At 46.2% G+C, this 144,179-nt stretch overlaps 1 protein-coding gene across 4 annotated transcripts; it reads left to right on the forward strand.

The window, feature by feature from the left end:
• The first annotated feature begins 46,051 nt into the window (after positions 1 to 46,051).
• On the forward strand, positions 46,052 to 120,888 carry LOC135067902 (TOG array regulator of axonemal microtubules protein 1-like). 4 transcript variants are annotated; one of them, XM_063964579.1, is made up of 10 exons: positions 46,052 to 46,212; positions 70,036 to 70,187; positions 78,999 to 79,160; positions 107,242 to 107,344; positions 108,101 to 108,193; positions 109,669 to 109,804; positions 111,344 to 111,449; positions 119,591 to 119,826; positions 119,968 to 120,126; positions 120,753 to 120,888. In XM_063964579.1, the coding sequence occupies exons 5-10, from the start codon at positions 108,139 to 108,141 to the stop codon at positions 120,871 to 120,873; spliced, it is 813 nt and encodes a 270-aa protein (XP_063820649.1). In that variant the 5' UTR covers positions 46,052 to 46,212; positions 70,036 to 70,187; positions 78,999 to 79,160; positions 107,242 to 107,344; positions 108,101 to 108,138; the 3' UTR covers positions 120,874 to 120,888. The 4 variants fall into 4 exon arrangements, with proteins under 4 accessions (XP_063820649.1, XP_063820626.1, XP_063820634.1 ...); XM_063964556.1 differs by lacking the exon at positions 70,036 to 70,187; XM_063964564.1 differs by lacking the exons at positions 46,052 to 46,212; positions 70,036 to 70,187 and adding an exon at positions 47,905 to 48,083.
• Positions 120,889 to 144,179: the final 23,291 nt, after the last annotated feature.

The following is a 144,179-nucleotide window of genomic DNA, read 5'->3' on the forward strand; positions in this document are numbered from 1 at the left end:
TCAGCAAACTGTGCAAAACTGAAATGCACCACAGGTATGGATGGATAGTATACTTGATGACACAGAGGTAGGTAGAGCAGTGGCCTACTGTACCGTACTGCTATATATTATATACTGGTGGTCAGCAAACTGTGCAAAACTGAAATGCACCACAGGTATGGATGGATAGTATACTTGACGACACAGAGGTAGGTAGAGCAAAGGCCTACTGTACTGTACTGCTATATATTATATACTGGTGGTCAGCAAACTGTGCAAAACTGAAATGCACCACAGGTATGGATGGATAGTATACTTGATGACACAGAGGTAGGTAGAGCAGTGGCCTACTGTACCGTACTGCTATATATTATATATACTGGTGGTCATCAAACTGTGCAAAACTGAAATGCACCACAGGTATGGATGGATAGTATACTTGACGACACAGAGGTAGGTAGAGCAGTGGCCTACTGTACCGTACTGCTATATATTATATACTGGTGGTCAGCAAACTGTGCAAAACTGAAATGCACCACAGGTATGGATGGATAGTATACTTGACGACACAGAGGTAGGTAGAGCAAAGGCCTACTGTACTGTACTGCTATATATTATATACTGGTGGTCAGCAAACTGTGCAAAACTGAAATGCACCACAGGTATGGATGGATAGTATACTTGATGACACAGAGGTAGGTAGAGCAGTGGCCTTCTGTACCGTACTGCTATATATTATATACTGGTGGTCAGCAAACTGTACAAAACTGAAATGCACCACAGGTATGGATGGATAGTATACTTGACGACACAGAGGTAGGTAGAGCAGTGGCCTACTGTACCGTACGCTATATATTATATATACTGGTGGTCAGCAAACTGTGCAAAACTGAAATGCACCACAGGTATGGATGGATAGTATACTTGACGACACAGAGGTAGGTAGAGCAGTGGCCTACTGTACCGTACTGCTATATATTATATTTACTGGTGGTCAGCAAACTGTGCAAAACTGAAATGCACCACAGGTATGGATGGATAGTATACTTGACGACACAGAGGTAGGTAGAGCAAAGGCCTACTGTACTGTACTGCTATATATTATATACTGGTGGTCAGCAAACTGTGCAAAACTGAAATGCACCACAGGTAAGGATGGATAGTATACTTGATGACACAGAGGTAGGTAGAGCAGTGGCCTACTGTACCGTACTGCTATATATTATATATACTGGTGGTCATCAAACTGTGCAAAACTGAAATGCACCACAGGTATGGATGGATAGTATACTTGACGACACAGAGGTAGGTAGAGCAGTGGCCTACTGTACCGTACTGCTATATATTATATATACTGGTGGTCATCAAACTGTGCAAAACTGAAATGCACCACAGGTATGGATGGATAGTATACTTGACGACACAGAGGTAGGTAGAGCAGTGGCCTACTGTACCGTACTGCTATATATTATATACTGGTGGTCAGCAAACTGTGCAAAACTGAAATGCACCACAGGTATGGATGGAAAGTATACTTGACGACACAGAGGTAGGTAGAGCAAAGGCCTACTGTACTGTACTGCTATATATTATATACTGGTGGTCAGCAAACTGTGCAAAACTGAAATGCACCACAGGTATGGATGGATAGTATACTTGACGACACAGAGGTTGGTAGAGCAGTGGCCTACTGTACCGTACTGCTATATATTATATATACTGGTGGTCAGCAAACTGTGCAAAACTGAAATGCACCACAGGTATGGATGGATAGTATACTTGACGACACAGAGGTAGGTAGAGCAGTGGCCTTCTGTACCGTACTGCTATATATTATATACTGGTGGTCAGCAAACTGTGCAAAACTGAAATGCACCACAGGTATGGATGGATAGTATACTTGACGACACAGAGGTAGGTAGAGCAGTGGCCTACTGTACTGTACTGCTATATATTATATACTGGTGGTCAGCAAACTGTGCAAAACTGAAATGCACCATAGGTATGGATGGATAGTATACTTGACGACACAGAGGTAGGTAGAGCAGTGGCCTACTGTACCGTACTGCTATATGTTATATATACTGGTGGTCAGCAAACTGTGCAAAACTGAAATGCACCACAGGTATGGATGGATAGTATACTTGACGACACAGAGATAGGTAGAGCAGTGGCCTTCTTTACCGTACTGCTATATATTATATACTGGTGGTCAGCAAACTGCAAAACTGAAATGCACCACAGGTATGGATGGATAGTATACTTGACGACACAGAGGTAGGTAGAGCAGTGGCCTACTGTACCGTACTGCTATATATTATATATACTGGTGGTCAGCAAACTGTGCAAAACTGAAATGCACCACAGGTATGAATGGATAGTATACTTGATGACACAGAGGTAGGTAGAGCAGTGGCCTACTGTACCGTACTGCTATATATTATATACTGGTGGTCAGCAAACTGTGCAAAACTGAAATGCACCACAGGTATGGATGGATAGTATACTTGACGACACAGAGGTAGGTAGAGCAAAGGCCTACTGTACTGTACTGCTATATATTATATACTGGTGGTCAGCAAACTGTGCAAAACTGAAATGCACCACAGGTATGGATGGATAGTATACTTGATGACACAGAGGTAGGTAGAGCAGTGGCCTACTGTACCGTACTGCTATATATTATATATACTGGTGGTCATCAAACTGTGCAAAACTGAAATGCACCACAGGTATGGATGGATAGTATACTTGACGACACAGAGGTAGGTAGAGCAGTGGCCTACTGTACCGTACTGCTATATATTATATACTGGTGGTCAGCAAACTGTGCAAAACTGAAATGCACCACAGGTATGGATGGATAGTATACTTGACGACACAGAGGTAGGTAGAGCAAAGGCCTACTGTACTGTACTGCTATATATTATATACTGGTGGTCAGCAAACTGTGCAAAACTGAAATGCACCACAGGTATGGATGGATAGTATACTTGATGACACAGAGGTAGGTAGAGCAGTGGCCTTCTGTACCGTACTGCTATATATTATATACTGGTGGTCAGCAAACTGTACAAAACTGAAATGCACCACAGGTATGGATGGATAGTATACTTGACGACACAGAGGTAGGTAGAGCAGTGGCCTACTGTACCGTACGCTATATATTATATATACTGGTGGTCAGCAAACTGTGCAAAACTGAAATGCACCACAGGTATGGATGGATAGTATACTTGACGACACAGAGGTAGGTAGAGCAGTGGCCTACTGTACCGTACTGCTATATATTATATTTACTGGTGGTCAGCAAACTGTGCAAAACTGAAATGCACCACAGGTATGGATGGATAGTATACTTGACGACACAGAGGTAGGTAGAGCAAAGGCCTACTGTACTGTACTGCTATATATTATATACTGGTGGTCAGCAAACTGTGCAAAACTGAAATGCACCACAGGTAAGGATGGATAGTATACTTGATGACACAGAGGTAGGTAGAGCAGTGGCCTACTGTACCGTACTGCTATATATTATATATACTGGTGGTCATCAAACTGTGCAAAACTGAAATGCACCACAGGTATGGATGGATAGTATACTTGACGACACAGAGGTAGGTAGAGCAGTGGCCTACTGTACCGTACTGCTATATATTATATATACTGGTGGTCATCAAACTGTGCAAAACTGAAATGCACCACAGGTATGGATGGATAGTATACTTGACGACACAGAGGTAGGTAGAGCAGTGGCCTACTGTACCGTACTGCTATATATTATATACTGGTGGTCAGCAAACTGTGCAAAACTGAAATGCACCACAGGTATGGATGGAAAGTATACTTGACGACACAGAGGTAGGTAGAGCAAAGGCCTACTGTACTGTACTGCTATATATTATATACTGGTGGTCAGCAAACTGTGCAAAACTGAAATGCACCACAGGTATGGATGGATAGTATACTTGACGACACAGAGGTTGGTAGAGCAGTGGCCTACTGTACCGTACTGCTATATATTATATATACTGGTGGTCAGCAAACTGTGCAAAACTGAAATGCACCACAGGTATGGATGGATAGTATACTTGACGACACAGAGGTAGGTAGAGCAGTGGCCTTCTGTACCGTACTGCTATATATTATATACTGGTGGTCAGCAAACTGTGCAAAACTGAAATGCACCACAGGTATGGATGGATAGTATACTTGACGACACAGAGGTAGGTAGAGCAGTGGGCTACTGTACCGTACTGCTATATATTATATATACTGGTGGTCAGCAAACTGTGCAAAACTGAAATGCACCACAGGTATGGATGGATAGTATACTTGACGACACAGAGGTAGGTAGAGCAGTGGCCTACTGTACCGTACTGCTATATATTATATTTACTGGTGGTCAGCAAACTGTGCAAAACTGAAATGCACCACAGGTATGGATGGATAGTATACTTGACGACACAGAGGTAGGTAGAGCAGTGGCCTACTGTACCGTACTGCTATATATTATATTTACTGGTGGTCAGCAAACTGTGCAAAACTTTAATGCACCACAGGTATGGATGGATAGTATACTTGACGACAGAGAGGTAGGTAGAGCAGTGGCCTTTGTATGGTACTGCTATATATTATATACTGGTGGTCAGCAAACTGTGCAAAACTGAAATGCACCACAGGTATGGATGGATAGTATACTTGACGACACAGAGGTAGGTAGAGCAGTGGCCTACTGTACCGTACTGCTATATATTATATACTGGTGGTCAGCAAACTGTGCAAAACTGAAATGCACCACAGGTATGGATGGATAGTATACTTGACGACACAGAGGTAGGTAGAGCAGTGGGCTACTGTACCGTACTGCTATATATTATATATACTGGTGGTCAGCAAACTGTGCAAAACTGAAATGCACCACAGGTATGGATGGATAGTATACTTGACGACACAGAGGTAGGTAGAGCAGTGGCCTACTGTACCGTACTGCTATATATTATATTTACTGGTGGTCAGCAAACTGTGCAAAACTGAAATGCACCACAGGTATGGATGGATAGTATACTTGACGACACAGAGGTAGGTAGAGCAGTGGCCTTCTGTACCGTACTGCTATATATTATATACTGGTGGTCAGCAAACTGTGCAAAACTGAAATGCACCACAGGTATGGATGGATAGTATACTTGACGACACAGAGGTAGGTAGAGCAGTGGCCTACTGTACCGTACTGCTATATATTATATTTACTGGTGGTCAGCAAACTGTGCAAAACTGAAATGCACCACAGGTATGGATGGATAGTATACTTGACGACACAGAGGTAGGTAGAGCAGTGGCCTTTGTATGGTACTGCTATATATTATTTACTGGTGGTCAGCAAACTGTGCAAAACTGAAATGCACCACAGGTATGGATGGATAGTATACTTGACGACACAGAGGTAGGTAGAGCAGTGGCCTACTGTACCGTACTGCTATATATTATATACTGGTGGTCAGCAAACTGTGCAAAACTGAAATGCACCACAGGTATGGATGGATAGTATACTTGACGACACAGAGGTAGGTAGAGCAGTGGCCTACTGTACCGTACTGCTATATATTATATATACTGGTGGTCAGCAAAATGTGCAAAACTGAAATGCACCACAGGTATGGATGGATAGTATACTTGACGACACAGAGGTTGGTAGAGCAGTGGCCTACTGTACCGTACTGCTATATATTATATATACTGGTGGTCAGCAAACTGTGCAAAACTGAAATGCACCACAGGTATGGATGGATAGTATACTTGACGACACAGAGGTAGGTAGAGCAGTGGCCTTCTGTACCGTACTGCTATATATTATATACTGGTGGTCAGCAAACTGTGCAAAACTGAAATGCACCACAGGTATGGATGGATAGTATACTTGACGACACAGAGGTAGGTAGAGCAGTGGGCTACTGTACCGTACTGCTATATATTATATATACTGGTGGTCAGCAAACTGTGCAAAACTGAAATGCACCACAGGTATGGATGGATAGTATACTTGACGACACAGAGGTAGGTAGAGCAGTGGCCTACTGTACCGTACTGCTATATATTATATTTACTGGTGGTCAGCAAACTGTGCAAAACTGAAATGCACCACAGGTATGGATGGATAGTATACTTGACGACACAGAGGTAGGTAGAGCAGTGGCCTTCTGTACCGTACTGCTATATATTATATACTGGTGGTCAGCAAACTGTGCAAAACTGAAATGCACCACAGGTATGGATGGATAGTATACTTGACGACACAGAGGTAGGTAGAGCAGTGGCCTACTGTACCGTACTGCTATATATTATATTTACTGGTGGTCAGCAAACTGTGCAAAACTGAAATGCACCACAGGTATGGATGGATAGTATACTTGACGACACAGAGGTAGGTAGAGCAGTGGCCATTGTATGGTACTGCTATATATTATATACTGGTGGTCAGCAAACTGTGCAAAACTGAAATGCACCACAGGTATGGATGGATAGTATACTTGACGACACAGAGGTAGGTAGAGCAGTGGCCTACTGTACCGTACTGCTATATATTATATACTGGTGGTCAGCAAACTGTGCAAAACTGAAATGCACCACAGGTATGGATGGATAGTATACTTGACGACACAGAGGTAGGTAGAGCAGTGGCCTACTGTACCGTACTGCTATATATTATATATACTGGTGGTCAGCAAAATGTGCAAAACTGAAATGCACCACAGGTATGGATGGATAGTATACTTGACGACACAGAGGTTGGTAGAGCAGTGGCCTACTGTACCGTACTGCTATATATTATATATACTGGTGGTCAGCAAACTGTGCAAAACTGAAATGCACCACAGGTATGGATGGATAGTATACTTGACGACACAGAGGTAGGTAGAGCAGTGGCCTTCTGTACCGTACTGCTATATATTATATACTGGTGGTCAGCAAACTGTGCAAAACTGAAATGCACCACAGGTATGGATGGATAGTATACTTGACGACACAGAGGTAGGTAGAGCAGTGGGCTACTGTACCGTACTGCTATATATTATATATACTGGTGGTCAGCAAACTGTGCAAAACTGAAATGCACCACAGGTATGGATGGATAGTATACTTGACGACACAGAGGTAGGTAGAGCAGTGGCCTACTGTACCGTACTGCTATATATTATATTTACTGGTGGTCAGCAAACTGTGCAAAACTGAAATGCACCACAGGTATGGATGGATAGTATACTTGACGACACAGAGGTAGGTAGAGCAGTGGCCTTCTGTACCGTACTGCTATATATTATATACTGGTGGTCAGCAAACTGTGCAAAACTGAAATGCACCACAGGTATGGATGGATAGTATACTTGACGACACAGAGGTAGGTAGAGCAGTGGCCTACTGTACCGTACTGCTATATATTATATATACTGGTGGTCAGCAAACTGTGCAAAACTGAAATGCACCACAGGTATGGATGGATAGTATACTTGACGACACAGAGGTAGGTAGAGCAGTGGCCTACTGTACTGTACTGCTATATATTATATATACTGGTGGTCAGCAAACTGCAAAACTGAAATGCACCACAGGTATGGATGGATAGTATACTTGATGACACAGAGGTAGGTAGAGCAGTGGCCTTCTTTACCGTACTGCTATATATTATATACTGGTGGTCAGCAAACTGTGCAAAACTGAAATGCACCACAGGTATGGATGGATAGTATACTTGACGACACAGAGGTAGGTAGAGCAATGGCCTACTGTACCGTACTGCTATATATTATATATACTGATGGTCAGCAAACTGTGCAAAACTGAAATGCACCACAGGTATGGATGGATAGTATACTTGACGACACAGAGGTAGGTAGAGCAGTGGCCTTCTGTACCGTACTGCTATATATTATATACTGGTGGTCAGCAAACTGTACAAAACTGAAATGCACCACAGGTATGGATGGATAGTATACTTGACGACACAGAGGTAGGTAGAGCAGTGGCCTACTGTACCGTACTGCTATATATTATATATACTGGTGGTCAGCAAACTGTGCAAAACTGAAATGCACCACAGGTATGGATGGATAGTATACTTGACGACACAGAGGTAGGTAGAGCAGTGGCCTACTGTACCGTACTGCTATATATTAAATTTACTGGTGGTCAGCAAACTGTGCAAAACTGAAATGCACCACAGGTATGGATGGATAGTATACTTGACGACACAGAGGTAGGTAGAGCAGTGGCCTTCTGTACCGTACTGCTATATATTATATACTGGTGGTCAGCAAACTGTGCAAAACTGAAATGCACCACAGGTATGGATGGATAGTATACTTGACGACACAGAGGTAGGTAGAGCAGTGGCCTACTGTACCGTACTGCTATATATTATATATACTGGTGGTCAGCAAACTGTGCAAAACTGAAATGCACCACAGGTATGGATGGATAGTATACTTGACGACACAGAGGTAGGTAGAGCAGTGGCCTACTGTACTGTACTGCTATATATTATATACTGGTGGTCAGCAAACTGTGCAAAACTGAAATGTACCACAGGTATGGATGGATAGTATACTTGATGACACAGAGGTAGGTAGAGCAGTGGCCTACTGTACCGTACTGCTATATATTATATATACTGGTGGTCAGCAAACTGTGCAAAACTGAAATGCACCACAGGTATGGATGGATAGTATACTTGACGACACAGAGGTAGGTAGAGCAGTGGCCTACTGTACCGTACTGCTATATATTATATATATTGGTGGTCAGCACACTGTGCAAAACTAAAATGCACCACAGGTATGGATGGATAGTATACTTGACGACACAGAGGTAGGTAGAGCAGTGGCCTACTGTACCGTACTGCTATATATTATATATACTGGTGGTCAGCAAACTGTGCAAAACTGAAATGCACCACAGGTATGGATGGATAGTATACTTGACGACACAGAGGTACGTAGAGCAGTGGCCTACTGTACTGTACTGCTATATATTATATTCTGGTGGTCAGCAAACTGTGCAAAACTGAAATGCACCACAGGTATGGATGGATAGTATACTTGATGACACAGAGGTAGGTAGAGCAGTGGCCTACTGTACCGTACTGCTATATATTATATATACTGGTGGTCAGCAAACTGTGCAAAACTGAAATGCACCACAGGTATGGATGGATAGTATACTTGACGACACAGAGGTAGGTAGAGCAGTGGCCTACTGTACCGTACTACTATATATTATATATACTGGTGGTCAGCAAACTGTGCAAAACTGAAATGCACCACAGGTATGGATGGATAGTATACTTGACGACACAGAGGTAGGTAGAGCAGTGGCCTACTGTACCGTACTGCTATATATTATATATACTGGTGGTCAGCAAACTGTGCAAAACTGAAATGCACCACAGGTCTGGATGGAAAGTATACTTGACGACACAGAGGTAGGTAGAGCAGTGGCCTACTGTACCGTACTGCTATATATTATATATACTGGTGGTCAGCAAACTGTGCAAAACTGAAATGCACCACAGGTATGGATGGATAGTATACTTGACGACACAGAGGTAGGTAGAGCAGTGGCCTACTGTACCGTACTGCTATATATTATATATACTGGTGGTCAGCACACTGTGCAAAACTGAAATGCACCACAGGTATGGATGGATAGTATACTTGACGACACAGAGGTAGGTAGAGCAGTGGCCTACTGTACCGTACTGCTATATATTATATACTGGTGGTCAGCAAACTGTACAAAACTGAAATGCACCACAGGTATGGATGGATAGTATACTTGACGACACAGAGGTAGGTAGAGCAGTGGCCTACTGTACCGTACTGCTATATATTATATATACTGGTGGTCAGCAAACTGTGCAAAACTGAAATGCACCACAGGTATGGATGGATAGTATACTTGACGACACAGAGGTAGGTAGAGCAGTGGCCTACTGTACCGTACTGCTATATATTATATATACTGGTGGTCAGCAAACTGTGCAAAACTGAAATGCACCACAGGTATAGATGGAAAGTATACTTGACGACACAGAGGTAGGTAGAGCAGTGGCCTTCTGTACCATACTGCTGTATATTATATACTGGTGGTCAGCAAACTGTGCAAAACTGAAATGCACCACAGGTATGGATGGATAGTATACTTGACAACACAGAGGTAGGTAGAGCAGTGGCCTACTGTACCGTACTGCTATATATTATATATACTGGTGGTCAGCAAACTGTGCAAAACTGAAATGCACCACAGGTATGGATGCATAGTATACTTGACAACACAGAGGTAGGTAGAGCAGTGGCCTACTGTACCGCCCTGCTATATATTATATACTGGTGGTCAGCAAACTGTGCAAAACTGAAATGCACCACAGGTATGGATGGATAGTATACTTGACGACACAGAGGTAGGTAGAGCAGTGGCCTACTGTACCGTACTGCTATATATTATATACTGGTGGTCAGCAAACTGTGCAAAACTGAAATGCACCACAGGTATGGATGGATAGTATACTTGACGACACAGAGGTAGGTAGAGCAGTGGCCTACTGTACCGTACTGCTATATATTATATATACTGGTGGTCAGCAAAATGTGCAAAACTGAAATGCACCACAGGTATGGATGTATAGTATACTTGACGACACAGAGGTAGGTAGAGCAGTGGCCTACTGTACCGTAATGCTATATATTATATATACTGGTGGTCAGCAAACTGTGCAAAACTGAAATGCACCACAGGTATGGATGGATAGTATACTTGACGACACAGAGGTAGGTAGAGCAGTGGCCTTCTGTACCGTACTGCTATATATTATATACTGGTGGTCAGCAAACTGTGCAAAACTGAAATGCACCACAGGTATGGATGGATAGTATACTTGACGACACAGAGGTAGGTAGAGCAGTGGGCTACTGTACCGTACTGCTATATATTATATATACTGGTGGTCAGCAAACTGTGCAAAACTGAAATGCACCACAGGTATGGATGGATAGTATACTTGACGACACAGAGGTAGGTAGAGCAGTGGCCTACTGTACCGTACTGCTATATATTATATTTACTGGTGGTCAGCAAACTGTGCAAAACTGAAATGCACCACAGGTATGGATGGATAGTATACTTGACGACACAGAGGTAGGTAGAGCAGTGGCCTTCTGTACCGTACTGCTATATATTATATACTGGTGGTCAGCAAACTGTGCAAAACTGAAATGCACCACAGGTATGGATGGATAGTATACTTGACGACACAGAGGTAGGTAGAGCAGTGGCCTACTGTACCGTACTGCTATATATTATATATACTGGTGGTCAGCAAACTGTGCAAAACTGAAATGCACCACAGGTATGGATGGATAGTATACTTGACGACACAGAGGTAGGTAGAGCAGTGGCCTACTGTACTGTACTGCTATATATTATATATACTGGTGGTCAGCAAACTGCAAAACTGAAATGCACCACAGGTATGGATGGATAGTATACTTGATGACACAGAGGTAGGTAGAGCAGTGGCCTTCTTTACCGTACTGCTATATATTATATACTGGTGGTCAGCAAACTGTGCAAAACTGAAATGCACCACAGGTATGGATGGATAGTATACTTGACGACACAGAGGTAGGTAGAGCAATGGCCTACTGTACCGTACTGCTATATATTATATATACTGATGGTCAGCAAACTGTGCAAAACTGAAATGCACCACAGGTATGGATGGATAGTATACTTGACGACACAGAGGTAGGTAGAGCAGTGGCCTTCTGTACCGTACTGCTATATATTATATACTGGTGGTCAGCAAACTGTACAAAACTGAAATGCACCACAGGTATGGATGGATAGTATACTTGACGACACAGAGGTAGGTAGAGCAGTGGCCTACTGTACCGTACTGCTATATATTATATACTGGTGGTCAGCAAACTGTGCAAAACTGAAATGCACCACAGGTATGGATGGATAGTATACTTGACGACACAGAGGTAGGTAGAGCAGTGGCCTACTGTACCGTACTGCTATATATTAAATTTACTGGTGGTCAGCAAACTGTGCAAAACTGAAATGCACCACAGGTATGGATGGATAGTATACTTGACGACACAGAGGTAGGTAGAGCAGTGGCCTTCTGTACCGTACTGCTATATATTATATACTGGTGGTCAGCAAACTGTGCAAAACTGAAATGCACCACAGGTATGGATGGATAGTATACTTGACGACACAGAGGTAGGTAGAGCAGTGGCCTACTGTACCGTACTGCTATATATTATATATACTGGTGGTCAGCAAACTGTGCAAAACTGAAATGCACCACAGGCATGGATGGATAGTATACTTGACGACACAGAGGTAGGTAGAGCAGTGGCCTACTGTACTGTACTGCTATATATTATATACTGGTGGTCAGCAAACTGTGCAAAACTGAAATGTACCACAGGTATGGATGGATAGTATACTTGATGACACAGAGGTAGGTAGAGCAGTGGCCTACTGTACCGTACTGCTATATATTATATATACTGGTGGTCAGCAAACTGTGCAAAACTGAAATGCACCACAGGTATGGATGGATAGTATACTTGACGACACAGAGGTAGGTAGAGCAGTGGCCTACTGTACCGTACTGCTATATATTATATATATTGGTGGTCAGCACACTGTGCAAAACTGAAATGCACCACAGGTATGGATGGATAGTATACTTGACGACACAGAGGTAGGTAGAGCAGTGGCCTACTGTACCGTACTGCTATATATTATATATACTGGTGGTCAGCAAACTGTGCAAAACTGAAATGCACCACAGGTATGGATGGATAGTATACTTGACGACACAGAGGTACGTAGAGCAGTGGCCTACTGTACTGTACTGCTATATATTATATTCTGGTGGTCAGCAAACTGTGCAAAACTGAAATGCACCACAGGTATGGATGGATAGTATACTTGATGACACAGAGGTAGGTAGAGCAGTGGCCTACTGTACCGTACTGCTATATATTATATATACTGGTGGTCAGCAAACTGTGCAAAACTGAAATGCACCACAGGTATGGATGGATAGTATACTTGACGACACAGAGGTAGGTAGAGCAGTGGCCTACTGTACCGTACTACTATATATTATATATACTGGTGGTCAGCAAACTGTGCAAAACTGAAATTCACCACAGGTATGGATGGATAGTATACTTGACGACACAGAGGTAGGTAGAGCAGTGGCCTACTGTACCGTACTGCTATATATTATATATACTGGTGGTCAGCAAACTGTGCAAAACTGAAATGCACCACAGGTCTGGATGGAAAGTATACTTGACGACACAGAGGTAGGTAGAGCAGTGGCCTACTGTACCGTACTGCTATATATTATATATACTGGTGGTCAGCAAACTGTGCAAAACTGAAATGCACCACAGGTATGGATGGATAGTATACTTGACGACACAGAGGTAGGTAGAGCAGTGGCCTACTGTACCGTACTGCTATATATTATATATACTGGTGGTCAGCACACTGTGCAAAACTGAAATGCACCACAGGTATGGATGGATAGTATACTTGACGACACAGAGGTAGGTAGAGCAGTGGCCTTCTGTACCGTACTGCTATATATTATATACTGGTGGTCAGCAAACTGTACAAAACTGAAATGCACCACAGGTATGGATGGATAGTATACTTGACGACACAGAGGTAGGTAGAGCAGTGGCCTACTGTACTGTACTGCTATATATTATATACTGGTGGTCAGCAAACTGTGCAAAACTGAAATGCACCACAGGTATGGATGGATAGTATACTTGATGACACAGAGGTAGGTAGAGCAGTGGCCTACTGTACCGTACTGCTATATATTATATATACTGGTGGTCAGCAAACTGTGCAAAACTGAAATGCACCACAGGTATGGATGGATAGTATACTTGACGACACAGAGGTAGGTAGAGCAGTGGCCTACTGTACCGTACTGCTATATATTATATATATTGGTGGTCAGCACACTGTGCAAAACTGAAATGCACCACAGGTATGGATGGATAGTATACTTGACGACACAGAGGTAGGTAGAGCAGTGGCCTACTGTACCGTACTGCTATATATTATATATACTGGTGGTCAGCAAACTGTGCAAAACTGAAATGCACCACAGGTATGGATGGATAGTATACTTGACGACACAGAGGTACGTAGAGCAGTGGCCTACTGTACTGTACTGCTATATATTATATTCTGGTGGTCAGCAAACTGTGCAAAACTGAAATGCACCACAGGTATGGATGGATAGTATACTTGATGACACAGAGGTAGGTAGAGCAGTGGCCTACTGTACCGTACTGCTATATATTATATATACTGGTGGTCAGCAAACTGTGCAAAACTGAAATGCACCACAGGTATGGATGGATAGTATACTTGACGACACAGAGGTAGGTAGAGCAGTGGCCTACTGTACCGTACTACTATATATTATATATACTGGTGGTCAGCAAACTGTGCAAAACTGAAATGCACCACAGGTATGGATGGATAGTATACTTGACGACACAGAGGTAGGTAGAGCAGTGGCCTACTGTACCGTACTGCTATATATTATATATACTGGTGGTCAGCAAACTGTGCAAAACTGAAATGCACCACAGGTCTGGATGGATAGTATACTTGACGACACAGAGGTAGGTAGAGCAGTGGCCTACTGTACCGTACTGCTATATATTATATATACTGGTGGTCAGCAAAATGTGCAAAACTGAAATGCACCACAGGTATGGATGGATAGTATACTTGACGACACAGAGGTAGGTAGAGCAGTGGCCTACTGTACCGTACTGCTATATATTATATACTGGTGGTCAGCAAACTGTACAAAACTGAAATGCACCACAGGTATGGATGGATAGTATACTTGACGACACAGAGGTAGGTAGAGCAGTGGCCTACTGTACCGTACTGCTATATATTATATATACTGGTGGTCAGCAAACTGTGCAAAACTGAAATGCACCACAGGTATGGATGGATAGTATACTTGACGACACAGAGGTAGGTAGAGCAGTGGCCTACTGTACCGTACTGCTATATATTATATATACTGGTGGTCAGCAAACTGTGCAAAACTGAAATGCACCACAGGTATAGATGGAAAGTATACTTGACGACACAGAGGTAGGTAGAGCAGTGGCATCTGTACCATACTGCTGTATATTATATACTGGTGGTCAGCAAACTGTGCAAAACTGAAATGCACCACAGGTATGGATGGATAGTATACTTGACAACACAGAGGTAGGTAGAGCAGTGGCCTACTGTACCGTACTGCTATATATTATATATACTGGTGGTCAGCAAACTGTGCAAAACTGAAATGCACCACAGGTATGGATGCATAGTATACTTGACAACACAGAGGTAGGTAGAGCAGTGGCCTACTGTACCGCCCTGCTATATATTATATACTGGTGGTCAGCAAACTGTGCAAAACTGAAATGCACCACAGGTATGGATGGATAGTATACTTGACGACACAGAGGTAGGTAGAGCAGTGGCCTACTGTACCGTACTGCTATATATTATATACTGGTGGTCAGCAAACTGTGCAAAACTGAAATGCACCACAGGTATGGATGGATAGTATACTTGACGACACAGAGGTAGGTAGAGCAGTGGCCTACTGTACCGTACTGCTATATATTATATATACTGGTGGTCAGCAAAATGTGCAAAACTGAAATGCACCACAGGTATGGATGTATAGTATACTTGACGACACAGAGGTAGGTAGAGCAGTGGCCTACTGTACCGTACTGCTATATATTATATATACTGGTGGTCAGCAAACTGTGCAAAACTGAAATGCACCACAGGTATGGATGGATAGTATACTTGACGACACAGAGGTAGGTAGAGCAGTGGCCTTCTGTACCGTACTGCTATATATTATATACTGGTGGTCAGCAAACTGTGCAAAACTGAAATGCACCACAGGTATGGATGGATAGTATACTTGACGACACAGAGGTAGGTAGAGCAGTGGCCTACTGTACCGCACTGCTATATATTATATATACTGGTGGTCAGCAAACTGTGCAAAACTGAAATGCACCACAGGTATGGATGGATAGTGTACTTGACGACACAGAGGTAGGTAGAGCAGTGGCCTTCTGTACCGTACTGCTATATATTATATATACCGGTGGTCAGCAAACTGTGCAAAACTGAAATGCACCACAGGTATGGATGGATAGTATACTTGATGACACAGAGGTAGGTAGAGCAGTGGCCTTCTGTACCGTACTGCTATATATTATATACTGGTGGTCAGCAAACTGTACAAAACTGAAATGCACCACAGGTATGGATGGATAGTATACTTGACAACACAGAGGTAGGTAGAGCAGTGGCCTACTGTACCGTACTGCTATATATTATATATACTGGTGGTCAGCAAACTGTGCAAAACTGAAATGCACCACAGGTATGGATGGATAGTATACTTGACGACACAGAGGTAGGTAGAGCAGTGGCCTACTGTACCGTACTGCTATATATTATATATACTGGTGGTCAGCAAACTGTGCAAAACTGAAATGCACCACAGGTATGGATGGATAGTATACTTGACGACACAGAGGTAGGTAGAGCAGTGGCCTTCTGTACCGTACTGCTATATATTATATACTGGTGGTCAGCAAACTGTGCAAAACTGAAATGCACCACAGGTGTGGATGGATAGTATACTTGACAACACAGAGGTAGGTAGAGCAGTGGCCTACTGTACCGTACTGCTATATATTATATATACTGGTGGTCAGCAAACTGTGCAAAACTGAAATACACCACAGGTATGGATGCATAGTATACTTGACGACACAGAGGTAGGTAGAGCAGTGGCCTACTGTACCGTACTGCTATATATTATATATACTGGTGGTCAGCACACTGTGCAAAACTGAAATGCACCACAGGTATGGATGGATAGTATACTTGACGACACAGAGGTAGGTAGAGCAGTGGCCTACTGTACCGTACTGCTATATATTATATATACTGGTGGTCAGCAAACTGTGCAAAACTGAAATGCACCACAGGTATGGATGGATAGTATACTTGACGACACAGAGGTAGGTAGAGCAGTGGCCTATTGTACTGTACTGCTATATATTATATTCTGGTGGTCAGCAAACTGTGCAAAACTGAAATGCACCACAGGTATGGATGGATAGTATACTTGATGACACAGAGGTAGGTAGAGCAGTGGCCTACTGTACCGTACTGCTATATATTATATATACTGGTGGTCAGCAAACTGTGCAAAACTGAAATGCACCACAGGTATGGATGGATAGTATACTTGACGACACAGAGGTAGGTAGAGCAGTGGCCTACTGTACCGTACTACTATATATTATATATACTGGTGGTCAGCAAACTGTGCAAAACTGAAATGCACCACAGGTATGGATGGATAGTATACTTGACGACACAGAGGTAGGTAGAGCAGTGGCCTACTGTACCGTACTGCTATATATTATATATACTGGTGGTCAGCAAACTGTGCAAAACTGAAATGCACCACAGGTATGGATGGAAAGTATACTTGACGACACAGAGGTAGGTAGAGCAGTGGCCTACTGTACCGTACTGCTATATATTATATATACTGGTGGTCAGCAAACTGTGCAAAACTGAAATGCACCACAGGTATGGATGGATAGTATACTTGACGACACAGAGGTAGGTAGAGCAGTGGCCTACTGTACCGTACTGCTATATATTATATATACTGGTGGTCAGCACACTGTGCAAAACTGAAATGCACCACAGGTATGGATGGATAGTATACTTGACGACACAGAGGTAGGTAGAGCAGTGGCCTTCTGTACCGTACTGCTATATATTATATACTGGTGGTCAGCAAACTGTACAAAACTGAAATGCACCACAGGTATGGATGGATAGTATACTTGACGACACAGAGGTAGGTAGAGCAGTGGCCTACTGTACCGTACTGCTATATATTATATATACTGGTGGTCAGCAAACTGTGCAAAACTGAAATGCACCACAGGTATGGATGGATAGTATACTTGACGACACAGAGGTAGGTAGAGCAGTGGCCTACTGTACCGTACTGCTATATATTATATATACTGGTGGTCAGCAAACTGTGCAAAACTGAAATGCACCACAGGTATAGATGGAAAGTATACTTGATGACACAGAGGTAGGTAGAGCAGTGGCCTTCTGTACCATACTGCTGTATATTATATACTGGTGGTCAGTAATCTGTGCAAAACTGAAATGCACCACAGGTATGGATGGATAGTATTCTTGACAACACAGAGGTAGGTAGAGCAGTGGCCTACTGTACCGTACTGCTATATATTATATATACTGGTGGTCAGCAAACTGTGCAAAACTGAAATGCACCACAGGTATGGATGCATAGTATACTTGACGACACAGAGGTAGGTAGAGCAGTGGCCTACTGTACCGCCCTGCTATATATTATATACTGGTGGTCAGCAAACTGTGCAAAACTGAAATGCACCACAGGTATGGATGGATAGTATACTTGACGACACAGAGGTAGGTAGAGCAGTGGCCTACTGTACCGTACTGCTATATATTATATACTGGTGGTCAGCAAACTGTGCAAAACTGAAATGCACCACAGGTATGGATGGATAGTATACTTGACGACACAGAGGTAGGTAGAGCAGTGGCCTACTGTACCGTACTGCTATATATTATATATACTGGTGGTCAGCAAAATGTGCAAAACTGAAATGCACCACAGGTATGGATGTATAGTATACTTGACGACACAGAGGTAGGTAGAGCAGTGGCCTACTGTACCGTACTGCTATATATTATATATACTGGTGGTCAGCAAACTGTGCAAAACTGAAATGCACCACAGGTATGGATGGATAGTATACTTGACGACACAGAGGTAGGTAGAGCAGTGGCCTTCTGTACCGTACTGCTATATATTATATACTGGTGGTCAGCAAACTGTGCAAAACTGAAATGCACCACAGGTATGGATGGATAGTATACTTGACGACACAGAGGTAGGTAGAGCAGTGGCCTTCTGTACCGTACTGCTATATATTATATACTGGTGGTCAGCAAACTGTACAAAACTGAAATGCACCACAGGTATGGATGGATAGTATACTTGACAACACAGAGGTAGGTAGAGCAGTGGCCTACTGTACCGTACTGCTATATATTATATATACTGGTGGTCAGCAAACTGTGCAAAACTGAAATGCACCACGGGTATGGATGGATAGTATACTTGACGACACAGAGGTAGGTAGAGCAGTGGCCTACTGTACCGTACTGCTATATATTATATATACTGGTGGTCAGCAAACTGTGCAAAACTGAAATGCACCACAGGTATGGATGGATAGTATACTTGACGACACAGAGGTAGGTAGAGCAGTGGCCTTCTGTACCGTACTGCTATATATTATATACTGGTGGTCAGCAAACTGTGCAAAACTGAAATGCACCACAGGTGTGGATGGATAGTATACTTGACAATACAGAGGTAGGTAGAGCAGTGGCCTACTGTACCGTACTGCTATATATTATATATACTGGTGGTCAGCAAACTGTGCAAAACTGAAATACACCACAGGTATGGATGCATAGTATACTTGACGACACAGAGGTAGGTAGAGCAGTGGCCTACTGTACCGTACTGCTATATATTATATACTGGTGGTCAGCAAACTGTGCAAAACTGAAATGCACCGCAGGTATGGATGGATAGTATACTTGACGACACAGAGGTAGGTAGAGCAGTGGCCTACTGTACCGTACTGCTATATATTATATACTGGTGGTCAGCAAACTGTGCAAAACTGAAATGCACCACAGGTATGGATGGATAGTTTACTTGACGACACAGAGGTAGGTAGAGCAGTGGCCTACTGTACCGTACTGCTATATATTATATATACTGGTGGTAAGCAAAATGTGCAAAACTGAAATGCACCACAGGTATGGATGTATAGTACACTTGACGACACAGAGGTAGGTAGAGCAGTGGCCTACTGTACCGTACTGCTATATATTATATATACTGGTGGTCAGCAAACTGTGCAAAACTGAAATGCACCACAGGTATGGATGGATAGTATACTTGACGACACAGAGGTAGGTAGAGCAGTGGCCTTCTGTACCGTACTGCTATATATTATATACTGGTGGTCAGCAAACTGTGCAAAACTGAAATGCACCACAGGTATGGATGGATAGTATACTTGACGACACAGAGGTAGGTAGAGCAGTGGCCTACTGTACCGTACTGCTATATATTATATATACTGGTGGTCAGCAAACTGTGCAAAACTGAAATGCACCACAGGTATGGATGGATAGTATACTTGATGACACAGAGGTAGGTAGAGCAGTGGCCTTCTGTACCGTACTGCTATATATTATATATACTGGTGGTCAGCAAACTGTGCAAAACTGAAATGCACCACAGGTATGGATGGATAGTATACTTGACGACACAGAGGTAGGTAGAGCAGTGGCCTTCTGTACCGTACTGCTATATATTATATACTGGTGGTCAGCAAACTGTGCAAAACTGAAATGCACAACAGGTATGGATGGATAGTATACTTGACGACACAGAGGTAGGTAGAGCAGTGGCCTACTGTACCGTACTGCTATATATTATATATACTGGTGGTCAGCAAACTGTACAAAACTGAAATGCACCACAGATATGGATGGATAGTATACTTGATGACACAGAGGTAGGTAGAGCAGTGGCCTTCTGTACCGTACTGCTATATATTATATACTGGTGGTCAGCAAACTGTACAAAACTGAAATGCACCACAGGTATGGATGGATAGTATACTTGACGACACAGAGGTAGGTAGAGCAGTGGCCTACTGTACCGTACTGCTATATATTATATTTACTGGTGGTCAGCAAACTGTGCAAAACTGAAATGCACCACAGGTATGGATGGATAGTATACTTGAAGACACAGAGGTAGGTAGAGCAGTGGCCTTCTGTACCGTACTGCTATATATTATATACTGGTGGTCAGCAAACTGTGCAAAACTGAAATGCACCACATGTATGGATGGATAGTATACTTGACGACACAGAGGTAGGTAGAGCAGTGGCCTACTGTACCGTACTGCTATATATTATAAATACTGGTGGTCAGCAAACTGTGCAAAACTGAAATGCACCACAGGTATGGATGGATAGTATACTTGACGACACAGAGTTAGGTAGAGCAGTGGCCTTCTGTACCGTACTGCTATATATTATATATACTGGTGGTCAGCAAACTGTGCAAAACTGAAATGCACCACAGGTATGGATGTATAGTATACTTGATGACACAGAGGTAGGTAGAGCAGTGGCCTTCTGTACCATACTGCTATATATTATATACTGGTGGTCAGCAAACTGTACAAAACTGAAATGCACCACAGGTATGGATGGATAGTATACTTGATGACACAGAGGTAGGTAGAGCAGTGGCCTTCTGTACCGTACTGCTATATATTATATACTGGTGGTCAGCAAACTGTACAAAACTGAAATGCACCACAGGTATGGATGGATAGTATACTTGACGACACAGAGGTAGGTAGAGCAGTGGCCTACTGTACCGTACTGCTATATATTATATTTACTGGTGGTCAGCAAACTGTGCAAAACTGAAATGCACCACAGGTATGGATGGATAGTATACTTGAAGACACAGAGGTAGGTAGAGCAGTGGCCTTCTGTACCGTACTGCTATATATTATATACTGGTGGTCAGCAAACTGTGCAAAACTGAAATGCACCACAGGTATGGATGGATAGTATACTTGACGCCACAGAGGTAGGTAGAGCAGTGGCCTACTGTACCGTACTGCTATATATTATATATACTGGTGGTCAGCAAACTGTGCAAAACTGAAATGCACCACAGGTATGGATGGATAGTATACTTGACGACACAGAGTTAGGTAGAGCAGTGGCCTTCTGTACCGTACTGCTATATATTATATATACTGGTGGTCAGCAAACTGTGCAAAACTGAAATGCACCACAGGTATGGATGGATAGTATACTTGACGACACAGAGGTAGGTAGAGCAGTGGCCTTCTGTACCGTACTGCTATATATTATATACTGGTGGTCAGCAAACTGTACAAAACTGAAATGCACCACAGGTATGGATGGATAGTATACTTGACGACACAGAGGTAGGTAGAGCAGTGGCCAACTGTACCGTACTGCTATATATTATATATACTGGTGGTCAGCAAACTGCAAAACTGAAATGCACCACAGGTATGGATGGATAGTATACTTGACGACACAGAGGTAGGTAGAGCAGTGGCCTACTGTACCGTACTGCTATATATTATATATACTGGTGGTCAGCAAACTGTGCAAAACTGAAATGCACCACATGTACGGATGGATAGTATACTTGACGACACAGAGGTAGGTAGAGCAGTGGCCTTCTGTACCGTACTGCTATATATTATATACTGGTGGTCAGCAAACTGTGCAAAACTGAAATGTACCACAGGTATGGATGGATAGTATACTTGACAACACAGAGGTAGGTAGAGCAGTGGCCTACTGTACCGTACTGCTATATATTATATATACTGGTGGTCAGCAAACTGTGCAAAACTGAAATGCACCACAGGTATGGATGCATAGTATACTTGACGACACAGAGGTAGGTAGAGCAGTGGCCTACTGTACCGTACTGCTATATATTATATACTGGTGGTCAGCAAACTGTGCAAAACTGAAATGCACCACAGGTATGGATGGATAGTATACTTGACGACACAGAGGTAGGTAGAGCAGTGGCCTACTGTACCGTACTGCTATATATTATATACTGGTGGTCAGCAAACTGTGCAAAACTGAAATGCACCACAGGTATGGATGGATAGTATACTTGACGACACAGAGGTAGGTAGAGCAGTGGCCTACTGTACCGTACTGCTATATATTATATATACTGGTGGTCAGCAAACTGTGCAAAACTGAAATGCACCACAGGTATGGATGGATAGTATACTTGACGACACAGAGGTAGGTAGAGCAGTGGCCTTCTGTACCGTACTGCTATATATTATATACTGGTGGTCAGCAAACTGTGCAAAACTGAAATGCACCACAGGTATGGATGGATAGTATACTTGACGACACAGAGGTAGGTAGAGCAGTGGCCTACTGTACCATACTGCTATATATTATATATACTGGTGGTCAGCAAACTGTGCAAAACTGAAATGCACCACAGGTATGGATGGATAGTATACTTGACGACACAGAGGTAGGTAGAGCAGTGGCCTACTGTACCGTACTGCTATATATTATATTTACTGGTGGTCAGCAAACTGTGCAAAACTGAAATGCACCACAGGTATGGATGGATAGTATACTTGACGACACAGAGGTAGGTAGAGCAGTGGCCTTCTGTACCGTACTGCTATATATTATATACTGGTGGTCAGCAAACTGTGCAAAACTGAAATGCACCACAGGTATGGATGGATAGTATACTTGACGACACAGAGGTAGGTAGAGCAGTGGCCTACTGTACCGTACTGCTATATATTATATATACTGGTGGTCAGCAAACTGTGCAAAACTGAAATGCACCACAGGTATGGATGGATAGTATACTTGACGACACAGAGGTAGGTAGAGCAGTGGCCTACTGTACCTTACTGCTATATATTATATACTGGTGGTCAGCAAACTGTGCAAAACTGAAATGCACCACACGTATGGATGGATAGTATACTTGACGACACAGAGGTAGGTAGAGCAGTGGCCTACTGTACCGTACTGCTATATATTATATACTGGTGGTCAGCAAACTGTGCAAAACTGAAATGCACCACAGGTATGGATGGATAGTATACTTGACGACACAGAGGTAGGTAGAGCAGTGGCCTTTGTACTGTACTGCTATTTATTATATACTGGTGGTCAGCAAACTGTGCAAAACTGAAATGCACCACAGGTATGGATGGATAGTATACTTGACGACACAGAGGTAGGTAGAGCAGTGGCCTACTGTACCGTACTGCTATATATTATATATACTGGTGGTCAGCAAACTGTGCAAAACTGAAATGCACCACAGGTATGGATGGATAGTATACTTGACGACACAGAGGTAGGTAGAGCAGTGGCCTACTGTACCGTACTGCTATATATTATATATACTGGTGGTCAGCAAACTGTGCAAAACTGAAATGCACCACAGGTATGGATGGATAGTATACTTGACGACACAGAGGTAGGTAGAGCAGTGGCCTACTGTACCGTACTGCTATAAATTATATACTGGTGGTCAGCAAACTGTGCAAAACTGAAATGCACCACAGGTATGGATGGATAGTATACTTGACGACACAGAGGTAGGTAGAGCAGTGGCCTACTGTACCGTACTGCTATATATTATATATACTGGTGGTCAGCAAAATGTGCAAAACTGAAATTCACCACAGGTATGGATGGATAGTATACTTGACGACACAGAGGTAGGTAGAGCAGTGGCCTACTGTACCGTACTGCTATATATTATATATACTGGTGGTCAGCAAACTGTGCAAAACTGAAATGCACCACAGGTATGGATGGATAGTATACTTGACGACACAGAGGTAGGTAGAGCAGTGGCCTACTGTACCGTATTGCTATATATTATATACTGGTGGTCAGCAAACTGTGCAAAACTGAAATGCACCACAGGTATGGATGGATAGTATACTTGACGACACAGAGGTAGGTAGAGCAGTGGCCTACTGTACCGTACTGCATTATATACTGGTGGTCAGCAAACTGTGCAAAACTGAAATGCACCACAGGTATCGATGGGATTGTATACTTGACGACACAGAGGTAGAGCAGTGGACTACTGTACCGTACTACTATATATATAGTTATACTGGTGGTCAGCAAAATTCTGCACTGTCCTCCTACTATATACTACAATGCAGCACAGATATGGAGCGTTTTTCAGGCAGAGAACGTATAATACTGGTGGTCACTGGTCAGCAAAACTCTGCACTGTCCTCCTACTATATAATACTGCTGGTCCCCAGTCCCTACAATAAAGCAATTAGCACACTGAGCACAGATATTTGCAGCACACTGAGCACATATATGGAGCGTTTTTCAGGCAGAGAACGTAGATATTTGCACTTGCAGCACACTGAGCACAGATATTTGCAGCACACTGAGCACAGATATTTGCATTCCACTGAACATAGAAACTGAGAGGACGCCAGCCACGTCCTCTCACGATCATCTCCAATGCACGAGTGAAAAATGGCGGCGACGCGCGGCTCCTTATATAGAATACGAATCTCGCGAGAATCCGACCGCGGGATGATGACGTTCGGGCGCGCTCGGGTTAACCGAGCAAGGCGGGAGGATCCGATTTGCTCGGACCTGTGCAAAAAAAGGTGAAGTTCGGGCGGGTTCGGATCCCGAGGATCCGAACCCGCTCATCACTAATATTGATATAGGATTTTCACAAAGATATACTTTAATACATATTTTTCTCTGTGATTTAGTCACCATATCTCTCCTTTATCTCTGCTAGTGCTGACTACACTGCGCAGGGGTTTGGGTAAGAGGTATTGTGCTGCTGATAATTGTACTGTGTTACCTGATACTGCAAGTTATATCATGTCTGCTTCTGAGGGTAACGGTTCTGGGGCTGAACACACTACAGGTGTTGCTGAAGCCACAGACCCCTATGAGGAAAATATAGCAGCTGGGGGCTCTGGTTCTGGGGGCTCCTTGCCCCCCAGTGGGACTTTGGCAATGGGGGTACATAATGACCCACCATGGGCCGCTTTTTCCACGCTTCTACACACGCTAGTTAATAAACTAACACCCCCTATGGGACCCCCTATGCCGTATGTGGTCCCTGCAGCTAATTAATAATTAATATGATTTATCTGCTCAATTGAGGAAGTTGAACCAGTCCCTGACTACTAAAAAGTCTGACCATCGCTCGCCTAAGCCCAAGGGGTCCTCTAAGCGAGCTCTTGTCTCCTCACAATCCACTGCTGTCACTGACACCTCGTCTGATGAAGACGGCACTTACACTGACCCCACAGGTTCTGACTCAGATACGGCTGATGGGGAGGGTAGTTCACATGTGAATCTTCCTGATCTTTTGGAGGCTATTAAGTTGATTCTGCAGATTACGGATGATCCCGAGCCATCCGTCCCTCCTAAGAAACCAGATAGGTTCAAGCGTCAGAAGGTGGTTAAACAAGTTTTACCTCACTCTGACCACCTAGTGGATATACGTCAGGAACCCTGGGAAAACCCAGGTACGAAGTGTGTGCCTCAAAAGAAGATGCTGGCTCGCTATCCCCTTGCACCAGAGCTGTCTAAGAATTAGGAAACGCCTCCTCCAGTAGACTCACATGTGGCTAGGATGGTGGTTTCCTCAGCTCTACCTGTCACTCCCGTCACGTCTTTAAAAGGGCCTACGAATAAACGTGTGGAGGGTTGTCTGAAAGTGATTTACACCCTCACGGGTGCTGCACAAAGGCCCACTATTGCAGCAGCATGGGCTGCAGAGGCTATTGAACCATGGGTCTTGGAGTTAGAAGCTGAAGTCTTTTCTGACCATGCTAGACAATGCTTGTTATATATTGTCACAGCTTCTCGCTATATTAAAGAGGCGGCTTCTGATGCCGGTATCCTAGCAGCCAAGGCCTCTACTACGTCAGTCCTGGCTCGCCGGATATTGTGGCTGAGATGATGGTCTGTGGATCTGGACTCTAGAAAAACCCTGGAGGTACTCCCTTTCAAAGGAGATATTCTGTTTGGGGAGAACTTAAATAAGATAGTGGCTGACTTGGCTACTGCTAAAACTGCCTGTCTGCCAAGTACCGCTCCTTCTGTGTCGAAGGCTAAAGGTACTTCCTTTCGCCCCTTTCGTCCTTCAGGTAAAGCAAAAGGTCAAGCGTACAACAAGCAAGCCCATACTTCCAAACCTGGTAAGCCAAAGCCAGAAAGTGCTTGGGCGGCCCGTCAGCCAGCTTCCAAGGCCGATAAGCCTGCCGCATGATGGGGCGGGCCTCCCCCTGGGGGATCCCAATGTGGGGGGCTGGCTTCCAGGGTATACCCAGGAATGGTTGAAGACCACTTCAGATGCATGGGTACGGTAAGTCTTCACTCGAGGTTACGCCATAGCCTTCAAAAACCGATCCCCTCATCGATTTTGCCGGACAGACGTCCAGTTGGACCAGACAAAGGCAAACACTCTACTTTCGGTGGTACATACCCTCCTGGATACAGGAGTCGTAGTACAGGTGCCTCTTGCGCAGAGGGGCCGAGGGTACTATTCTCCGCTGTTTCTAGTCCCGAAATCGAATGGGTCCTCCCGGCCCATTCTCAACCTCAAGGCATTGAATAAGTTTGTGAAGGTTTCCAAGTTCCGTATGGAAACCCTTCGCTCTATAGTTCTGGCCTTGGAACCTGGGGACTACATGGTCTCCCTGGATATACAGGATGCTTTCCTGCATATTTCTATAGCAGCGTCACATCAGCAATACTTGAGGTTTGCGATTGGCAACCTCCATTACCAGTTTCGGGCATTACCTTTTTGTTTAACAACAGCTCCGCGAGTCTTCACCAAGGTCATGGCGGTGATGACAGTGGTACTCCGCCGTCAAGGGGTCAGGATACTGCCGTATCTGGACGGCTTGTTATTCCTGGCAAATTCCCCAGAACTTCTCCTACGTCATCTGGATATGACTGTCCGGTTTCTACAAGCCCACGGGTGGCTCATCAACTGGAAGAAATCCTCCCTGGTCCCTGCTCAGAGCATGGTGCATCTGGGAGCGCTATTGGACACTCACAACCAGAGGTTGTTCTTGCGTCAGGAGAAAGTCCTGAAGCTTCAGGACAGAATTTGTTGCTTCCTTTCTCGTCCGCAAGTGTCGATACATTCGTTGATGCAGGTGCTGGGCCTCATGGTCTCAGCATTCGACATGGTGGAGTATGCTCAATTCCAATCTTGCCCCCTCCAGAGGCTGATTCTAGCCAAGTGGGATGGCCTGCCTCACCGGATCTGGTCTCAAATGATCTCATTGACTCCGGAGGTCCATCTGTCACTGCTCTGGTGGCTCCATAACCAACAATTGTGCAGGGGCCGTCCCTTCTGGATATCCAACTGGGTCCTGTTGACGACAGATGCCAGTCTAAGAGGTTGGGGTGCGGTGCTGGAGCAACACTCCCTTCAAGGTCGGTGGACCAAGGAGGAGTCCCTCCTTTCAATCAACATTCTGGAATTGCGGGCGGTCTTCAATGCATTGAACCTAGCCCAGCATTTAATTCAGAACCGTCCTGTTCAAGTACAGTCGGACAACACCACCACAGTGGCTTACATAAATCATCAATGGCGGCACTCGAAGCCGTCTGGCAATGAAGGAAGTCTCACGGATTCTACATTGGGCAGAACGCCATCTACCAGCCGTATCGGCAAATTCATTTCGGGAGTCCTGAATTGGGAAGCGGACTTTCTCAGTCGTCAGGACGTACATGCCGGTGAGTGGGGCCTCCATCCAGAAGTGTTTCAACTCCTAGTGGAAAAGTGGGGCCTTCCTGTTATGCACACCAGTGCCAGCAGGAATGTACTGGTGTCTGAACGGAGAGGGATGCAAAACAAATGAACTCACAGACAGACTGGGGAATATGACATTACATACATAGAAGGTGATAGGGTAACAAAATAAACACAAAGTGAACAGAGAAGCCCAAAGGCTAAGAAACTGGGTGTCTCCCTAGTATTAGGAATGCTCAGATGGAAAGAAGCAAGATGTTGTGATTTAATACGCAGAGAACCCGAAATGCTGTTGCTAAGGGCAACAGCAAAACCCTAAAGGGTTACCAACGGGTGTGGCAGTAAACTCCTTGGTCAGAGATGGAATAATAGACACAAGGAGAGTCTCCACAATCCTAGTCCTCACTTGCAGTGCACTGGTTCAGCTTACTGCCGCTAAACTGACACCTGAACACCTTGCACAGTGAGAAAGGATTTTGGCAGGCAAGTCTGAGAATACAGCCGCAAACTTGCTAGGTTCACAGAGTAGCAAAAGAACCCCAGCAGGTTAAACGACTGACTCCAGTCTTACTGCTAGGTCTGGATTGGCAGAGTGTAATACCAAATCCCAAGGCCTATTTGCAGTAAGCAACAAACAAATACAAAGTTTACACAGTACTAGCTAGCTTTCAGGAACTGACTAATCAACAAAGATTCAGCAGCATCTGCCTAACCTGAGAAGAGGGTTTATATAGCAGGTGCTGTCCACGCCCCACTCAGACCTCACAGACTGTAAGCACAAAAACCAGCACCGGATCCCCTGCCGTGCACAGAGCCTGTAACCACTGCACAGCAAAAGACCCGAACCGGAGTATCAGCTACGCTCAGGTTACTCCGCTAGCACTTGTCTCCCGGTTGCCATGACGACGTGACAGCACAGAGCAGGAGACCCTAACAGTACCCCCCCTCTGACGAGGGGTCAAAGAACCCCTACCACCGGGTTTATCGGGGAACTGCGAGAAGAAAGAGTGTAACAGTCTGGGGGCATGAAGATCACAACTGCGCACTCACGACCGCTCCTCCGGGCCATACCCATTCCAGTGCACCAAAAATTACAGCCGACCCCGAACCATCTTGGAGTCAAGAATCCTTTCAACAACAAACTCCCTCTGGCCACGTATCAGAAGAGGGGAAGGTCTTCCACTGGAAGAAGGATTACTAATCGCCCGTTTTAAAAGGGAACAATGAAATGTTTTATTGATACCCAAAGAACGGTGTAGATCTAACTGAAATGCCACCGGATTGATAACCCTAGTGATCTTATAAGGACCGATGAACCGGGGGCCTAACTTATGAGATGGCTGTCTCAACTTCAAATTCTTGGTAGACAACCAGACGAAGTCTCCTAATTTGAAGCTGCAGGGTCTTTTCCGCTTATCAAAAACCCTTTTGGTCACTAATGACACAGACACAAGGGCTTTCTTCACTTTCCTCCAAATACCTCTAAGGACCGAAACCACAGAGGAACCACCTGGCGTGGAGTCCTGGGGGTCAAAAGAATTGGCCTTAGGATGGTGCCCATACACACAAAGGAAGGGAGAGATCCCTGTAGCAGAGTGAGCCGCGTTGTTATAGGCAAACTCCGCCATGGACAGATGAGCAACCCAGTCAGTCTGACACTTGGAGACATAACACCTGAGGAACTGCTCCAAGGACTGGTTCACCCTTTCAGTCTGCCCATTAGACTGTGGATGGTAGCCTGACGACAAGCTGACAGAAATCTGGAGATCGGAACAAAATGCCCTCCAGAATTTGGCCACAAACTGGGATCCGCGGTCAGAGACCACATCAAGTGGCAACCCGTGGAGGCGCACAACATGCAGCATAAATAATTCAGACAGGTGTCTGGCCGATGGCAGCCCAACCAATGGAACGAAGTGCGCCATCTTCGAAAACCTGTCAACGACAACCCAGATGGCTGTCATCCCCGAGGATTTGGGCAAGTCCACCACAAAATCCATTGAAATGTGGGTCCATGGCTTAGATGGAATAGAGAGTGGATGTAATGGGCCAACAGGAACCCCTCTAGGAGTCTTATTTCGGGCACAGATGTCACATGCCCGAACCCACTGATCCACATCCCTAGCCACCGAGGGCCACCACACCGCCCTAGATAGCAACTCCCGAGTTCTGGCAATACCCGGGTGACCTGCCGACTTCTTGGCATGGAATTCCAGGAACACTCGCTGTCTTAACCTAGGAGGCACAAACAAAAGACCTACCGGAAGGTCTGGAGGAGCCTGCTCCTGTGCTCTAAGGACTAATGACAAGAGGTCCTGGGTAATGCCCACTTTAATACATGATGGGGACACAATGGGCAATGGCTCCTCGGTGGTCTCCTGGATTGGAGCAAAACTCAGCGAGAGCGCATCAGCCTTGATGTTTTTTGACCCAGTGCGATATGTTATCAAAAAATTAAAGCGAGCAAACAACAAAGCCCATCGTGCCTGCCTGGCATTGAGGCGCTTCGCTGACTCTAAATATGCCAAATTCTTATGGTCGGCGAGAATTGAGACCACAAACTTAGCCCCCTCAAGCCAGTGTCTCCACTCCTCGAGTGCATCCTTAATAGCCAACAATTCCCGGTTACCCACGTCATAATTCATCTCGGCAGGTGAAAATTTACGGGAAAAGTAAGCACAGGGATGAAGGCGATTATCAGACACCCCCATCTGAGAGAGCACTGCCCCAATACCCATCTCAGAGGCATCCACCTCCACCACAAAAGGACGCTCTGGATCTGGGTGTCGCAGCACCTTGGCCGAGACAAATGCCCTTTTGAGACGGGCAAAAGCCGCTTTGGCCTCACAAGACCAGTGAGCAACATCCGCCCCTTTCTTAGTGAGTGCCACCAAGGGCCCCACTATAGACGAAAATCCAGCGATAAATCGTCTATAAAAATTCGCAAAGCCCAGAAAACGCTGAAGCGCCTTCAAACTAGTGGGCTGCACCCAATCCAGGACTGCCTGTACCTTGGAACCCTACATTTGGAAACCTTCTGGGGAGATAATATATCCTAGAAATGCAATTTGCTGAACTTCAAATTCGCACTTCTCCAGCTTCGCCCCAAGCCGGTGGTCTCTGAGTTTCTGGAGGACTAAGCGTACATGCTTCCGATGTTCCTCCAGGGAATGGGAGAAGATTAGGATGTCATCTAAGTATACAACTAAGAATCTATCCAAATATTCCCTGAGCACATCGTTCATGAAGTCCTGGAAGACTGCCGGGGCATTACAGAGCCCAAAAGGCATCACCAAATATTCATAATGCCCTGAGTGGGTATTAAAGGCAGTCTTCCATTCATCCCCCTCTCTTATTCGGATTAGATTGTACGTGTTATGATTCCCGAACTCCAGACCAGAGGAGATCTTATGGCAGAGGTCTGAGTACAGGGAAGATCTGCTGGTAGTGGGAGCAGGAGAGCCTAGTAACCCCTGGCGCCCTAACTCCGTTGTCTCGCCCGTGTTATCAGAAATCCCCTGCGAGACTATGGTTGCTTGAGCCCATGGCAGCCGCGTTCGAAGGGCGGATTATGTCTGCCCAACCCCGATGCCCCCTCAGGTCTTAATGGGAGACAAAGGGAAATCCGAGACAGGGTGATAACAAGGGGCCCTCTGACTAAGCAACCAGGCCAGGGGTTACAAGCTAACTAACTTAAACCTAAGGTATGTGCGGACTAGCCGCCAGGGAAAAGGACAACCAAGGATCCACCGATCCGTTACTCCTATCCAGCACCGCTGGATACCAGAGTGGATCTGTGGGAGCGGAATCCTCCGCAAAAGCTCCAGAACACAAATATACTAAATAATAAACAGTAAGTGAACAAGCCGCAACACACGGCTGCGCCGCGACTCACGAACACCACAGGATGTTAAAGGTGCTCGGTCAGACTCCAGGAATGATGACAACTTTCCGAGTACAGGACCACTGAGGACAGGAACAACCGGATTGAGCAAGACTGGAACTCTCTGCAACTGACACAGGCAAACAGGAAGCTATCACCGGCGTCTGTGGGAAGTCCAAAGGGTGCTTATAACAGAGAACTCCCCAATCAGGAGCCAGACTGGGTAATCACAATGAATGCCGTGCAGCTTGCAAGCTGCACGGCCAGCACACCATAAAATAATTAGAACAGACCCAGCAACGGGGAACGCGGCCCGAACGTGGCGTCCCCGTTGCTAGGGTCAGAGCGGCTCCGTGCGCCCGGCGTCTAGCGTTGCCAGGGAGCCGGCGGCTGTACGCGCACGGCGTCCCTGGTTGCTAGGCGCCGGGCCGCACCGACGAGCGGACCCCGGCGCCTAACAGTACCCCCCCCTTGAGGAGGGGTCAAGGAACCCCTAAAGCCAGGTTTCCGAGGAAATTCTCGAAAAAATGCCCTTTTGAGCCTCGGGGCATGAAGATCCTCATCCAGGACCCAAGACCTTTCCTCTGGCCCATAACCTCTCCAATGTACCAAAAAATAAAGCCGACCCCGGGAAAACTTGGAATCGAGAACCTTCTCAACCAGGAACTCCTGCTGACCCTGTACATTTATTGGTGATCTCCCCTGAGATATTTTACGAGGAAATCTACTGGACGAAACATATGGTTTCAGCAATGAGCAATGGAAGGTATTTCCGATCCGTAAAGTTTTTGGTAAACGTAACCGGAAAGCAACTGGATTGACTTTTTTGATAATGTGAAATGGTCCAATAAATTTAGGACCCAATCTGGCTGAGGTTTGTCGAAGTTTAATGTTGCGAGTCGACAACCACACCCTATCTCCTACTTTAAAAGTGCACGGCCGCCGGAGCCTGTCAGAAAATCTTTTTTCCCGGAATGCCGCTTTTCTGAGAGCCAGGTGTACTTTTCTCCAAATGAGTCTAAGATGAGAGGTCAGGGCCAGTGAGGAGACAGAGGAATGTTGAAAAAATGAATTAGCCCTGGGGTGAAAACCAAAAACTGCAAAAAATGGAGACACATTGGTGGAAGAATGACAGGCATTATTATAAGCAAACTCCGCCAATGGAAGAAACTCAGACCAGTCATTTTGGAGTTTGGCCGAGTACAAACGCAAATATTGTTTTAGAGATTGATTAACTCGCTCAGTCTGCCCATTGGATTGGGGATGATAGCCAGACGTTAAAGATAATTTCATCTTTAATGAAGCACAAAAAGACTTCCAAAATTGTGCAATGAATTGTGGACCCCGATCAGAAACAATATCAGTGGGTAAGCCATGGAGTCTGAAAACATGGCGGAGGAACAAGACTGCCAATCCCTGGGCAGATGGCAATCGGGGAAGAGCAATGAAATGGGCCATTTTGCTAAAACGGTCCACTACCACCCATATGACTCAGCATCCGGCTGACAGAGGGAGGTCCACCACAAAATCCATGGAGATATGCGACCATGGCCTAAGAGGAACATTCAAGGGCATAAGTTGACCGATAGGCAAAGAACGAGGAACTTTATGCTGTGCACAGACCTGACACGAAAAAACAAACTCTTTAATGTCTTTGGAAAGACCAGGCCACCATACTGAGCGGGAGACTAATTCCAAAGTCTTAGCGATTCCCGGATGCCCGGCAACTTTGCTATCATGAAACTCCGTCAAAACAGTTGCTCTCAAAAACTCAGGGACAAAAAGACGACCAGCAGGAGTATTTTCAGGAGCTTGATGTTGAAGCAGCTTTAACTGGGTAAATACATCCTGTGTGAGACCTGCCCGAATGACTGAAGACGGAAGTATGGGAGTAACAGGACTGTTGTCTTGAACTGGAAGAAAACTGCGTGACAGGGCATCTGCCTTAGTATTCTTGGAACCTGGCCTGAAGGTGATAATAAATTTGAAACGAGTAAAAAATAAAGCCCAACGAGCCTGCCGGGCATTCAGTCGTTTAGCTGATTCAATGTATTGAAGATTTTTGTGATCAGTCAAAACTGAAATGGTATGAGTCGCTCCTTCAAGCTAATGCCTCCACTCTTTGAAAGCCCATTTAATAGCCAGCAATTCCCGGTTACCAACATCGTAGTTGGATTCTGCAGATGAGAATTTCCTGGACATAAAGGCACAAGGATGTAATTCGAGGGAATCCGGATCCTTCTGAGATAGGATAGCCCCTACTCCAACCTCCGAGGCATCAACCTCAACAATGAAAGGCAATTCTGGGTTGGGATGTCTGAGGACAGGGGCTGAGACAAAGGCTTGTTTCAAGGCCTGAAAAGATAACTCAGCTTCACGTGACCAATTGGTAGGATCTGCTCCCTTCTTAGTCAGTGCCACAATGGGAGCAACTAGGTCAGAGAAGGAGTGAATAAATCTTCTATAGTAGTTCGCAAACCCTAAAAAGCGCTGAATTGCTTTTAAGTTGGTGGGTTGCGCCCAACTAAGGATGGCTTGGAGCTTCTTTGGTTCCATACAGAATCCCCGAGGGGAAATAATGTACCCTAAAAAGGATACCTCCGTGACATGAAATTCACACTTCTCAAGCTTGGCATATAGGTGATTTTCACGTAATTTTTTTAGAACCTGACGCACCTGGGTAACATGTTGTTCTACAGAGTCAGAATAAATCAAAATATCGTCTAAGTAGACTACAACGAACCTTCCAAGAAACTCACGGAGCACATCGTTAATGAGATCCTGGAAAACTGCCGGAGCGTTAGACAGGCCAAATGGCATAACCAGATACTCATAGTGGCCTGACTGAGTACTGAATGCCGTTTTCCACTCATCCCCTGACTTGATTCTGATGAGGTTATATGCTCCTCTCAGGTCAATCTTAGAAAAAATCACAGCCGAACGTAGCTGATCAAAGAGGACAGAGATCAGCGGCAGAGGGTAAGTATTCTTTACTGAGATTTTATTCAAAGCTCTAAAGTCAATGCAGGGTCTAAGTGAACCATCCTTCTTCTCTACGAATAAGAAACCTGCACTTAAAGGGGATTTAGATGGCCTGATAAATCCTTTCCCAAGGCTTTCTTTCACATACTCATTCATGGCCACAGTTTCAGGACCAGACAATGCATATAACCTTCCTTTAGGCAACGTGGCACCAGGAAATAGCTCAATGGCACAATCATAAGGCCTATGGGGAGGCAGAATATCCGCATTGCCCTTGGAAAATACATCAACAAAATCCTGGTATTCCACAGGAATGGGTGCGGGAACGGCGGCAGCTACTCGGATAGGAAGCATAATACATTCTTTATTACAGATGGTACCCCATTGTAAGATCTCCCCCGACTGCCAATCAATGATGGGATTATGAAAGGCCAGCCAAGGGTGACCCAGAACCACAGGAACTGCTGGACAATGGGTAAGGAAAAACTCAATCTTTTCAGAATGCAGAGCTCCTACCGAAAGTAAAACAGGAGGTGTACAGAGAGAAATAACCCCATTGGACAAGGGACTCCCATCTAAACCATGCATGGTGACACACCTACCCAAGGTTAACTGAGGAATACCTAAGGCCTTGGCCCATGTTAAATCCATAAAGTTCCCTGCAGCTCCACTGTCCACAAAAGCAGAGACCGAGGAACAGAGGCTGCCAAAGGAAACTTTAGCAGGAACTAACAGTGAATTATTTGAGGAGATAAGCTGCAGACCAAAGTGAACCCCCTCACAACTCACTTGGTCGGGTAGTTTCCCGACTTGTTCGGACAACTACGGGCAAAATGTCCCTTACCTCCACAGTATAAACAAAGACCAGAATTTTGCCTCCTGGTTCTTTCTTCAGGAGACAATTTGGAGAGACCTATCTGCATAGGCTCCTCCATGTCCACAGGAATGGAAAAAACACAAGGAGTAGATCCGACAGATGCTCCTTTTTCAGCCCTCCGCTCTCTGAGCCGACGATCTATCTTAATAGAGAGCTCCATGAGTTTATCGAGAGTCTCAGGAGCGGGATACTGAAGGAGACTGTCTTTTATAGATTCAGATAAGCCGAGGCGAAACTGACTGCGTAAGGCTGGGTCATTCCATCCACAGTCGTTCGACCAACGGCGAAACTCCGTACAATAAATCTCTGCGGGATTCCTACCCTGTCTGAGAGCACGCAACTGACTCTCAGCGGACGCCTCTCTATCAGGGTCGTCATACAATAGCCCTAAAGATTTTAAAAAGGCGTCTACAGACAATAAGGCCGGATCGTCTGTCTTTAAACCAAAAGCCCAGGTCTGAGGATCCCCCTGAAGCAGAGAAATAATAATTCCAACCCGCTGAGCCTCCGTACCTGAGGAGACTGGTCTTAAACGAAAATAAAGTTTACAAGACTCTTTAAAATTAAAAAACTGTTTTCTATCCCCAGAAAAACGGTCAGGCAGATGCATTTTTGGTTCAGGGATGACCCTCGGGGAAGTCCGTAACAGATCTTCCTGTGACCTCACCCGGAGGGACAGATCCTGAACCATCTGAGTAAGTTCTTGAATCTGACTAACTAGAAGTTGGCCAGGATTTGGCCCAACACCGGTGGGATTCATGAGGCCGACAAAATCTCCCAACTGAATAAGTGAAAAAAATTAACTCCTTTTAATTTTCTTTTTTTGTCTGGCCGGTGATAATGTTATGATTCCCGAACTCCAGACCAGAGGAGATCTTATGGCAGAGGTCTGAGTACAGGGAAGATCTGCTGGTAGTGGGAGCAGGAGAGCCTAGTAACCCCTGGTGCCCTAACTCCGTTGTCTCGCCGGTGTTATCAGAAATCCCCTGCGAGACTATGGTTGCTTGAGCCCATGGCAGCCGCGTTCGAAGGGCGGATTATGTCTGCCCAACCCCGATGCCCCCTCAGGTCTTAATGGGAGACAAAGGGAAATCCGAGACAGGGTGATAACAAGGGGCCCTCTGACTAAGCAACCAGGCCAGGGGTTACAAGCTAACTAACTTAAACCAAAGGTATGTGCGGACTAGCCGCCAGGGAAAAGGACAACCAAGGATCCACCGATCCGTTACTCCTATCCAGCACCGCTGGATACCAGAGTGGATCTGTGGGAGCGGAATCCTCCGCAAAAGCTCCAGAACACAAATATACTAAATAATAAACAGTAAGCGGACAAGCCGCAACACACGGCTGCGCCGCGACTCACGAACACCACAGGATGTTAAAGGTGCTCGGTCAGACTCCAGGAATGATGACAACTTTCCGAGTACAGGACCACTGAGGACAGGAACAACCGGATTGAGCAAGACTGGAACTCTCTGCAACTGACACAGGCAAACAGGAAGCTATCACCGGCGTCTGTGGGAAGTCCAAAGGGTGCTTATAACAGAGAACTCCCCAATCAGGAGCCAGACTGGGTAATCACAATGAATGCCGTGCAGCTTGCAAGCTGCACGGCCAGCACACCATAAAATAATTAGAACAGACCCAGCAACGGGGAACGCGGCCCGAACGTGGCGTCCCCGTTGCTAGGGTCAGAGCGGCTCCGTGCGCCCGGCGTCTAGCGTTGCCAGGGAGCCGGCGGCTGTACGCGCACGGCGTCCCTGGTTGCTAGGCGCCGGGCCGCACCGACGAGCGGACCCCGGCGCCTAACAGTACGCACCGCGTAGGTCAATCTTAGAAAAAATGGTGGCAGTACGAAGCTGGTCAAACAAGACCGAAATGAGAGGCAGTGGGTATGAGTTTTTAATCGTGATACGGTTCAATTCCCTGAAGTCGATGCAGGGTCGCAACGAACCGTCCTTTTTACCCACGAAGAAGAACCCCGACCCAACTGGAGACTGTGAAGGTCTGATAAATCCCTTAGCCAAGTTCTCCTGAATGTACTCTGCCATAGCCTGAGTCTCAGGACGTGACAGGGAGTACAACCTGCTCTTGGGAAGCTTAGCATTCGGCAACAAATCAATGGCACAGTCATAGGGGCGATGGGGAGGTAGTACCTCTGCAACTCTTTTGGAGAACACGTCCGCAAAATCTGCATAACATCCTGGCAATCCTGGCAAACTTAGCTGCGAAAGCCTGACTGGAAGGCTCAAGCAACTCCTGAAACAATCAGTACCCCAACTAAGAATCTCCCCAGAGACCCAGTCAAATTGAGGATTGTGGGCCCTTAACCAGGGTAACCCCAACACCAATGGGGCAAAAGTACAGACAGTCACATAAAAGGACAATTTTTCAGAGTGTGTGGCTCCAATAAACAAAGAAATCTGGCTAGTGCAAGAGGTAATTTTACCTTGGGATAATGGTTCCCCGTTTAACCCACAAATCTCAATTTCCGATGCCAAGGGTACTAAGGGAACAGAGTGTTTCAGGGCGAATTGGCGGTCCATAAAAACCCCGTCGGCCCCACTGTCCACAAAGGCCTCAGTCTTGACAGTTTGACCGAGGATCTTCAAGGTCACCGGAATGATAAAAGTCTTCTTGGGAAATTCTGACTTCTGGCCTGACAGGATATTTCCCATCACCCTCAGGCCCTGAAGTTTTCCGGCTTTTCTGGGCATGATACTACCACATGACCTTTATTCCCACAGTACAAACATAACCCCTGCTGTCTCCTCCGCGTCTTCTCACGCGAGGAGAGGCGGGTAGCCCCAATCTGCATAGGCTCCTCGGAAAATTCCTCAGAGTCTGAGGTTCCCTTGGGAAAGAAGGAAACCTCGGTCTCCCTTTCAAGCCTGCGCTCTCTCAGCCGTCTATCCACCCGAATGGATAACTGCATGAGCTGATCTAAGCTATCAGGCAAGGGATATTGTACCAGTTGGTCTTTTAACTGGTTAGAAAGACCTCTTCGGTACTGGTGTCTCAGGGCTGGGTCATTCCACTGGGTATCATGGGCCAACCTCCGAAACTCCGTACAATAAACCTCAACTGGCCTTCGCCCTTGCTTAAGGATCGAAATCTGAGCCTCGGCTGAGGCCGTCTTGTCAGGGTCATCATACAACATGCCCAGTGCCGTAAAAAAAACATCAACACTTTTAAGCGACGGACAGTCAGGCTGCAACCCATATGCCCAGATCTGTGGTTCTCCTTGTAGCAAGGAAATCACTATGCCCACCCGCTGAATCTCCGACCCAGAAGACTGAGGCCTAAGCTGGAAATATAGCTTGCAGCTCTCCTTGAAACAAAAGAACTGCGAGCGATCTCCAGAAAAACGATCCGGGAGATTTACTTTCGGCTCCTTAACCCCTGAAGGCACTGCTGCTGCGGGAGCTCCGCCAGCGGCCTGCGAGGTGTGCATTTTAATGGACAAATCATTAAATTGTCGAGTCAGGACCTGCACCTGATCGACCACCTGTTGCAAAGTATTTTGAGGGGTATGCTCCATATTCCCACAAAATTTCAACAGGAGTATTAGGCTGCTGAATATGTTATGCACACCAGTGCCAGCAGGAATGTACTGGTGTCTGAACGGAGAGGGATGCAAAACAAATGAACTCACAGACAGACTGGGGAATATGACATTACATACATAGAAGGTGATAGGGTAACAAAATAAACACAAAGTGAACAGAGAAGCCCAAAGGCTAAGAAACTGGGTGTCTCCCTAGTATTAGGAATGCTCAGATGGAAAGAAGCAAGATGTTGTGATTTAATACGTAGAGAACCCGAAATGCTGTTGCTAAGGGCAACAGCAAAACCCTAAAGGGTTACCAACGGGTGTGGCAGTAAACTCCTTGGTCAGAGATGGAATAATAGACACAAGGAGAGTCTCCAGAATCCTAGTCCTCACTTGCAGTGCACCTGTTCAGCTTACTGCCACTAAACTGACACCTGAACACCTTGCACAGTGAGAAAGGATTTTGGCAGGCAAGTCTGAGAATACAGCCGCAAACTTGCTAGGTTCACAGAGTAGCAAAAGAACCCCAGCAGGTTAAACGACTGACTCCAGTCTTACTGCTTGGTCTGGATTGGCAGAGTGTAATACCAAATCCCAAGGCCTATTTGCAGTAAGCAACAAACAAATACAAAGTTTACACAGTACTAGCTAGCTTTCAGGAACTGACTAACCAACAAAGATTCAGCAGCATCTGCCTAACCTGAGAAGAGGGTTTATATAGCAGGTGCTGTCCACGCCCCACTCAGACCTCACAGACTGTGAGCACAAAAACCAGCACCGGATCCCCTGCCGTGCACAGAGCCTGTAACCACTGCACAGCAAAAGACCCGAACCGGAGTATCAGCTACGCTCAGGTTACTCCGCTAGCACTTGTCTCCCGGTTGCCATGACGACGTGGCAGCACAGAGCAGGAGACCCTAACACTTCTAGATGTGGATCTGATGGCGTCGCGACACAATCACAAGGTTCCGGTCTTCGGAGCAAGGACAAGGGATCCTCAAGCAGCATTCGTGGATGCGTTGGCGGTGCTGTGGAGGTTTTGGCTGCCGTACGTGTCCCTCCGGTGTCACTCCTGCCCAGGGTAATTCGGAAGTTCAAGCAAGAAAAAGGAAATCTGCTTCTCATAGCTCCAGCGTGGCCCAGACGGCACTGGTTCTCAGACCAGCAGGGCCTATCGTCAGAGCGTCCAATTCTACTTCCAAAATGCACAGACCTCCTCATTCAGGGCCCCTGTGTCTACCAGGGCCTGGCCCGGCTGTCTTTGACGGCGTGGCTCTTGAAGCTTCCATCTTAAGGGCTAAGGGGTTTTCTGAGGCAGTCATTCAAACTATGTTGCGGGCCCGGAGACCGGCTTCTGCCCGGATTTACTATAGGGTCTGGCATTCTTACTTTGTTTGGTGCGCATCTAATGATTATGACGCTTCCAAGTTTAGTATAGCCAAGTTGTTGGCTTTTCTTCAGCAGGGCCTGGACTTAGGCCTGCGTCTAGCCTCCCTCAAGGTTCAAATATCTGCCTTGTCAGTGTGGTTTCAGAGAAAGATTGCGACCTTACCTGATGTGCATACCTTTACTCAGGGTGTGTTGTGTATCCAACCTCCCTATGTCCCGCCTGTGGCTCCTTGGGACTTGTCGGTGGTTTTGGAGGCGCTACAAGAGTCTCCTTTTGAACCTCTTGGTTCAGCTGATCTTAAGTGGCTTTCCCTTAAGATGGTGTTTCTGCTGGCTATTGCTTCAGCTAGAAGAGTGTCGGATTTGGGTGCCTTGTCCTGTAGTTCCCCATATCTGATATTTCGCCGTGACCGGGCGGTTCTTAGGACTCGTCCCAGATATTTACCTAAGGTGGTTTCCTCGTTCCACCTTAACCAGGAGATTGTGGTTCCGGCACTTGTTTCTCCTGATCTGTCTCCCAAAGAGAGGTCTTTGGATGTGGTACGGGCTCTCCGTATCTATGTGAAGAGAACTGCTACTATTAGGAAATCTGATTCTCTCTTTGTACTGTTTGGATTTCACAAACGGGGCTGGCCTGCTCACAAGCAAACGTTGGCCAGATGAATTAGAATGGTGATTGCACATGCTTATGTGAGGGCTGGTCTGTCGGCTCCTGCTCACATTATGGCCCATTCTACTCGGTCTGTTGGACCTTCTTGGGCGGCCCGCCGTGGTGCGACCCTTGAACAATTGTGCAAGGCGGCTACGTGGTCCTCAGTGAACACGTTCATAAGGTTTTATGCCTTTGATACTGCCGCTTCCCAGGATGCTTCCTTTGGACGCCGGGTTCTTGTGCCCGCTACAGTGCGTCCCCTTCCATAAGGAACTGCTTTAGGACATCCCCAATGTCTATCCTTGTGGAGCCCAGTGTACCCCGCAGCAGAAAACGAGATTCATGGTAAGAACTTACCTTTGTTAAATCTCTTTCTGCGAGGTACACTGGGCTCCACAAGGCGCCCACCCTGACGCACTTAGCTTCTTTGGGTTGGTATGGCATTAACCGCTGACACTTCTCTTGTCGTGAGAGTGTGGTGTATGTGGCTACTAACCGTTGTCGTCTCTTTTCCTGCTACTGCATTGGGCTGGTTAACTAAAAACTGAGCTCCTGTGCAGGGAGGCGTGGTTATAGAGGAGGCGGCACTGTGCATTCTGGGAACAGTCAAAGCTTTGAGCCTGTTGGTGCCTCGGATCAAGATCCTACTCTACACCCCCAAAGTCTATCCTTGTGGAGCCCAGGGCCGGATTAACAATGGGGCGGATGGAGCTGCAACTCCAAGCCCCCCATTGAAAATAGGCCCAGAGGATCCTCTGCAGTGCAGGCAGCCAGTGCTGACAGGAAAAACTATTTCCTGTCACCACATACAGTAGCTTACTCACCTCCTGATCCACCCCCACCTGAACTGGTTAGCTGTCCTAATCACCCTGAAACTGCCTTTCCGTATCCTAGGCTCCGCCCCCGGGTCTGTCCGAAGCTCCGCCCCATGTAGCTTGAGGCCCCGCCCCCATGCAACCCCAGGCCTCCCTCATCCAAAATAAATGCTTATGATTACCATTCCTGCTGCAGTTTCCCAACTATAAAATGCCTCATGAGGAGGGGAAGGGTCTGTGCAGGAGGCTGCTGTCTTTCAGGAGAGCTGGGTCGGTGGATGCCAGAGCTGAGGGCATGCAAAAAGTAGCAGCCCACACCAGGCCCTGAGGTCTCCTCTCTTCCTATGTAAGTGCATAGCCTCAGTGTGTGTGTGTGTGTGTGTGTGTGTGTGTGTGTGTGTGTCAGTAAGTGGTGTCTGTGTCAGTAAGTTTTGTGTTTTGTGTGTGTGTATCAGTAAGTAGTGTCTTTGTCAGTAAGTTTTGCGTTGTGTGTGTGTGTGTGTGTGTGTGTGTCAGTAAGTAGTGTCTGTCAGTAAGTGGTGTCTGTGTCTGTAAGTTTTGCGTTGTGTGTGTCAGTAAGCAGTGTCTGTCAGTAAGTGGTGTCTGTCAGTAAGTTTTGTGTTGTGCGTGTGTGTGTGTGTGTCAGTAAGTAGTGTCTGTGTCAGTAAGTTTTGCGTTTTGTGTGTGTCAGTAAGTGGTGACTGTGGCAGTAAGTTTGTGTGTGTCAGTAGGCAGTGTCAGTAAGCGGTATCAGTCATTAAGTGGTGTCTGTGTCAGTTTATCTGTTTTAGTAAGCGGTATATGTGTTGTGTGTGTCAGTAAGTAGTATCTGTATCAGTAAAGTGTATCTGTGTCAGTAAGGAGTTTGGGTTAGTAAGTATGTATGTGCCAATAAGTGGTATCTGTCAGTAAGTATTGTCTGTGTCAGTATGGTGTGTCAGTAAGTGTGTCTGTGTCAGTAAGGAGTGTCTCAGTAAGTGGTCTTTGTCAGTAAGTTGTATCTGTGTCAGTAAGGGGTGCCTGTCAGTAAGTTTGTATGTTCCAATAAGGGGCATCTGTGTCAGTAAGTGGTGCCTGTGTTAGTAAGTGGTATCTGTCAGTAAATGTGTTTGTATCAGTAAGGAGTGTCTGTGTACAGTGTGTAAATGTGTGTGTGTCAGTAAGTATATATCTGTGTGTTTGCGTCAGTAAGTGGAATCTGTGTTAGTAAGTGGTATCAGTAAGTGTGTCTGTCAGTAAGGGGTGTCTGTGTCAGCAAGTGTGTCAGTGTCAGTAAGAGGGGTCTTTGTCCGTAAGGGCTATCTGTGTCCATAAGAGGTGTCTGTATAGGTAAGTGGTGCCTGTCAATAAAGGGTGTCCGTGTCCAGAGCCGCCATCAGGGGAGGGGGCTGCTGGGACAGGAGTACCTGGCCTTGATAGAGAGGAGGGCTACCTCTGGCTCCTATAGTAGGGGCTGACACTGCACTTAAGCTCTGGCTGGCCCGCAAAGGGCTCATCTTCCAGCTCGGATGTGGCTCGGTTACCACCCTCTTTTGTGTTCCCAACCAGCCTGGCAGCCCACTATGTGCAATCTGTGGATGCCTGAGATGTCCCTGGGCCACTAGAGTGCTTGGCGACCAGCATCATATCACTGGTGAGGACCTTTGTATTAATGTTGCCGCTGAGAGGGGAGTGTGTGTGTGTGTGTGTGTGTGTGTGTGTGTGTGTGTGTGTGTGTGTGTGTGTGTGTGGTGAAGGGGAGGTCACTGAGAAACAGAGGGGAATGTCAGTAAGGGGTGTCTGTTATTAAGTATGTATGTGTCAAAAAGTGGTGTCTGTGTCCGCAAGTGCCAGCTGTCAGTAAGTGGACTGTGTCAATAAATGTTTGTGGTGCGTCAGTGTTTCTGTGTCAGTAATAGTGTTCCCTCTAGAAATTGTAGAGGGCAGGGCGCCGGACTGCAGGGACATATGTGTGCACGTGCGTCAGGAAAGGGGGCATGGCCATGCAAATTAGGGTGTGTGGTCATTGAACGTCATTTAAGTGGGCGATGCGGCCCACAGACGTTACTACAGGGGGCGTGGGTGGCCGGCGGCGTCACTGTTGGGGGCGTGCCCAAAACCTACGGAGGTACTGGGCTTTCCCCAAGCTGTCTCCCGTAGCGTGAATGGATGCCATGCGCACGGCCTCTTTACACGCTGGGAGGGCAGGAAGGGGACGGCTGTTTTAGCAGGGCGCCACAGAAAGGGTAGGGTGGATTTTGCCCTTAAAAAATCGTGCAGGGCGTGGCGCCCTGCTAAAACAGTCTAGCGTGAACACTAAGTAAGTGTAAAATGTAATTAAGGGGTGCCTGTGCCCATAAGTGATATCTGTTAGTAAATGGTGTCTATGTCTGAAATGTGTCTGTGTAGGTGTCAGTAAGTATCAGTAAGTGTGTCAGTAGGTGGTGTGTGTCAATAAGTGTGTCAGTAAGTGTCTGTGTCAGTAAGTGGGTCTGTATCTGTATTTATGTCAGTAAGGGGTGTCTGTTGGTAAGCGGTGTCTGTCTGCAAGTGTGCCTGTGTCAGTAAGTGGTATCTGCTTCAATAAGTATCTGTATCAGTAACTGTGTCCCATGAGCCCTCAGTTGCATGTTTGCTCTGTTTCACCCCTATCTCTGCTCCCCTTTCCCTATCTGCTCTGTATTGCCCCCATCTTTTCTATCTTTCCATACCTGCTCTGTTTTGCCCCATTGTTTCTCCTTTTCCCACCTAATTTGCATGTTGATAGTGATACAGCTCTTTGTTTCATATGGCGGTCACTGTGATGCTCTCTGTATTATATACTGGTCACTGAGATTATTTCTGTATCATATGGTGGTCACTGTGATGCTCTCTGTATTATATGCTGGTCACTGAGATGATTTCTGTATCATATGGTGGTCACTGTGATGCTCTTTGTATTATATGCTGGTCACTGAGATGACGTCTGTATCATGGTGGTTACTGTGATGCTCTTTGTATTATATGCTGGTCACTGAGATAACTTCTGTATCATGGTGGTCACTGTGATGCTCTCTGTATTAATGCTGGTCACTGAGATGATTTTTGTATCATATGGTGGTCACTGATGCTCTGCATTATATGCTGGTTACAAACTTTTTCTTGTTATAGCGCCACTATTAAGTTTAAGGTAGGCACTAGCTAGGACCTCCATCGAGATAGCACAGGCTACACCCCCTATTTAGGCCACACCCACACCACACTGGTTACCCCCCACATCACTAGTCACACCACCACAGCACTTGTCACAACTTCTGCCTAGGCACACAATAGGCCCTTCCTAAATTTCAGCTCCAGGCCCATGTGGACCTTAATCTGGCACTGGTGGAGCCCAGTGTCTATCCTTGTGGAGCCCAGTGTACCTCGCAGAAAGAGACTTAACAAAGGTAAGTTCTTACCATAAATCTCGTTTTTATAGTGTCAATAAAGCTCCTTATCCTGATCAAGCAACAGCATGCAGTTAGTAGCCGCCCATAATTTAATTCAAAGCAGCATTAAGCATGCAGATGGGTGTAATTAGTCTGTAATGATTAGTATTCATTTAGACAGCTTAATATTAGTTTAGGCATAGATAGTTCTCACAGCCAAAGTTTTAATAAAGCACTTATCTGCAAAGCCTTATGTGTGTTCGTTAGTCGGAGCTAGCCAACTTCTTACCACACAGCTTTTAGCTGTAGCCAGAAGTATTTGATACAGTCCCTCTCCAAGGGCTCTATTAATACATTATTATACAGGTTATCGGCAATGCGGCTCACAGATCTGCCAGGAGGTTGTTGGCTAGCTGGGTGGACCGTGATGTCCTCTTAGCAGTGCTGATGTTAAATCCAGGCTGTTGCAGTGCTTTGCTGTCTCAAAGGCAGAGGTTTAGCGAGGGTGCGCCCTCCACCCCAGCACCCCCCCCCCCTTCCCCTCGCCCTGCTATACCGCAAACTACTGTACAACCAGTCGCAGAGCAGGAGTAGCAGAGGAGACACACAGTAACTCGCACTCTGAGACTAGGCCAGAGGCGACAGCAGGATATACTGAAAGCCTGCACATGTCCTTTTTTCTATATGGCTCACTGTGTACTTATTGCTGTGCAACAGGGTTACTTCTGTCCTGCAGCACCACTCTCTTCATCCCCTGCTGCAGCACCTCTCTCTATCTAGCCCAGCTACTCAGGGCCGGATTAACAATGGGGCGGATGGAGCTGCAGCTCCAGGCCACCCATTGAAAATAGGCCCAGAGCCCGCAGCAGTGAAACCCCATATCCGCCGGCATTGCAATGAGTCACAGTGACTCATTGTATGCCGCAGTTGCTGCCAGCACCTTGTCCGACGCCAGAGACAGTGCCCTAGTCTGTGTATACATAGAAATCCCAGCTCAAGTGGGAGGAGGGGCTGCTCTCCCCCTAGACTTGGAGTAGCGGTGCTGCTGTCTCTGTGCTCACTACCCAGTGACGCGAGTCTGCCCAGCCAGGGTGGAGGAGGAGCCAATCTACTCACAACTCCTTTCCCCCAGATTTATTGCAGCTGAAGAGGACGGCCCGGCCGGATGAGGGGCCTCTCTCAGCTCCTCCCCTTTCCCACTAGGGCACAAGGAGCAGGCACCGCATGAGCATCGCAACCAATGGCAGGCTGCCTTCGGGGGGCAGGATGACAGTTGCCCCCCGATCCAGTACTAAAGAAGCAGTTTAGGGCCCAGACACACAGCAGCGTGGTCACAGGGGGCGGGGTTTCGGTCGGGGGCGGAGCCATCCGGATCACAGTATGCTAATGCCACTACAGGTGCTGCTGGCATTAAGGCTGTACAGAGGCTGCAGCTGTGGCTGGATGGTGTAGACCATGGGTCTTCAACCTGCGACCCTCCAGCTGCTGTGGAACTACACATCCCAGCATGCCCTGCCTCAGTTTTAGCATACCTTAATAGCAAAATTGTGGCAGGGCATGCTGGGATGTGTAGTTTCACAGCAGCTGGAGGGCCACAGGTTGAAGACCCATGGTGTAGACTGTGAGTGTGTGGTGATTATAGCATGCTGTAGCCTTTCACTGCTGTCACTGTTCTGCAGCTGCTGTTCTCCAGGATTAGCTGGACAGCTAATTCTGTAGCTAACCACTCCCCTGGGACCAGCCACCAATGCTCCGAGCTCCTTTTCAGGCTGGTCCCTCCCCTATTCTGTTTTCCATCCTCCAGTCTCCTCCCTATTCTGTGTCATCCCAGTGCCTCCTGAGTCATGACTTCTTTTCCCTCCACTGCTTCTATAAAGTGCAGTAACCAGGCAAGTAGATTGTGGTGGGGACATGAAGGTTACAAGGAAAAAAATTGTTTATTATTATTATTGTAGTAGTCAGCGGCACTCACGGTAGTGGAAATAAATACAGCAGTCTGGTCTGCAGTGTCGACGCCGCAGACGAGACTGCTGTCTTTATTTCCACTACCGTGAGTGGCCGCCGACTGCTACATTTGTATTTGTTAAGGTCCACACCTGGAGGGCACCGGTAATAGTGATATGTATCCATTGGAGTGGAGTGCTGTTGACTGAGTTTATTATTTTTATATATGTATATACAGAAATATAAAATCCCTTCCTCTCCCACTCCATCCCATTCCACACTTTGTTATTCAACCGCCCGGGAATGGTCAGTACACCGTCAGTTGAAACACAGACGCCGGAATCCTGACACTGCTTAGAACGCTGGGGCCGGCATCCCAACTGGGATCACAATTTCCGGCACCAACTTCTCGACAGCCAGGATCCCCAATGACTGACTGCCAGACAGCCAGAAAGGTAAGCCAGCGGGGAGCATTTGGGAGGGGGGGGGGGGGAGGGGGGGTTGTTGGGGAGGTCAGGTTTAGGCTGTAGTGGGGGGGTTAAGTATAGGCATCATCAGGGAGGGGTAGGGTTAGGCTCCAGGCTGGGGAGGGTTAGGTTTAGACTGTGGGAACAGAGGGTTAGAGTTAGGGGAGCATTTGGGAAAGGTCGACCTAGAACATGTCGACCTAGAGACCCTGTCGACCTAGTTACTGTCGACCAATAGTGGTCGACCTAGATAGTGTCGACCTAGTTACTGACGACCTAGAGACCGGATCCCATACTTACCTTCCCCTGTCCGGATCCCCATCAAAGGGAATGGCGCAGTCGGTATTCTGACCCCTGGCATTTCAAACCCAACCCCTCCACATTAGATACTATCGCTCCAAGGGGGTTAAATGAGAACATTAATTCTAGATGCTTTCTGTGATGAGATTTATAAGGGAATCCTGACCAAGTAGCTTGTTATTTATGTAACATTTATAGTTTTTATTTTATTTTTTAGATTGTGTCATTTTGCGTTAGTGACATAGTAGTGCAGCAGATTGGGATTCGTTATGTTATATCATTGGACGGGATGCCATTGGTCAGAATACTGACAGCGGCATCCCAAACATCAGAATGCCTTCAGCCCCCAGAAAGTACTTCAACCCTCCCCTGCCCCTATCCTAGCCCTCCCTTGTGGGTGCCTAACCCCAACCCTCCCCGCTGGTGCCTAACCCTAACCCTCCCTGCTTATGCCTAACCCTACCATCCCCGCTGCCTAACCTATCCCTCCCTGCTTGGTGCCTAACCCTAACCTCCTCTTCCAAGTGCCTAAACCTAACCCCCCCTCCCTGGTACCTAACCATAACCTTACCGTACCTGCACCCTAACCCCCTTCTAATGCCTAAACCAAATCCCCCCTCCTCCGCGGCAGAACATGATCGAGCCCCACTAAAAGTACGTTCGAGATTTTGATGCCATGATCCCGAGCTCCTTCGGGATTTTGATACCGGCATTATGTTGCCGTTCAGGATTCCGGCCTCTGTATTTTAGCCACCGAGATTCCATGCGGCACCATTTTAACTACATCCTGCAGACTATATATGTTTACACTTATTGTATTGTGCACACTGCACTTCACAGTGTTACTTACTCTCTGAGCAGCCGGATGTGAGTTTAACAGTTATTATTAGATGTGTGTAGTGAGGAGGAGCAATGGTGCTGGTACGCTCACCCGCACCGGAAGTGCGGGTGAGCATGCGCATTACGGTGGAACACATGACGTTCCGGTGAGCATGTGCAGTGCGATGGAATACACGCATGGACCCCCGGCTGCCAGGTGTATGATCTGATTAGATAGAGATGGCTTAAGTGGTGTTCTGCGCGCAAGTCACTGTTTTACAGACTTCTGATGCATGGCTCATTAACACTCTGTTGCATGTCTCTAGCAGCCCAGGAGGGGACCGAGGTTGACAAACTAAGTATAAGGATGAGCATTGGCGGATACAGGGGGGGGGGGGGGGGGCACTCGGGCCCGTGCCCCCCCTGTCGTTACCCAGGAATTGATATGGGGACACAAAACATAAAAAAACCCGGGTCCCGACTCACTCAGGACGCGCTGTGAGCCGCAGCGCTGTCCTATCCTGTCAATCAGTCCGGTGGGAGGGACGGAACGGAGGGAGGAACTTGGAAGAGACGGAGACCATGAAGAGTGTGATCTCCCGCCCTCCCCTCCTCCTCTGCTCCGCATGCTCTCCCCCCCACGATGAACTCCGCTGCTGTACCTGAGGTGGGGGCAGTTCGGTCCCTGGTCCCCCGGCTGGATTCCGGCGCACTCCCCTCTGATTCCCCTCTTCTCCCTCCTCAACCATGCGGCCGCCCCCTCCGCGTTTTCCGCTCCCTCCTGGCCGCATCCTGTGACTCCATGCTGGCGGCATTGTGGCCTCATACGGATCGGACTATATCCCCCGGCCTGACAGCGCTGCTGCTCACAGTGTCCATGGTGAGCGGTGGGGGCCTGGTCCCTGGAGGGAGTTATTTGGTGGGGTTTCTGGCTGCACACTCTCCTGCCTCTCTGTCCCTTCCCCCTGGTGCCTCTGTCCCTACCCCCTGGTGCCTCTGTCCCTACCCCCTGGTGCCTCTGTCCCTACCTACTGGTGCCTCCGTCCCTACCCCCTGGTGGCTCCGTCCCTACCCCCTGGTGCTTCCGTCCCTACCCCCTGCTGTCTCCGTCCCTACCCCCTGCTGCCTCCGTCCCTACCCCCTGCTGCCTCCGTCCCTTCCCCCTGCTGCCTCCGTCCCTACCATCTGGTGCCGGCTCCGTCCCTACCCCCTGGTGCCTCTGTCCCTACCCCCTGGTGCCTCTGTCCCTACTCCTTGCTACCTTTGTCCCTACCCCCTGGTGCCTCTCTCTGTCCCTACCCCCTGGTGCCTCTGTCCCTACTCCTTGCTCTCTCTGTCCCTATTCCCTGGTGCCTATCTCTGTCCCTGCTACCTCTGTCCCTATTCCCTGGTGCCTCTCTCTGTCCCTTCTCCCTGCTACCTCTGTCGCTACTCCCTAGTACCATATAAAACGTGTATAACATGCTCTACCTGGCGCAATGTGTATAGAACACTAACTGGTGCAATGTGTGTAACGTGTTCTACCTGGTGCAGTGTGTATAACGTGTTCTACCTGGCGCAATCTATATAACGTGTTCTACGGCGCAATCTGTATAACGTGTTCTACCTGGCGCAATCTATATAACGTGTTCTAGCTGGCACAATCTGTATAACGTGCTCTACCTGGTGCAGTGTGTGTAACGTGCTCTACCTGGTGCAGTGTGTGTAACGTGCTCTACCTGGCGCAGTGTGTGTAACGTGCTCTACCTGGCGCAGTGTGTGTAACGTGCTCTACCTGACGCAGTGTGTGTAACGTGCTCTACCTGACGCAGTGTGTGTAACGTGCTCTACCTGGCGCAGTGTGTGTAACGTGCTCTACCTGGCGCAATCTGTATAGCATGCTCTACCTGGTGCAGTGTGTATAACGTGTTGTAACTGGCGCAATCTGTATAACGTGTTCTACCTGGCTCTGTCTGTATAACGTGTTCTACCTGGCGCAGTGTGTGTAACGTGCTCTACCTGGCGCAGTGTGTATAACGTGCTCTACCTGGCGCAGTGTGTGTAACGTGCTCTACCTGGCGCAGTGTGTGTAACGTGCTCTACCTGGCGCAGTGTGTATAATGTGCTCTACCTGGCGCAGTGTGTATAATGTGCTCTACCTGGCGCAGTGTGTATAATGTGCTCTACCTTGCGCAGTGTGTATAGCGTGCTCTACCTGGCGCAGTGTGTATAACGTGCTCTACCTGGTGCAGTGTGTGTAACGTGCTCTACCTGGCGCAGTGTGTATAACATGCTCTACCTGGCGCAGTGTGTATAACGTGCTCTACCTGGCGCAGTGTGTATAACGTGCTCTACCTGGTGCAGTGTGTGTAACGTGCTCTACCTGGCGCAATGTGTATAGGGTGTTCTAACTGGTGCAATGTGTGTAACGTGCTCTACCTGGTGCAATGTGTATATAACGTGCTCTACCTGTGTGGTGTAATGTGAATTGGTACTGTTATGTGGCCATGCTCTTTCCCCATGAAGCCACACCCCTAAATTTTTGTTGCGCGCCTTAGGCGCGCACTGTCCTTGATTTGAAGTATGGCAGGGGGACCACCAATTTACTTTCTGCCAAAGGGCACTGAAATGTCTAGTTACAGCTCTGGGGCAGAGTGTCCTGTTGGCTACACAGCCCAGCAGCATTGTCACCCCCTCCTCCCCCTCGCAATACTTTTGTAGTGTCCAAATCAAGTGTTTTTATATTTGAATAATTAATAAGATTAATATGAACCTTCATTCCGATGGGACCCAGAAAAGGACAAATAGGACCCCAATTTTTTTTAAAGTGAGGGGTCCGTGGGACCAGGGGCGGATTGGGAACAAAAAGCGGCCCTGGAAAAATTTGTACTAGTGGCCCCACATGGGCAGCCCCAGAGGTGTAAGGTCTAGCCATGGGCCATGGCAGCAGCACCCTCCCCCCAAGACTTTCCAGATAGTGGGCATGTCTAGCATCAAGGGGGAAGTTAAAAAGAAATAAAATTAAATGTTATGAGCACATTATATGATACACCTTCACAATTTAGGAAACTATATCATTCTTTAGAAAGATATATTTTCTTGCTTATTACACCAACCGTATCCCAATCACTATTCACTCAATCTTATATGTCAGCCAAGCAGGCAGACAGAGCATACACTAGATCATCTGCACTCACAGTCTAAGTGGCAAAGTAATTTTCATATATGCAAATTATTTTGCACCTTATTCATTATGTCTATAAAAAGGACCACATGTCCTCAAACAAAACAGGCCTCACGGGTGCGTCGGCCCACCGGGAATCTTCCCTGTAAACCTTATGGCCAATCCGCCTCTGCGTGGGACCCACTTTTTTTTGGGCTCAGCGCGATCACTGACACTTCTTTTTTATTTTTTTTCAAAAGGAGAACCACACTCCTTATCTGGGAGCACGCGTGCCTTAGGTGCATGTAAATATAACTATTACTGTTCCCATATTATGGTGCCCCCCCTTTCATTTTCTTCTGGATCCGCCCCTGAGGATGATATGGCATTGATTTGCATATTGGTTTTATGGTTGCCATGATAATTATTGGATCTCAGAAGCTTGCAATTTCTTTTACTGGGTGGTGATGAAGGAAAGCTGATTCATTAAATATGTAATTTTGTGTAAAGCAACTTTTGGAGAGTGCCCTCTTGATTGAATCTGTTCTGCGGCTGCACTTGGACTGTGTTGGCGTTTTTGAGTGAGCATTTTGAAGGCTGTAAATGAATGACGAGTGCATCTTTTTTTACACAAACACACACACACACACGGCTGACGGGAACGTGGCGGTCAGGATACTCGCCACCAGGCCTGAAGCGCGACAAGCCCATGAGGGGATGACCTCCATGCCACACCCATAGCACAGGCCACACCCCCTATTTTGACCACCCCCACCACAGCACTTGTCACACCTACTATCAAGGCACACCATAGGCCCTTTGTAAATTTCAGCTCCAGGCCCATGTGGACCTTAATCTGGCACTGCAGCTACTGCAGCACCTCTCTCTGCCCCAGTTGCTGCATAATCTCTCTCTGCCCCAGCTTTTGCAACATCTCTCTCTTTCTGCAGCAGGGTATACTGGTATTCCACAGGGAATAACATCGGGGTGTAGAGTAGGATCTTGATCCGAGGCACCAACAGGCTAAAAGCTTTGACTGTTCCAAAGATGCTCAGCGCTGCCTCCTCTATAACCCCGCCTCCGTGCGCAGGAGCTCAGTTTGTAAGTTGGTGCCTGCAGTGCAGGCAGCTAACAGGCAAGGCTGCTCCAGCAGCCCTAAGAAGAGCTATTTTAAAGAAGATAGAAGACTTCAAGGGCTGCAGCAGAGGCACTCTAGTGCTAGATATCATTCTGATATCTCCTGCTGCAGCTCCCTCACCTCCCCCAGCGGCGCTGTATACTCCCGCGTCCCTGGTTGCCGGGTACTTACAGCGGGGGCTCTGGTTCTCCACCCAGGGCACACACACTAACCGAAGTTCTCCGGGATCGCATGGCCGCACTCAGGGAGGAGGTAAGAGGGTCCCCCAGGCGGGACCCGCTGGAAATCGCGATCTGGCGCGGCCATTAGGAGGCGGGCCGCACGCCCTGGCGTGGACACTGTGGCCGTACAGGGACCCCACTAGACCACCAGTGCAAGGGCACAGGTCGAATTAGGCTATAATCTATTTTATTAAGGCCCGCAGCACCCGGTGGTGAAGTCCAGCAAGGGGATAATGCTCTGGCCTGTAGCCCCTCCCCCAGCCCCTAGGCGCCATTTAGAGTAAATGTTCCCGCCCTGGAGCTGCATCTCTCGGTTTCCATCACTCCCTGTCAGCGTTTGGACGCCATTACTCACAGCTGCGCTGATTCTGGGACTGCTGGGTGATGCCTCCTCTGTAAAGCCGCCTGCCTCATCAGTGCTATGCATTTACAGGACACTTAAGTATTCTACATATCGTTTAGACAGTGTTAGTTAAGAACAAGTGCATACTTCAGGGTTATTTAGTACAAGTACCCTGTGATATACATCCAGTTTTTACTGTGCATTGATATATCTGTTTATATAAATAGCTTTACTCAGTGATACCGCTTTCACATCGCAAACCGTGCTTTTAAAACGGGTCTTAAAACGGGTCTGAGCAGTTAAACCCCCTTCACATCGCATGTTGTAACCAGTATTTCTCTGGCTGGGTCCACAGGATTATCCACAGGATAACATTGGGATATTGTCGAGCGACAGCGAAAATGGCACCAACACGGTCACAAGCTTTCTGGCCTCCCAGGATGCATTGGGGCCTCCACTATATAGTCCCGCCCACTGACTCAGTCAGATCAGTTTTTTGCTTGGTGCGGCAGGAAGCCGCATGGTCACAGGGCTGCTGAGAAAGCAGCCTCAAGTTTTCATTAGAAAGAATGGGTGGAAAATAGAAGCGCTCAACACTTACTGACACTGCGATCCAGGGTTAATTCACAACCAAAGGGTCCAAGGGAATTTTTGATATATTATAAAAAATATTTATTAAGATACAATAAAAATTGCACAATACACCAGATGTATATCTAACATAAAAACCCTTATCCTCACTGAATTTCTGTATCAAGAATTTTCTACACTCACATCAGTTGCAAGTGTGTGTCAACAAAAATGTCAACTAGATGACTAGCAGCAAATAAATTGTAACAATTGTTGCAGTAAAGTTACCAAGGCTGTTTGTTAGACACTATTGAATGTTCAGTCAAACACAATTGCTAGATGTGAAGATTAAATATGAATATTGAATACAATCATAGGCTCTATATTCAAGAGCTGTATTCTGAAACGTCTCAAAGTTCCAGGAGCCGTATACCATCTACAAGAGCAAACAGTGCGGGCTCCAGGATAGGACACAGCCATACTCCCAGCTCCGTACAGCGTTAGTGGATAACCAGCAGCCTCTCTCCCCTACATTTCCAACGGACGGTGCCAGTCCAGGGAGATCGAGGCGTCCCACTAAGTATTTGATTCCTGCAGCGGGCTTTCCATTATAGCAGCCGCACACCTGTCTCTCCCTACAGACTGCAACGGGCGGTGCACGCCCAGGGATAACAGGCTAAATAGCGGGACCCCGGCCAGCACGGCTAACACTTTCAACTCTGCAATTCAATCTGGGCTTTCTGGGCTCACCCGAGGACGCTCGGGACCACTCAGCTCTATCGGAGAGGTAATCTAACCATTCATTATCACCTATATCGGCTCCTGGAACTTTGAGACGTTTCAGAATACAGCTCTTGAATATAGAGCCTATGATTGTATTCAATATTCATATTTAATCTTCACATCTAGCAATTGTGTTTGACTGAACATTCAATAGTGTCTAATAAACAGCCTTGGTAACTTTACTGCAACAATTGTTACAATTTATTTGCTGCTAGTCATCTAGTTGACATTTTTGTTGACACACACTTGCAACTGATGTGAGTAATTGCAACTGATGTGAGTGTAGAAAATTCTTGATACAGAAATTCAGTGAGGATAAGGGTTTTTATGTTAGATATACATCTGGGCCCTCATTCCGAGTTGATCGGTCGCAAGGCGAATTTAGCAGAGTTACACACGCTAAGCCTACGCCTACTGGGAGTGTATCTTAGGATCTTAAAATTGCGACCGATGTATTCGCAATATTGCGATCACAAACTACTTAGCAGTTTTAGAGTAGCTCCACACTTACTCTGCCAGTGCGATCAGTTCAGTGCTTGTCGTTCCTGGTTTGACGTCACAAACACACCCAGCGTTCGCCCAACCACTCCCCCGTTTCTCCGGCCACTCCTGCGTTTTTTCCGGAAACGGTAGCGTTTTCAGCCACACGCCCATAAAACGCCGTGTTTCCGCCCAGTAACACCCATTTCCTGTCAATCACATTACGATCGCCGGAGCGAGGAAAAAGCCGTGAGTAAAAATACTATCTTCATAGCAAAGATACTTGGCGCAGTCGCAGTGCGAATATTGCGCATGCGCACTATGCGGAATTTCACTGCGATGCGATGAAAAATACCGAGCGAACGACTCGGAATGAGGGCCCTGGTGTATTGTGCAATTTTTATTGTATCTTAATAAATATTTTTTATAATATATCAAAAATTCCCTTGGACCCTTTGGTTGTGAATTAACCCTGGATCGCAGTGTCAGTAAGTGTTGAGCGCTTCTATTTTCCACCCATTCTTTCTTTAGCTCATCAGTATAGGAGTAACACACTACTCCTTATAGAGGCGCGCACACTTCTGACACTTGTGATCTTATCTCTAAGACATTAGCTTTGTCTAAATTTATTTAAGATAATTGAGACACATTGGCGCAGCAAAAAAATCTCTATTCCTTGTTCAAGTTTTCATTACTTTATTTTTATAGACTTACTGTTTTGGTTTGAGCGACTTCTCTTAACAGCGTCTTAAACGCATATTAGACAGAGTCGCTCCAACAACTCCCCACCGGGTCGCAACAACGCTTACCTTCGCGGTACAGTGCTGTCTCGACGGGCGTCTGTGTTGGATGCTCTAGCAGGTCCAGCAGACGTTACCAGGCTGTGACCGGAGCATGGGGAGACGGTGAGTCTATGGACTTCCTCTTACTAGAGGGGTCAGGACACAGCTACACTGATTTGGTGGAGACTACAAACAGTGTGTTGATGCGCCGAACATCTCGAGTGTGACAGCGCTACGCTCTGGGGATCATAGGCGCCAGGACTAGGTGAGGCCGCGATCCTGGGAGTTTAAGTCAACAGGGGGTTTCAGACGCTCTCCTGGCCGTCCCTCCTCCGAGTTCATGGCCAGTTCCCGCGTGTCTCTCGTTTCATGAACTGAATGACCTCACTTCCGGCTCAGACGCTACCACGAGGGTACTCGGTCGCAGCTTAGACGCTGCGGTTGTGTACACTGGATATAAACCCGCCCAGACCGAGGTCTGCATGCACGTGGAGTCGCTCAGCGTCCGTGTCCGTTGGTGAACGTCCGTGTCCGTTATCAGTTACCAAGAGCGGCAGTGTACACCAGTAACGTCTGAATCCACTCAGCATCTTACGAGCGTCTTTGCTTGGATATGGAAGTGTGGTGAGTCTCCCTGTATCCCGCTCTCTGGAGGCAGGGTATACAGTACTCAAAATTCCTTCTACTTCTTAGTGTGCATTGTTAATTTTTAGTACCTATTGCATATGAGACCTGTATATTACTGTGTTTTCTGCATGTTATGTTAAAAAAAGAACCAGTTTAACAGAAGTACAATGTTCCTACTTATGTATAAGTTATTATGGAGGTTGTATTCTCATATGACAATGTCTAATGCTTTAACATGTGACTAACTGCTAGTATGTGTGCTGACTTTTCTGTGTAATGTCAGTCCTGTTCTGACCCTCAAATCAGGTGCACTGTGGTCAGATTGATTTCACCTCTATATACTGATTATAGGGTGTTTTTCAGCCACAAAATTGTGTAGTCAATATCAGAAAAAATGTCTGTGAGCGGCAAAAGTGATGAGGAGAATTTGTCAAGCACTCCTATAGCCCTAACATGCTTATCTTGTAAGTCAGGGGTAATTGATATGATTCAATTGGTCACTTATGAGGGTTTGTGTGCAAACTGTTTCGCTTTTCAGCGAAGTAAAAAACAGGAGTTAGTTCAACCTCCAGTAGAGCCACCATGGAATATGTTCGCAAAGACTCTGTCTTCAATAGCGGACAGGTTAGCTCCAGTAGCACCACCTCAAGGGTTAGGTTACACTATGAACCCATACATGCAGCTCCCTTCCTATGGTTTGGTTCCAGTAGCTTCTACAAGCAACCAAGGGGCAGGTAAGACTAGGACAGATACGTCTGTATGGCAGACTACACAAGAGGATACATCGGATGATGATGCGGAAACAATAGATTCAACTCCGTATGATGATCAGTCGCAGAGCTTTAGTTCAGATGATGTAGCTGAACTCATTAATGCAGTAAAGGCTGTGCTTTCTCTGGAAGAACCAGCCAAGACAGCGTTAAAAGCAAAAGCACCTGTATTCAAACAAACAAAGTCAGTGAAAGCTGAATTTCCAGCGTCAGAGGAGTTGACGGAAATGATGGATGAGTCTTGGGCAGCGCCCGGTAAAAAGTATAAGATTCCTAGGAGATGGGATTCTTATTATCCATTTCCTGCTGGAAATTGTTCGAAGAGAGAAGTTCCTCCAAAAGTAGATGCACATGTTCTGCGACTCGTGCATAAATCTGCTTTGCCACTGTCATCTACCTCTTTGAATGATGTCACAGACAGGAGGGTAGAGAGCCTATTGAAAAATATTTTTTCTCTTGTGGGTGCAGTGGTAAGACCTGCTATGGCTTCGGCCTGGGTAGCAAAGGCAATGGGCGAATGGATAGAGGAACTAGAGAATGACATCCCCTCTCCTACTAGGGAGCAAGAGGATCGTCTTTGCCGTTTAAGACAATCTGCCCAGTATTTAGAAGAAGCAGCCATTGATGTAGGCACTGTTGCTTCTAAAGCTTCAGCCCTGGCAGTAGTCGCTCGCAGAGCAGTCTAAGTTATTATGGAGGTTGTATTCTCATATGACAATGTCTAATGCTTTAACATGTGACTGACTGCTAGTATGTGTGCTGACTTTTCTGTGTAATGTCAGTCCTGTTCTGACCCTCAAATCAGGTGCACTGTGGTCAGATTGATTTCACCTCTATATACTGATTATAGGGTGTTTTTCAGCCACAAAATTGTGTAGTCAATATCAGAAAAAATGTCTGTGAGCGGCAAAAGTGATGAGGAGAATTTGTCAAGCACTCCCATAGCCCTAACATGCTTATCTTGTAAGTCAGGGGTAATTGATATGATTCAATTGGTCACTTATGAGGGTTTGTGTGCAAACTGTTTCGCTTTTCAGCGAAGTAAAAAACAGGAGTTAGTTCAACCTCCAGTAGAGCCACCATGGAATTTGTTCGCAAAGACTCTGTCTTCAATAGCGGACAGGTTAGCTCCAGTAGCACCACCTCAAGGGTTAGGTTACACTATGAACCCATACATGCAGCTCCCTTCCTATGGTTTGGTTCCAGTAGCTTCTACAAGCAACCAAGGGGCAGGTAAGACTAGGACAGATACGTCTGTATGGCAGACTACACAAGAGGATACATCGGATGATGATGCGGAAACAATAGATTCAACTCCGTATGATGATCAGTCGCAGAGCTTTAGTTCAGATGATGTAGCTGAACTCATTAATGCAGTAAAGGCTGTGCTTTCTCTGGAAGAACCAGCCAAGACAGCGTTAAAAGCAAAAGCACCTGTATTCAAACAAACAAAGTCAGTGAAAGCTGAATTTCCAGCGTCAGAGGAGTTGACGGAAATGATGGATGAGTCTTGGGCAGCGCCCGGTAAAAAGTATAAGATTCCTAGGAGATGGGATTCTTATTATCCATTTCCTGCTGGAGATTGTTCGAAGAGAGAAGTTCCTCCAAAAGTAGATGCACATGTTCTGCGACTCGTGCATAAATCTGCTTTGCCACTGTCATCTACCTCTTTGAATGATGTCACAGACAGGAGGGTAGAGAGCCTATTGAAAAATATTTTTTCTCTTGTGGGTGCAGTGGTAAGACCTGCTATGGCTTCGGCCTGGGTAGCAAAGGCAATGGGCGAATGGATAGAGGAACTAGAGAATGACATCCCCTCTCCTACTAGGGAGCAAGAGGATCGTCTTTGCCGTTTAAGACAATCTGCCCAGTATTTAGAAGAAGCAGCCATTGATGTAGGCACTGTTGCTTCTAAAGCTTCAGCCCTGGCAGTAGTCGCTCGCAGAGCAGTCTAAGTTATTATGGAGGTTGTATTCTCATATGACAATGTCTAATGCTTTAACATGTGACTGACTGCTAGTATGTGTGCTGACTTTTCTGTGTAATGTCAGTCCTGTTCTGACCCTCAAATCAGGTGCACTGTGGTCAGATTGATTTCACCTCTATATACTGATTATAGGGTGTTTTTCAGCCACAAAATTGTGTAGTCAATATCAGAAAAAATGTCCTGTGAGCGGCAAAAGTGATGAGGAGAATTTGTCAAGCACTCCCATAGCCCTAACATGCTTATCTTGTAAGTCAGGGGTAATTGATATGATTCAATTGGTCACTTATGAGGGTTTGTGTGCAAACTGTTTCGCTTTTCAGCGAAGTAAAAAACAGGAGTTAGTTCAACCTCCAGTAGAGCCACCATGGAATATGTTCGCAAAGACTCTGTCTTCAATAGCGGACAGGTTAGCTCCAGTAGCACCACCTCAAGGGTTAGGTTACACTATGAACCCATACATGCAGCTCCCTTCCTATGGTTTGGTTCCAGTAGCTTCTACAAGCAACCAAGGGGCAGGTAAGACTAGGACAGATACGTCTGTATGGCAGACTACACAAGAGGATACATCGGATGATGATGCGGAAACAATAGATTCAACTCCGTATGATGATCAGTCGCAGAGCTTTAGTTCAGATGATGTAGCTGAACTCATTAAGGCAGTAAAGGCTGTGCTTTCTCTGGAAGAACCAGCCAAGACAGCATTAAAAGCAAAAGCACCTGTATTCAAACAAACAAAGTCAGTGAAAGCTGAATTTCCAGCGTCAGAGGAATTGACGGAAATGATGGATGAGTCTTGGGCAGCGCCCGGTAAAAAGTATAAGATTCCTAGGAGATGGGATTCTTATTATCCATTTCCTGCTGGAGATTGTTCGAAGAGAGAAGTTCCTCCAAAAGTAGATGCACATGTTCTGCGACTCGTGCATAAATCTGCTTTGCCACTGTCATCTACCTCTTTGAATGATGTCACAGACAGGAGGGTAGAGAGCCTATTGAAAAATATTTTTTCTCTTGTGGGTGCAGTGGTAAGACCTGCTATGGCTTCGGCCTGGGTAGCAAAGGCAATGGGCGAATGGATAGAGGAACTAGAGAATGACATCCCCTCTCCTACTAGGGAGCAAGAGGATCGCCTTTGCCATTTAAGACAATCTGCCCAGTATTTAGAAGAAGGAGCCATTGATGTAGGCACTGTTGCTTCTAAAGCTTCAGCCCTGGCAGTAGTCGCTCGCAGAGCAGTCTGGCTACGGACCTGGGAGGCAGATGCGGAGTCCAAGAAGGAATTGGAAGCATTGCCTTTCGTGGGTAATATATTATTTGGAAAACCTTTATCGGATATCCTAGAGTCAGAGGCTGAATCGAAGAAGGTCAGATTTCCGGCTACCTATAACCCTAAGTCCAAGGGTTTAAAATTTCGCTCATTTCGCTGGCAAAGCAAAGTGAAAGGTAAAGAGGACCCTAAACAACCCCAGTTTAAATCCAGGGGTAGGAAGCAGTGGGCTAGCAAAAAGCCAGCTTCCAAACCTGAACAGAAACCCTCAGCCTGAAGAGACGGGCCTCCGCCTGGAGGATTCCAGGGTTGGGGGCCGACTCCTGCAATTTGCACACACATGGCAACAGTCAACAACAGATGCCTGGGTGCAGAAGGTAGTATCTCAGGGGTATGGGTTCCCATTCAAGAGGCAGCCTCCTCAAGGATTTTTTTGCACCAGCCCGTCTCGTATAGAGTCGAAGGCCAATGCCCTGCAAGAAGCAGACCAAAAATTACTGCAGTCAGGTGTGATTGTCCCAGTACCTCCGTCACAAAAGGGACAGGGGTATTACTCCAATCTGTTTCTGATCCAGAAACCAAATGGGTCATATCGACCAATTCTAAATCTGAAGATGTTGAACAATTACATATGGATCCCGAAGTTCCACATGGAGACGTTACGCTCCATAAGGTTGGCTATGGAACCGGGAGACTATATAGTATCTCTGGATGTACGGGATGCTTACCTACATGTGCCTATAGCACTATCACATCAGTGTTACCTCAGGTTTGCCATCCTCAAGGAACACTTCCAGTTCCAAGCTCTGCCCTTCGGGCTAGCTACAGCACCCAGGGTGTTTACCAAGATCATGGTGGTTATGGCAGCTTGTCTGCGCAAACAAGGATAAGAATATTCCCATACCTAGACGACCTATTAATCTTAGCACAGTCGCAAGATTTACTGTTGAGCCATCTCCAACAGACAATAGTTTGTTTACAGAGACACGGGTGGCTCATAAATTGGGAGAAGTCGTCCCTGAATCCGTCACAGCGGATGGTTCATTTGTGAGCCATATTGGATTCAGACCTACAGAGAGTTCTCTTACCAGAGAAGAAAATAGTCAAGGTGCAGGTCATGGCTCAGGAAGCGTTGCAAGCCCAGACAATGTCAGTCCATGCAGTAATGCGACTGTTGGGTCTGATGGTATCAACCTTCGACATGGTGGAATATGCGCAATTCCACTCCAGACCATTGCAGCATCTCATTTTGACCAAATGGAACGGAAATCATCAAACAATAAAAAAACAGATGATAAAGATTCCAGTAAATGTAAAAAGGTCTCTAGCATGGTGGCTACAGACAGACCATTTAAACAAGGGGAGACCCTTTTGGATAAAAGAGTGGCAAGTCCTGACGACAGATGCCAGCCTGCAAGGCTGGGGGGTGGTACTCGGAAGCCTATGGTTCCAGGGAAAATGGACCGCAAGGGAAAGTCGCCTGCCGATAAATCTGTTAGAAATAAGAGCCATTTACTTGGCCTTAGTTCAGGCAAAGGACAATCTACAAGGAAGACCAGTCCAGATCCGCTCAGACAATGCGACGGCAGTAGCATACCTCAATCATCAAGGAGGAACTCACAGCAAGAGTCTGATGGAGGAAGTAACTCCCATTCTAAAATGGGCGGAACTCCATCTCCCGGCATTGTCAGCAGTATTTGTCCCAGGTGTACTGAATTGGGAAGCGGCAAAGGGGCCCAGGAGCGGTCCTGGTAGACGCACTGTCAGTGGAATGGAGGTTTCAGTTGGCATATCTGTTCCCTCCAATATCTCTGTTACCCAGAGTAGTGAGAAATATAAAACAGGCAAAAGGAGCAATCATTCTAATAGCTCCAACTTGGCCAAGAAGGCATTGGTACACAGATCTGTTGAGAATGTCCGTGGAAGCACCGATACTGCTCCCTCAACGTCCAGATCTGTTAATGCAGGGTCCTTGTTGTCACAGTCATCTGGATCGCCTGTCTTTGACGGCGTGGCTGTTGAAACCTCTATCTTAGAGGCTAAAGGATTTTCAAAGCAAGTAATCCAAACCATGCTTAGAGCAAGAAAGCCTTCTTTGGCCCGTGTATATCATAGAATATGGCAAGCCTATATTCATTGGTGTTCTGGAAAAAATTACAATCCGAGATCTTTTAAAGTAGCTAGAATTTTGGATTTCCTTCAGGCAGGATTGGATAAAGGGTTGAAGGTTGCTTCCTTGAGGGTGCAAGTCTCAGCGTTGACTGTATGGTTTCAGCAGAAGATTGCTGACCTACAGGATGTACGTACATTTTTCCAAGGAGTAGTACATATTCAACCTCCATTTGTTCCTCCTGCAGCTCCCTGGGATTTGAATTTAGTTCTTAAATTTCTCCAGAGTCCTTTGTTTGAACCGCTTGAGAGAGCGGATCTTAAGTGGTTAACGGTTAAAGTTCTTTTTTTACTGGCAATGGCATCAGCCAGAAGAGTGTCAGATTTAGGAGCATTATCATGTAAGTCTCCTTTCCTAAGTTTTTTTTCCAGACAGAGCAGTTCTCAGAACGAGATCTAGTTATCTTCCAAAGGTGGTGTCAAAGTTTCACCTGAATGAAGAGATTGTAGTCCCAGCTTTTCAGGTATCGGGACTATCTGTGGGAGAAGCGTCACTGGACGTGGTCCGGGCTTTAAAAATCTACATAGATCGTACTAGTGCCATCAGGAAAACAGATTCCCTCTTCATCCTCTACGGATTCCATAGGAGAGGTTGGCCTGCTAGTAAACAGACGCTGGCGAGATGGCTCCGAATGGTAATATATGAAGCTTATTCTCATGCAGATCTCCCTATTCCGGCTAATGTCTCTGCACACTCTACACGTAAGGTAGGTCCTTCTTGGGCAGCACAACAGGGTGCATCAGCAGAACAGATATGTAGGGCAGCCACATGGTCTTCCATAAACACATTCATCAGACATTATGCCTTGGATACTTTTGCCTCTCATGACGCAGACTTCGGGCGAAAGGTCCTCCTGTGCAATCAGGAGCGTCCCCACCACTAAAATGGCTTTGGGAATCCCAATGTTATCCTGTGGATAATCCTGTGGACCCAGCCAGAGAAATAAACGTTATGGTAAGAACTTACCGTTGATAACGTGATTTCTCTTATGTCCACAGGTATCCACAGGGATCCCACCCTGACGCATCTGATTTGAGGATCTAGACAAACACTAAAAACCTCTTCCTTCTTGTATGGAAGGGTGTGCATGTGTGTTCTTATCACCTGTACAGGTCTCTACTTAATGTTCCTGCCTAAAATCGCTGTGGAAAGAACTGATCTGACTGAGTCAGTGGGCGGGACTATATAGTGGAGGCCCCAATGCATCCTGGGAGGCCAGAAAGCTTGTGACCGTGTTGGTGCCATTTTCGCTGTCGCTCGACAATATCCCAATGTTATCCTGTGGATACCTGTGGACATAAGAGAAATCACGTTATCAACGGTAAGTTCTTACCATAACGTTTATATTACCATTTCATTACCGTTTTGGTACCTTTCACACTGAACCCGTTTCACCCATAGAAAACAGTGGTTGTCATTGTAAATGGACTTTTCTGGCCCACACATTATTAATAATGAATTAATTATTTATTAATAATTTGGCTAGTCGTATGATGGAACCCAGCAGCTTCAAGCATCTTTACCATGTTTTGTAGATTACTGCATCCTTCACTGTCCCAGTGATTTGTCTACATATTTCTACATCCCCTCTGATCCTAAGCAGCTCCCTAACCTCCTCATTACTCCAATTTGCCATTTTAAACTGTATTCTGTATAATAGAATGCTTCTTCACTCTCATGTGTTTCCTCCAGTTTATTTACTGCTTCTGCCTGGTGACATCACACATGGAGACAGCCTATCACCTTCTGTGGCTTGAAAATACAGTTTCTGAGCCTTTCACATTGCACAATGAAACGGGTCTGAACCGTGTAGGACCCTGCTTTTTAACCGTTTTAAAATACCAGTATTCTGTAACTGGTAAATTCAATGTGGCCTTTTCATACTGCAGCTAGAACCGTTTTGGAAGGCTTAAAAAACGGCAATTTACCGGGTTATAGCTGCGGTGTGAAAGGGATATGATAGTATTGCTAGTCCAGTGCAGTTTTATTGTTTGTCATAATTCCTGCATTGTACATGTGACTGTGGGGTAAATTTACTAAGGTGGGAGTTTTTTTTAGAACTGGTGATGTTGCCCATAGCAACCAATCAGATTCTACTTAACATTTGTCTAGCTGCTTCTAGAAGATAATAGATACAATCTGATTGGTTGCTATGGGCAAAATCACCAGTTCTAAAAATCTCCCACCTTAGTAAATTTACCCCTGTGTGTGTGTGCATATAGCTGCTGGGTGATTTCTACTCCGTGTATCTCACTCCTACTGCTATCCCTATATTCTGTAACCTGAGGGGGCTCAGTGCGTCAGGGTTATTAGATAATACAGGTATTTCACATGATATACGTCATTTGTATTTTTCTCTGTGTTTTTCAGTCACATTTTACCTCAGAAATCCTCTGTTTGTGCTGTCACACTGCATGGGGGGTTTGTGTTAGGTATTCTATCTCCTGATATTGTACTGTGTCGCCCGTGTTTTACGCTTTCATATTATGTCAGCTACAGGGGGCGATGGGTCTGGGGCTGATTCCGCCGTGCGCGGTTATGATGTCCCAGATGCATTTGAGGGTAACATGGCTGCGGAGGGTTCAGGTTTTGGGGGTTCTGTTACCCCCCAGTCAGTTTGTTACAATGGGGGCACATCAGGACCTGCCTTGGTCTGCCTTTTCTAATTTACTGACTACGCTGGTAACTAGACTTTATTTATTTATTAACAGTTTCTTATATAGCAGCATATTCCGTTGCGCTTAGATGGGACCTAGCCCAAGGTGGTACAATGGGACCTCATGTGCCTTATCAGCCTTATATGGTCCCTGCGGTTAAACCACTCAGTTACATCACTTGAATAACTCTTTGGATAAACATATTCCTGTCCCTCGCCCACCTAAGACTACACCTAAGAAGTTCTCTAAGCGGGCTGTTACTACCTCTCAATCCACGCATGTTCCGGATACCTCTTCCGATGAAGATGGCGTGTATACTGACCCCACAGACTCTGATCATGACGTTTCTTATGGGGAATATGTTTCACAGGTGGATGTTCCTGATCTCTTAGAGGCTATCAGGCTCATTCTTCAGATTGATGATGATACTGATTCTGCTACTACATCTAAGAAACCGGACAGGTTCAAATGTCAGAAGGTTACTAAATTTGTTTTACCTCATTCTGACCACTTGGTTGACATACGTCAGGAATCCTGGGAGAACCCAGGAAAGAAATTCACCCCTGCACAAGAAGATGCTAGCCCGCTATCCCCTTGCGGCAGAATTGAGTAAAAATTGGGAAACGCCACCGCCGGTGGACTCGCAAATCGCTTGGCTGGTGGTGTCATATGCTCTGCCTGTCACTACCGTCACTTCTCTCAAGGAGCCGACGGATAAGCGCGTGGAGGGCTGCTTAAAAGCTATCTTTCTGCTGCGGGGTACACTGGGCTCCACAAGGATTAACATCGGGGTGTAGAGTAGGATCTTGATCCGAGGCACCAACAGGCTCAAAGCTTTTGACTGTTCCCAAGATGCACAGCGCCGCCTTCTCTATAACCCCACCTCCATGCCAGTGAGCTCAGTTTGTAAGTTGGTGCCTTGCAGTATGCAGGCACTTTACAGGTGGCTGCCTTAAGTAGCCTTTTCAGAGTTTATTTTACTAAGACTGAACAGCGGAATCTGTATGAAGACTTCAAGGGCTGCTGCTGGCAAAGTCTCAGAGACTTTCCAGCGTGCAGCTCCATCACCCCCAGCGGCGCTGTAAACTCCCACGCCGGGGTTGCCGGGTCACTGCAGCGGAGACGCAGGCTTCTTCCTAAATGTGAGTCACACACATGCCACCGTCTCCCGGATCGCGGGGCCGCAGACAAGGGGGAGGTAAAGGGCTCCTGTGCTGCTCTTTACCGCGATCCAGCGCAGCCGTAGGAGTCGGGCCGCACGTGCGCTGGCGTGGACACTGAGTACTGGGCAGCTGCTCCACTAGCTACCAGGGTATTATTTTGGGCACAGGTCAGGGGGATTTAGTACCAGTTCCCCCGTATTGTTGTTCTGCCTGCACACCCGGTGGGGATGCCAGCAAGGGGAGCAGGCCGGACCTGAGGCGCCATTTATACAATGTTCCTGCCCTGTAGCTGCATCCTTCTCCTTCACTCCTGGTCAGCGGCCATTACAGATAGAGCCTTGCTGTTCCTGGGATTGCTAGGGCAAATCCTCCTCTGTGGAACCGCCTGACTGCCAGTGCTGTGCTTCCTACAGGACACTTGAGTATTCTACCTGTCACTGACTCACTGGGACTGTGTTAGTTAAGAAAGAGTGCATACATTCAGGGTTGTGTGTTACAAACACCCTGTGATATACATCCAGTGCTTACTGTGTTTGTTATATCTATAGTTATCACATATAGCCATACTGAGTATTACTCTGTATTGCTAGTCCAGTGCAGTTTATGGTACATAATTTCTGCATGGTACACTTGTGACTATATATATGTGTGTGTGCATGTAGCCGCTGCATGGTTGCCTTACTGCAGGGAATTTCACTCAGCGTGCTATTCCTATATAGCTATACCTGTGGGGGCCAAGTGTTTCAGGGTATTTTCCATAAATAATATAGGCTTTCTATCACAAGATATACTGACGGGGTATTTTTACTTGTGATTTATAGTCACCATATATTCTATATCTATTGAACTCCTGGTCTGTGCCATCTTAGGCTTCTTTTCTGAGAGTTCTTGCTAGGTATAGCGCTGCTACACTTTGTACTGGGTTGCCCATTATTGTGCACATAGTTATGTCTGCTACACGTGGCAACGACGTTGGGGCCTCTCCCACACTTTGTGGTAGTGAGGCCACAGACATAATGGAGGATAATTTGGCAGCTGAGAGTTCAGGTTCAGGGGGTTCCTTACCCCCCAGTGGGTCGGTAGTGCTTGGGGCATCACAGGACCCACCTTGGGCTACATTCTCCACATTTTTAAACACACTTGTGACTTAATTGACGCCCCCTGTGGAACCACCTCTGCCACTACCACAATTTATGGTCCCTGCTGTTAACCCGCCATGGGCGGACCAGCTTTCCACTCAGTTACAGCATTTGAGCCGATCAATGTCTAAATCTAAGGATTACTCTCGCCCGCATAAGACTTGTCTTCTAAAAGGGCCACTACCTCCTCCCAATCCATGGCTTTAGCCAACACGTCCTCTGAGGAGGACGGTGCATATACTGACCCCCCCCCAGACACTGACGCTGATGTTTCAGATGGGGAGAGGAAATCATATGTGGATGTCTCGGATTTGATGTGTCTGATGATTCTGAGCCTGAAACTGTCTCCAAGAAACCGGATAGGTTTAAGCGTAAGAAGGTGGTTAAACAAGTTTTACCCTATTCTAAACACTTGGTTGACATACGTCAGGAATCCTGGGAAAATCCGGGGACAAAAAGTACACCGAATAAGAGACTGTTGGCTCGCTATCCTCTCTCAGCGGAGGTGTGTAAAAATTGGAAATCTCCTTCGCCTGTAGATTCTCATGTGGCGCGTATGACAGGAAAGTCTCTGCCTCATCTACCTCACCCCACCACACGTCACTAATATCTACTGTAGCTGTCACTTTAGGTACTTTACCACTAATTAATTTATCATTATTGTCTGATTTTAATTAATGGCAAAGCTTACTCCATAAACAGCCACATATGTGTGTTACTTGAATGATGTTGCTTACTAACACACAGGTATCTGTAATGTTTAAGAGTAACTGTATCTTGGTCATTGGATCCTGTGGGAAAGAAGGCATAGGTTACCTGTACTGTATATCTCTTCATATATCTCTTCAACATTGATGGTTGTTAATGAGGTTACCATTAAATGTCAACATCCTTATGTAGTATGTGAGAATGTTATTGACTAGTTTACATGGCATTGTTATTTTCATTGTGGAACTTGGTTAATTACAGTAGATAAACACAAATGATTTTCAGAAAGTGAAATTGTATCCTTTGCCCCACATTTAGACTTTTAAAATTGGTCAGACAATTTGTGATAATGTAAACACTTTTATAGGTACATCGATGACATGAAACAAATTCTGGGTTCTTATATGAAACTGATGGAGTCTTTGAATGAAGCCAAAACACAGCTGCTTAATAACCACATTTGAGACCTTTTAAAGGTTTTTAGATCTGGATATAGAAGACTGAATTGGAATTCATTAGGTAACTTACTTCACATTAACACATAAACATTTTTGTTTTTGCTTTCCACATCATCTTGTACTTTTGATGGTTAAAAGACTGCCAATACAGCCCCTGAAACAAACTTTCATCATATACTTCCCCTAGCACTGTCCATGTCATAAGTGTTTCACCCTTCTGAGACGGTAAAAAGAAAAAAAACCCACACGGGACAAAAACTCATATATCACAAATGGTAACCAGAAAAGATCCACATGAAAGAAGCCCACAGGAAATATTGCACACGCAAAAAAATCTGTCATATTACAATTTCCTTTTTTCCTAATAGGTTTTTATCATAGAACCATTTGACACTATTTGCTTGTTCATTCATTGGGTACAGCATCCTCAATTGCTGAAATGACTGTTGTAATATTGTTTTGTACTTATGGTTGCCTGTTGTATATTGTGTTTTATGCTCCGTTACTGTTATTTTGCAATGGTTTATGTTTACTACCTTGTACTGTGCTGCAAGGCGCCTTGTAAATAAAAAATATCAGTGTTGTGGATACTGGTTAAAAATGGTCATGCCCTTTAGTATCATTTTAAGGGGTTTGGATACAGAAGAAATGAAAGCTACCAATAAATGTGACTGAACTGAGACCAATATTACATGACAGCTTGGTGGTATACACCAAATATCAGGGAGAAACCAAGAACATCCTTGGTGAAGAAAACTACCAGGATAATATGCTGCATAGAACAAATGTTTTAGTAATCTCAGCAGTATTCATACCAGGGGTAGAGAACTGAGTAGCAGATTCTATTAGATTCTAACTTATCTGTTCCCCCGGTAACAAGCTTCCACAGGTTCAAATGAAGATAAAAACTAGTGCTGTTGAACTGGCCCAGATGGTCATGCTACACAAACGTTATCAATATTGTAAAAGGCCCACGTTGGAATCTTCCTCTAAGGCAGCCATTTTCAACAGGTGTGCCGCGGCACACTAGTGTGCCGCAGGCAGTTGCCAGGTGTGCCGCCACTGCTGCCAGCCAGAGATCCCCACCGTCTGCCGCCATACAGTCCTGCTGCCGCCTGCCGCCCGCACACTGACCCGGCGCCGCCGCCTGCACACAGACCCGCTGCAGCAGCTCCCGCACACAGAGCCCGGCGAGCACAGGTACACCTGGCTGGTGGCAGCGGCAGGTCTGTGTCACAGACCCGCCGCTGCCACCAGCCAGATGTACCTGTGCTCACCGGGCAGCGCTGCACTTCCGTATCAGCTGGCCCGATATTCCCACCTCCAGTGCACACTCAAACGCTGCTGCTGCTCCTTGTCCCAGCGCTCCCCACTGAGAGGAAAAGATTTAAGGTTAGAAATATACATATAAATATATATATAAAACTCACATAAGTATGTGCAAAGAATTACTATGGTGGGGGACCGGTGTGTGTTATATTACTGTAAGGGGGTCAGGTGTGTGGAATTACTATAGGGGGCATGTGTGTATGATTACTATGTGGGGGCAGGGTGTGTGTAATGACAATGGGGGGCAGGTATGTATATTTACTATGGGTGGGACAGGTGTAAGGAATTACAATGGGGGCATGTGTGTGGCATGACTATGGGGGGGCAGGTGTGTGGAATTAAAATGGGGCATGTGTGTATAATTACTATGGGGGGCAGGTGTGTGGCATTACTGGGGGGGTAACGAGTGGAATTACTCTTGGGTAGGTGTGTGGCATTAATATAAATCTGTTTTATTACAGTGGGGGCCAATGTGTTTTATTACTGCGAAGCCCAAAAAATCGATGGTGTGCCTTGGAAATGTAAAAATTTTGTTTAGTGTGCCACAAATTTAAAAAGGTTGAAAATCACTGCTCTAAGGCAAGGGACATAATGTGATTGACTCCGCATATGCAGTAACTCATGAGTGGCTGTATTTGCAAGCCACCATGGAAGTCTGCTTTACCTTAGGGTATGCGTGGTGGAGACCAGGATCTGCACCGATCAGCAAAGCTTTTGAGCCTCTCAGGACCCTATGGGGCCCTCTCCACTCATACCCTGCCCGCAGTTCAGGCTCTTCAGTTTTTTGTTTGGTGCCAGCAGGCGCTGATTACCAGTGAACAGTGGGGCTGCATGATGCAGCCAAAGCTTTTAAAATTTTGTTTTTACTTTTTACTTTTCTACTATTTACTGAGCAAGCAGCTCTAGGCAGTCCATGGGATGCCAGTGCTGCTGCTCCATCACTGGTGCCATGACACCAGCCACAGCTAGGTTTTTTCGGCGGGACCCTGGACCTTCCGGTAGCAGAGGTACACAGGGACACCCCGAACTGCACCTGAAATCATGAAGGACAAGGGTAAGGTGGGACCCAAGGCCGCAGCAATCCTAGATTAACCGGTGGTGCTGATGTGGTCCCAGACCATTGTGTGACTAGACCACCACAGCTGGTGCTGGGGATCATTATTACAGGCCAGGAAACTGGTGGTAGGTATCAGCAAGGAGAGGTCAGCACTTCCCCAGCGGCCCCTCCCCCAGCCCAGGGCGCCATTCCGCTGAGGTCTTCCAACCCTGGGCTGCTCCTCCCTAACCATCCTTCCTCACAGAGACACTGGGCAGCCATTACAAGAGCTCTGTAGGTTTCTGAGAATGCTGGGCTTGGTCTCTCTGTATACCTCTCCTTGGAGTCAGGTTATACACAGCATTGCTCCTACCAGCTCTCTTGTTTTATGGTACATTTGTTTTATACCAAATAAATTCATATTTACATTATTATTTATCCACGTTTATTATTGGAGAAACACAAATCAGCGCCAGTTTTTTTTCTCTTTTACTGTGGTTTCTGACATTGGGCCAGTAAGGGACTGACAATCCCTTACTGGCAGCTTTGACAGCGCATTTGGGATTTGTATTTTTACTTGGTTTTTGTCCTCCCTTAAGGACCTGCCTTAAATCTTTATATTAATTTACAGGTGCCACAGCTAGACCTGCTACGGCTGCGGCCTGGGTGGCTAAAGCCATTGAAAACTGGGAGATGCCCTTGAAAACAGTTTTCCTTCAGAAGCAACCAAGGATCAACTGTCTTTAATTGCCAACATCAGGGATGCCGCCTATTGCATTGGGGAGGCTGCCTGGATACTGCCTATTGTCTTCTAAGGCTTCGGTATCAGCACGCCATATTTTTTGGCTTTGTTACTGGATGGCAGACTTTGATGCTGAAAAGGCCCTGGAACCACTTACACAGGAGAATTTCTTTTTGGCCCAGAATTGGACAAAAAATGTTAATAACCTGGCAACTTCTAAAACAGCTTAACTGCCCTCAGCATCCTCTACTCAGCCTCGGACTTCATCCTTTCATCCTCAAGGCAAGGCCAGAGGTCAGTCCTTCCCTAGACACACTCCCCAAACTCAAACGGGCCTGGGCGGCTAGATGCCCAACTAACAAACCAGAGGATAAAACCTGACTTTTTCAGTTTGCCCATGTATGGTATCAGATCACAACAGATGGCTGGGTTCAAGAAGTGGTCTCTGGGAACTTTGCGGTCAGCGGTTGACCGAAAGTAACCTCACCGCTGACCGCAAAGTTCCCACCATTGGCTACAATGGAGCGCATAGGCGCTACATTGTATCTGTGCCGTGTGCTGCCTCACAGACACTACAGGAGCACACAGCCAATCAGGAGAGTGCCACGACAAGCCGCTCCCTGATTGGCTGAAGGGACCCTCTTTGACAGGAGTCAGGGGGGGTCCTGGCAGTCGGGGAAAGGGGTCTCATGTGTAAACATGGGACCCCTTTCAGTGCGTGGTCGGGTTTCCGTTTTATTATTTTGCCAAGTACGTGGATTATACAAAGGTCTGATTCTACACTGGATTATGTGAGTATAATTTTTTTCACAGGTACCCCAAGGATTCTACATGGAGAAGAGGACCGAGCCTCGTGGGAACATAGGTAAGTATGTATGTATGGAGGTGTGCATGTATGTAATAAACTTGTACTTTCACGGTGTGTGTGTCCTGTTTTTTTGGGGGTATTTTTTTAGTAGTAGTACTACAGGTACCAGCGGGCCCGGTTTTCCACTGCATGCTGGTACTTGTGGTTCTCCAAGTACCAGCTTGCGGGGGAGGCTTGCTGGGACTTGTAGTACTGCTACTAAAAACAATATTCACATTTTTTAAAAAGGCTATCAGCCCCCCATCCGCCACCCTTGGATGGGGGGGACAGCCTCGGGCTTCACCCCTGGCCCTTGGGTGACTGGAGGGGGGGACCCCTTGATTTAAGGGGTTCCCACTCCAGGGTACCCCGGCCAGGGGTGACTAGTTGGGTATGTAATGCCAGGGCCGCAGGGACCAGTATAAAAGTGTCCCCCGGCTGTGGCATTATGTACCTGGCTAGTGGAGCCCGGTGCTGGTTTAAAAAATACGGGGGACCCCTACGCTTTTTGTCCCCCGTATTTTTGGAACCAGGACCAGGCGCAGAGCCCGGTGCTGGTTGATTAAATATGGGGGAACCCCTGTCATTCCCCCCCCCCCATATTTTTTCAACCAGGACCGGCTCAAAGAGCCCGAGGCTGGTTGTGCTTAGGAGGGGGGACCCCACGCAATTTTTTTCAGATTTTTTAAGACTTTAAACAACTTTTTAAGGTACACAATGAAACCCTGCACGGATCTCACAGTTCAGGCCGGGATTCCTTGTGTTTTGTCAGGCAGTGTTTTACTCATCACTCCCGTAAAACACTGCCTGATATTACGAATCACATCGACATCGGAAAAAACGATTGTGCAAAACTCGGCAGCTTAGTGAATGATCGTATCAGGATTCAAAAAGTTGCAGTAAAATGCACCCGATACCATTCGAGTTCAAACACCCTTCAAAACGGCAAAAACACGAATCTTTGTAAATATACCCCAGGGTGTGCACGCCAGTGAGTTGTCTCTACACCCAACTTCTGGTGAACAAATGGGATCTTCCTGACGTGGACCTCATGGCCTCCAGACACAACCACAAGGTACCTGTGTACGGGTCCAGGACACGAGATCCAGACGCAACCACTGTGGATGCATGGCGCTATTTGTCTGGCTTATCTCTTCTATCCAGTATTCCTTCGTCCCAGAGTACTACACAAATTCAAAGAGGACAAATGAACCAGGCACCGTTGGTTCACAGCTCTCCAGTGTTTCCTTTGACGAGCCCTTCCTGCTTCCTCTTCGACCAGATCTTTTTTCACAAGGTCCCTGTCTACACCTATCTCGCTTGTCTTTGACGGCGTCGCTTGTCTACACCTAGCTCGCTTGTCTTTGACGGCGTCATCCATCCTAAGGGATAAAGGGTTTTCCTGTGCGGTTATTCAAACCATGCTTCATGCTCGGAAACCATCATCAGCTCTCATTTATTATCGTGCCTGGCACACTTACTTTCAATGGTGTGTTTATCGCCACTATGATTCTCTGGTACTTCAGATTCCTAGACATCTCGAATTTCCACAAGTGGGCATTACCGTGGGTCTCCGCTTGCTTCTCTTAAAGTACAGGTTTCTGCTCTGTTCATCTGGTTTCAGAAAAGACTTGCTCCCTTACCAGATGTCCGTACGTTCCTGCATGGGTACCTCGGATTCAACCTCCGTTTGTACTTCCAGTGGCTCCTTGGGATTTGTCTTTAGTTCTTCGAGCCTCCCTTTGCACCATTTGATACTGTTGACCCTTAAAATGGTTGACTGTGAAGACTCTCTCCCCCTTTTTGATTTTTCATCATGACAGGGCTGTTCTTTGGACTAAGCTGGGATCAACAATCAAATTGTGGTATCGGCCTTCCAAGAACCTGGCCTTTCACAAAAGGAAGCTTCATTGGACATGGTCCGTGCTCTAAAGATCTATGTTGACCGCACTAATTCCATTAGGAAAACAGATTCTTTATTCGTTCTCTATGGATTCCAGAAGCGGGGCTGGACAGCCAATAAATAGATGTTGGCACGTTGGCTTTACATGACTATCTCACAGGCTTACACGCAGGCTGATCTACCCGTTCCAAGTACAGTCTCTACTCATTCTACTCGCTCTGCTGAACCACTAAGCAAGGCCGCTACGTGGTCTTTTGCCCACATGTTTTTTAGGTTCTATACCTTTGATATGTTTGCCTCTCTGGATGCAAACTTTGGCCGCAATGTCCTCCTTTCAGCTTAGGAGCGTTCTCTCCCTATTACAATTGCTTTGGGGCATCCCCAAGGTTAACCCTGTGAAGATCATGAACCCTGAAGAAAAAAATAAGAGTTATGGTAAAACTTACCCTTGTTAACTCTTTTTCTTCGAGGTCCATGGGATTCACGGGGCATCCACCCTGATGCACCTAGCTTAAATGAGTTACTCTTCTCAGTTACCAGTTCCCTTTTCCTGCAAGTGAAAGTGTGTTTCATGTGTGTACCCTTCTTCCTTCTCTCCTCTCTAGCTCCTGCTTTGGGCTTGTTAATTACTACTAAAGAGCCTGAGCTGTGGGCGGGGTATGAGGGAAGAAGGACCCAGTGCATCCTGGGAGGCTCAAAAGCTTTGCTGTTCGGTGTCTGATCCTGGTCTCCACCAAGCATACCCCAAGGTTAACCCTGTGGATCCCATGGACCTCGAGGACAAATAGTTAACAAGGATCAATTTTAGTATAACTCTTCTTAGTAATATCTTATTAATATCTGCACTTGCGTTAGCCCCATGCTATGTTCAGGAGATTCATCTAAAAGAGGCTGCTTTTCTCCTTTCATGCGCAAAAATGTGCGAAGTCGCTTCTGTGCAAGCGATGTATGCAAAAACTATTTATTTGCATCCGTGAAGAGAGATCATGCAACTTAGAAATCAGTCCTCTGTTGTTGTGAGCATAGAGACTTTGGATCTTTCCTCTGAGCTTTGTTTTCACTCCATCTTTCTCCTACTCTTCCATCACATGATATACTGGGAGTGTATAAGTGGGTACACACTTAGCGATAAATTAAACAACGTCGCTCATTTTGACCTTTCCTGGGTGTCGTTTACTTTATCTCTAAGTGAGAGTGCCGCCGCTGATGAGTGATGCGTGGCCCCGCGAGTCGTTAACGACCCTCGGTGATGGCCGTGAATGCAGCTCAATTTGGACTCATTGTCCAAAACTGCATGCTTCGGCCAACCATGGCATGACGTCACTGTGCGATATCATTAGTGATACCGCACAGTGTGTATGCCCGCCGTTGGGCAGCCAAGCCAGGGAGGGGAAACACCAGGCAACATTGCTCATAGAGCACATCTCCTAGTGTGTACGCACCCTATGGGTGGATACACACTATAAGATTATCTGTCCGATCTTTCCGGTTGGAATGAAAATCTGGTAATGTATGACGCAAATGACAATCAACTATTTGCTTCCAAAAGCTTGAAAATGGGCCAAAATGGTTGTTCAGATAATTTGGTTAAATCAAATGGATTTAACCAATTTGTCTGAACATCCATTTTTGTCTGTTTCCAAGTGTTTTGGAGCAGATGGTCAATTGTCATTTGCTCCCATACATTACCAGCTTTTCATTCCAACCAGAAGGATTGGACAGATAATCTTACAGTGGGTATCCATCTTAAGTTTGGCAGTCATTCTTGTTTTCACTCCAGAGAGATTTTGAAAAAGAGATAATGATTTGTACAAGCAAGGTTATGCATGTTTAAATTCAAACCTTGCTGCTTTAAGCAGATCATGAAAATGAGGAGAGAAAAGAGCTGTATTTATTACTTTTGCCAATTTTGTTTGAGTGAACAATGTTACATTGCTCAGAGTTCATCTAGAAAAGAACTTCTCAATTGTAGGCCTGTACTTTTATTGAGATCTGTTTAGGCAGAGTAGTACAGTTGGTAAGTGCACTCACCATCTGTTCTAAAGACCGTGCTCAAGTGCAGTATTCTGTTCTATAAATAATTTTTTTTAAATGGACAGATCCTTAAATCCACACTGGTTTACACTACCAGGTAGAGACCCCATGCTCATAGTCTCCTTGTTCTTACAAAAAAAAAAAAACAGGTTAAAAGTAGACCTATTACATTGTGTTCTCATCATATACACTTGTCACTTGTTGGGAAGTGCTTTATTTGTGTCTGTTCACACACCACTTGCTCAGACTGGCTGTCTAGCACTGGGTCTGGTTGATGACAGTGACAAACCCAGTTGCGCCAAGAGGGGGGTGGATACTCTTTACCTGGGCCCGAGCCTGTTGGAGGGGCTTAGGGGGGCCCTTGTCCTGCTGCACCCCCCCCCCCCCCCCCCACCCTTCTCCATTGTAAACAGCAGCCACTTGGGTGCTGGAAGAAAGAGGACAAACTGCTGCTGCAGCAGCCTCCCTCCCCAGCACAGCAAATGCTGCTGTGTGCTGCACTGGGAGAGAGAGGTAGCTGCAGAAGCAGTGTTCTCTCTCTCCCTGCGCATGCTATCACACCTGCTACTCTCCTGCTCCCCAGCAACTGGCGCTGCCATTGCTCATTAGTACTCACCCCCCACCCCCTGTACCTGGGGCTGGCATGGCTGTCGGTGACTGATTCGGAATTTAAATTCTTTTGTAAGGGGCAAATGCCATCCATGACAATTAATGCCCATTAAAGTATACCTTCTCTATCTCATTATAGTAATCTAACTTACTGTATTTTTGCACTGCTCTCCACGTACTACAGTGGGAAAGCCTTTACTTTGCCCTGCTCCTACCCTCTGACTGTGAAAACTCCAAAAATCAAAGTACACAGCGGGCCAAAGCTGTATTCACACTGCAGGGTGGGTAGTTTGCCATTTGTAAATGACCTCTAGTGACTGCACCAGTATTTCCTTCATCACATTAAAGCAAATCACTCTCAATGTTTTTTAGGTATTGAAGACTATATCACTCGGTGTGGGCAGGCAGTTTCGGAGTTTGAAGCCTTGGTACTTAAAATCCAGAAGAACACAAATGACATTGATTGCAAACTCTTGGCTATTGAATCTGCAAACCTCTTTCCATTTCTGACTAAAAAGTAAACAGATCTCCCAGGTATATCAGTTTGAAAACCATGTCAAATAAATATTATTCGGTTTGTCTACTGTTGGCAGAGTATTGACCTCTCTGCTGAAAATATCAGGTTTATGTATACTAACTAACACTCTATTGATAAAGTACCCAGTACTACTTCTTGCTGTTGTATGATGTCATGTCTGTATGATTTCTTATCCTGTCAACAAGTGTAATTCTATTACAAATGATCATTTAGAGTGTTGCAGAATTGGTGGTCTCAGTGTGTGCAGTTCCTATGTTGGGTAAGTGCCTTTCAACCCGATTTTCTCATGGATACTTGCTCAACCGCAACGTTTTCTGGGAGATATGTTTTAAATTGGCAACAAATAAGGACTACATAGTGCCACTCACAAATCCCCAACCCCAAAGCATGTATATTTGTTATCATATTTTGTCTCTTATTGCCTAGATATATTGCTATAGCATCATGTTTCAGTGAAGGGAGCTCTGAAAGACGACCAATATCGCTTTTATCTGTAGTAAATCTTTTGTTTTTCATACTCCCGTTACCACAGAAGTTGCAAATCTGGGGACACCAGAGTTCTGGAGATTTATCCATTGTTGACTCCGGTACTCCCATGATCCTCCAGAGCTAACAGCATGCAGTCTGCAAGTAAAAAAAATGCAGATTGGTGTGGTTGACACAGCTGGTCAAAGCTGTATCAAAAGCTCCATGGAACCGTGTGGTAGGGTTAGGATTAGAACTAAAAATAGGATTTTAATACCTACCGATAAATCCTTTTCTCTTAGTCCGTAGAGGATGCTGGGGTCACATCAAGAACCATGTGGTATAGACGGGATCTGCAGGAGACATGGGCACTTTAAGACTTTGAATGGGTGTGAACTGGCTCCTCCCTCTATGCCCCTCCTCCAGACTCCAGTTATAGGAACTGTGCCCAGGGAGATGGACATTTCGAGGAAAGGATTTATTGTTAAACCACGGTGAGCATCTTACCAGCTCACACCTCAAGCATGCCGCAGAACGTGGCATTCCACAGAATACAAGCCAACGGCATGAACAATTGCAGCACCTGGCTGACTAGAAACATAACACAACATGTGTGTAACCACAAATAATCACTGCAGATATAGTACGCACTGGGACGGGCACCCAGCATCCTCTACGGACTACGAGGAAAGGATTTACCGGTAGGTATTAAAATCTTATTTTCTCATATGTCCTACAGGATGCTGGGGTCACATCAAGAACCATGGGGTTATACAAAAACTCTAGAATGGGCGGGAGAGTGCGGACGACTCTGCAGTACCGAATGACCAAACATGAGGTCAACCTCGGCCAAGGTATTAAACTGTATTACTTAGCCAAATTGTTTGCTAAAAGGCTGCTCGGCAAAGTTGCAATGCCGAGACTCCCCGGTCAACCGCCCCGGACGAGCCCACTTTTCTAGTAGAATGGGCCTTCGCCTGTTTTGGTAACGGCAATCCTGCCGTGAGATGAGCATGCTGAATCGTACCACAGATCCAGCGCGCAACGGCCTGCTTGGAAGCAGGACACCCAATCTTGTTGGGAGCAAACAGGACAAACAGAGCCTGTGTTCCTAAACGGAGCCGTCTTGGCGACATAAATTTTCAAAACTCTGTCCACATGCAGAGACTTCGACTCAGCGAAGGCGTCGGTAGTCACAGGCACCACCATAGATTGGTACATCTGGAAAGAAGAAAACCACCTTCGGTAGAAATTTTTGACGAGTTTCCAACTCTGCTCTATCTTCATGGAAGATCAAATAAGGTCTCCTGTGAGACCAGGTCGCTAACTCAGACACTCGCCTTGCGTTTGCCAAGGACAATCTGACGACCACTTTCCAAGTGAGGAACTTCACTCCTCCTTACTTAAAGGTTCAAACCAATGTGATTGAAGGAACTGCAACACCCCATTAAGATCCCATGGTGTCATTGGGGCACAAATGGAGGTTGGATGTGCAAAACGCCCTTCACGACAGTCTGAACTTCTGGAAGGTAGTCCAATTTATTCTAAAAGAAACCCGCTAAGGCCGATTTTAATTGAGCCCAAGTGTAGGCCCGCATCCACACCTGCTTGTAGAAAATGGAGAAAGCGTCCTAGCTGAAAACTCTGCCGTAGGAGCCTTCTTGGATTCACACCAAGTTAAACGTATTTTCTCCAAATACGGTAGTAATGTTTAGACGTTACCCCTTTTCTAGTCCGAATAAGTGTGGAGAACTAATGCCGTGGGAATACCCTTACGGACTAGGATTTGGCGGTCAACCGCCATGTCGTCAAACGTAGCCGCGGTAAGTCTTAATACACGCACGGCCCCTGCCGCAACAGGTCCTTGCACAAAGGAAAAAGCCAGGGATCTCCTATGAGTAATTCCTGAGATACCAAGCTCCCCTTGGCCAGTTTGGGACCATGAGGCTCGCTCGAATTTCCTTTTATGATCCCAGAACTTTTGGAACGAGAGAAAACGTAGGGAATACATATACCGACTGAAAACACCCATGGTGTCACCAGTGCATCCCCTGTTCCTGTTTGAGGGTCCCTTGACCTGGAACTCTGAAGCTTCTTGTTGAGACGAGATGTCATCATTCCTACTTGAGGAAATCCCAACGACATGTCACCTCTTCGAGGAGGACTCCCCTCTCCTGGATGGAGATCGTGTTTGCTGAGGAAGTCTGCTTCTCAGTTGTCCACTCTTGGAACGAACATCGCCGACAGAGCGCTTGTATGTTTTTCCGCCCAGTGGAAAATCCTTGAGGTTTCTGCCATTGCTGTTCTGCTTTTCGTCTGTAGAAAACCATTGTAAACGGCCCTTAACTCTAGACCGTTTATGTGGTGACAAGTTTCCTAACTTGACCATCTTCCTTGGAAGTTTTTCCCCCTGTGTGACTGCCACCCCCACCTCGGAGGCTTGCATCCGTGGTCGCTAGGATCCAGTCCTGGATCTCGAACCTGCGCCCCTCTAGGAGGTGAGAACTGCGCAGCCACCACAGGAGTGAAATTCTGATCTTGGAAGATAGGATTATCCTCCGGTGTATGTGTAGGTGGGAACTGGACCACTTGTCCAACAGGCCCCACTGGAACACCCTGGCATGGAACCTGCCAAACTGAGTCGCCTCGTAGGCTGCAACCATCTTTTCCAGCAACCGAATGTATTGATGAATTGACACTCTTGCTGGTCTCGGAATTTGTTGAAGAACTATCAGGGAGAGTGCAATGTTTTGCACCAACTGGTTCCTTGACCTCGCCGTTAAGGAACCAGTTACCTGTTCCTGGATAATAGACTTCCTGACAGATAGGACACAGGTGGTGAAAGCGGGGTAATTCACCTCTCAAGCGCGGTCCATTAGTACAGGGGCCCCTCAGGGCTGTGTCCTCTCACCCCTGCTCTTCTCCCTGTACACAAATGACTGTACCTCAGAGGTGCAATCAGTAAGGATCATCAAATTCGCAGATGACACCACCGTCATCGGCCTCATCAAGGATGGGGACGAATCGGCCTATAGACGGGAAGTAGACCGGCTGGCCCAGTGGTGCATCCACAACAACCTCGAGCTCAACCCCCTCAAAACTGTTGAGATGATAGTGGACTTCAGGAAGAAGTCATCTAGTGCACCTCCGCTAACGATTGCTGATAGTGTGGTATCGCTAGTGGACTCCAAGTTTCTAGGGACCACAATCTCCCGGGACCTTAAATGGGGGTCCAACGCTGACGCCACTGTTGGGAAAGCGCAGCAGAGGTTGTTCTTCCTCAGGCAACTAAGGAAGTTCAACATCCCACAGAAGCTTCTGCTCCTCTTCTACTCCGCGATTGTGGAGTCGGTACTGTGCTCCTCGATACTCGTATGGTACAGCTCCGCCAGCGCGAGGGACAGATGCAGGCTCCAAAAGGTGGTCAGAACCGTAGAGAAGATCATCGGGGCCGACCTTCCCTCAGTCCAGGACCTGTACTTTAGAGAAAAGTATATGTATACCAGCGCTGGCTGAACAGATTAATCAGTTAAAAATAATAATAATAATAATAATAATAATAATAAGGATGGTTTGCTCTATGTAAAAAGATAACAATTTATTTGACATAACACATGTAACAAATCTAAAAGAAAGGAATTCCTGTTGCCACAAGGTGGCGATAAAATTTAAATATATCTTATCTGGATAAAATTTCATAAATTTCACATTCTCCTGTATTAGAATTGTCCATTCCTAAAGGCTAGGACAGCCTCCCTTTGTGCATTCACTGTAATGGGTAAATAATTACCAGATCCCCACGTTGGTAAGCATCAGCGTTGGAACAAGTCCATTTGTAGCTGTAGGGGTGAAGTAGACCAATTTGATGATAGGGTCCAGTGATGGGAGAGAAGTCCAAATTAAGCCGAAGGATGACACGGCTTTGCGGGCCGATTTGGAGAACAAAGTCCAGATAGATAAGGTAAGCTCAAGTCCAGATGGATAGAGTAGGCTCAACGCGTTTCACTGGTATAATCCAGCTTCCTCAGGAGCATAAATTCTATAGGCAAAGCCGTGTCATCCTTCGGCTTAATTTGGACTTCTCTCCCATCACTGGACCCTATCATCAAATTGGTCTACTTCACCCCTACAGCTACAAATGGACTTGTTCCAACGCTGATGCTTACCAATGTGGGGATCTGGTAATTATTTACCCATTACAGTGAATGCACAAAGGGAGGCTGTCCTAGCCTTTAGGAATGGACAATTCTAATACAGGAGAATGTGAAATTTATGAAATTTTATCCAGATAAGATATATTTAAATTTTATCGCCACCTTGTGGCAACAGGAATTCCTTTCTTTTAGATTTGTTACATGTGTTATGTCAAATAAATTGTTATCTTTTTACATAGAGCAAACCATCCTTATTATTATTATTATTATTATTATTATTTTTAAGTGATTAATCTGTTCAGCCAGCGCTGGTATACATATCCTTTTTTCTATTGTTTAGTTTTGAGGAACTGACCTTCCTCCTACCTGCTGCTGTTGGTCGCGCACCTGCTTATTTATTATCAGGACCTGTACTTGTCCAGAGCTAAAAAGCGGGCAATGAAGATAGTAAAAGACCAGCTACACCCCGGCCACAGCATGTTTAACTTGCTTCCTTCAGGCAGGCGTTACAGGGCTGTCCCCGCCAGATCCACCAGAAGCCTCAAAAGCTTCTTTCCCCAAGCGGTCCGCCTGCTGAACTCCTGAACATTGACTGACTAGACGTACATGTAACTAACTTGTGTTCCTACGGTATACCTATCTGTGTAACTTTACTTGCCCCCCACACACACACACACACACACACACACACACACACACCTGCTTACCTGTTACCTACTTGGCTGTTGTATAGCAAACCGAAGACAAATTCCTAGTATACGCAAGTATACCTGGCCAATAAAGCTGATTCTGATTCTGATCAGGAGACCGTCCCAGTACGGGAAAATTGCGACTCCTTACTAGCGACAGAGAACCATCATTACCGCCATCACCCTGGTGAAAATCCTTGGAGCCGTGGACAAACCAAACGGCAACGTCTGAAATTGGTAATGACAACCCTGAATTGCAAACCTCAGGTAAGCCTAATGAGGAGGAAAATGTAAATAGGCCTCCGTTATGTCTACTGAGACCATAAAAAAAACTCCTTTTTCCAGATTGGAAATCAGTGCCCTGAGAGATTCCATCTTGGATCTGAATTTCTTTAAGTAGAAATTGAGGGATTTCAGATTTAGGATTGGTCTCATCGAGCCGTCTGGCTTCGGACCACGAAGAGGCTTGAATAAAATCCTTCTCCCTGTTGTGGCAAGGGAAACCAGGCCAATGACCTGATCCTGATACAACCTTTGTTTTGCGTCACATACTACCTCCCCGTCCGGAGGAGAATCGGTAATTTGAAAAGAGGAAACGTCTGGAAACTCCAGTATGTACCCTTGTGAGACTATTCGTAAAAACTCCCGGGTCCAGGTCCGTTCCAGGACTGACTGAAGAGTTTTAGACGTGGCCCCACCAGTGTGGGCTCCCGCAAGAGAGTCCCAGCGTCGTGCGGTGGATGTGGCAGAAAACAGAGGATGATCTCTTCTCCTGTGATCTTGAAGAGGTTGCGGAGCTCTTCCCTTTTCTCCTTCCTCTACCTGCAAAGAAAGAGGAATCTGTATCTATTGGGCCGAAAAGACTGCATCCGACAATGATGTGTCATCATCCGTAGTGAGGAAACATAGGGCAAGAAGGCGGACTTACCAGCGGCAGCTGTCGAGATCAAATTAACTAGGCCGTCACCAAACCAGGCTTCACCTTCATAGGGAAGAGACTCCCCTTCTTCTCGGAGTCCGCATCAGCATTGCATTGGTGAATCCACAACGCCCTCCTAGCCGAGACCGCCATGGAATTGGCCCGTGAACCCAAGAGTCCTATATCCCTTGCAGTCGCACGAAAGTATGCTGCAGTGTCCTTGATATGACCCAACATAAGGAGTATCCCATCTCTCCCCAGGGTATCTACATCGGATGACAAGGTACCCGACCATATTTGAATACTACTACTCCCCCATGCGCATGTAATGGCAGGACTAACTAACGTAGTCGTGGACACATAACTAGAATATAACGTAGTTTCCTGCATACGATGCGCTGGATTTGTGACAGGGCCCCGTGCAGGACAGGGGGTGACTCCCACTTTATTCTGTCCGCGGCGGGAAAAAGAAATAAACAATCAGAATCCTCATGAGGATTTGAAACCATCTTGTCAGGGCTGACCCAGACTTTCTCACATAGAGCTCTCAGCACATGAGAAGGAGGCACTATACCTCAGCTTTCATTTTATATATATATATATATACATATCCACACATAGACCCTTCTGTCAGGAACAGCCAGAGTCCTCAGTGACGTCTTTAATGTGCACTACTCATGTACTGCAGCTCTTCTTTATTTTATTTTTTTTAAGCAGGTCTAATCAGGAAACATTATGGTCGACATAGGAAACAGCATCCGTGTCAATATCAGGGAGTAGTAACATATATATACCCTTTTTGATATGCACATTTTTTACCCAGTCAGATATTGGTGGTGCCTACATGGCCACCCACACACGTCTGTGTCCCTAATATCGTTTTCTCTTGGGAAAAACATTCAGCCACCGACGTGTCGACAAACATGTACTAAGTACCATCAGGAGCCGGCGGTGCCGACAGGGTCACTCCCACAGCCGTTTGTGGAAGGAGCACTCAGCCTCAGACATGCCGACACACGTGTACCAAACACCCACCGACACACCGAGAGACACAGAGGAAGATTGCCAGCCCACAACCCAGCGCCTAATCACCGGTTCTGAAACACTAAGGAATGCCCCAGACCTGCAGCGCTTTTATATTAAATATATATATATATATATATATATATATATATATATATATATATATATATATATATATTAGTGATGTGCACCGGACATTTTTCGGGTTTTGTGTTTTGGTTTTGGATTCGGTTCCGCGGCCGTGTTTTGGATTCGGACGCGTTTTGGCAAAACCTCACCGAAATTTTTTTGTCGGATTCGGGTGTGTTTTGGATTCGGGTGTTTTTTTTTCAAAAAACCCTAAAAAACTGCTTAAATCATAGAATTTGGGGGTCATTTTTGATCCCATAGTATTATTAACCTCAATAACCATCATTTCCACTCATTTCCAGTCTATTCTGAACACCTCACACCTCACAATATTATTTTTAGTCCTAAAATTTGCACCGAGGTCGTTGGATGGCTAAGCTAAGCGACACAAGTGGCCGACACAAACACCTGGCCCATCTAGGAGTGGCACTGCAGTGTCAGGCAGGATGGCACTTCAAAAAAATTGTCCCCAAACAGCACATGATGCAAAGAAAAAAAAGAGGCGCACCAAGGTCGCTGTGTGACTAAGCTCAGCAACACAAGTGGCTGACACAAACACCTGGCCCATCTAGGAGTGGCACTGCAGTGTCAGGCAGGATGGCACTTCAAAAAAATAGTCCCCAAACAGCACGTGACATGATGCAAAGAAGAATGAAAGAAAAAAGAGGTGCAAGATGGAATTGTCCTTGGGCCCTCCCACCCACCCTTATGTTGTATAAACAGGACATGCACACTTTAACGAACCCATCATTTCAGCGACAGGGTCTGCCACACGACTGTGACTGAAATGACTGGTTGGTTTGGGCCCCCACCAAAAAAAGAAGCAATCAATCTCTCCTTGCACAAACTGGCTCTACAGAGGCAAGATGTCCACCTCATCATCATCCTCCGATTCCTCACCCCTTTCACCGTGTACATCCCCCTCCTCACAGATTATTAATTTGTCCCCACTGGAATCCACCATCTCAGGTCCCTGTGTACTTTGTGGAGGCAATTGCTGCTGGTGAATGTCTCCACGGAGGAATTGATTATAATTCATTTTGATGAACATCATCTTCTCCACATTTTCTGGAAGTAACCTCGTACGCCGATTGCTGACAAGGTGAGTGGCTGCACTAAACACTCTTTCGGAGTACACACTGGAGGGAGGGCAACTTAGGTAAAATAAAGCCAGTTTGTGCAAGGGCCTCCAAATTGCCTCTTTTTCCTGCCAGTATACGTACGGACTGTCTGACGTGCCTACTTGGATGTGGTCACTCATATAATCCTCCACCATTCTTTCAATGGGGAGAGAATCATATGAAGTGACAGTAGACGACATGTCAGTAATCGTTGGCAGGTCCTTCAGTCCGGACCAGATGTCAGCACTCGCTCCAGACTGCCCTGCATCACCGCCAGCGGGTGGGCTCGGAATTCTTAGCCTTTTCCTCGCACCCCCAGTTGCGGGAGAATGTGAAGGAGGAGATGTTGACGGGTCACGTTTCGCTTGACTTGACAATTTTCTCACCAGCAGGTCTTTGAACCTCTGCAGACTTGTGTCTGCCGGAAAGAGAGATACAACGTAGGTTTTAAATCTAGGATCGAGCATGGTGGCCACAATGTAGTGCTCTGATTTCAACAGATTGACCACCCGTGAATCCTGGTTAAGCGAATTAAGGGCTCCATCCACAAGTCCCACATGCCTAGCGGAATCGCTCTGTTTTAGCTCCTCCTTCAATGTCTCCTGCTTCTTCTGCAAAAGCCTGATGAGGGGAATGACCTGACTCAGGCTGGCAGTGTCTGAACTGACTTCACGTGTGGCAAGTTCAAAGGGTTGCAGAACCTTGCACAACGTTGAAATCATTCTCCACTGCGCTTGAGTCAGGTGCATTCCCCCTCCTTTGCCTATATCGTGGCCAGATGTATAGGCTTGAATGGCCTTTTGCTGCTTCTCCATCCTCTGAAGCATATAGAGGGTTGAATTCCACCTCGTTACCACCTCTTGCTTCAGATGATGGCAGGGCAGGTTCAGGATTGTTTGGTGGTGCTCCAGTCTTCTGTACGCGGTGGCTGAATGCCGAAAGTGGCCCGCAATTCTTCGGGCCACCGACAGCATCTCTTGCACGCCCATGTCGTTTTTTAAATAATTCTGCACCACCAAATTCAATGTATGTGCAAAACATGGGACGTGCTGGAATTTGCCCAGATGTAATGCACGCACAATATTGCTGGCGTTGTCTGATGTCACAAATCCCCAGGAGAGTCCAATTGGGGTAAGCCATTCTGCGATGATCTTCCTCATTTTCCGTAAGAGGTTGTCAGCTGTGTGCCTCTTCTGGAAAGCGGTGATACAAAGCGTAGCCTGCCTAGGAATGAGTTGGCGTTTGCGAGATGCTGCTACTGGTGCCGCCGCTGCTGTTCTTGCTGCGGGAGGCAATATATCTACCCAGTGGGCTGTCAGTCATATAGTCCTGAGTCTGCCCTGCTCCACTTGTCCACATGTCCGTGGTTAAGTGGACACTGGGTACAACTGCATTTTTTAGGACACTGGTGAGTCTTTTTCTGAGGTCTGTGTACATTTTCGGTATCGCCTGCCTAGAGAAATGGAACCTAGATGGTATTTGGTACCGGGGACACAGTACCTCAATCAAGTCTCTTGTTGCCTCTGCATTAACGGTGGATACCGAAACCACGTTTCTCACCACCCAGGCTGCCAAGGCCTGAGTTATCTGCTTTGCAGCAGGATGACTGCTGTGATATTTCATCTTCCTCGCAAAGGACTGTTGAACAGTCAATTGCTTACTGGAAGTAGTACAAGTGGTCTTCCGACTTCCCCTCTGGGATGACGATCGACTCCCAGCAGCTACAACAGCAGCGCCAGCAGCAGTAGGCATTACACTCAAGGATGCATCGGAGGAATCCCAGGCAGGAGAGGACTCGTCAGACTTGCCAGTGACATGGCCTGCAGGACTATTGGCTTTCCTGGGTAAGGAGGAAATTGACTCTGAGGGAGTTGGTGGTGTGGTTTGCAGGAGCTTGGTTACAAGAGGAAGGGATTTAGTGGTCAGTGGACCGCTTCCGCTGTCACCCAAAGTTTTTGAACTTGTCACTGACTTATGATGAATGCGCTGCAGGTGACGTAAAAGGGAGGATGTTCCGAGGTGGTTAACGTCCTTACCCCTACTTATTACAGCTTGACAAAGGCAACACACGGCTTGACACCTGTTGTCCGCATTTGTGTTGAAATAATTCCACACCGAAGAGCTGATTTTTTTTGTATTTTGACCAGGCATGTCAATGGCCATATTCGTCCCACGGACAACAGGTGTCTCCCCGGGTGCCTGACTTAAACAAACCACCTCACCATCAGATGCCTCCTTGTCCATTTCCTCCCCAGCGCCAGCAACACCCATATCCTCATCCTGGTGTACTTCAACAGTGACATCTTCAATTTGACTATCAGGAACTGGACTGCGGGTGCTCCTTCCAGCACTTGCAGGGGGCGTGCAAATGGTGGAAGGCGCAAGCTCTTCCCGTCCAGTGTTGGGAAGGTCAGGCATCGCAACCGACACAATTGGACTCTCCTTGGGTATTTGTGATTTAGAAGAACGCACAGTTCTTTGCTGTGCTTTTGCCAGCTTAAGTCTTTTCATTTTTCTAGCGAGAGGATGAGTGCTTCCATCCTCATGTGAAGCTGAACCACTAGCCATGAACATAGGCCAGGGCCTCAGCCGTTCCTTGCCACTCCGTGTCGTAAATGGCATATTGGCAAGTTTACGCTTCTCCTCAGACGCTTTTAATATTGATTTTTGGGTCACTTTACTGAACTTTTGTTTTTTGGATTTTACATGCTCTTTACTATGACATTGGGCATCGGCCTTGGCAGATGACGTTGATGGCATTTCATCGTCTCTGCCATGACTAGTGGCAGCAGCTTCAGCACGAGGTGGAAGTGGATCTTGATCTTTCCCGATTTTTTTAACCTCCACATTTTTGTTCTCCATTTTTTAATGTGTGGAATTATATGCCAGTATCAATAGCAATAGCCTACTACTATATATACTGCGCACAACTAAAATGCACCACAGGTATAGAATGTAGATGGATAGTATACTTAATGATGACACAGAGGTAGGTACAGCAGTGGCCTTCCGTACCGTACTGCTATATATAGTATACTGGTGGTCACTGTGTCAGCAAACTGCAAAACTAAAATGCACCACAGGTATAGAATGTAGATGGATAGTACACTTAATGACGACACAGAGGTAGGTACAGCAGTGGCCTTCCGTACCGTACTGCTATATATAGTATACTGGTGGTCACTGTGTCAGCAAACTGCAAAACTAAAATGCACCACAGGTATAGAATGTAGATGGATAGTACACTTAATGACGACACAGAGGTAGGTACAGCAGTGGCCTTCCGTACCGTACTGCTATATATAGTATACTGGTGGTCACTGTGTCAGCAAACTGCAAAACTAAAATGCACCACAGGTATAGAATGTAGATGGATAGTACACTTAATGACGACACAGAGGTAGGTACAGCAGTGGCCTTCCGTACCGTACTGCTATATATAGTATACTGGTGGTCACTGTGTCAGCAAACTGCAAAACTAAAATGCACCACAGGTATAGAATGTAGATGGATAGTATACTTAATGACGACACAGAGGTAGGTACAGCAGTGGCCTTCCGTACCGTACTGCTATATATTATATACTGGTGGTCACTGGTCAGCAAAACTCTGCACTGTACTCCTCCTATATAATATTAATTATACTGGTGGTCCCCAGTCCCCACAATAAAGCAGCACACTGAGCACAGATATGGAGTGTTTTTCAGGCACACAACGTATACTGGTGTTCACTGTCAGCAAAACTCTGCACTGTACTCCTGCTATATAATATACAGCTGCTCCCCAGTCCCCACAATTAAGCAGTGTGAGCACAGATATATATGCAGCACACTGAGCACAGATATGGTGCGTTATTTTTCAGGCAGACAACGTATACTGGTGGTCACTGTCAGCAAAACTCTGCACTGTACTCCTGCTATATAATACAGCTGCTCCCCAGTCCCCACAATTAAGTAGTGTGAGCACAGATACATGCAGCACACTGAGCACAGATATGGAGCGTTATTTTTCAGGCAGAGAACGGATAACTGGTGGTCACTGATCAACAAAACTCTGCACTGTACTCCTATATTATACAGCTGCTCCCCAGTCCTCCCCACAATTAAGCAATAATGCACAATCAAGTTCAACATAAACGGAGAGGACGCCAGCCACGTCCTCTCCCTAACATGGTGCTGAGCTGTGTGAACTGAGAGGACTAAGCCCCACCCCCTCAATGGCGCGCTTCAGTCCCACTTTTTTTTAACTAAATCTTTATACTGGCGGGGGTTAGGACAGTGCCTAGGCACCTATGTCCCCTCTTGCCAATCTTATTTTCGAGGTTTATATGCTGCCCAGGGTGCCCCCCTCCCCCGCGCCCTGCACCCTTTAGTGCTGTTGTGTGTGGGAGCATGGCGTGCAGCGTATGATCGCTATGCGGTACCTCATAAGCCGTCACTGAAGTCTTCTTTTCTTCTTCTACTCTCCTGTCTTCTGACTTCTGGCTCTGCAAGGGGGGTGAAGGCCGGCTCTGGGAATGAGCCCCTAGGCGTACCTAGTGATCAAACCCTCAGGAGATAATGGTGTCCTGTAGCCAAAGAAGCAGAGCCTTGAAACTCACAGAAGTAGATCTGACTTCTCTCCCCTAAGTCCCACGAAGCAGGGAGACTGTTGCCAGCAGTTCTCCCTGAAAATAAAAAACCTAACATAAGTCTTTTCAGAGAAACTCAGTAGAGCTCCTCAGATTGCATCCAGTCTGCCTGGGCACAGATCTAAACTGGAGTCTGGAGGAGGGGCATAGAGGGAGGAGCCAGTTCACACCCATTCAAAGTCTTATAGTGTGCCCATGTCTCCTGCGGATCCCATCTATACCCCATGGTTCTTGATGTGACCCCAGCATCCTCTAGGACGTATGAGGAAAAGAAAATGTTGACCTTTTCTGTGTCAATCATTTGCATGTTGACCTTTCAACCCGGTAGACCCACGTTGACCGTTTAACTGTCGACCTTTTAACCATGTCAACCTATTGACTATTGACCATCTGGTGTTGACCTATTGACTGTCTATATACTGTTAATCTTTTAATCAACACCGTTTCCCGTCATCTAATTCTTGCTGATTATATTAAGATTAGAAATAACACATAAATGCAACATCTGCTAATCATAGAATGTCAGAGTCCTCATAAATTACACATTTGGCCTCCGGTTTTATTGATACTTCTGAAACCGAACCAGAATCTCTGTTAAGTTATTGGGAAAACACAATTCTCAAGATCTTGTCAACTTTTAACCTCTTATTTCTTCAGATGAGTTTTTAAAGGGGCAGGTTTCCACTTTAGGCAATATCCTACCTCTATGACTGTTATTACCCAGTTTTGTTATATCATTGTTTTGTTATATCATTGTTATTTCTAATTGTAAAGTGCAACGGAATTTGCTGCGCTATATAAGAAACTGTTAATAAATAATAAATAAATAAAGGTGCCCTTAATTTCTTCTTCTAAGTGTAATATACTGCTTAATTGATAAAATATTAACCATATGTAGACAATTTTGTGTCCTACAGGTTGCCTTCTTTATCAGTGCATTATTTTTATGTTATTTTGGTTGTTCATTTTTGTTTATTGCATTTAAAAAATATATGTTTTATTAAGTCAATCACAATGAACAACAGAATAAACTGACCGAGGGTGTTTATTCACCCAGACAAAGCGTGAAATGTGGAATTGCAAAACTTTAAGACATAGGAGGGTTTCCAATTAGATCCGATTCATTTTCGGCGGGTAAAAATGGACGGATAACACGATTAATGACCAATGGCCATTATCGCTGTATCTTATTAGGGTCTGTTTTCAGCGTCCGAAAACAGACCCGCGATCGCACGAAAACACATGGGGTTGGGGATAAGTCTCCGATCCTATGTGTTATCACAATTCCGGCAGCCCTTTATCGCGGGTTATGTTTCGGGTGCTGTCATCGGGGTGCGGGAGCCCGCCGCCTCATCGGGGCTAATAGGAAAGCCCCCAGCGATACAATTAACCCGTGGTCATCGACAGCAGGTAATTAGATACCCTCCAATTAGAGATATTAAATGTTGGAAGGGTCTGGAAAAGGTAGAAGAGCCGAGGAAGCATTTTCATCTTCACTGAGTTCACTCTGCCTTTCCATGAAATTAAATGGCTAGACCAAGAATTCAAGTCCAACTTAATGTGACCTAAAATACAGGAGAAATTAGCCTAGAATAGCTGGTGGTGATGGTGGTGATGAATAATTAGAATAGAGATTGATCTCAGAGAGGAAAGGCCGCAGGGATTGAGCTGGATTCCCTAGGGATATTAAGACACCGTCTGCATATAAGTAAATTTTGTGCTCAGAAGGACAAGTCTTTCCATGGCAATGTCTGTATTGCTTTGAATCCTTGCCACCAGAGGTTCCATGACTTTGGCCAGGGCCGAAACTAGGGGGGGCTAGGGGGGCAGGTGACCTGGGCGCCGGATTGGAGGGGGCGCCGAGACCCCCAAACACCGCCGCGGCACTTTTAAACCCCCTTCTCCCGAGTGCCCAGCTCGGGGGGCGGGGTTTCGCGGAATGACGCGATTGCGTCGTGACGTCACGGCGCAAACGCGTCATTCAACGAAACCCCGCCGGAGGAGGGAGAACTGAAGGGGGAGCCCGGAGCCGCGCAGACGAGGAGGGAGAGGCGGCTGAAGAGCGGCGAGAACCGCTTCAAATGTAAGTCAGCCCCTCTCCCTTCCTCTCTCTCTCTCCCTTCCTCTCCCCACCACCTGCCGTAATGTTTAAAATGGGGACCTGTGCCTGCGTACTGTGTAAAATGGGGACCTGTGCCTGCGTACTGTGTAAAAATGGGGACCTGTGCCAGCGTACTGTGTAAAATGGGGACCTGTGCCTGCGTACTGTGTAAAATGGGGACCTGTGCCAGCGTACTGTGTAAAATGGGGACCTGTGCCAGCGTACTGTGTAAAATGGGGACACTTGCCAGCGTACTGTGTAAAATGGGGACCTGTGCCAGCGTACTGTGTAAAATGGGGACCTGTGCCTGCGTACTGTGTAAAATGGGGACCTGTGCCTGCGTACTGTATAAAATGGGGACCTGTGCCAGCGTACTGTGTAAAATGGGGACCTGTGCCAGCGTACTGTGTAAAATGGGGACCTGTGCCAGCGTACTGTGTAAAATGGGGACCTGTGCCAGCGTACTGTGTAAAATGGGGACCTGTGCCAGCGTACTGTGTAAAATGGGGACCTGTGCCAGCGTACTGTGTAAAATGGGGACCTGTGCCAGCGTACTGTGTAAAATGGGGACCTGTGCCAGCGTACTGTGTAAAATGGGGACCTGTGCCAGCGTACTGTGTAAAATGGGGACCTGTGCCAGCGTACTGTGTAAAATGGGGACCTGTGCCAGCGTACTGTGTAAAATGGGGACCTGTGCCTGCGTACTGTGTAAAATGGGGACCTGTGCCTGCGTACTGTGTAAAAGGGGACCTGTGCCTGCGTACTGTGTAAAATGGGGACCTGTGCCAGCGTACTGTGTAAAATGGGGACCTGTGCCAGCGTACTGTGTAAAATGGGGACCTGTGCCAGCGTACTGTGTAAAATGGGGACCTGTGCCAGCGTACTGTGTAAAATGGGGACCTGTGCCAGCGTACTGTGTAAAATGGGGACCTGTGCCAGCGTACTGTGTAAAAATGGGGACCTGTGCCTGCGTACTGTGTAAAATGGGGACCTGTGCCTGCGTACTGTGTAAAATGGGGGACCTGTGCCAGCGTACTGTGTAAAATGGGGACCTGTGCCAGCGTACTGTGTAAAATGGGGACCTGTGCCTGCGTACTGTGTAAAATGGGGACCTGTGCCTGCGTACTGTGTAAAATGGGGACCTGTGCCAGCGTACTGTGTAAAATGGGGACCTGTGCCAGCGTACTGTGTAAAATGGGGACACTTGCCAGCGTACTGTGTAAAATGGGGACCTGTGCCTGCGTACTGTGTAAAATGGGGACCTGTGCCTGCCGCAATGTGTAAAATGGGGACACTTGCCAGCGTACTGTGTAAAATGGGGACACTTGCCAGCTTACTGTGTAAAATGGGGACACGTGCCTGCCGCAATGTGTAAAATGGGGACACTTTTTCCTGCCGCAATGTGTAAAATGGGGACACTTTTTCCTGCCGCAATGTGTAAAATGGGGACACTTTTTCCTGGATATGAAATTTATGTTAGAAAAGGCAGTTTTTTCAGGTTAAAAGTTCTGAAAGAGATATATATATATATATATATATATATATATAAAATATTTTTATTCATTTATTTATTTATTTATTTTTATTTTACTATTTTTATTCATTTATTGTAAAATATATTTTTTTTTTTTTTTTGCGGGGGGGGGGGGGGGGGGGGGGTGTCAAATGACTACCTTGCCCCGGGTGACAGAAATCCTAGTTTCGGCCTGCTTTGGCAAAGATCAGGGGAGAAAGTCTTTGTCTGGTACCTTTGGCAATTGGACATTATATCAAGCACTAAAGTTGGGGAGACCTTGGGTACACAGTGATCACTATATGATCACATTCGACATCAGTTTCAAGAAACATCACTACAAGGGATCAACCAAAACATTTAACTTTAGGAAGGCTAACTTCAGTATGCTGAGAAGTGCACTTAACGACATTTATTGGGAAGATTTGTTTCATGGCAAGAACACTACGGAATGTGGGATGCTTTAAAAGGGTTGTTAAATAGCAATATTGACAAATTCATTCCCGTGGGCTGCAAACGCAGGAGTTCCAAACTCAAACCGATGTGGCGTAATAAGAAGGTCAAGGAAGAAATGGATAATAAGAAGCGTGCTTTCAAAGCATTTAAAGCTAATGGAATGGAGGAGTCATTTCCAGTACTTAAGGAATGCAATAAAAGAAGCAAAAAACCAATAAGAGCAGCTAAAATTTAAAACAATAAGCAAATCGCTATAGAGAGCAAAACCAATCCTAAAAGTGTTTTAAATACATAAACAGTAAAAGGTTAAGAAGGAGAACGTAGGTCCAATAAAATATGAATTTGGAGTATTGATAAATGATGACGAAACAAAAGCCGAAATACTGAACAAATTTTTTTCATCGGTGTTCACCAGAGAAGAAGTGACGGTGGGAGTAGTGCATAATGATAGTGAAAGCAATGATTCCTGGCTAGATACTTGTTTAAGTGAGGAAATACTCCGGGAGAGACTAAGCCAAATTAAGATTAATAAATCACCTGGCCCAGATGGACTTCACCCGAGGGTTCTTATGGAGCTTAGTTCACAACTAGCAAGACCCCTATACTTGATTTTCAATAGTTCATTTAGATCAGGCATGGTACCAATGGGACTGGCGTATAGCTGAGGTAGTGCCATTATTTAAAAAGGGGATCTAAAATCATCCGGGAAATTACAGACCAGTTAATTGACATCTATAGTGGGGAAATTATTGGAGGGAATTTTAAGGGCTAGCATACAGGAGTATCTGCATGCTGCTAAGTTATTAGCAAGAACCAGCATGGGTTTGTAACAGAGCCGGCCCTAGCCAATTTGATGCCCTAGGCAAAATTTTGTCTGGTGCCCCCTAGCTCCGCCGCTAGTTCTGCATCTGTACCTGCAACGCTCAGGTAGTGGGGCCCACCGGGGGGTTACCCTGTGGGCCAGTTCACCTCTGCACAATGCCACACAGTAATGACCATAATACATATAATTCCACACAGTAAAGGAACCTTACACATATGCCCCACATTAGTAATGCCCATAATACACATAATGCCACACAGTAATGCACCTTACACATATGCCCCACATTAGTAATGCCCATAATACACATATACTGCCACAGATACTGCCACACTTGCTGGTTATACAAAAAGATCAGTATCAAACATGTAGAAACTGTCCATTCTCTTCACTATTCAGTGTGTTTGCTGGTGTCTGTTACTCCCGTTAACTGCATGCACTTTACTTTATACTGTGGGAGCTAAATGCTCTGCCCTCCAGTCTGATGTGTCCAAAAGTCACGCTGCACTGATGTTTCATATAGAAATAGCACAACGCAACTTACTGACCACGTTACAGTGCTAGATGGCAGGGGAATTTTACAGTAAGGACTGACTAGGAAATAAAGTGTGGGGAGAACACTGCCCATGTTATGTCCCTGCAGACACCTGGGGTTTGCACAGGGATAAGGGACACACACAGGATGGGCAGGGTCCCCTCCCCCATGTGCACAAGCAGTATAGGTGATGTCAGGTTTCTGTGAAGCAGTCTTCCAAAATACACATGTGTTATCATAAGAAGCCATCCAGTAATAACCTTATATAGTTAGTGAAAATGTCACAGGTCCAGGAATTGCATTTACTGGGCTTCTGCTGTCTGTCTGAGGTCTCACAAGTCAGGGGCATTCAAGCTTGTCAGAGGAGAGTTTAAGGCACAGTGTGCATTTTTTTTTGACAAATGTAAACAGCAGTGTATACGGGTGGTCTTCTGTTTGCCGGCGGTCGGAGCTCCCCGGCGCTCAGTATACCGGTCGCCGGGAGCCCGACATCCGGAATACCGACAATTATTTTTCCTCGTGGGGGTCCACGACCCCCATAGAGGGAGAATAAAATAGTGTGGCGCGCGTAGCGCGCCAACGTGCCCGTAGCGTGGCGAGCGCAGCGAGCCCGCAAGGGGCTCATTTGCGCTCGCCGAAGCTGTCGGTAAGCCGGCGGCGGTCGGGCTCCCGGCGCCGGGATGCTGGTCGCCGGGAGCCCGACCGCCGGCCAGCCGTAGTGAACCCGTGTATACAAGTACTGATTGAATACATTTGGAAAGTAACAGTTAGTTTGCGGACTGTCCCTCTCAGCATGAGATGCTGCAGGGACATGCTTGGATGCCCCTAGACATGCTTGAATGCCCTAGGCAAATGCCTAGCCTGCCTATAGCTAAGGCCGGCTCTGGTTTGTAAGGGACAGATCATGTCGAACTAACTTAGCTTCTATGAGGAAGTGATCGACAATCTTGACCAAGGAGAAGCAGTGGATGTGGTATACTTAGATTTGCAAAAGCCTTCAGTGCCTCACAGGAGACTGATCATCAACCATTGACATGGTTTTCTAGTTTGGCAGGGACTCTAAGTCAACATGTTCTAGGTCGACATGAGACAAGGTCGACATGAGTTTTTCACATTTTTTTTTTCATTTAAGTTTTTCATACTTTACGATCTGCGTGGACTAAAATTGGGAATGGTAACCTGTGCCGCGCGCAGCCGGTAGCAGAGCGAGATGCCTTGCCTGAAGCATGTGAGGATAAACGGTGCACTAACTGGGGTTCCCGATCACTCTACGGAGAAAACAACATCAAAAAAAGTTAAAAAACTCATGTCGACCTTTTCTAATGTCGAACTATCACATGTCCACCTAGAGTCCCAGTCGACCTAGTTACCATGTCGACCTACTTACTGTCGACCAATAGTGGTCGACCTAGACACTGTTGACCTAAATATAATCTACCTAACATACCACACCCAGATTGCCTTCCCACAGCATTTAATAATGTACACAGTTTGGCACTGCAGTTATGTCCAGTGGACGTGTGTTATATGAAAATAAACACAATAGTAGCTGGTTAAAGTTGGAGTATAATTCCTGAACTGGTGATCTCTCTTATATATGATGTTCAATGATACAATAATGCGATTTGTATGGCAATTTATTGATCCACCATGTGTTTTACACTTCAACCACTAGATGGCACTGGCGCCCTTCTCCTACTGGAAAATCTCAGTTATAGGGAAAAACACTGCCAAACCCCCAACTTTTCCTTCCAGATGGAATAATTAGCTTATAATGGGTTCAGATGCGTATGATGGGTTCAGTGTCTCTCACTTGTTATACTTAACGTGGTAATTGGAAATTAGTATTTACAGTACTTAATTATTTTTCAAATCTGTATTTCGCCCAATTAGTATTTTTCCAGATTTTTATTAATTTAGCTCAGTATATATTCAGCCATAAAACAGGTTATATTCATTGTAATAATCAATATTTTTATTAAAAACATTTTCTCAAAGTTTTCGGAACACAGAAGAGAAAAAAAAAGAGGGATGAAGTACAGTAACTCTGGAAAAAATGTAGTTAATATACCAGCGGTCGGAATCCAGGTGGTCAGAATAAAGTCGCCAAGGCTATTCCCACTAGTGGTTGTCCACGACACCCATAGAGTGGGAATAGAACCTATGGTGACCGCAGCATGTCACCCGAGCCCATATGGGGATTTCTAGCGCTCGCCCCGCTGCCCACATTCTGGTGGCCGGGATCCCGGGGTCGGAATTCTGACCTCCGGGATTCCATCCCAATCCCTCTGGAAAAGATTGATACAGGGGGAGCAACAGGCCCATAATAATAACAACTGTGCTAAAGTATGAGATGCTTATACCCAATACATTGCTGTACTTGGATCCAAACCTTAAAAGCCATTGTAACTGCTTAAATGTATGAAAATGCAATATGATGAATGAGTGAGGGGTCAGGGCTTCTATTTGGTGGATTTACCATTGAGAGTTCCCCCTACATTACTAATTTGTACCATACGATAACAGGAGAGGCAGCTGAGGTAGAGTATGGGACACTGAAGGCCTCAGTTGTGTAATGAATTTGGGCTATAACCTTGTTGGGAGATCAGGGGGATATTCTAATTATAAGATATCGCAGCCCCTGTTGCTTACAACATGAGGCCACTTTTAAAAATGTTGTCAAGGGCTACACTAGTTCCCAATCTGCCACCATATGATACGTAGTGCTGAGAACATGCCTGGGCACAACATGGCGCATGCAGCCAGTGACCAGAATGTCAGCAATTTGAAATCACAGTGGCAGTTGGCCAACTGTTACTGCAGCAGCCATTGCTAGTAGAGATGGAGCGGGTTCGGTTTCTCTGAATCCGAACCCGCCAGAACTTCATGTTTTTTTTCACGGGTCCGAGCGACTCGGATCTTCCCGCCTTGCTCGGTTAACCCGAGCGCGCTCCGAACGTCATCATGACGCCTGTCGGATTCTCGCGAGGCTCGGATTCTATCGCGAGACTCGGATTCTATATAAGGAGCCGCGCGTCGCCGCCATTTTCACACGTGCATTGAGATTGATAGGGAGAGGACGTGGCTGGCGTCCTCTCCGTTTAGAATAGATTAGAGAGACACTTGATTTACTAATTTTGGGGAGCATTAGGAGTACTCAGTACAGTGCAGAGTTTTGCTGATAGTGACCACCAGTTTTATTTATAATCCGTTCTCTGCCTGAAAAAAGCGATACACAGCACACAGTGACTCAGTCACATACCATATCTGTGTGCACTGCTCAGGCTCAGGCCAGTGTGCTGCATCATCTATTATCTATATATAATATTATATATATCTGTCTGACTGCTCAGCTCACACAGCTTATAATTGTGGGGGAGACTGGGGAGCACTACTGCAGTGCCAGTTATAGGTTATAGCAGGAGCCAGGAGTACATAATATATTATATAGTGAGTGACCACCAGACACACAGTGCAGTTTATTTAATATATCCGTTCTCTGCCTGAAAAAAGCGATACACACAGTGACTCAGTCAGTCACATACCATATCTGTGTGCACTGCTCAGGCTCAGGCCAGTGTGCTGCATCATCTATATATATTATATATCTGTCTGACTGCTCAGCTCACACAGCTTATAATTGTGGGGGAGACTGGGGAGCACTACTGCAGTGCCAGTTATAGGTTATAGCAGGAGCCAGGAGTACATAATATTATAGTAAAATTAAACAGTGCACACTTTTGCTGCAGGAGTGCCACTGCCAGTGTGACTAGTGACCAGTGACCTGACCACCAGTATATATAATATTAGTAGTATACTATCTCTTTATCAACCAGTCTATATTAGCAGCAGACACAGTACAGTGCGGTAGTTCACGGCTGTGGCTACCTCTGTGTCGGCACTCGGCAGCCCGACCATAATTGTATATACCACCTAACCGTGGTTTTTTTTTCTTTCTTTATACATACATACTAGTTACGAGTATACTATCTCTTTATCAACCAGTCTATATTAGCAGCAGACACAGTACAGTGCGGTAGTTCACGGCTGTGGCTACCTCTGTGTCGGCACTCGGCAGCCCGTCCATAATTGTATATACCACCTAACCGTGGTTTTTTTTTCTTTCTTTATACATACATACTAGTTACGAGTATACTATCTCTTTATCAACCAGTCTATATATTAGCAGCAGACACAGTACAGTGCGGTAGTTCACGGCTGTGGCTACCTCTGTGTCGGCACTCGGCAGCCCGTCCATAATTGTATATACCACCTAACCGTGGTTTTTTTTTCTTTCTTTATACATACATACTAGTTACGAGTATACTATCTCTTTATCAACCAGTCTATATATTAGCAGCAGACACAGTACAGTGCGGTAGTTCACGGCTGTGGCTACCTCTGTGTCGGCACTCGGCAGCCCGTCCATAATTGTATATACCACCTAACCGTGGTTTTTTTTTCTTTCTTTATACATACATACTAGTTACGAGTATACTATCTCTTTATCAACCAGTCTATATATTAGCAGCAGACACAGTACAGTGCGGTAGTTCACGGCTGTGGCTACCTCTGTGTCGGCACTCGGCAGCCCGTCCATAATTGTATATACCACCTAACCGTGGTTTTTTTTTCTTTCTTTATACATACATACTAGTTACGAGTATACTATCTCTTTATCAACCAGTCTATATTAGCAGCAGACACAGTACAGTGCGGTAGTTCACGGCTGTGGCTACCTCTGTGTCGGCACTCGGCAGCCCGTCCATAATTGTATATACCACCTAACCGTGGTTTTTTTTTCTTTCTTTATACATACATACTAGTTACGAGTATACTATCTCTTTATCAACCAGTCTATATTAGCAGCAGACACAGTACAGTGCGGTAGTTCACGGCTGTGGCTACCTCTGTGTCGGCACTCGGCAGCCCGTCCATAATTGTATACTAGTATCCAATCCATCCATCTCCATTGTTTACCTGAGGTGCCTTTTAGTTGTGCCTATTAAAATATGGAGAACAAAAATGTTGAGGTTCCAAAATTAAGGAAAGATCAAGATCCACTTCCACCTCGTGCTGAAGCTGCTGCCACTAGTCATGGCCGAGACGATGAAATGCCAGCAACGTCGTCTGCCAAGGCCGATGCCCAATGTCATAGTACAGAGCATGTCAAATCCAAAACACCAAATATCAGTAAAAAAAGGACTCCAAAACCTAAAATAAAATTGTCGGAGGAGAAGCGTAAACTTGCCAATATGCCATTTACCACACGGAGTGGCAAGGAACGGCTGAGGCCCTGGCCTATGTTCATGGCTAGTGGTTCAGCTTCACATGAGGATGGAAGCACTCAGCCTCTCGCTAGAAAAATGAAAAGACTCAAGCTGGCAAAAGCAGCACAGCAAAGAACTGTGCATTCTTCGAAATCCCAAATCCACAAGGAGAGTCCAATTGTGTCGGTTGCGATGCCTGACCTTCCCAACACTGGACGTGAAGAGCATGCACCTTCCACCATTTGCACGCCCCCTGCAAGTGCTGGAAGGAGCACCCGCAGTCCAGTTCCTGATAGTCAGATTGAAGATGTCAGTGTTGAAGTACACCAGGATGAGGAGGATATGGGTGTTGCTGGCGCTGGGGAGGAAATTGACCAGGAGGATTCTGATGGTGAGGTGGTTTGTTTAAGTCAGGCACCCGGGGAGACACCTGTTGTCCGTGGGAGGAATATGGCCGTTGACATGCCAGGTGAAAATACCAAAAAAATCAGCTCTTCGGTGTGGAGGTATTTCACCAGAAATGCGGACAACAGGTGTCAAGCCGTGTGTTCCCTTTGTCAAGCTGTAATAAGTAGGGGTAAGGACGTTAACCACCTCGGAACATCCTCCCTTATACGTCACCTGCAGCGCATTCATAATAAGTCAGTGACAAGTTCAAAAACTTTGGGTGACAGCGGAAGCAGTCCACTGACCAGTAAATCCCTTCCTCTTGTAACCAAGCTCACGCAAACCACCCCACCAACTCCCTCAGTGTCAATTTCCTCCTTCCCCAGGAATGCCAATAGTCCTGCAGGCCATGTCACTGGCAATTCTGACGAGTCCTCTCCTGCCTGGGATTCCTCCGATGCATCCTTGCGTGTAACGCCTACTGCTGCTGGCGCTGCTGTTGTTGCCGCTGGGAGTCGATGGTCATCCCAGAGGGGAAGTCGTAAGCCCACTTGTACTACTTCCAGTAAGCAATTGACTGTTCAACAGTCCTTTGCGAGGAAGATGAAATATCACAGCAGTCATCCTACTGCAAAGCGGATAACTGAGTCCTTGACAACTATGTTGGTGTTAGACGTGCGTCCGGTATCCGCCGTTAGTTCACAGGGAACTAGACAATTTATTGAGGCAGTGTGCCCCCGTTACCAAATACCATCTAGGTTCCACTTCTCTAGGCAGGCGATACCGAGAATGTACACGGACGTCAGAAAAAGACTCACCAGTGTCCTAAAAAATGCAGTTGTACCCAATGTCCACTTAACCACGGACATGTGGACAAGTGGAGCAGGGCAGGGTCAGGACTATATGACTGTGACAGCCCACTGGGTAGATGTATGGACTCCCGCCGCAAGAACAGCAGCGGCGGCACCAGTAGCAGCATCTCGCAAATGCCAACTCTTTCCTAGGCAGGCTACGCTTTGTATCACCGCTTTCCAGAATACGCACACAGCTGAAAACCTCTTACGGCAACTGAGGAAGATCATCGCGGAATGGCTTACCCCAATTGGACTCTCCTGTGGATTTGTGGCATCGGACAACGCCAGCAATATTGTGTGTGCATTAAATATGGGCAAATTCCAGCACGTCCCATGTTTTGCACATACCTTGAATTTGGTGGTGCAGAATTTTTTAAAAAACGACAGGGGCGTGCAAGAGATGCTGTCGGTGGCCAGAAAAATTGCGGGACACTTTCGGCGTACAGGCACCACGTACAGAAGACTGGAGCACCACCAAAAACTACTGAACCTGCCCTGCCATCATCTGAAGCAAGAAGTGGTAACGAGGTGGAATTCAACCCTCTATATGCTTCAGAGGTTGGAGGAGCAGCAAAAGGCCATTCAAGCCTATACAATTGAGCACGATATAGTAGGTGGAATGCACCTGTCTCAAGTGCAGTGGAGAATGATTTCAACGTTGTGCAAGGTTCTGATGCCCTTTGAACTTGCCACACGTGAAGTCAGTTCAGACACTGCCAGCCTGAGTCAGGTCATTCCCCTCATCAGGCTTTTGCAGAAGAAGCTGGAGGCATTGAAGAAGGAGCTAAAAGGGAGCGATTCCGCTAGGCATGTGGGACTTGTGGATGCAGCCCTTAATTCGCTTAACAAGGATTCACGGGTGGTCAATCTGTTGAAATCAGAGCACTACATTTTGGCCACCGTGCTCGATCCTAGATTTAAAGCCTACCTTGGATCTCTCTTTCCGGCAGACACAGGTCTGCTGGGGTTGAAAGACCTGCTGGTGACAAAATTGTCAAGTCAAGCGGAACGCGACCTGTCAACATCTCCTCCTTCACATTCTCCCGCAACTGGGGGTGCGAGGAAAAGGCTCAGAATTCCGAGCCCACCCGCTGGCGGTGATGCAGGGCAGTCTGGAGCGACTGCTGATGCTGACATCTGGTCCGGACTGAAGGACCTGACAACGATTACGGACATGTCGTCTACTGTCACTGCATATGATTCTCTCAACATTGATAGAATGGTGGAGGATTATATGAGTGACCGCATCCAAGTAGGCACGTGACACAGTCCGTACTTATACTGGCAGGAAAAAGAGGCAATTTGGAGGCCCTTGCACAAACTGGCTTTATTCTACCTAAGTTGCCCTCCCACAAGTGTGTACTCCGAAAGAGTGTTTAGTGCCGCCGCTCACCTTGTCAGCAATCGGCGTACGAGGTTACATCCAGAAAATGTGGAGAAGATGATGTTCATTAAAATGAATTATAATCAATTCCTCCGCGGAGACATTGACCAGCAGCAATTGCCTCCACAAAGTACACAGGGAGCTGAGATGGTGGATTCCAGTGGGGACGAATTGATAATCTGTGAGGAGGGGGATGTACACGGTGATATATCGGAGGGTGAAGATGAGGTGGACATCTTGCCTCTGTAGAGCCAGTTTGTGCAAGGAGAGATTAATTGCTTCTTTTTTGGGGGGGGTCCAAACCAACCCGTCATATCAGTCACAGTCGTGTGGCAGACCCTGTCACTGAAATGATGGGTTGGTTAAAGTGTGCATGTCCTGTTTTGTTTATACAACATAAGGGTGGGTGGGAGGGCCCAAGGACAATTCCATCTTGCACCTCTTTTTTCTTTTCTTTTTCTTTGCATCATGTGCTGATTGGGGAGGGTTTTTTGGAAGGGACATCCTGCGTGACACTGCAGTGCCACTCCTAGATGGGCCCGGTGTTTGTGTCGGCCACTAGGGTCGCTAATCTTACTCACACAGTCAGCTACCTCATTGCGCCTCTTTTTTTCTTTGCGTCATGTGCTGTTTGGGGAGGGTTTTTTGGAAGGGACATCCTGCGTGACACTGCAGTGCCACTCCTAGATGGGCCCGGTGTTTGTGTCGGCCACTAGGGTCGCTAATCTTACTCACACAGCTACCTAATTGCGCCTCTTTTTTTCTTTGCGTCATGTGCTGTTTGGGGAGGGTTTTTTGGAAGGGACATCCTGCGTGACACTGCAGTGCCACTCCTAGATGGGCCCGGTGTTTGTGTCGGCCACTAGGGTCGCTTATCTTACTCACACAGCGACCTCGGTGCAAATTTTAGGACTAAAAATAATATTGTGAGGTGTGAGGTATTCAGAATAGACTGAAAATGAGTGTAAATTATGGTTTTTGAGGTTAATAATACTTTGGGATCAAAATGACCCCCAAATTCTATGATTTAAGCTGTTTTTTAGTGTTTTTTGAAAAAAACACCCGAATCCAAAACACACCCGAATCCGACAAAAAAAATTCGGTGAGGTTTTGCCAAAACGCGTTCGAACCCAAAACACGGCCGCGGAACCGAACCCAAAACCAAAACACAAAACCCGAAAAATTTCAGGCGCTCATCTCTAATTGCTAGTCATTGCGCTGAGGAGTAAGGAGTGTGTGACTGTGCTCCAGAGATGTTTCCCCCAATTAAGCCGAATGTTCACAGGATGTTGAGTGCTGCCAGGGGGAAATATAAATTTCCCTGGGAACTTCCAGGACAGGCAGCTGATGTCTTTCCAGGCATTCGGACCTATGTCCAGGTGAGTGGTATTGGCTTCATGTTTATCCCATGTTGGTTTTATTTATTCATCGCAGAAATATGTCTGTGGCCTGTGCATGTTTTTGTTTTAAAGGATAGTTTGTACTTTCGCTAATATAAGTGTATTATATTATTACGAACCATCTCCTGCTGTCCTGTTGAGCGTCATCCACTCTGTTACACAGTATATATAATAATGTATGTTCTTAGTTACTTATGCTGGATCCTGTATGTATCTGCTTGCAGCTGCCTGCAATTCCTGAGATTCCCCGTAGACATTATGGAAGATGTCCAGATGCTGAAGGCCGGAATTCGGCCTGTTATAACATCCAACTGCCTAAATTGTCTGGTAAATACAATTTTATTCTTCTGTCTGCGGACACCATTCATATAGACTAGTGCTGCCGGGGCCGTGGGTCTCATCTATGTGCTAGCAGCCAAATATTATTTAATTAGACAAATGGAGTTTATGGAGGCTGTCAGAGAACTTGGGTCCGCAGAGATGTGGAAGCCAGCATCCAGGGAGTGGTAGAATCCCGCCCTCCACACCTGCCCCAGGGACATCCCTTTTGGGATCCTTTACAATTCATTTGAGTGTGTGTGTGTGTGTGTGTGTGTGTGTGTGTGTGTGTGTGTGTGTGGGTGTGTGTGTGTGTGTGTGTATATATATATATATATATATATATATATATATATATGGTAATTTATCAGCCAGTGTCAGGTGACTAGTGTACCTTTTAAAAGCCATGGAGTATGTGGCAGGTACACATTAAACCAAGTAGGCATATTTGCAGTTATATTATGTGTGATACAGTTGCTAGGTTTTAATTTTTGAGACTTTGTGATAGTGTAGGACCTGCACGAAGGTGGGGTACCTTGGCGATCGGTTTGCAGGCTTCCGTGCATTGGCCAATTCACTAACTAAACCCCCATCATTTATTTATTGATGTTGTGAAGATAAGTGAGCTTGTTTTGGTGAGTGCTGAACTTTCTGTTTGTGTATATATATATATATATACATATATATCTGTTCTGTGTAAAATACATCTGTGTATGTCAGCGAATAAGAGAGGTCCTCAGTTTACTGTACATTTTACATCTGCAGAGATATATAATCCAGTAGTAATAAGACCATCAGGACAGATGGAGATGGAGTGTATCAAACCTGCGCCTCCAAAGACTAAGGCGGCCAAACACCGTAAGTTTTTGTAACATTTCAGCCTCTGTCGCTTTGTAAACAGAAAACGCTCTATAGTATTTTATGCTGAGACTTATTCCAAGGGTGATCCACTCCAGCCATTAACATACATTTCTAATATAAAGGTGTGTACACACGGTGAGATTTTTTCTTTTGATTTTGACTATATAGTCAAAATCGCAAGAAAAGTTAGTGCAAATTCTAAGGTGTTATGCCGCTTGCGATCCCGATTCGATCCCGATGCGCGGTCCCGCCAGGTCGGTATCGCAAGAAAAGATAGACTGTGCAGGCAAGTCAATCCTTGCTAGATTGGTGTACTATCTAGTTCATCTCACATGTCAATTAAATCTCACATAAGCCAAAATCTCACATAAGCCAAAATCGTAAGCACACATAGTCCATATCTCAAGAAAAGTAAGTCAAAATCAGTGGTGCTGGGCTCCGGGGAGTTCATGGAAAATCGCAAAGTGAAAATCGGGCATAGCAAGGATCTCACCGTGTGTACACACCATAACTGTGGTTCTTGCTGTGACCCATACCAGCCAATAAGGTGTCTGATTAAATTGTCTACACCGAACTAGACGGACTAGCAGAATGTCAATGTCCCTTACCGTGACAGAGCTATGCCCACCAAATATTATGTTCTCCTGGCATCTCCGCCTGCAGAATTCCCAATTGTTCATTGTTTATGAACACTGCGATGTTTCAGTGTCACCATTGGCACTTAGTGAGGAGAACATGTTTGGTAATGATAGGGACAGTGGAAGAATGGTTCCAGTTGAGTATATGTGTATTTAGTCTAACCCCCACCCCCAGAACATCATGAAGTCACAAAGAAGGGGTTGGGTCAGGAACACCTAGCTGGGTGCTGGGCGTGTGTCCCATGTACGCCCTGACCAGTTCCACTGCAAGGTACCATTCTAGGTAGCCCACAAGCTTGGAAAAGGGTGCCACTGGGGCAGAAATGGTGCCCTATCGCCCCTACAGTCCCTGGGTGGTGCCACTGGTTGCACCCCTCTCCCTATGACCCTGCTGCCGCCAGACAGCCTAGTAGATGCAGACATTATGCCACATCCCCTGTGATGTGGGTGGCTTGGGGCCATGATGACATGCCCTCCACACTTGTCCCTTGGATGTCCCTGTTGTGAGCCAAGTATTGCAACTTTACCTACTTGCACGCCTGCGCCAGTTACAAACATGTAACTGAGTCCCAGAGCTTTGTGATCTGACATCTGCAATTCTCTGCATAATGACTGTGGTAGTATTACATAGTCTTCTAATAATCACCTGCACCAGGTGTGTGAGGGAGAGGCCTTGTGTGAGGTCTGACAGCACAGCCCATCTTTCCTACAGCTAAGTGTAACTAGTCCATGAGCTGAGGATGCTATCAGTGATCCTTGTGTAATATTCATGTAACTGCTGCTGGTGACCCTGCAGTGTCTGACGTGTATAACACCTGTATGTATTGTCCTCAGCACCACAACGCTCCAGCAAAGTCCGCCGGTCCGCTAGTCACTGCCCGGAGGCCACTCGCCCATCTGTGCCCAGAGAGCTGCCCAGTTCGGTCCCGTCTCTTGGTGATGCACTAAATTTACTGTGTAACAATGACTGGTAAGTGAGGGACAGGGGAGGATCAGTGCTGGGTGTTGTCACCTTTATCTTATGCTAGCCTCATACTTAGGTTTAACAATGAGTGATAGTCTAGTTGTCACTCGTAACTAATCTTACATGGTGCTCCAACCAATCAGCTCCTGTCCTGTGATTGAAAACTGACCGTTAGGAGCTGATTGACTGGAGAACCATTTTTTCATTGTTAAATTTGGCCTAAGTCTGTGATTATAAATTAGCATTGGTGCCATATTTCTATACAGACATTTATAGATCTTTATACTATGTATGGAAAAATGTCTAATAGACAATGTGTGCTGCCATACCAACCTACAGTAAGTCATTGCGTGCTGTGCACTGGCCTCAATGACATCTAAACATTAGTCAACAATAAATAAAAATAAGCAGAGTTACTATGAAATAATTTACATGAATCCGTTGCAATGAACAGTAATACCACTTTTCCACCTCTAAGCATGGGTCGCAGCCGGGAGCCTGACACGTGTGCTACCCGGCTGTGGCCCGTGCTCAGCCCCCTTTCCCACTGCGCTCCCAACTCGGCATATTGCCGGGTTGGTGACGCTGCTGGCGACGCGGCAGGGGTGGCACTGGGAGATCACATGATCTCCCAGCACCGCCCTTCCATAGACTGTGAACGGGAGCCGTGTCGCATCAACACGGCTTCCGTTTACACTGCACAGCTTACCGGGTTGAACTCGTGTTCAACCCGGTAAGCTACCAGGGTAGGATTCCCGGATCACTTGATCCGGGTTGACCTTTTCCACTGAAAAAACATGGGTAAATGCTCGCCCCTGTGCATTTACCCGTGTTTTTTGAGCTAGTGGAAAAGGGGAATTAGTAAATCAATCCATAGTCATCTAGAACAGGGATTCTCATCTCCGGTCCCCAGCAGGGAATATTCAGAGAATAAATTTCGATGGGTGCAACTGCTGATATATAGATAAGGGTATCCAGTCTCTAGGTCAACAAGACTTAGGTCGCCAGTGTCTGGGTCGACCATTATTGGTCGACAGTAACTAGGTTGACAGGGTTTCTAGGTTGACAGGGTCTCTAGGTCAACATGTTCTAGGTCGACAGGTCAAAAGGTCCACATGAGGTTTTTTTTAAAAAAAATCTTTTTTGGAGCTTTTTCATACTTTACGATCCACGTGGACTACAATTGGGAACGGTAACCTGTGCCGAGTGCAGCAGAGCCAGGCACCTAGCCCGAAGCATGGCGAGCGAAGCGAGCCATGTGAGGGGACACAGTGCACATATTGGGGTTCCCGGTCACTATATGGCGAAAACTACACAATTTAAAAAAAAAACCTCATGTCGACCTAGAGACACTGTCGACCTAGAACCCCTGTCGACCTAGTTACTGTCGACCATTAGTGGTCGACCTAGACACTGTTGATCTAAGTGTGGTCGACCTTGCATACCACACCCATAGTTAAGTCTACAGTATATGTGTGTATATAGAAATAGAGTGATGATCTGCTGACCAGGACTTCTCAGGATCTGCTGTTTTAATGTTTTCAGGGAGAAAAAGATTGAGGGCATCAACATGGTGCGGTCCCTGTCCGCGTCCCATCCCTCAGTCGTCCTGGAGAGTCTTCATGCCCTCATCGTTGGGCTGACCATAGAGGTAAAGATATTTTCCATCTGTTTGGAGTACAGATTACGTAGTGCTGGGTCTCATTGTCCATCACTCTCCTAGATCTTCTCCCTGAATTAGATTTAGTTTATAGAGATACATCATAGGGCAAAAAAGGCAAAATAATACAGTCTATCGTGATAAATCCTGATACCGAGAGTTGCCATAAACTTGCATATTGTACGGATTAAAGGTGACCGAAAGGAACCAGCTTTTCTTTTTTAAATCCCCATCTTACAGTGCGGGAGGGAGGTTACATCCAGCATGTCCTGTTTCTGAGGGGGTGTGGCTAACCCTGATGGTGTGGCCATGCCTCGATCTAAATAATATATATTTGTCCTAATGTGCTGACGAGGGATGGTATCCCTCCCCCACCTGGCTCGGCGGGGCTCCCCTCCATTCCCCTCAGACTGGCCAAGCACATGTCATCTCTACCTGTCCCACCCCACTTAACACACCTGGTTATACATTGGGTAGGTATGATTGCATTCTCAATATGGGTAGATAAGTTGCAAGCATAGTGCTACATTGATTTTCACAGTTAAAGGAATTTGTGCATTGTCTTTTGATGTGATTCAGTATTCCTCAAAATCAGTAGCAACATAGGGGGTAATTCCAAGTTGATCGCAGCAGGAATTTTGTTAGCAGTTGGGCAAAACCATGGCCCTCATTCCGAGTTGATCGCTCGCAAGGCGAATTTAGCAGAGTTGCTCAGGCTAAGCCTACGCCTACTGGGAGTGTATCTTAGCTTCTTAAAATTGCGACCGATGTATTCGCAATATTGCGATTACAAACTACTTAGCAGTTTCAGAGTAGCTTCAGACTTACTCGGCATCTGCGATCAGTTCAGTGCTTGTCGTTCCTGGTTTGACGTCATAAACACACCCAGCGTTCGCCCAGACACTCCCCCGTTTCTCTGGCCACTCCTGCGTTTTTTCCGGAAACGGTAGCGTTTTTATCCACACGCCCCGAAAACGCCGTGTTTCCGCCCAGTAACACCCATTTCCTGTCAATCACACTACGATCGCCGGAGCGAAGAAAAAGCCGTGAGTAAAAATACTATCTTCATTGTAAAATTACTTGGCGCAGTCGCAGTGCGATTATTGCGCATGCGTACTAAGCGGAATTTCACTGCGATGCGATGAAAATTACCGAGCGAACGACTCGGAATGAGGGCCCATGTGCACTGCAGGGGGGGCAGATATAACATGTGCAGAAAGAGTTAGATTTGGGTGGGTTATTTTGTTTCTGTGCAGGGTAAATACTAGAGATGAGCGCCTGAAATTTTTCGGGTTTTGTGTTTTGGTTTTGGGTTCGGTTCCGCGGCCGTGTTTTGGGTTCGACCGCGTTTTGGCAAAACCTCACCGAATTTTTTTTGTCGGATTCGGGTGTGTTTTGGATTCGGGTGGTTTTTTCAAAAAACCCTAAAAAACATCTTAAAACATTGAATTTGGGGGTCATTTTGATCCCATAGTATTATTAACCTCAATAACCATAATTAACACTCATTTTCAGTCTATTCTGAACACCTTACACCTCACAATATTATTTTTAGTCCTAAAATTTGCACCGAGGTCGCTGGATGACTAAGCTCAGCGACCCTAGTGGCCGACACAAACACCGGGCCCATCTAGGAGTGGCACTGCAGTGTCACGCAGGATGTCCCTTCCAAAAAACCCTCCCCAAACAGCACATGACGCAAAGAAAAAAAGAGGCGCAATGAGGTAGCTGTGTGAGTAAGATTAGCGACCCTAGTGGCCGACACAAACACCGGGCCCATCTAGGAGTGGCACTGCAGTGTCACGCAGGATGTCCCTTCCAAAAAACCCTCCCCAAACAGCACATGACGCAAAGAAAAAAAGAGGCGCAATGAGGTAGCTGACTGTGTGAGAAAGATAAGCGACCCTAGTGGCCGACACAAACACCGGGCCCATCTAGGAGTGGCACTGCAGTGTCACGCAGGATGTCCCTTCCAAAAAACCCTCCCCAAACAGCACATGACGCAAAGAAAAAAAGAGGCGCAATGAGGTAGCTGACTGTGTGAGAAAGATAAGCGACCCTAGTGGCCGACACAAACACCGGGCCCATCTAGGAGTGGCACTGCAGTGTCACGCAGGATGTCCCTTCCAAAAAACCCTCCCCAAACAGCACATGACGCAAAGAAAAATAAAAGAAAAAAGAGGTGCAAGATGGAATTGTCCTTGGGCCCTTCCCACCCACCCTTATGTTGTATAAACAAAACAGGACATGCACACTTTAACCAACCCATCATTTCAGTGACAGGGTCTGCCACACGACTGTGACTGAAATGACGGGTTGGTTTGGACCCCCACCAAAAAAGAAGCAATTAATCTCTCCTTGCACAAACTGGCTCTACAGAGGCAAGATGTCCACCTCATCATCATCCTCCGATATATCACCGTGTACATCCCCCTCCTCACAGATTATCAATTCGTCCCCACTGGAATCCACCATGTCAGCTCCCTGTGTACTTTGTGGAGGCAATTGCTGCTGGTCAATGTCTCCGCGGAGGAATTGATTATAATTCATTTTAATGAACATCATCTTCTCCACATTTTCTGGATGTAACCTCGTACGCCGATTGCTGACAAGGTGAGCGGCGGCACTAAACACTCTTTCGGAGTACACACTTGTGGGAGGGCAACTTAGGTAGAATAAAGCCAGTTTGTGCAAGGGCCTCCAAATTGCCTCTTTTTCCTGCCAGTATAAGTACGGACTGTGTGACGTGCCTACTTGGATGCGGTCACTCATATAATCCTCCACCATTCTATCAATGGTGAGAGAATCATATGCAGTGACAGTAGACGACATGTCCGTAATGGTTGTCAGGTCCTTCAGTCCGGACCAGATGTCAGCATCAGCAGTCGCTCCAGACTGCCCTGCATCACCGCCAGCGGGTGGGCTCGGAATTCGGATTTGGGATTTCGAAGAATGCACAGTTCTTTGCTGTGCTGCTTTTGCCAGCTTGAGTCTTTTCATTTTTCTAGCGAGAGGCTGAGTGCTTCCATCCTCATGTGAAGCTGAACCACTAGCCATGAACATAGGCCAGGGCCTCAGCCGTTCCTTGCCACTCCGTGTGGTAAATGGCATATTGGCAAGTTTACGCTTCTCCTCCGACAATTTTATTTTAGGTTTTGGAGTCCTTTTTTTTCTGATATTTGGTGTTTTGGATTTGACATGCTCTGTACTATGACATTGGGCATCGGCCTTGGCAGACGACGTTGCTGGCATTTCATCGTCTCGGCCATGACTAGTGGCAGCAGCTTCAGCACGAGGTGGAAGTGGATCTTGATCTTTCCCTAATTTTGGAACCTCAACTTTTTTGTTCTCCATATTTTATAGGCAGAACTAAAAGGCACCTCAGGTAAACAATGGAGATGGATGGATTGGATACTAGTATACAATTATGGACGGACTGCCACGGTTAGGTGGTATAAAAAAACCACGGTTAGGTGGTATATAATACAATTATGGATGGACGGACTGCCTGCCGAGTTCCGACACAGAGGTAGCCACAGCCGTGAACTACCGCACTGTACACTGGTTGATAAAGAGATAGTAGTATACTCGTAACAACTAGTATGACACTATGACGACGGTATAAAGAATGAAAAAAAAACCACGGTTAGGTGGTATATATTATAATAATAATACAATTATGGATGGACGGACTGCCTGCCGACTGCCGACACAGAGGTAGCCACAGCCGTGAACTACCGCACTGTACACTGGTTGATAAAGAGATAGTAGTATACTCGTAACAACTAGTATGACACTATGACGACGGTATAAAGAATGAAAAAAAAACCACGGTTAGGTGGTATATATTATAATAATAATACAATTATGGATGGACGGACTGCCTGCCGACTGCCGACACAGAGGTAGCCACAGCCGTGAACTACCGCACTGTACACTGGTTGATAAAGAGATAGTAGTATACTCGTAACAACTAGTATGACACTATGACGACGGTATAAAGAATGAAAAAAAAACCACGGTTAGGTGGTATATATTATAATAATAATACAATTATGGATGGACGGACTGCCTGCCGACTGCCGACACAGAGGTAGCCACAGCCGTGAACTACCGCACTGTACACTGGTTGATAAAGAGATAGTAGTATACTCGTAACAACTAGTATGACACTATGACGACGGTATAAAGAATGAAAAAAAAACCACGGTTAGGTGGTATATATTATAATAATAATACAATTATGGATGGACGGACTGCCTGCCGAGTTCCGACACAGAGGTAGCCACAGCCGTGAACTACCGCACTGTACACTGGTTGATAAAGAGATAGTAGTATACTCGTAACAACTAGTATGACACTATGACGACGGTATAAAGAATGAAAAAAAAACCACGGTTAGGTGGTATATATTATAATAATAATACAATTATGGATGGACGGACTGCCTGCCGACTGCCGACACAGAGGTAGCCACAGCCGTGAACTACCGCACTGTACACTGGTTGATAAAGAGATAGTAGTATACTCGTAACAACTAGTATGACACTATGACGACGGTATAAAGAAAGAAAAAAAAATACCACAGTTAGGTGGTATATATTATAATAATAATACAATTATGGATGGACGGACTGCCTGCCGACTGCCGACACAGAGGTAGCCACAGCCGTGAACTACCGCACTGTACACTGGTTGATAAAGAGATAGTAGTATACTCGTAACAACTAGTATGACACTATGACGACGGTATAAAGAATGAAAAAAAAACCACGGTTAGGTGGTATATATTATAATAATAATACAATTATGGATGGACGGACTGCCTGCCGACTGCCGACACAGAGGTAGCCACAGCCGTGAACTACCGCACTGTACACTGGTTGATAAAGAGATAGTAGTATACTCGTAACAACTAGTATGACACTATGACGACGGTATAAAGAAAGAAAAAAAAAATACCACGGTTAGGTGGTATATATTGTAATACAATTATGGATGGACGGACTGCCTGCCGAGTTCCGACTGCCGACACAGAGGTAGCCACAGCCGTGAACTACCGCACTGTACTGTGTCTGCTGCTAATATAGACTGGTTGATAAAGAGATAGTATACAATACATACAACAATATACTACTATACTGGTGGTCAGGCACTGGTCACCACTAGTCACACTGGCAGTGGCACTCCTGCAGCAAAAGTGTGCACTGTTTAATTTTAAATTAATATAATATTATGTACTCCTGGGGGCTCCTGCTATAACAACCTGCAGTGCTCCCCAGTCTCCCCCACAATTATTATAAGCTTTGCCTTTTATACATTGATGTGCAGCACACTGGGCTGAGCTGAGTGCACACAGACTGAGTCACACTGTGTGACTGGCTGCTGCTGTGTATCGTTTTTTTTCAGGCAGAGAACGGATATAGCAGAGAACGGATATATTATATTAAAATAAATAAAAGTTAACTAACAACAACTGCACTGGTCACTGTGGTAAACTCTGTCTGACTCTGCACAATCTCTCTCTCTCTTCTAATCTAATTTCTAATGGAGAGGACGCCAGCCACGTCCTCTCCCTATCAATCTCAATGCACGTGTGAAAATGGCGGCGACGCGCGGCTCCTTATATAGAATCCGAGTCTCGCGAGAATCCGACAGCGTCATGATGACGTTCGGGCGCGCTCGGGTTAACCGAGCAAGGCGGGAGGATCCGAGTCTGCTCGGACCCGTGAAAAAAACATGAAGTTCGTGCGGGTTCGGTTTCAGAGAAACCGAACCCGCTCATCTCTAGTAAATACTGGCTGCTTTATTTTTACACTGCAAATTAGATTGCAGATTGAACACACCACACCCAAATCTAACTCTCTCTGCACATGTTAAATCTGCCTCCCCTGCAGTGCACATGGTTTTGCTCAACTGCTATCAAAATTCCTGCTGCGATCAACTTGGAATTACCCCCATAGTTGGATGGTCTCTTCAAGGTTGCTGGATCTCAGATAGGAAATCAGCTGCATAAAGGTTGCCAATTTTGACTATACTTTGTACTAGATAGTACACTGGATAGTCAAGATTGACTTGCCTGCACAGTCTATCTAGCCTTGTGATACCGACCTCACGGGACTGCGCATCAGGATAGAATTGGCTGCGTAAGGCACAATTCCTGTTCCAGATCACTCCCCTCACAATACCAGGCTGCTAGAAGAATTATTTGTTTTGTGTGAGCACTTGTGTTCATCTCCGCATTGGTCTCTTGTGTTCCCCAACCACCTATGTTTGTGTTACAGTAAATGTGGAAGAGGGATGTTGGAACATTTACATGTACGGAGCACTGTTACTAATAGTCACATGTACGGAGCACAGTTACTAATAGTCACATGTACGGAGCACAGTTACTAATAGTCACATGTATGGAGCACAGTTACTAATAGTCACATGTACGGAGCACAGTTACTAATAGTCACATGTACGGAGCACAGTTACTAATAGTCACATGTACGGAGCACAGTTACTAATAGTCACATGTACGGAGCACAGTTACTAATAGTCACATGTACGGAGCACAGTTACTAATAGTCACATGTACGGAGCACAGTTACTAATAGTCACATGTACGGAGCACAGTTACTAATAGTCACATGTACGGAGCACAGTTACTAATAGTCACATGTACGGAGCACAGTTACTAATAGTCACATGTACGGAGCACAGTTACTAATAGTCACATGTATGGAGCACAGTTACTAATAGTCACATGTACGGAGCACAGTTACTAATAGTCACATGTACGGAGCACAGTTACTAATAGTCACATGTACGGAGCACAGTTACTAATAGTCACATGTACAGAGCACAGTTACTAATAGTCACATGTACGGAGCACAGTTACTAATAGTCACATGTACGGAGCACAGTTACTAATAGTCACATGTACGGAGCACAGTTACTAATAGTCACATGTACGGAGCACAGTTACTAATAGTCACATGTACGGAGCACAGTTACTAATAGTCACATGTACGGAGCACAGTTACTAATAGTCACATGTACGGAGCACAGTTACTAATAGTCACATGTACGGAGCACAGTTACTAATAGTCACATGTACGGAGCACAGTTACTAATAGTCACATGTACGGAGCACAGTTACTAATAGTCACATGTACGGAGCACAGTTACTAATAGTCACTTAGGGTGTGATACGGGATGCCGGCGTTCAGGACGCCGGCGGTCAGAATACCGACACCGGTATCCCAACAGTGTATATCCTGACAGTGCCTTGGAAAGAATGTAACACTATCTTTACTCTCCCCATAGCCTAACCCTAATTCTCCCTTCCAGCAGCCTAACCCTAACCTCCCCATCCCGCAATCTAACGCACCCCCACGCAGCTTAGCCCTGACCTCCCTCTCCAGCAGCCTAACCCAAACCGTTCCGCTATTATTATTCTTCTTCTTCTTATTATTATTATTATCATCCTTTATTTGTATGGCACCACAAGGGGTCTGCAGCTCCCATTACACAGTACATAATCAAATGAGCAAACAAGAAAACAACACTTACAGTACAAGACAATATAGGACAGTTATGGAAAACCAGGGGTCAGGTGCCATCAAAGGGAGTAGGGAGTATAAGATCCATCCCACAGCCTAACCCTCCACACTCCCCTCCCGCTGCCTAACCCGCTGCCTAACCCGCTGCCTAACCCGCTGCCTAATCCTGTCACTTATACATTACAGTGTAACATGAACTCTGCATACGGTCCCTGAGATATAGGTGTCTAACATGGTCCTGTACAGTGATTGCAGCAAATATGGGGAAGTCTTACTTACTGACACAGTATTGTTGTTGTTGTTGTTGTTGTTTAAAAGCCTTTGATACATTTAGCCAAAACAAGAAGAGATAAGTTCAAGATTGTAAAATGTTGGTTGAAATGAATTTGCCCTTGTTAACAGCAATTGGCCTAATGTGGCATTTGGAGAGCAGAAGAATGACCTCTTTCCTGGGTTTCCTTGTGTGTCTTATATAATATATCTCTTATCACATATGAAGGATGGATGCTGAAAGCCGGGGTTATTTTCCCCTAACTTTCTGTTTGCACATTCTGTAGTAAAACCTCTATTTATACATTGCAGGTGAAGAACTTGTCCTCCAAAGTCTCCCGAGCAGCTATTGGGTGTTTAGCTGCCATGTTTGTACACCAGGGGAAGAACATGGACAGAGAAGTGGAGCGTTGTGCACTTGTCCTCCTATCCAGGGCGGGAGACTCCAACCTCTTCATACGGGAGGAGGTGGACAAAGCGCTACAGGCCGCGGTGGAGAATGTGACACCAATACGAGCTCTCACGTCCCTTATAAATGGAGGACTAAGGTAAGGTCACACGGTGGTGAGATTATCACTATATAATCTACGTCTGGATTATATTATGTACAATTAGCCGTTTGTGTTCTATAGTTAGTACTCGGACACTTGTCGTGCTGGTGCTGATATCCATTCATGTTTCATCTGTAGCCATTTGAACGCTGCCATCAGGAGTTGTGCAGCCAAACACATGTGTCATCTGGTGGAGAGACTGGGACAGAGGCGCGTTCTATGTGGGCAAGGGGCCATCACCGCAAGAGCTATCCCCGCAATAGCACGGTGTGTCCAGGATAGCTCTCAGGACACCAGGTTAGTAGTCTGCTGTGCTCCCGCATAGGGAAATAGGTGATGGTGCTCCTCAGAGATTTTACAGTTATATTCAGTGGTACCACTACGTGGGTGCGGCCACTCCTGGGTGTCACCCGCCGAAGGGTGACATCAAAATGCCAGCTCCTCTTCAGCGACAGGAGCCGGATGTTGCAGTGTGACATTATGTGCAGTACTCGGCTTCTGTCACAGTGTAGGAGCCGGCACTGCAGACAGACAGCCTCCAAGGGCAGACCAGCATCTCCGGGGCCCCTGAAGGAACAAAAGCAGGGGTCAGGGTGTGAGAACCCGCCCCCTTCCCACAAAGCCACACTCCCTTGTTAGCAACACGCACACACATGGAGTATTTCACCAGCAACGGGTGTCACCAAGACTAGTGATGCCCCTGGTTATAATTATCCGCGCTCCCTTCTGTATTAGAGGGCAGTGTGAGCAGGTGGCACAGCCATAGACAGCAGCCCTTGTCCTCCGCTGAATGATTGTACAGGAGAATAAGGAGCGCTTGTAGGTGTTGGCCCAGGCCGATGCCTCTATGTGCTTATGTTCAGGTCATATCCCTGGTCTCAGTATGGCTGATTGCATAGTTACACACATGTTCTCTGTTGCAGGTTCTATGGCAGAAAGATGCTTCACTACCTGAGATCTCATCCGGACTTTGAGAAAGCCCTGCACAGATATGTCCCAAGCAGGGAACTGCAGTATATAAAAGATATATTAAAACGTCTGTAAATAAATGTTATATAACTTGTGGTTTCATGTACTTTTGTGGTAAGTGTGCATCTTATATAGTGTGTAGAGTAAGAGATACACAAGACTTCTTATTAACTACTTCTATGTCAAGCACTTGGGTAGGATAAATGTATAATGTATTCACCCTCTCACCAGCCACAGGTAATTATTCTACTACATCTCTGCACCAGTTACAGTAACTTTACTGCACTCAAATGTGGTGTTTTTATGTAATGTTAGGCATACTGTTATACACTGGTTCAGTAAAGAAATGTATTTTTGATTTGTAGTGTGAGGTTAGTGTAGGGTAACTCAGAACGTTCATTGAAGTGTCGACAGTAAGTGCTCACACTGTATATGCTGTAAGTGTAGTGTGGGCTGTGGGGGTGGGATATACACCAGTGGGAGTTTTCCATTTAGAATACATTACTGGTAAGGGTGCTGTGCTTTCTTGCAGTTGCCATTGATTCTGAAGCACATTAATATTACTACATATGACTACATTGGGTATTTACTATAAAGTGCAATGTATGTTCTTTTTATTGTTTTTTGTTGGCTTAAATCCCATACATAAAGAGGTGAGTTTCCAGGTTTCCCCCCCATCACTTCGTATGCAGAAATGAACGCACAGAGATGATTGGGAACCTCTTTTGGTGGCCTATCTGGAACTTAGCCCTATGCTAGATACGCGCTATGCCATTTTATTGTCCATCTGACATCCTGCTTGATCTGTCTGCCAGTGGAACGCCCCGATACCACACTGAGCAATTAATTTTTTTACCGATTTACTGCCAGACTGCACTGAGTTTGCTTATTCCCGCCCACTGGGAAGGTGATGTTATCCGGATAACAGTAGGTAATATGGGCAGATAATTGACAATGCGCACACACTGCACGATATTGGAACCTTTTGGCCGCTATTTTCTGGCAAGTGTTAATGTTCGGCTAATCGAAGTTGGGCGTTTCTGGACATTTTTGGTCCATTTTGTCATCAAAACGCTCATGCCCACCCACTACACAATAAACAGGCTGATCGGCCTAATAATTGTATAGTGTGCACCAAGCTATAGTTCTTGAATCATATCCCATCTCACAGACAAATCGCTCAGGTTCTACAGCAACCCTCACTATTCTCTCACTAGTCCTATTTGGTAAGGAAACCATTTTCTACATGTCACATTGGCCAATTTCCTTTGATTTTGTTGATCAGAAGATGACAGATTGCTCCAACCAGTTCAACTGTGGAGACATTTACCACATGACCACTTGTACAGCAAATATATATATATACCATTGTAAGCATCTCTGTTTGAGCACGGAGGTACACGCTCTTTATTCAAGTGAATGGGGCTCATCTCCGTCCAGGTCCAGGCTCAACCACCTGCCATGACTAGCATGGCTCCAACTACAGCTGCCCAGTGAGCCTATAAGTTAAGATGGCCCTGGCCAGACCTTTAACTACTATAGAGAAAGTAGCATAAAGTCTGGAACTTTTACAGAGACTCTGTTACCTTCTGCACATGCGCCATATTTGTACACCTTAAGGGGAATATATGTCAAACAATATTTGTGATATCCCCCAAAAAACTTACCATAGAGAAGACACCAGAAAGTAAAATAAATAATTTATTTCTCCAAAAAACAGTTATAATGTCCATTTATATTCAAAATACCGTACAATACAATTCAAATCCAGATTGTAGGCTCTGCTGTCTGCATTCAAGCGAATAGGTCCTCAGCGATACCAGCACGGGCAGCAGCAGAGGAAACGCGTCATCTTACTATGGCTGTAGACCACCTGTATGTCCTCAAAAAAACTCAGGTTGTTTTCCATAGAAACCATCTTCCTCTCTCGTATGTAATATAAAAGATCTTCCCTTTCTATACGGCTAACGTTCCCTTTAATATTCAAGATGGCCTCTAGATGCTCTTCCCTGGTGAGTAAAGCAATTTGGTTAGGCTACAAGAATACATCAGATGGATCAAATCACAAAATGACTCAATAGCTAACACATCACTTCACAAAAGACAATCTTTCATTTCAGATGATGTAAGGCGCATATATATCTTATGTAAGGTGTCAGTAGACAGCGACCCCGTTTTGGTATGAAAATTCATGTGCGACTTTGTCAAAATGTTAGTTTCTCATACGTCCTAGAGGATGCTGGGGACGACATCAAGACCATGGGGTATAGACGGGATCCGCAGGAGACATAGGTACTCTAAAGACTTTTCATTTGGTGTGAACTGGCTCCTCCCTCTATGCCCCTCCTCCAGACCTCACTTTTAGAAATGTGCCCAGGTCGACTGGATGCACTCTGAGGAGCTCTACTGAGTTTCTCTGAAAAGACTTATGTTAGGTTTGTTATTTTCAGGGAGAACTGCTGGCAACAGACTCCCTGCTTCATGGGACTGAGGGGGCAGAAGTAGGAACCAACTTCCTGAAGAGTTTCATGGCTCTGCTTCTGGCTGACAGGACTCCATTAGCTCCTGAAGGGTACTGAACGCTAGCCGTGCCTAGATGCTCACTCCCACAGCACGCCGTCACCCCCCTCACAGAGCCAGAAGTCAGAAGACAGGTGAGTAGAAGAAGACAGATCTTCTATCAAGAAAAGTGACTGCTGAGGTACAGCGCGGCTGGCGGGAGTGCAGCGCGCCATTGCTGCCCACACACACAGGCACTGCAGGGCGCGGGGGGGGCGCCCTGGGCAGCAAAAACACCTCTATAAACTGGCAAACTGGGGGCATAAGATGCCCAGGCACAGCCCTACCCCCGCCAGTATAAATATTATGAAAAGTTTCTGAGGTAAAAAGGGCAGAGCTTCTTCCTCAGGCAGCCAGCACTCTGCTCAGTGCCATGTTCTCTCTCCTCAGGCTGCAGAGAAATCGCTGGTCCTCCTTCACTTCTGACTACAAGTATCAGGGTGCAAAACAGGGGGGGGAGCACAAGCGAATTTGGTGCTTTACAAGTGTGTTTTACTGTGTAAAAAGCGCTGCATGTCAGTGGGCATTCTGTGTTCACAGGCATTAGATACTTGCGCTGGGGTTGTGAACTGGCTGCTCTTAAACTGTGTCCCTCTGACAGATTTTACTGTGGGTCTGTCCCCTAATAAGTCCCAGTGTGTCTCTGTGTGTGTTGTACACGTGTGTAAGACATGTCAGAGGCAGGGAGTTCCTCCCCGGAGGAAACCATTTTAGGGACACAGAAGTGTAATGTGGTGACGCTGCTGGCACACCAAGAGCCTGCATGGGTGAAAGAAATACGTGATAGTATGCATCATATCAATAGGAGATTAGATAAGTCTGAATCTCATGCTGAGTGCTGGAGAAAATCTGTGGAGGATGTGATTTTTCAGGGCTCTGTTCTTCCATCCGCAGGCGACCATTTGTAAATATTGTGAATACTGATACTGACACGGACACTGATTCTTGTGTCGATGATAGTGACTCCAGGGAAATAGATCATAAATTGGCAAAAAATATACAATATATGATTGTGGCTATAAGGGAAGTTCTGGAAGTCATGGAAGCCACTCCTGTACCTCAGGAGAAGGCTTATTTCTATAAAGAAAAGAAATCTAAGTTCACTTTCCCTCCTTCCCACAAGCTTAATACACTCTTTGAAGGGATGTGGGTGAATCCCGAAAATAAATTTTGTATTCCCAAGAGAATTCAGATAGCTTATCCTTTCCCGGTGGAGGACAGGAAAAAATGGGAGTCACCCCCTGTGTTAGACAGTGCACTGTCCAGCTTGACAAAGAAGGTAATTCTCCCAGCACCTGGCACGGCTTCACTAAAAGAGCCGGGAGACCGAAAGATGGAAACTACATTGAAATCCATTTATGTTGCCAATGGTACGCTGCTCAGGTCCACAATTGTTTGCGCGTGGGTGAGTCGCGCTATTGAAAAATGGTCAGAAAGCGTGTCATCAGAAATTGACACGATTGATAAAGATGTGATACTCCTTAAGTTAGGGAATATCAAAGACGCTGCCGCATACATGCTAGAAGCGATGAAAGATATTGGACTCTTGAGTTCACAAGCCGCTACCATGGCAGTATCGGCTCGGCGGGCATTGTGGATTCGCCAGTGGAACACGGATGCAGATTCCAAAAGAAATATGGAGGCTCTCCCATATAAAGGTGAGGCCTTATTTGGCGATGGACTGGATGCGTTAGTCTCGGCGGCTACCGCAGGTAAGTCAACATTTTTGCCCTCTGCGCCTGCACCGGCAAAAAAGACATATCACCCGCACATGCAGTCCTTTCGGCCCAATAAATACAAAAAAGCGAGAGGTTCCCCCTTCTTTGCAGGTAGGGGAAGGGGAAAGGGAAAGAAGTCCACAGCAGCTTCAGGTTCCCAGGAGCAGAAGTCTACCCCTACTTCTGCCAAATCTTCCGCATGACGCTGGGGCTCCTTTTTGGGAGGCTGCTCGGGTGGGGGCACGTCTCAAACTATTCAGCCAAGGTTGGATTCTGTCTGACCTGGATCCCTGGGTGTTGCAAATAGTGTCCCAGGGATACAAGCTGGAGTTTCAAGACGTTTCCCCATGCCAATTTTTCAAATCGACCTTGCCAGCTTCTCTTCCAGAAAGGGAAGCAGTAACAGCGGCAATCCAAAAATTATATCAGGATCAGGTCATAGTCCTGGTACCTTTGTCACAACAAGGGGAGGGGTTTTATTCAAGCCTTTTTTGTAGTTCTGAAGCCGGACGGCTCGGTCAGACCAATCCTAAACCTGAAAAATCTGAATCTCTACTTGAAACGATTCAAGTTCGAAATGGAATCACTGAGGGCAGTGATTTCCAGTCTGGAGGAGGGGGACTACATGGTGTCGGTAGACATAAAATATGCTTACCTGCATGTTCCCATTTATCCTCCTCACCAGGCTTATCTGAGATTCGCGGTTCAGGATTGCCATTACCAATTCCAGACGTTACCTTTCGGTCTCTCCACGGCGCCGAGGGTATTCACCAAGGTGATGGCAGAGATGATGGTTCTCCTGCGTCAAAAAGGAGTCAATATAATTACTTATCTAGACGATCTCCTGATAAAGGCGAGATCCAGGGAGCAACTTGTTACAAAACATCACACTCTCCCTGTCAATACTCCAACAACACGGTTGGATCATAAATTATCCAAAGTCATCGAGTGTGTCGATCCATCAGTGCATTCGGTTGTTGGGGAAGATGGTGGCGGCCTACGAGGCCATACAGTTTGGCACCAAAAGCCAGGATTTCGCTCCTGTGGTGGCTACACAGTTCTCACCTACTAGAGGGACGCAGGTTCGGGATTCAGGACTGGCTCCTGGTGACCACGGATGCAAGTCTCCGAGGCTGGGGAGCTGTCACTCAGGGAGAAAGCTTCCAGGGAAAATGGTCAAGTCAGGAAGCCTGCCTTCACATAAACGTGCTGGAATTGAGAGACATTTACAACGGCCTTCAACAAGCGGTACATCTTCTTCAAGATCATCCCGTGCAGATCCAGTCGGACAATGTAACAGCAGTCGCATACATAAACAGGCAGGGCGGACCGAAAAGCAGAGCTACAATGGCAGAGGTGACGAAGATCCTCCTCTGGGCAGAAAGACATGTAAAGGCTCTGTCTGCAATTTTCATTCCGGGAGTAGACAACTGGGAAGCAGACTTTCTCAGCAGAAACGATCTCCATCCAGGAGAGTGGGGCCTACACCAAGAAGTCTTCACAGAGGTGACAAGTCTTTGGGGAGTTCCTCAAGTAGACATGATGGCATCTCATCTCAACAAGAAGCTGCAGAAATATTGTTCCAGGTCGAGAGACCCTCAAGCAATAGCAGTGGATGTGCTGGTGGCCCAATGGGTGTTCCGGTCGGTGCATGTCTTCCCTCCACTTCCGCTGATCCCAAAAGTGCTCAGGATCATAAAAAGAACAAGAGTTCGAGCAATCTTCATTGCCCCAGACTGGCCAAGGAGGGCTTGGTACCCAGATCTTCAGGAGTTGCTCATAGAAGATCTTCGACCTCTTCCTCTTCCCGAGGACCTGCTGCAGCAGGGGCCGTGCGTGTATCAAGACTTACCGCGGCTACGTTTGACGGCATGGCTGCTGAGCGCCGGATCCTAGCCCGAAAGGGTATTCCCAAGGAAGTCATCCCCACCCTTATTCAGGCCAGGAGAGGAGTAACGTCGAAACATTACACCGTATTTGGAGAAAATATGTGTCTTGGTGTGGATCCAAGAAGACTCCTATGGAAGAGTTTGAGTTGAGACATTTTCTCCATTTTCTGCAGGCTGGTGGGGAGGCAGGCCTACGATTGGGATCAATCAAGGTCCAGATTTCGGCCTTGTCAGTGTTCTTCCAAAAACAATTGGCCTCTCTTCCAGAGGTTCAGACCTTCGTGAAAGGGGTTCTGCACATCCATCCTCCATTTATGCCTCCAGTGGCCCATGGGACCTTAACGTGGTGTTGCAGTTCCTTCAATCAGATTGGTTTGAGCCTCTACAAGAGATAGAGTTGAAGTTTCTCACTTGGAAAGTGGTGATGCTTTTGGCATTGGCATTCGCACGGCGGGTGTCTGAATTGGGGGCCTTGTCTCACAAGAGCCCTTACCTGATCTTCCATGAAGATAGGGCAGAGTTGAGGACTCGTCAACATTTTCTTCCGAAGGTGGTTTCATCTTTCCACATAAACCAACCTATTGTGGTGCCAGTAGTTACTGACACGTTCACTGAGTCAAAGTCTCTAGATGTGGTTAGGGCTTTGAAGATTTATGTCGCTAGAACAGCTCGAATACGGAAAACAGAGTGTTTGTCCTGTATGCTCCCAACAAGATTGGGTGTCCTGCTTCCAAGCAGACTATTGCGCGTTGGATCAGAAGTACGATTCAGCACGCTCATACTACGGCTGGATTGCCGTTACCGACGTCAGTGAAGGCCCATTCCACTAGGAAGATGGGTTCATCCTGGGCGGCTGCCCGGGGGGTCTCGGCATTGCAACTTTGCAGAGCAGCTACTTGGTCAGGGTCAGACACATTTGTTAAATTCTACAAGTTTGACACCTTGGCCGATGAAGACCTCAAGTTCGGTCAATTGGTGCTGCAGGGTCATCCGCACCTCCCGCCCGTACTGGAGCTTTGGTATAGACCCCATGGTCTTGATGTCGTCCCCAGCATCCTCTAGGACGTATGAGAAAATAGGATTTTGATACCTACCGGTAAATCCTTTTCTCCTAGTCCGTAGAGGATGCTGGGCGCCCGTCCCAGTGCGTACTTTACCTGCAGTTTAGTTATTAGAATTACACAAGTTGTGTTATCTTAATTTTCAGCATGTTGCTGCAATTGGTTTATGCCTGTTGGCGTGTGTTATGTTGAATGCCATGTGTGCGGCATGGTTGAGGGTGTGAGTTGGTAGATATCTCACCACTAGTTTAAGTAATTCTTTCCCTCAAAATGTCAATCTCCCTGGGCACAGTTCCTACAACTGAGGTCTGGAGGAGGGACATAGAGGGAGGAGCCAGTTCACACCCAATGAATAGTCTTTAGAGTGCACATGTCTCCTGCGGATCCCGTCTATACCCCTTGGTCTTGATGTCGTCCCCAGCATCCTCTACGGACTAGGAGAAAAGGATTTACCGGTAGGTATCAAAATCCTATTTTCTCATACGTCCTAGAGGATGCTGGGGACACTTCAATAACCATGGGGTATTGACGGGATCCGCAGGAGACATGGGCACTTTAAGACTTTCAAATTGTGTGACCTGGCTCCTCCCTCTATGCCCCTCCTTCAGACTCCAGTTTAAATCTGTGCCCAGGCAGACTGGATGCACACTGAGGAGCTCTACTGAGTTTCTCGGAAAAGACTTATGTTAGGTTTGTTATTTTCAGGGAGAACTGCTGGCAACAGTCTCCCTGCATTGTGGGACTTAGGGGAGAGAAGTCAGACCTGCTTCTGATGAGTTTAAAGGCTCTGCTTCTTGGCTACAGGACACCAATAGCTCCTGAGGGTTTGGGACACTAGGTACGCCTAGGGGTTCACTCCCAGAGCCCGCCGTCACCCCTTTTGCAGAGCCAGAAGTCAGAAGACAGGTGAGTAGAAGAAGATCAGAAGACTTCAGTGATGGCTTTTGAGGTACCGCACAGCGGCCGTGCTGCTCGTCATGCTCCCACACACAGTGGCACTGTAGGGTGCAGGGCATGGGGAGGGGGCGCCCTGGGCAGCACATAAATCCTCAAAGACTGGCAAACACTAATATGAGTGCTTAGGCACTATATCCAACCCCTGCCAGTATAAATATATTAAAGAAATAGCGGGGCTGAAGCGCGCCATTGAGGGGGCGGGGCTTAGCCCTCACAGCTCACATCAGCGCCATTTTCTCTCCACAGAGACATTGGTCCTTCCAAAACACTACTGTACATAACAGGGTGAAAAACGAAGGGGGGGGGGGGGGGGGCACAGTTGATTGGTGTAAGATAAGTTAATAATAAAGCACAATATATAAGGGATACAGCGCTGGGTGGTGAGCTGGTAAACTCCTGTGTTCCCTGACAGAATTTACTGGGGTCCTTCCCTTATAGCCAGTGTAATGTCGGTGGGTGTTTCCTACATGTGTGTCGGCATGTCTGAGGCTGAGTGCTCTGCCACAAACGGCTGTGAGAGTGACCCTGTCGGCACCGCCGACTCCTGATGGTACATGGTACATAAAAAAGTGTCAACATGTCGGTAGATGTTTTTCCCAAGAGAAAACTATATGGGGACACAGAAGTGTGTGGGTGACCCTGTCGGCACCACCAATATCTGACTTTAAAAAAAAAAGAAAGGGCTATACCTATATGTATAGTAAGGTTGCATAAAGCTGTGGCCCAGACACAGACGTAGTAATATTTATGGAGGGTGTCATATTCATAGAATATATTTCCCACAGACGCCTTGGGGTCGCAAAAATGGTTATTTTGCCCAGTTACTACTCCCGGATATCGACACGGATACTGTTCTTCTGTCGACCGTAATGTTTCCTGATTAGATCCTAAAAATAATATACAGCATTTATATATATATATAGATATGTGTGTATATGTGTATATACTAGAGATGTGCACTTGAAATTTTTCGGGTTTTGTGTTTTGGTTTTGGGTTCGGTTCCGCGGCCGTGTTTTGGGTTCGACCGCGTTTTGGCAAAACCTCACCGAAGTTTTTTTGTCGGATTCGGGTGTGTTTTGGATTCGGGTGTTTTTTTTAAAAAACACTAAAAAACAGCTTAAATCATAGAATTTGGGGGTCATTTTGATCCCAAAGTATTATTAACCTCAAAAACCATAATTTCCACTCATTTTCAGTCTATTCTGAATACCTCACACCTCACAATATTATTTTTAGTCCTAAAATTTGCACCTAGGTCGCTGGATGACTAAGCTAAGCGACCCTAGTGGCCGACACAAACACCGTGCCCATCTAGGAGTGGCACTGCAGTGTCACGCAGGATGGCCCTTCCAAAAAACACTCCCCAAACAGCACATGACGCAAAGAAAAAAAGAGGCGCAATGAGGTAGCTGTGTGAGTAAGATAAGCGACCCTAGTGGCCGACACAAACACCGGGCCCATCTAGGAGTGGCACTGCAGTGTCACGCAGGATGGCCCTTCCAAAAAACCCTCCCCAAACAGCACATGACGCAAAGAAAAAAAGAGGCGCAATGAGGTAGCTGTGTGAGTAAGATAAGCGACCCTAGTGGCCGACACAAACACCGTGCCCATCTAGGAGTGGCACTGCAGTGTCACGCAGGATGGCCCTTCCAAAAAACCCTCCCCAAACAGCACATGACGCAAAGAAAAAAAGAGGCGCAATGAGGTAGCTGTGTGAGTAAGATTAGCGACCCTAGTGGCCGACACAAACACCGGTCCCATCTAGGAGTGGCACTGCAGTGTCACGCAGGATGGCCCTTCCAAAAAACATTCCACAAACAGCACATGACGCAAAGAAAAATTAAAGAAAAAAGAGGTGCAAGATGGAATTGTCCTTGGGCCCTCCCACCCACCCTTATGTTGTATAAACAGGACATGCACACTTTAACCAACCCATCATTTCAGTAACAGGGTCTGCCACATGACTGTGACTGAAATGACGGGCTGGTTTGGACCCCCACCAAAAAAGAAGCAATTAATCTCTCCTTGCACAAACTGGCTCTACAGAGGCAAGATGTCCACCTCATCATCATCCTCCGATATATCACCGTGTACATCCCCCTCCTCACAGATTATCAATTCGTCCCCACTGGAATCCACCATCTCAGCTCCCTGTGTACTTTGTGGAGGCAATTGCTGCTGGTCAATGTCTCCACGGAGGAATTGATTATAATTCATTTTAATGAACATCATCTTCTCCACATTTTCTGGATGTAACCTCGTACGCCGATTGCTGACAAGGTGAGCGGCGGCACTAAACACTCTTTCGGAGTACACACTTGTGGGAGGGCAACTTAGGTAGAATAAAGCCAGTTTGTGCAAGGGCCTCCAAATTGCCTCTTTTTCCTGCCAGTATAAGTACGGACTGTGTCACGTGCCTACTTGGATGCGGTCACTCATATAATCCTCCACCATTCTTTCAATGGTGAGAGAATCATATGCAGTGACAGTAGACGACATGTCCGTAATCGTTGTCAGGTCCTTCAGTCCGGACCAGATGTCAGCATCAGCAGTCGCTCCAGACTGCCCTGCATCACCGCCAGCGGGTGGGCTCGGAATTCTGAGCCTTTTCCTCGCACCCCCAGTTGCGGGAGAATGTGAAGGAGGAGATGTTGACAGGTCGCGTTCCGCTTGACTTGACAATTTTGTCACCAGCAGGTCTTTGAACCCCAGCAGACTTGTGTCTGCCGGAAAGAGAGATCCAAGGTAGGCTTTAAATCTAGGATCGAGCACGGTGGCCAAAATGTAGTGCTCTGATTTCAACAGATTGACCACCCGTGAATCCTTGTTAAGCGAATTAAGGGCTCCATCCACAAGTCCCACATGCCTAGCGGAATCGCTCCGTGTTAGCTCCTCCTTCAATGTCTCCAGCTTCTTCTGCAAAAGCCTGATGAGGGGAATGACCTGACTCAGGCTGGCAGTGTCTGAACTGACTTCACGTGTGGCAAGTTCAAAGGGCATCAGAACCTTGCACAACGTTGAAATCATTCTCCACTGCGCTTGAGACAGGTGCATTCCACCTCCTATATCGTGCTCAATTGTATAGGCTTGAATGGCCTTTTGCTGCTCCTCCAACCTCTGAAGCATATAGAGGGTTGAATTCCACCTCGTTACCACTTCTTGCTTCAGATGATGGCAGGGCAGGTTCAGTAGTTTTTGGTGGTGCTCCAGTCTTCTGTACGTGGTGCCTGTACGCCGAAAGTGTCCCGCAATTCTTCTGGCCACCGACAGCATCTCTTGCACGCCCCTGTCGTTTTTTAAAAAATTCTGCACCACCAAATTCAAGGTATGTGCAAAACATGGGACGTGCTGGAATTTGCCCATATTTAATGCACACACAATATTGCTGGCGTTGTCCGATGCCACAAATCCACAGGAGAGTCCAATTGGGGTAAGCCATTCCGCGATGATCTTCCTCAGTTGCCGTAAGAGGTTTTCAGCTGTGTGCGTATTCTGGAAAGCGGTGATACAAAGCGTAGCCTGCCTAGGAAAGAGTTGGCGTTTGCGAGATGCTGCTACTGGTGCCGCCGCTGCTGTTTTTGCGGCGGGAGTCCATACATCTACCCAGTGGGCTGTCACAGTCATATAGTCCTGACCCTGCCCTGGTCCACTTGTCCACATGTCCGTGGTTAAGTGGACATTGGGTACAACTGCATTTTTTAGGACACTGGTGAGTCTTTTTCTGAGGTCTGTGTACATTTTCGGTATCGCCTGCCTAGAGAAATGGAACCTAGATGGTATTTGGTAACGGGGGCACACTGCCTCAATAAATTGTCTAGTTCCCTGTGAACTAACGGCGGATACCGGACGCACGTCTAACACCAACATAGTTGTCAAGGCCTCAGTTATCCACTTTGCAGCAGGATGACTGCTGTGATATTTCATCTTCCTCGCAAAGGACTGTTGGACAGTCAATTGCTTACTGGAAGTAGTACAATTGGGCTTACGACTTCCCCTCTGGGATGACGATCGACTCCCAGCAGCAACAACAGCAGCGCCAGCAGCAGTAGGCATTACACTCAAGGATGCATCGGAGGAATCCCAGGCAGGAGAGGACTCGTCAGAATTGCCAGTGACATGGCCTGCAGGACTATTGGCATTCCTGGGTAAGGAGGAAATTGACACTGAGGGAGTTGGTGGGGTGGTTTGCGTGAGCTTGGTTACAAGAGGAAGGGATTTACTGGTCAGTGGACTGCTTCCGCTGTCACCCAAAGTTTTTGAACTTGTCACTGACTTATTATGAATGCGCTGCAGGTGACGTATAAGGGAGGATGTTCCGAGGTGGTTAACGTCCTTACCCCTACTTATTACAGCTTGACAAAGGCAACACACGGCTTGACAAATGTTGTCCGCATTTCTGGTGAAATACTTCCACACCGAAGAGCTGATTTTTTTTGTATTTTGACCAGGCATGTCAATGGCCCTATTCCTCCCACGGACAACAGGTGTCTCCCCGGGTGCCTGACTTAAACAAACCTCCTCACCATCAGAATCCTCCTGGTCAATTTCCTCCCCAGCGCCAGCAACACCCATATCCTCCTCATCCTGGTGTACTTCAACACTGACATCTTCAATCTGACTATCAGGAACTGGACTGCGGGTGCTCCTTCCAGCACTTGCAGGGGGCGTGCAAATGGTGGAAGGCGCATGCTCTTCACGTCCAGTGTTGGGAAGGTCAGGCATCGCAACCGACACAATTGGACTCTCCTTGTGGATTTGGGATTTCGAAGAACGCACAGTTCTTTGCGGTGCTTTTGCCAGCTTGAGTCTTTTCAGCTTTCTAGCGAGAGGCTGAGTGCTTCCATCCTCATGTGAAGCTGAACCACTAGCCATGAACATAGGCCAGGGCCTCAGCCGTTCCTTGCCACTCCGTGTGGTAAATGGCATATTGGCAAGTTTACGCTTCTCCTCCGACAATTTTATTTTAGGTTTTGGAGTCCTTTTTTTACTGATATTTGGTGTTTTGGATTTGACATGCTCTGTACTATGACATTGGGCATCGGCCTTGGCAGACGACGTTGCTGGCATTTCATCGTCTCGGCCATGACTAGTGGCAGCAGCTTCAGCACGAGGTGGAAGTGGATCTTGATCTTTCCCTAATTTTGGAACCTCAACATTTTTGTTCTCCATATTTTAATAGGCACAACTAAAAGGCACCTCAGGTAAACAATGGAGATGGATGGATACTAGTATACTTATGGATGGACTGCCGAGTGCCGACACAGAGGTAGCTACAGCCGTGGACTACCGTACTGTGTCTGCTGCTAATATAGACTGGATGATAATGAGATGAAATCAATATATATATATGTATGTATATATAATATCACTAGTACTGCAGCCGGACAGGTAGATAATATATTTATTAGGTAATGATGACTGATGACGGACCTGCTGGACACTGTCAGCTCAGCAGCACCGCAGACTGCTACAGTAAGCTACTATACTATAGTAGTATGTACAAAGAAGAAAGAAAAAAAAAAACCACGGGTAGGTGGTATACAATTATGGATGGACTGCCGAGTGCCGACACAGAGGTAGCTACAGCCGTGGACTAACGTACTGTGTCTGCTGCTAATATAGACTGGATGATTGATAATGAGATGAAATCAATATATATATATGTATATATAATATCACTAGTACTGCAGCCGGACAGGTAGATAATATATTTATTAGGTAATGATGACTGATGACGGACCTGCTGGACACTGTCAGCTCAGCAGCACCGCAGACTGCTACAGTAAGCTACTATACTCTATAGTAGTATGTACAAAGAAGAAAGAAAAAAAAAACCACGGGTAGGTGGTATACAATTATGGATGGACTGCCGAGTGCCGACACAGAGGTAGCTACAGCCGTGGACTACCGTACTGTGTCTGCTGCTAATATAGACTGGATGATTGATAATGAGATGAAATCAATATATATATGTATGTATATATAATATCACTAGTACTGCAGCCGGACAGGTACATAATATATTTATTAGGTAATGATGACTGATGACGGACCTGCTGGACACTGTCAGCTCAGCAGCACCGCAGACTGCTACAGTAAGCTACTATACTCTATAGTAGTATGTACAAAGAAGAAAGAAAAAAAAAACCACGGGTAGGTGGTATACAATTATGGATGGACTGCCGAGTGCCGACACAGAGGTAGCTACAGCCGTGGACTACCGTACTGTGTCTGCTGCTAATATAGACTGGATGATAATGAGATGAAATCAATATATATATATGTATGTATATATAATATCACTAGTACTGCAGCCGGACAGGTAGATAATATATTTATTAGGTAATGATGACTGATGACGGACCTGCTGGACACTGTCAGCTCAGCAGCACCGCAGACTGCTACAGTAAGCTACTATACTATAGTAGTATGTACAAAGAAGAAAGAAAAAAAAACCACGGGTAGGTGGTATACAATTATGGATGGACTGCCGAGTGCCGACACAGAGGTAGCTACAGCCGTGGACTAACGTACTGTGTCTGCTGCTAATATAGACTGGATGATTGATAATGAGATGAAATCAATATATATATATGTATGTATATATAATATCACTAGTACTGCAGCCGGACAGGTAGATAATATATTTATTAGGTAATGATGACTGATGACGGACCTGCTGGACACTGTCAGCTCAGCAGCACCGCAGACTGCTACAGTAAGCTACTATACTATAGTAGTATGTACAAAGAAGAAAGAAAAAAAAAAACCACGGGTAGGTGGTATACAATTATGGATGGACTGCCGAGTGCCGACACAGAGGTAGCTACAGCCGTGGACTAACGTACTGTGTCTGCTGCTAATATAGACTGGATGATTGATAATGAGATGAAATCAATATATATATGTATGTATATATAATATCACTAGTACTGCAGCCGGACAGGTAGATAATATATTTATTAGGTAATGATGACTGATGACGGACCTGCTGGACACTGTCAGCTCAGCAGCACCGCAGACTGCTACAGTAAGCTACTATACTCTATAGTAGTATGTACAAAGAAGAAAGAAAAAAAAAACCACGGGTAGGTGGTATACAATTATGGATGGACTGCCGAGTGCCGACACAGAGGTAGCTACAGCCGTGGACTACCGTACTGTGTCTGCTGCTAATATAGACTGGATGATTGATAATGAGATGAAATCAATATATATATGTATGTATATATAATATCACTAGTACTGCAGCCGGACAGGTACATAATATATTTATTAGGTAATGATGACTGATGACGGACCTGCTGGACACTGTCAGCTCAGCAGCACCGCAGACTGCTACAGTAAGCTACTATACTCTATAGTAGTATGTACAAAGAAGAAAGAAAAAAAAAACCACGGGTAGGTGGTATACAATTATGGATGGACTGCCGAGTGCCGACACAGAGGTAGCTACAGCCGTGGACTACCGTACTGTGTCTGCTGCTAATATAGACTGGATGATAATGAGATGAAATCAATATATATATATGTATGTATATATAATATCACTAGTACTGCAGCCGGACAGGTAGATAATATATTTATTAGGTAATGATGACTGATGACGGACCTGCTGGACACTGTCAGCTCAGCAGCACCGCAGACTGCTACAGTAAGCTACTATACTATAGTAGTATGTACAAAGAAGAAAGAAAAAAAAACCACGGGTAGGTGGTATACAATTATGGATGGACTGCCGAGTGCCGACACAGAGGTAGCTACAGCCGTGGACTAACGTACTGTGTCTGCTGCTAATATAGACTGGATGATTGATAATGAGATGAAATCAATATATATATATGTATGTATATATAATATCACTAGTACTGCAGCCGGACAGGTAGATAATATATTTATTAGGTAATGATGACTGATGACGGACCTGCTGGACACTGTCAGCTCAGCAGCACCGCAGACTGCTACAGTAAGCTACTATACTATAGTAGTATGTACAAAGAAGAAAGAAAAAAAAAAAACACGGGTAGGTGGTATACAATTATGGATGGACTGCCGAGTGCCGACACAGAGGTAGCTACAGCCGTGGACTCACGTACTGTGTCTGCTGCTAATATAGACTGGATGATTGATAATGAGATGAAATCAATATATATATGTATGTATATATAATATCACTAGTACTGCAGCCGGACAGGTAGATAATATATTTATTAGGTAATGATGACTGATGACGGACCTGCTGGACACTGTCAGCTCAGCAGCACCGCAGACTGCTACAGTAAGCTACTATACTCTATAGTAGTATGTACAAAGAAGAAAGAAAAAAAAAAAAAACACGGGTAGGTGGTATACAATTATGGATGGACTGCCGAGTGCCGACACAGAGGTAGCTACAGCCGTGGACTAACGTACTGTGTCTGCTGCTAATATAGAGTCTAGACTGGATGATAAATTATTGATAATGAGATGAAATCAATATAATATCACTAGTACTGCAGCCGGACAGGTACTATATATATTTATTATGTAATGACTGATGACGGACCTGCTGGACACTGTCAGGTCAGCACAGCACCGCAGACTGCTACAGTAAGCTACTATAGTAGTATGTATAAAGAAGAATGAAAAAAAAAACCACGGGTAGGTGGTATACAATATTATATATATATATATATATATATATTATATACAATTATATATATATATATATATATATATATATATATATATATATATATATTAAACTGGTGGTGATTGATTATTAAACTGGTGGTCACTTCAGGTCACGTTGCAACTTGCAACTAGTACTCCGAGGCCTAAGCAGACAATCACAAAATATATTATTATACTGGTGGTCAGTGTGGTCACAACAATGGCAGTGTGGCACTGACTCTGGCAGCAAAAGTGTGCACTGTGACTGTACGTTATATGTACTCCTGAGTCCTGCTCTCAGACTCTAACTGCTCCCCACTGTCAGTGTCTCCCCCACAAGTCAGATAATACACTTACAGTCACACTATCTATTATCTAATCTAGTATAAATATCACTTCAGCAAGTAGTATAGTAGTATACAGTATAGTAGTACTCCTCCTAATAATGCTCCCCAAAATACTGTGTCTCTCTCTTCTCTAAACGGAGAGGACGCCAGCCACGTCCTCTCCCTATGACTCTCAATGCACGTGTGAAAATGGCGGCGACGCGCGGCTCCTTATATAGAATCCGAGTCTCGCGATAGAATCCGAGCCTCGCGAGAATCCGACAGCGTGATGATGACGTTCGGGCGCGCTCGGGTTAGCCGAGCAAGGCGGGAAGATCCGAGCCTGCTCGGACCCGTGTAAAAAACCTGAAGTTCGGGCGGGTTCGGATTCAGAGGAACCGAACCCGCTCATCTCTAAAAATAACTGGGAAAATGTATCAACTTCTGAGAAGCTGAGTCTGACCACCATAACTAACATCACATTCAGATCACATTAGTCATTACAGCCTACAGAATGCAGTATTACCAGAGACAGGGCTGGCAGGCCCGGGTGACACTGAGGGGTGGAGCCAAATACAGGGTGTATGGCCAGGAATGCTGTGGAGAGGGGCATTTGTGTCTGTCAACAGCTGTCTTGTAGTTGTACACCAGCTGGGCCTCTTGAAAAAGCCTGGGCCTGTGTCATTAGTACCTGCAACCTCACCCCTGGCCAGAGAGACTTCCTTCGTTCCTCTGTATTTTATGTACATACTGTAAAACCCTTTCATACATCTGTAAGGGCAGACAACTGGGATTAGTTGTAGTGTATTGGTAGTGCGCTACTGGTCAGATTTACAGCAACAACAATTTCCAGGACCGGCTTTGCCTTTTATTTACTAATATTCTATCATTTCTCTAATGGCCTAGGGATACTGGGATGGTGTCAGTATCATGGGGTATAGATTGGGTCCATTGGAGCCTGGCACTTTAAGAAATCTTCAGTGTGTGCTGGCTCCTCCCCTATCAGCGAACTCAGTTTAGAAAAATGTACCCAAGGTATTTTCAGGCAGCACTGGCACCAGTCTGCCCTCATCGTGGGACTTAGGAGGGGAGGACCGAACCAACCACTTATAGGGTTATTGGTCCGGATCCTCGCTGACAGGACAATTCTCCTGAGGTGCTGTTTCGCATGCCCCCAGGGTGTGTGCGCATACCAATAGCATGACGCCACCCCTAACAGATGCTGAAGACGCTGGTGCGGTGAGTACAGACACCAGGGCCCCGGTTAGCGTGTCCCTGGTGACAGTGGCGGCATATGGGCACCGTGGGTACACTGGCGCTGGTACAGAAATGGGTTTTAACCCCATTTTCTGCTTTCGTTCGCAATTCTGCTAAGCTAAGATACAGTCCCAGAGGGCGGCGGCCTAGCGTGTGCAATGCTGCTAAAATCTGCTAGCGAGCGAACAACTCGGAATGACCCCCTATATACTGTGTTGGAGCATCTATGCAAGAGCGACAGCACCAGATCAGAGGATACTTTGTTTATTTTGGAATTGTGTTTGGAAGGACGGTGAACTTCTCGGATCAACTGAGGCTTGAACTTTACCTAAAGCTGCAATTTTCTTTTAAGATCTGGTCTAAAGGCCCCCATCCACTAGTCAGATTTGGGCAGTTTTCTTCAGATTTTGCTGCATCTGACCGTCATATCTGAAGAAAAGTGTCACATCGGATGGCTCTTCAGATCCAATGCTCACTCCCGTGTCAGATATGTCTGAACTACAGATCTCTGAGGCTGCCCCAACTATTTATCTGAATCTGAAGAAAACAGGTGCACATCGGATTGTTTTTTTTACTTCAGATGTATCTGATCAGATTCATCTGAAGCGTCACTTGACTGGCATCTCCCTGGCCACTCCCACCCACCAAGAGGGGGAACAGCGGCGGCAGCAGCATCAGATCAATCACATGTAGCATGTGTGCATCAGATATATCTGATGCGATCTGGCACATGATATATTGCATCAGATATATCTGAAGTGAATGTAATGAAAATTAAAGCCAGGGTCTGATCCGATTCCTGGGACGCTCCCGGGAGAGTTCAAGAGAAATCTGATGCGATCTGCATTTCAGACAAGTCAAGTGGATGGCCACCTTAACAACTTTTCATGTCACTGTTTTATAAATACAGATTTTGGGATTTTGTATTTAACTATTGAATTTTATATATGTTCCCAAAATCTGGAGACACTTATAAATGGTAGAGATGAGCGGGTTCGGTTTCTCTGAATCCGAACCCGCCCGAACTTCATGTTTTTTTTCACGGGTCCGAGCGACTCGGATCTTCCCGCCTTGCTCGGTTAACCCGAGCGCGCCCGAACGTCATCATGACGCTGTCGGATTCTCGCGAGGCTCGGATTCTATCGCGAGACTCGGATTCTATATAAGGAGCCGCGCGTCGCCGCCATTTTCACACGTGCATTGAGATTGATAGGGAGAGGACGTGGCTGGCGTCCTCTCCATTTAGATTAGGGTTGAGAGAGAGAGAGAGAGAGATTGACCTGAGGCTGTGATACTGTAGAAGAGAGTGCAGAGTTTAGTGACTGACGACCACAGTGACCACCAGACAGTGCAGTTGTTTGTTTTATTTAATATATCCGTTCTCTGCCTGAAAAAAACGATACACACAGTGACTCAGTCACATACCATATCTGTGTGCACTGCTCAGCCCAGTGTGCTGCATCAATGTATATATATATCTGACTGTGCTCAGCTCACACAGCTTATAATTGTGGGGGAGACTGGGGAGCACTGCAGTGCCAGTTATAGGTTATAGCAGGAGCCAGGAGTACATAATATTATATTAAAATTAAACAGTGCACACTTTTGCTGCAGGAGTGCCACTGCCAGTGTGACTAGTGACCAGTGACCTGACCACCAGTATATATAATATTAGTAGTATACTATCTCTTTATCAACCAGTCTATATTAGCAGCAGACACAGTACAGTGCGGTAGTTCACGGCTGTGGCTACCTCTGTGTCGGCACTCGGGAGCCCGTCCATAATTGTATATACCACCTAACCGTGGTTTTTTTTTCTTTCTTTATAGTCATACTAGTTACGAGTATACTATCTCTTTATCAACCAGTCTATATTAGCAGCAGACACAGTACAGTGCGGTAGTTCACGGCTGTGGCTACCTCTGTGTCGGCACTCGGCAGCCCGTCCATAATTGTATATACCACCTAACCGTGGTTTTTTTTTCTTTCTTTATACATACATACTAGTTACGAGTATACTATCTCTTTATCAACCAGTCTATATTAGCAGCAGACACAGTACAGTGCGGTAGTTCGCGGCTGTGGCTACCTCTGTGTCGGCACTCGGCAGCCCATCCATAATTGTATATACCACCTAACCGTGGTTTTTTTTTCTTTCTTTATACATACATACTAGTTACGAGTATACTATCTCTTTATCAACCAGTCTATATATTAGCAGCAGACACAGTACAGTGCGGTAGTTCACGGCTGTGGCTACCTCTGTGTCGGCACTCGGCAGCCCGTCCATAATTGTATATACCACCTAACCGTGGTTTTTTTTTCTTTCTTTATACATACATACTAGTTACGAGTATACTATCTCTTTATCAACCAGTCTATATATTAGCAGCAGACACAGTACAGTGCGGTAGTTCACGGCTGTGGCTACCTCTGTGTCGGCACTCGGCAGCCCGTCCATAATTGTATATACCACCTAACCGTGGTTTTTTTTTCTTTCTTTATACATACATACTAGTTACGAGTATACTATCTCTTTATCAACCAGTCTATATATTAGCAGCAGACACAGTACAGTGCGGTAGTTCACGGCTGTGGCTACCTCTGTGTCGGCACTCGGCAGCCCGTCCATAATTGTATATACCACCTAACCGTGGTTTTTTTTTCTTTCTTTATACATACATACTAGTTACGAGTATACTATCTCTTTATCAACCAGTCTATATATTAGCAGCAGACACAGTACAGTGCGGTAGTTCACGGCTGTGGCTACCTCTGTGTCGGCACTCGGCAGCCCGTCCATAATTGTATATACCACCTAACCGTGGTTTTTTTTTCTTCTTTATACATACATACTACTACGACATCTCTTTATCAACCAGTCTATATTAGCAGCAGACACAGTACAGTACGGTAGTTCACGGCTGTGGCTACCTCTGTGTCTGCACTCGGCAGGCAGTCCGTCCATAATTGTATACCACCTAACCGTGGTTTTTTTTTCTTTCTTCTTTATACATACATAGTTACATAGACATCTCTTTATCAACCAGTCTATATTAGCAGCAGACACAGTACAGTACGGTAGTTCACGGCTGTGGCTACCTCTGTGTCTGCACTCGGCAGGCAGTCCATAATTGTATACTAGTATCCATCTCCATTGTTTACCTGAGGTGCCTTTTAGTTGTGCCTATTAAAATATGGAGAACAAAAATGTTGAGGTTCCAAAATTAGGGAAAGATCAAGATCCACTTCCACCTCGTGCTGAAGCTGCTGCCACTAGTCATGGCCGAGACGATGAAATGCCAGCAACGTCGTCTGCCAAGGCCGATGCCCAATGTCATAGTACAGAGCATGTCAAATCCAAAACACCAAATATCAGAAAAAAAGGACTCCAAAACGTAAAATAAAATTGTCGGAGGAGAAGCGTAAACTTGCCAATATGCCATTTACGACACGGAGTGGCAAGGAACGGCTGAGGCCCTGGCCTATGTTCATGGCTAGTGGTTCAGCTTCACATGAGGATGGAAGCACTCAGCCTCTCGCTAGAAAAATGAAAAGACTCAAGCTGGCAAAAGCAGCACAGCAAAGAACTGTGCATTCTTCGAAATCCCAAATCCACAAGGAGAGTCCAATTGTGTCGGTTGCGATGCCTGACCTTCCCAACACTGGACGTGAAGAGCATGCGCCTTCCACCATTTGCACGCCCCCTGCAAGTGCTGGAAGGAGCACCCGCAGTCCAGTTCCTGATAGTCAGATTGAAGATGTCAGTGTTGAAGTACACCAGGATGAGGAGGATATGGGTGTTGCTGGCGCTGGGGAGGAAATTGACAAGGAGGATTCTGATGGTGAGGTGGTTTGTTTAAGTCAGGCACCCGGGGAGACACCTGTTGTCCGTGGGAGGAATATGGCCGTTGACATGCCAGGTGAAAATACCAAATAAATCAGCTCTTCGGTGTGGAGGTATTTCACCAGAAATGCGGACAACAGGTGTCAAGCCGTGTGTTCCCTTTGTCAAGCTGTAATAAGTAGGGGTAAGGACGTTAACCACCTCGGAACATCCTCCCTTATACGTCACCTGCAGCGCATTCATAATAAGTCAGTGACAAGTTCAAAAACTTTGGGTGACAGCGGAAGCAGTCCACTGACCAGTAAATCCCTTCCTCTTGTAACCAAGCTCACGCAAACCACCCCACCAACTCCCTCAGTGTCAATTTCCTCCTTCCCCAGGAATGCCAATAGTCCTGCAGGCCATGTCACTGGCAATTCTGACGATTCCTCTCCTGCCTGGGATTCCTCCGATGCATCCTTGCGTGTAACGCCTACTGCTGCTGGCGCTGCTGTTGTTGCTGCTGGGAGTCGATGGTCATCCCAGAGGGGAAGTCGTAAGCCCACTTGTACTACTTCCAGTAAGCAATTGACTGTTCAACAGTCCTTTGCGAGGAAGATGAAATATCACAGCAGTCATCCTGCTGCAAAGCGGATAACTGAGGCCTTGACAACTATGTTGGTGTTAGACGTGCGTCCGGTATCCGCCGTTAGTTCACAGGGAACTAGACAATTTATTGAGGCAGTGTGCCCCCGTTACCAAATACCATCTAGGTTCCACTTCTCTAGGCAGGCGATACCGAGAATGTACACGGACGTCAGAAAAAGACTCACCAGTGTCCTAAAAAATGCAGTTGTACCCAATGTCCACTTAACCACGGACATGTGGACAAGTGGAGCAGGGCAGGGTCAGGACTATATGACTGTGACAGCCCACTGGGTAGATGTATGGACTCCCGCCGCAAGAACAGCAGCGGCGGCACCAGTAGCAGCATCTCGCAAACGCCAACTCTTTCCTAGGCAGGCTACGCTTTGTATCACCGCTTTCCAGAATACGCACACAGCTGAAAACCTCTTACGGCAACTGAGGAAGATCATCGCGGAATGGCTTACCCCAATTGGACTCTCCTGTGGAT

This window comes from Pseudophryne corroboree, chromosome 1, assembly GCF_028390025.1.
Source record: "Pseudophryne corroboree isolate aPseCor3 chromosome 1, aPseCor3.hap2, whole genome shotgun sequence".
Classification (NCBI taxonomy): Eukaryota; Metazoa; Chordata; class Amphibia; order Anura; family Myobatrachidae; genus Pseudophryne; species Pseudophryne corroboree.

Bases quoted from the DNA above. Each gene is read 5' to 3' on its own strand.
- LOC135067902 (XM_063964579.1), top strand. From the start codon at position 108,139: ATGGAGATGGAGTGTATCAAACCTGCGCCTCCAAAGACTAAGGCGGCC. The intron at 108,194-109,668 runs GTAAGTTTTTGT...TATTGTCCTCAG, and splicing joins GACTAAGGCGGCCAAACACC to CACCACAACGCTCCAGCAAA. The intron at 109,805-111,343 runs GTAAGTGAGGGA...TAATGTTTTCAG, and splicing joins TTACTGTGTAACAATGACTG to GGAGAAAAAGATTGAGGGCA.